Source organism: Chlamydotis macqueenii, chromosome 27 (genome assembly GCF_036417535.1).
Source record: "Chlamydotis macqueenii isolate bChlMac1 chromosome 27, bChlMac1.mat, whole genome shotgun sequence".
Taxonomy (NCBI): Eukaryota; Metazoa; Chordata; class Aves; order Otidiformes; family Otididae; genus Chlamydotis; species Chlamydotis macqueenii.
This window is the reverse complement of record NC_141582.1, coordinates 5,976,678-6,118,112: the sequence shown is the minus strand read 5'-3', so window position 1 is coordinate 6,118,112 and position 141,435 is coordinate 5,976,678. Positions and strand designations below refer to the sequence as shown.

General features: G+C 45.5%; 4 protein-coding genes across 4 annotated transcripts; all 4 read left to right on the top strand.

The window, feature by feature from the left end:
• Positions 1–3,859: 3,859 nt before the first annotated feature.
• On the top strand, positions 3,860–7,484 carry LOC147597469 (gastrokine-1-like). Its single transcript, XM_086767922.1, has 6 exons — positions 3,860–3,909; positions 5,092–5,145; positions 5,894–5,989; positions 6,320–6,427; positions 6,682–6,823; positions 7,350–7,484. The coding sequence occupies exons 1-6, from the start codon at positions 3,898–3,900 to the stop codon at positions 7,424–7,426; spliced, it is 489 nt and encodes a 162-aa protein (XP_086624048.1). The 5' UTR covers positions 3,860–3,897; the 3' UTR covers positions 7,427–7,484.
• A 2,198-nt stretch (positions 7,485–9,682) lies between these two features.
• On the top strand, positions 9,683–13,322 carry LOC104486274 (gastrokine-1). Its single transcript, XM_010128928.2, has 6 exons — positions 9,683–9,694; positions 10,209–10,262; positions 10,632–10,772; positions 10,990–11,097; positions 12,089–12,230; positions 13,014–13,322. Exons 1-6 carry the CDS (start codon positions 9,683–9,685, stop codon positions 13,160–13,162), a joined length of 606 nt encoding a protein of 201 aa, XP_010127230.2. The 3' UTR covers positions 13,163–13,322.
• A 7,792-nt stretch (positions 13,323–21,114) lies between these two features.
• GKN1 (gastrokine 1) lies at positions 21,115–25,899 on the top strand. Its single transcript, XM_086767916.1, has 7 exons — positions 21,115–21,378; positions 22,205–22,270; positions 22,785–22,838; positions 23,208–23,348; positions 23,566–23,673; positions 24,666–24,807; positions 25,591–25,899. Exons 2-7 carry the CDS (start codon positions 22,259–22,261, stop codon positions 25,737–25,739), a joined length of 606 nt encoding a protein of 201 aa, XP_086624042.1. The 5' UTR covers positions 21,115–21,378; positions 22,205–22,258; the 3' UTR covers positions 25,740–25,899.
• Positions 25,900–31,558: 5,659 nt separating this feature from the next.
• ANTXR1 (ANTXR cell adhesion molecule 1) lies at positions 31,559–140,971 on the top strand. The gene is made up of 18 exons (XM_086767899.1): positions 31,559–32,003; positions 41,405–41,476; positions 42,200–42,271; positions 44,807–44,888; positions 46,111–46,144; positions 48,056–48,135; positions 49,869–49,937; positions 52,008–52,088; positions 59,126–59,186; positions 62,720–62,818; positions 73,519–73,588; positions 73,858–73,936; positions 90,229–90,324; positions 100,526–100,567; positions 108,419–108,514; positions 109,019–109,186; positions 116,166–116,246; positions 136,625–140,971. The coding sequence occupies exons 1-18, from the start codon at positions 31,852–31,854 to the stop codon at positions 136,895–136,897; spliced, it is 1,707 nt and encodes a 568-aa protein (XP_086624025.1). The 5' UTR covers positions 31,559–31,851; the 3' UTR covers positions 136,898–140,971.
• Positions 140,972–141,435: the final 464 nt, after the last annotated feature.

Genomic DNA, 141,435 nt, shown 5'->3' with positions numbered 1-141,435 from the left:
TTATGTCATGGTGGCTTATGTGCCAGCGACTATACAGATCAATTCTTCAGCCATTTCTTCCATCTAATATATGCACGAAGTCTTAACAAGAAGTGCTGCTCATTTTTCATCAGTTACCATGATGTATATAAAACACAGGCACTGAAATGAGTGACAGAATTAGGAATTACAACTGTGCTTCACAAGACAACTTGCTAGAATCCTCAGCGTACAAAGGAGTGATGTGAAACTTCACAGTCACACAAGGTCACACAGCAACAGAGGCAGAATGGAGATTCTTTCTTTAAAATTACCACTTTTCTCTGTATTTTATGAAAATGTCAACGATGGCATGATACCGCCATGAGAAGTGTTCTCCTGTGACTATGACTTTGCCTGGACTCCTCCTCATCTGCGATTCCACATCAGCCAGTGCCGGAACCTTGACAAATCACACTCCGCTTTCTACTAGAAACTCGTAATTGAGGTCTATTCTTTTCTACTAAAACAAGAATTCAGCCTAATAGCCAATACATTTCTGTCATCTCAGTCATCGAAAAAAGGTGAAAGAGATTGTATGGAAATCTCTCTCGGCAAACAGGCCTCAATGAAAAAAAAAGGAAATTGCACGCATTTGCTTTATTCCACCTAACTCCGCACAGAAAATGTTATCTTGAATATAACAAAGCTGTGCTGCTAAGCAATATATCAGAATGCATATAAACAGATACCGAATTGTGATAAGCACAGTTAGATTAGACTAATTAGATCAGACTGATGTTACTCTCCTCTTGAAAGCTGGCTCTGTCCCTTCTTCTCAAAAGATTCTTTGTTTCTAAGGTTACAGATATGTCAGAAATACACAAAGTAGATTCCAGCACTTAGATAAGCCTTTCACAGCAGGAGTCTAACAGAGTTCAGGCACCACAAGCTAAACCAGAAAGCTTTCATAGTTTTTAAATGCTTTTAAACTAAAGCTTAAATTAACTTTCCGTTAGTCATTATGTCTTCACATACTCATTTCTTTTGAAAAACACCCAAGAAGCATGAGCTTCTGCTTTCGTTAAGCATTGATATGCTCAGGCCCAGGTAAGAGCAGAACAACACGTGAAACCAGTCATTTAGAGAAGGAGAATTACCACAACAGCCACGATCTCGTGATTTTCACCTTATATTGGACTAACTGAATTTTGCTGATCTGAACAGACCAGGCCAAAAATTAAATATTAATTTCTAAAAAGCATTTGACTAATTAACATTATTGCAAGAGAGAACATAGTCCTAGTTGTCTCAGGCAAAGCCTAGATATGCTTCCAGTAAGAAAGCCTTGCTTTTTGGAGCCTTTTCCCCCCTGCAGTTAATCACACAAAATCACAGAAGGGTTTGGGTTGGAAGGGATTTTTAAAGGTGGTCTAGTCCAACCCCCCTGCAGTGAGCAGGGATCTCCCAGTACTATGTCTCCCAGCACGACACCTGAAATCAGCACGCATGCAGCCAGAGGCAAGACTATCCACGACTACAGTCCTCCAAGTGCTCTTCTGTATTAAGCAACCGAAGTAAAGAGCTTCATCAGAAAGACTATAACCCACTCTAATTTCCACATGCACAACTTTCACTTTCGCCAGTCCTCAGGCAGAGTGAGGTTTCGCTTAGGAAGCCATGACTTGCAACCTGTCGGTGACCATGAAATGTCAATTGTGAATTGAAATTGGATCATCATTGGAGCATCATTGGATGCCCCCATTCTCTTGCTTTGGATGCTTTTGATTTAATTGAAGACTTTCAAACTTCCCCAAATAAAATCCCTTTTTCCTCAACTGTTACAAGCGCAGTCAGATTGGTTATATCAGGGAAGTGAGCAGAAAATGGAATTTGAATAATGTTCAGAACAAGTAACAGATTGTTCCAAAATAGCAACATTTATTGTCACAGAAAACAGAATTTCTCTGTTATTTTCATAAGGCCAAATATTTTCAAATGCATTCTAATTTACCCTGATGAAATATGATTAAGATACAGAATTAAATTACCAGAAAAATTTGACCCATTCTATGGCACTGCCATCCACTAAAAAACATTTAAACTAAAGAATCTTGAACATCAAATGAATAATTGTACTTTAAGTTCAAGTCTGATTACCAAACAGGAATTTCAACGCATAAGGCAGATGGATTCAATCAAGTTCAGGTGAGATTATACTATCATAGTAAACTCTCCTGGTGACTCATGGGGTTTTTTCTCCCGGTACTTTTCATAAATATTTACTTTATCAGGGAGTGAGCAGGTGGTGAGAGAAAAGTAAAGAACGAAGCAACACATGAAAAAAGCAACAAAATTCTCTATGCTTCCATTTGCACTCAGCTGGGCATGCCACACACTAGATAAAGACCAGTGCCACAGTCTAGAAAGATCTGTGCGGCACAATCACAGGTCAAGCAGAATTAATAACATTCAGTAATTTAAAAAAAATTTAAAAAATCAATCAAGTGTCAAGGATGAACCCAGAAATCATTTCAGGAGTTTTATTCTTGCCAGACAGTAAGGTGTAGAAAGACACGTGAAAACATGAATGTGTGCACTAAATTAAACACTAATTTGAGAATAGGTTTAAAACTGGAACAGCTCTTAGCCTTGGAAGTTTGCTGCACAGTGGCACAGGAATTCAGTATGGAAACAGAACGCCTTGAGCAGAGCCTTAAAAATGAGACAGAGACAAGGCTGTGTACTGGAAAAAGAACAGAGTCTTATACAGCAAATACACTCCTCCCTGCCCTTTTCCCTGGCTTCTACTATTGTAATTAGTTACATAAGATATTCTTAACGCCAAATGCTCTAGCTGCGTGTGTTTGCCATACGAGCTAGTCAAGCAATCAGAAGTTGATTGAAGATTTGGACATTCTGGCTTCCAAGTGTGACGCATTACTGTAATGGCCAAATTGGCTATGGTTGTTGGAAGAAATGGACAAAACGGCTTTCCAACTTGTTGCTAATGACACCACAGGGATTAGCATTATACAGTCCAGCTTCTCAATTCCTGACTTGAGAACTAGACAATTAATTAAATTTCCAGAGACTATGAGAGGATTTCGTGACATACAAAATAAGTCTTTTACATCTATTTTGGATCTTGGAAGCTAATGACATACCTGTCTCCATTTGGCATCCCCAAAGCAGCCCCATTAGAAGAGCTGTAAATCTTCTCGCTTAGTAATTTATTACTTTCATTCACCACATTTTCTTGATATAAAATGGTTGTTATTGCTCCTCCCTTAGTCCTTTTTTTCTTGACTCCAGTTTATGTTCCCTTTCTAGAACCGGCCCTTAGTCCATAACCAGGTACTACTTTTGTGAAGAGGCTCTGTGAAGATACAGAGGCCACACCTGAAGACTGGAAAACAAATCCTAACTAAGCAAGCTCAGAAAGGAAAGTTAACAGAAGAACTCAGCAATTTCTGTGATCTGGAACCAATTTCACGACTTCCAGGGACTGATTTAACACTTTTAACATAGCAAGATTGCCACCTCCGTTGATTTGAAATGGGGCTATGGAGAAAAGATCAGGTTGGGCCCATTGCCACGTAGGCACAAAGTGTCAGTACAAACTTTATTAGGCATCGCCTCTCTGGCTCTCATGTTTGGGTTTGGTTTTTTTTTTTCATTTCAAAGTTACTATGAAATACATTGAACTCACCATGACAAGTTTTCTTTCAACTTCCTGCATGTAATGAATTCAGTCCGGTTGGTATCAAAGCCTCCTCTTATCAGAGCACTTCCCCAGGAAACGCGTCACGGCTCTGTGAACACAGGGCATGTGCCAGTAAGGTAAACCCCTTTTCAGAGTCAACTCTGGGATATTACTGTATAAAAAGTAAGAGTACACATCAATTACCAGCAGATCTTGCCTTGCCTACTATCAAAATGCTGTTCACTGTAAGTATATGTATAATTTTTTCATAAAACTGCTCAGGCTGGAGACTTTTGAAATTATTTTAAGTCTTTCTTGGCGCCTAGTTACCTACTACGGATTTATGTAGGGAGTACAGAGTGAAAATGCCAAATGGGTTGGGACTGCACGGGTGAAATTTCAGTTTGGCAGTGACTTCACTCCACATACCGAGTCAGACGTGAACGAGAGAAGCGCTCTCTTACAACAGCGAGACGCAATTTCAGTTGTTGAGAGGACAATACTCTCTCATTCGCAATTCAGACGCAAGTCAGCAGTCTCCGCAAGGTACAGAAAGTTATGGCACAGCTGCCTGACGAGAGTGTAGGAGAACCACCATGAGGCACGAGAGACTCCAAGTGCATGACTGTGAAGAGCGTGCACCTGAAATAGCGGCAGGATAAATTCCAAATGTTAGTGCTAAATACTCTGCCTCACACCTGGATCTTTCTCATAAAAATCCTCATTTGAAGTAGATGAAATGGGTGACCGATTCACTATTAGAGGGATTGTCTCCAAGAGATTAATTGTTCACAATAGTTAGCACAAAAGAACTTATCGTCATACCAATATCATATCTCTCAAAAATATATCAGCAGTAGTTTTGACAAATCGGAGCAACAACAAGCATGTGAGTCACCGAACCTGTGTAATCTCATACAAGAGTAACAAAGTGTTTCACATGCCATTTGCTGTACAGTTGTGCCCACCTTTACACTACTAGCCCTCTTTTCAGAGGCATGAGATCCACTATGAGGATGCTCAGATCCCATTTCTGCTGTGTTCTAAGTACAGAGCTGTACCGTGCACCCATATTCCAGCTCTTCACAATGCTGCACGTGCGCATGGAGGTGGCACGGATCTGCTCCATGCTTGTTTATACTCCTATACTTGTGTAAAGTATATTTTACAGAAGAGAAGTATGTGGTATGTGTAAAGTATGATGTAAAGAGTAATTTATATGAACTGATGATCTGTTTTAAGCTCATTAACAGAAAATTATTCTGCATATTCAAATACTCTTCACCTAGACCCCACTTCAGGAAAACACTGAGCATGTGCACAAAGTTAAACAAGGCAGCAAGATTATTTTAAGATAGTAAATAACTTTATGCAAGACAAGCAGTCACACTGTTAAAACATTGTGAATTTCAAATGTTCAATTTCAGATTGTGATCGCTTCTCTTCTTGGAGTTTTCCTGGCCCCAGCTCTTGCTAACACAGTAAGTACAGAGCCAGATGCAGTTATACACTGCTGCCATCAGAACTAGTGACCTGTAGCTATAGCCTCTGAAAAATATGTTTCTGAAAGTGAAGTTCTATCTTGAAGTCTGATACTTAGCAGAAAATGGCAGTTTTTTTTTCTAATACCAAAGAAAAAAAATTGAGTGCTTGATATATCACATTGATAGGTGTGAAGTTAACAAAGTCTGTCTTGAGGTTAGCGAGAACACTGAAAATAATTGTGTGGAGAGAACCAAATATTAGTATGAAGGATCTGACCACAAAATACAAACAATGATACTGTAAATAACACTCTGCCTGCATGTTAGGAAAAGAACAGTAAGGAATTATTTTATTTTTCCTAGAAATTTTTCTTGCAAGTTATACTCTGAACATCCAGTTTAGTGTTTAACTCTAAAGGAAGTTCTCCGGTGTTTGAACAAAACAATGCCTTCCCTTCCACGCGGTCTAAGAGGCATGGGGGCAGAACAGAGCCGTAACGTCAAAGCTTGCCTGGCTTCATAAGGTGGATGCACCAGTCAAGTGAAAGCAGTGCTAGGTGAAGCCTCAATGTAAGGTTTCACACAACAGTACCAACGGCTTCCCAGCCTCCCCGTAAGGCCAAAAATTACCCCCCGTTATACTGATCTCTAAGAGCAATCATTGCCCAATACGTGGTTACTAGAGCTGTTGCTTTACTGGGAACCCACAAACATCTTCTCTCCTTTCATCTTTTTCAAAAATCAGAACGAGCACCACAGTGAAAACTTGTACGCCTCTTTCACCGGCAGTGGGCTGAGCAGCGGCTCTGAGGACTGGAAAACTGTCAGGGACTTTGAGACTGTAAGTGGCTGCCACCATGACTCAAAAAAAAAACATAAAATGACCAAAGCGTTTTTAAAAAACACCTAAGCTTCAACAAAACCTAACAAGATTTTAGACAAGATGGTTAAAAACATTCCCACGTAACCATTTTATTGTTTCTGCTCTCCTGCATGCTGCACTGACACTTTCAGCAGCAAATTCCTTCTCCTGACCGAAGCAGCGTAACGTATCATACACGTGGCGTTCCTGGAGAAGGCAATTTACTTTACCTTTTGCCACGGTCCCTTGTCAGCCTCTTCTTCCATTGTATACTGTTTGCAACAAAAAGATTTTTTTTTATTTTAACAGGGCTACATTGCAACTAAGGTGTTTTCCAAAGACACCTGCATCATTGCTAAAATGGACAACAGGTTTTTCTATGATAACCCATTCCCTGCACCATTTGAAGGAGACGAGGTAGGACGCTGAATGGAAAGCTGATCAAGGGCCTGTGACAGGTTCTCATTCCCTGCACAGACAGAGGAGAAAAGGCTCCAAGAACTGTAGACAAGGGTCTCACAGGGCTGGGTCACTCTAAAAGTTCAGCCTTCCTAAAATTGCATTGCACTCAAATAATCCTTCTCCAGTATCAAAGATGCGTGGACACCCTCTGAACTCCGTTTTTGGTTTTGCTAAATCCTGTTTTCTGGGTTTCTTCCCTTGATGCTTAGGGACCAAGTCCTGACCAACTTCCACCCGTAGAGAATCGCTTCATCATCTCAAGAAACAGACTCCAAAGCTTGCGCCCATACGGAAGACGCATTCAAGCTCTGTGCAGAGGAGTTCCCTCTTACCTTGCTTACCCAGCTGCTGGTGAGTGGACTGGGAACACTGGTTGGTACACCAAATTTAAAAAGTAGCAGGATTACACATAAAGGATGAAAAAGATTTAAGTGAAGATCAGCAGGGTAATTATGGAAACCCTGTGGTTTTCTGTGACTTTTTATAAATCAGCAAATGCGTACAGAAGGGAAAAAAAAAAAAGCAGGTTGGTCACTCTTCTGCACACAACATGCAGAGACCAGGCTTTTTCAGGAAGGTTTTGGCCTCTAGCTCTTGACTCAAGTGGGAATTTTTTAGGCAACTTCCTGCATATACAATGCCTGGCTACCACTGGTCCTGCCACAGCCCGACTTTGGATTCAAAACCCAAGCTGCAGCTTGGATTTGTCTGAAAAGATCGCACTAACATTTGCTGGCAGTCTTAGCGTAGAAAGGTGCAGCTCAGCTTCTAAATGGCATTTCCTGGAACATTTCCAACATTATGCTGGAGAAGTTTCAGCTACATTGTTCTCTTATTTCCTCAGTGCAAATCTAATCAGTTTTCCCTTTTCTTTCAGGATCAAACTTCTTAATGGGAGATGTTTCATGTTTCAAAGTTAACATTAATGAACTGCCCATCTATTACTGCAATTAATTATGCCTGACCAAGCTGGACAGAAGAAAATTCACAGAACTGTGTAGCCACAAACAAGATTCTCCTCCTTGATAATCTCCTCCTCATCACATCTCCAATCACTTGTCTGTCTCTTCTGCTCTCTGTGGAGGCTACTGTGTCTCAATAAAACTTATCATCAATCCACACTGGCCTGCCTGGTGTTCTCACTCATCCCTTTAAAAAGTGGAAGCAACTCCAAAGACAAGTTGGTAACCTAGAGTTCTTGCAAATCCCACTTTTGGCCTTCAAACCCCACTGTGTACAGTTTCCCAGGGAGATTTCACACGCTGCCTTCAGCAGTTATTCATCACCACTAAAAGCAAAAGGTGCTATACCTACTGCACAACCATATGTAAGAGAATATAGAAGTCCAGGTTTGTACAACTAAACCTATCTGAGTTATTTTTATGTTAACATCTTATCGTCGTACTTACTGTTACAATGTTTTATCTTAAAAACAAGCATTGCATTGCAACGTGGCCAACTACAAATAGACAGATGCACTGCTGCTCTCATCAACCCAGCAATCAAGCCGCAAGTAGCAGAATTACAAAGTGTATTAAATGCAATCTGGAGTTGAATAGAGATGTTACTTGACAGTGTTTGAGAAATGTTGAACCACAGGAAGCATACCCTAACCAATTAAAAGTGCGGTTGGAAATGTGAAATAATCAAATTAGAGTCAGGCCAAAACTGAGGCAAAATGGCTGGGGCTAATTTCTTCATCTAGAATGATCACTCCAGTAAGCCAGTCTGTCTGGAAAATACCACATCTGCACCTTCCCTCCTTGCTCAGGGCCTTGTGGCTGGAGTTTGAAAGGAGTTGCTCTCAGAGACACTTTATCCACTCAGGCACAGTCAGGGGTTTCTCTAAATAAGGGGTGCAGCAGCCTGTTCTGTTCAGGAAAATGTTCTGGGGGTCTTGAACAGCTAACTGATATTAAAACCAAAGCAAAACTACACCCAAAATATTTTAGGGCTGTTGTGGTTTAGCCCGAGTCACCACACAATTTCTCACTCACCCTCATCCTCCCCAGTGAGATAGGGGAGAGAAATTGGGGAGACAGGAAAACTCGTGGGTTGAGATAAAGACAGTTTACTAGAATAGCAAAGGAAAATTACAATAATAGCAAAATATAAGGATACTAAAATATACCACATGAAGAATGCACAATTTCTCACCACCCAATGTCCCAATGACCTATACTGCCTGTGTCGAGCAGCGATCAGGAAAACAAAACCGAGCAGCAAGTAAAGGAGTGAAAAGGAGACAGCAAGCTAGAGGGAACAATGCCAGTGAGCAAGCAAAAGAGACGAGATGGAGAAAAAGAATGGAAAATGGATGCATGCCCTGCTGCCATGGGCAACCTCCACTTATATATTGAGCATGACAATGACATTTATGGCATGGAACACTCTCTTTGGCCAGTTTGGTCAATTATTCTGTCTGTCTTTCGCCCAGCTTCCTGCATCTGCACATCAGCAAGACTTGGAAAGACAGACATTGTCCATGGTCTCATTAACAACAACTTGCATTATCAGAGTGTTTATCAACATCCTTCACACCTGAAATCTAAAGCACACTGGCTACTGAGAGGAAAATTAACTCCATCCCTGCTGATACCAGGACAAGGGCCTCCAAAGAAAATCAAGCATACAGTTGCAGTGTTAAAACAAAGTCCCTGTCTGACTACCCTGGGAGTTTCTGGAGAGAATCTCCTCTCCTTGTCCAACTTCACACTGCGTTGTCCCTGAAATGAAACAGGCACAGCTGCTTCTCCTGCTCGTATCGGTAAGTGAACCAAGGTTAAGGTTGATCCTATGGTTACGTGGTAACACACATTTTGAAAGGTACAAAGGCTTTTTCTTATTGTTGTCTACTGTGAGGTGCTTTTCTTCAAACCCTAGGCTACCTCTGCTCTTAAGTTTGATGTGAATTTTCAAAAGTAATTAGTACATGTCAGAAAGTGAATATAAAAAACATATTTAATTTTTCACTGCAAATGGATTCTTATCTGATAATTATCAAACTCTGGCGGGTCAAAGTTTGCAGAAGTACAATCTCTATTTACGAAGTAGTTACAGCAGGAACCAATTTTAAGTGACATTTGAACAGGGATACAAATTATAAAATAATTTTATTTCACTGTTCCACACCTAACTCTGAAAACGTATATAAAGTGGACTGTTCACAGCGTTCACTGTGCCTGCACCAGCATCAGCTCTGCAGTCAAGATGAAACTCACTGTGAGTATGCATGCTTTTCTTCCCTCCTGAACTAAAACTTTGCTTCCAAACCATTGCCTTTGGCTCTCAGAAGTGCCTGTGTCTGTCTGTCGCAAAAAGGGATTCTCTGGAGAGATTTTCCTCCTCCAGAGAGAGCAGCTTAGACCCTATTAACCTCAGATGAAGAGGTAAGGATTTTTTTTAAAGGTTTAACTGGGCAGTATTCAGTCTGAAGGAAGCCCAATCCAATTCCTTCTCCTCATACTTGTAAAATATCTGCATATGGCAGTTCAGGTCTCAGACGCAACTTCCGATTCAGCTCTGAAAAAAAGCAACCATGAGTCTAGTTTGCATTATTCTAGGGTAAAGTAAGGATGGCTCACTTGAGGTGACTACTGTAATCCCGGTAGGAAAGCAGAAAAGGATCCGAGGAGTACACTTAACCACCAGAACAGGAAAAAGGCACTAGGATTCTCCTGACCAGATCGGTCAGCCAGACCTGCAGTTACACTTTTGTGTTGCATTTTCGTTTCAGATTGTGACCACCGTCCTCCTTGGACTCTTGCTGACTCCAGCCCTTGCTCAATACGTGAGTACGGTGACCAAGCTACACAGACGCTGCTGCTTTGTCTGTATTCCCTGTTTCTGGAATTTGCCTTGCTTCTTTCCCCATCCCATTGGAGGAAAGCAATCTTAGAACTTCCTTCACGCATAAAACTCTCAACCCACTAGATGCCACTTCTAAGATACAGAAATTATTCCTTGGCTCTACTAAAAGATTCCCACGGCTACTCCAGAACGCCACAGCTTCAGTTCTCCGCCATTTTGAGCCTACTGCGCTTGCTAAAGGCTTCCCGGTGCCAGCATTGAGTCCATTAGAGCCGTGATTTTCTAGAGCTTTGGGGAGATAACTGACTACCTTGAAAGTCTCAAAGTGCTGTTTCCTTTTGTTTTCTAGTTTCAGAATACGGAGGGAAGCCAGCAATTCAACGTTGCTGGAGGCTACCAAATTCTGAACATCAACAGGCAATGGCGCGTGGCAGTTATTGAGCAACAGAGCAACCGTGGGACATGGAAAACCATTTGGAACTACAACAGGGTGAGTGGCAGGGAGCGTGCTTTTTCAGAAAAAGGACATGGAGACCAGCTCCTCTAAAGCTGACCAACGTGCAGGACTTGATTCTCTATTCTTAACGTCTTGAGTCCAAGTCTGGGGGCAAAAACTACCTGCATTTACTACTTTTTCAATACAGGCTTGATTGCAATCTCAGTTGTGCTAAAACGGAATTCCTAGCGTCAGTAACTTTATTTTACAGGGCTACGTTGCAAGCAGAGTGCCAGAAGGAGTTTGCTTCATCTCCATCATGAACAGGAACCTGCTGCCTGCCTTTGACACTCTGCCCAGACTGGCTGAAGAGATCAGGGTAAGAATCAAAAGGAGAAGTTGCCTGTAAAATTGTACAGTAATGCAAAGTAAACTCATGAGGGTTCTCCTGTTTTTTTTCAGTGTTGTAGGTCATGTAGGTCACTGTTATTGGGTCTTAAAAGGTTGTTTAGATTGATTATTTTTTAATACTGTTTTATGTTTAGAGGTTTTAGATGGTTGGCGTGATACTCTTCATAGCCTCACATTCTTTGCAGGCTAAAGAAACCCCTTTTTTTAGGCAGCTCTAGTTGAGGAAGAACAAATAACCCAGTAATGAGGGAAAAAGTTTCAACAAGGTTGCAAGCCTTCAAAGCTTTCAAAAGACCCAGGCAGCCGATTAGCATGAATTCAGCCCACAGAATTGGCACAGACATTTTAAAAATCATCTCAGCAGCCTGCATGCTAACCTTTTGCAGACACGGGCTTCTCTGGAAGTCTCAGAACCGAGTCCTCCTAAAAATCCTGGCTGTAAAGGGAAAGAAGGCCCGGTGGGGAAGAGAAAGAGGAGAGTTACAGGCTTGAGCCTGTAACCCATTCGCCTCTGGCTGTAGTTCCAGGCTTGCTTGTGCTAAGGAGCATCTCTGCACCCCCTGAAGCTTACCTCAACTCCTTGCTTACCAGCAAGAAGGAGGCGTATCGGAGTGGGCTTTCGGGAAGCCTTTGATAAAACTCCGGCATAATTGTGAAAGCCTTTGTCCATCGCAGTCATCCCTGCTAAGTGCGTCCCTGGAGTTCCTCACGCTGCTCCTTCAGCCGATCAACTGAGTTGTCAGTTGTCTTGAGCCTCCCTCCACCCTGACTCCCTTACAAAGATCTGCCTCCAGTGCTTGCTGATGCTCCCATAGTTACACAGGGGATTCAAAGCCTCTACTAACAACAGTTTTGAGTACAACTCCGATCATCGCGTCCTCACTCCCAAAATAGGAATACGCATCGCATGAAAGGGATGCAGGCACTGATCTTGCTGAATGATGTCCTTTGGTGTCTAGGGCCTGAAGGGTGAAGGACAGCCTGCAAGGGAGATCACCTACGTCGTCATGAACACACCTGTCCGTGACCTCCAGGCTTACGGACAAGACATCTTCGCCATGTGCAGAGGAGTCACAACCTTCATGGCTTATCAAGTTAACAGTGAGTGCCAGCAAGTTAATTACGGCTGATACTAAGCAGGCTTGCTTTCTTCCTTGGGGAATAATACACAAAGGCTGCTGTCCCAGCTAGAGATGGGGACAAATCAAGAGCCTCAGGAGTTGCAGGAAGGGTTCAGGATCTCTGCAGCTTCAGAACAGCATTGAGTCACCACCTCCATCAATGATTCAATCAAACCCTTAGTACTCCATTTAGTCAAGTTTAAGGGGGCTTAAGTTTGAGCCCAGAATTTTGCAGATTGAGCTCATCTGTGATGCCAAGGCAAACAAGAAAGGGTAGTCCTACGAACCACTATGCACTGTCTACACTGTTGCAGAATGCCAGCTACTGCTATGGAGATGGCTGTAAACCAGCTCTCTTGCTGAGGATGCCGTAAGCACCCTGGGATCACTTGCAACAGAATTTTTGGTATTAGGGGAGGGGAAATAGAAATGCTTTTTAAATACACGTAAAGGAACCAAGTTTGACTCAGAGGAGTTAATCCTGAAGCACAGAAGTACTCTGAACCTTACCGCAAGCTGATCGTCTGCAAACCCTGTCCTGAGAAAGCCGCTCTACACATCAGGCACAGGGTGGTGCATTCTGACACAGCAGCATTGCCACCGACTCACTGCTTGCTTTGCTTTGGCGCTTGAGATGGCACAGCTCGATTCCAAACGCAAGTGCAATGTGCCAGGTACTAAGGGTGCCACTGAATGCACAGCTCACTTCATGCCGTCTTAGGAATTTCCTTCACAGTATTTTTTTTATTTCTTCCTATTAAAGGACCCCAGTTTACATACAATGAAGGCTCATGCGTTAGACTTGATGTCCTGCAGCTTGTGGAGCTTAAGTACTGCCGTGGCAATAACAACAACTTCAACAACAACTTCAACAACTTTGGTCCCGTCAAGCAAGACTTTAACAATTATTGAACCACGTACGGACGCTCTGTAGCTGCTGCACAAAGCCAACCCCAATGCTGTTCTTCCCTGGCATCTCCTCTTTCGAGAGTTTCGTTCTTGATGATTCAGATGCTGAAACAGATCATTTGGTGACCATACCTTTCAATTAAAGACCTTTAGCATGGATTAACTCTGGCTAGTTTCTCATTACTGTACCCTTTATCAACTATGAACACACCCAGAAAAATACTTGGACTGCATCTCCCCTACCCCTCCTGAGCCCTCTGAATGCTCTTTCGAAAGCCTGCTCTTAGCACAGGGCACCCTCAGAGAGGTGGGCCAGCGTCGGGGCACGGACGTTACAAATAGGGCATAGGGAATTAAGAACCTTCCTTTCCCTTTTTTAGGAAAGATGCCTCGCGTTACAAGTCTTGATTCATGTGGCGTGAGAAGTAGGGGGCAAGGGGGAGGACACCACAGATTTGCCCTTTTTGAAGGGGAAAGGCATCTAATTCATAGGATTTACAGAGCTGTTCTGCTCCTAAAGTAGAATCCTCCACTTTTTCTAGTAGCGAGGACTGGCTGGAGGCATCCCATTGAGCACTCGGGTGGACGAAGCTTTGCTTCAAAGATGCATGCACAACATGAACACAATTACTGATCCACACCAGGCAGTGCAAGACTCCCAGCTGTCTCCTCCCAAACGCCTCTGACTCAGCCCTGAAGATGCAATTGTGCTGGTATAAATTTGACACGAATCAAGCTAGGAATCAGTACTGTTTCTGCTGAATTAACGAGGGCATTTGACAAAGTGTTGATGTCAGATTTGTCAGCTCTGGGCTCAAGACAAATGATCCCCTGTCTACTCTGGCCCAGCATGAAGCTTGCTGTCACAAAGTTAACCTTTTTTTCTTTTTCTTTTGAACAAGTGGGGACCAGAAGGATGCATTTATCTTGGACTGTTGTCACCTAACAACAGTTTTCCCTTCCCCAACCCTGCCGCAGTGGACACCTGAACTCCAATTTCTTACGTGGCCAAGCCACTGCCCTAGACAAGACTCTGAGCTTCAAAGAGCAAGAGGCCAATCCCAAGCATTTGAAAGCAGAGCAGTGGCGATGGGAATTAAAGTGCCGTTTTTTCCAGTCAGTGTAGCCATTGAACACCAAAGCTTTAGCAAGGCGAGGTTCCTATTACTCAAAACTTTAAAAATCAAGTTGGAGTCTTTCTGCTGTTCTCACAAAAACAGCAGGATGCCCTGGCTGAATCCAGGTCTCTCTTTAAGAATACCAGCTGTGCAGCATCCCTCAGTTTGTTACCCTTTCACTGATCCCCAGAGGCTTTATCCCGTAGCAGTTTGAGAGGATATAGAGTTCACTTGGGCACTTCTCCGGCAAAACCATCTGAATTACCTGGATTAGCACACATCAGTCCTGGCAGATGAGTTGCTGCTAATCTTCTTCCTTTTTGTTTTTACACAAGTTCTTCTAATTCCTTGACACACCATCAGTTCTCATTTTGCTTTCCAACTCATTGCTAACCACAACACAGGGATTATTAGCATTTCACAGTTCAGCTTCACAATGAAGAGAGTTCTCTTGAGAACTAGAAAATTAATTAAATTTTCAGAGACTATGACAGGATTTTGTGATATACAAAATAAGACTTTTACATCTATTTTGGATCTTGGAATCTAAGGACATACCTGTCTCCATTTGGCATCCCCAAAGCAGCCCCATTACAAGAGCTGTAAATCTTCTCCCTTAGTAATTTATTACTTTCATTCACTATATTTTACATCTCCTGCAAATTGCAAAGTGGGTGCAAAAGTGATGAAAAACAGAGCCCTGCGCTCACAGTGCTGGCAGACTGCTACATCTCCTTTGCACTCGCATAGTCCAAGCAAGGCATCAGTTCGTAGCAGAATGGTAGAGTGTGGTCCTCCTTTGCCACGTAGGCACAAAGTGTCACTACAAATTTTATTAGGTATCTCCTCTCTGGCTCTCATGTTTGGGTTTGGTTTTTTTTTTTTCATTTCAAAGTTACTATGAAATACATTGAACTCACCATGACAAGTTTTCTTTCAACTTCCTGCATGTAATGAATTCAGTCCGGTTGGTATCAAAGCCTCCTCTTATCAGAGCACTTCCCCAGGAAACGCGTCACGGCTCTGTGAACACAGGGCATGTGCCAGTAAGGTAAACCCCTTTTCAGAGTCAACTCTGGGATATTACTGTATAAAAAGTAAGAGTACACATCAATTACCAGCAGATCTTGCCTTGCCTACTATCAAAATGCTGTTCACTGTAAGTATATGTATAATTTTTTCATAAAACTGCTCAGGCTGGAGACTTTTGAAATTATTTTAAGTCTTTCTTGGCGCCTAGTTACCTACTACGGATTTATGTAGGGAGTACAGAGTGAAAATGCCAAATGGGTTGGGACTGCACGGGTGAAATTTCAGTTTGGCAGTGACTTCACTCCACATACCGAGTCAGACGTGAACGAGAGAAGCGCTCTCTTACAACAGCGAGACGCAATTTCAGTTGTTGAGAGGACAATACTCTCTCATTCGCAATTCAGACGCAAGTCAGCAGTCTCCGCAAGGTACAGAAAGTTATGGCACAGCTGCCTGACGAGAGTGTAGGAGAACCACCATGAGGCACGAGAGACTCCAAGTGCATGACTGTGAAGAGCGTGCACCTGAAATAGCGGCAGGATAAATTCCAAATGTTAGTGCTAAATACTCTGCCTCACACCTGGATCTTTCTCATAAAAATCCTCATTTGAAGTAGATGAAATGGGTGACCGATTCACTATTAGAGGGATTGTCTCCAAGAGATTAATTGTTCACAATAGTTAGCACAAAAGAACTTATCGTCATACCAATATCATATCTCTCAAAAATATATCAGCAGTAGTTTTGACAAATCGGAGCAACAACAAGCATGTGAGTCACCGAACCTGTGTAATCTCATACAAGAGTAACAAAGTGTTTCACATGCCATTTGCTGTACAGTTGTGCCCACCTTTACACTACTAGCCCTCTTTTCAGAGGCATGAGATCCACTATGAGGATGCTCAGATCCCATTTCTGCTGTGTTCTAAGTACAGAGCTGTACCGTGCACCCATATTCCAGCTCTTCACAATGCTGCACGTGCGCATGGAGGTGGCACGGATCTGCTCCATGCCTGAAATCAAAATTTGAAGGTGAAAGTTCACTCTTTTAAACAGAATACTTCACATCACCGTTCTCCAAGGAGCTGACTGAACTGAGGCTGGATGCATTTTAAATCCCACTGTGTTTAAGTGATCACCTTACGTTTGTAAAATATACTGCTGAGGTTAAGGATAATTTATATGAATTGATGATCTGATGTAAGCTCATTAACAGAAAATTATTCTGCATATTCAAATACTCTTCACCTAGACCCCACTTCAGGAAAACACTGAGCATGGGCTAGATAAAGCCTGAAAGAGGATTTATGGTCTAGACAAACCAGCGCTAGGTGAAGACTCAATGTAAGGTTTCACACAACAGTACCAACGCCTTCCCGGCCTCCCCCGTAAGGCCAAAAATTACCCCCCGTTATACTGATCTCTAAGAGCAATCATTGCCCAATACGTGGTTACTAGAGCTGTTTCTTTATTGAGTGAAAGACTACTGGTAACCCACATACATCTTATCTCCTTTCATCTTTTTCAAAAATCAGAACAAGAAAGACTTTACCGGGTACCACAGTGAAAACTCGTACGCCTCTTTCACTGGCAATGGGCTGAGCAGCGGCTCTGAGGACTGGAAAACTGTCAGGGACTTCGAGACTGTAAGTGGCTGCCACCATGACTCAAAAAAAACATAAAATGACCAAAGCGTTTTTAAAAAACACCTAAGCTTCAACAAAACCTAACAAGATTTTAAACAAGACGTTCCCACGTAACCATTTTATTGTTTCTGCTGTACTGTATGCTGCACTGATACTTTCAGCAGCAAATTCCTTCTCCTGACCGAAGCAGCGTAACGTATCATACACGTGGCGTTCCTGGAGAAGGCAATTTACTTTACCTTTTGCCAAGGTCCCTTGTCAGCCTCCCTGACACATTTACCTAGACAACATAATTGAAAAAACAATATTTTCCTTCCCTATGACTATTTGCACCTGATAAAGCCTTTTCTTTAACCAGTGCTTCTCTCCGGCAATACACTTATCGTCCACTGTATACTGTTTGCAACAAAAAGCTATTTTTTTAATAGGGCTACGTTGCAACATAGAAAGTAGTGAGAAAGCTGATCAAGGGCCTGTGACAAGTTCTCATTCCCTGCACAGACAGAGGAGAAAAGGCTCCAAGAACTGTAGACAAGGGTCTCACAGGGCTGGGTCACTCTAAAAGTTCAGCCTTCCTAAAATTGCATTGCACTCAAATAATCCTTCTCCAGTATCAAAGATGCGTGGACACCCTCTGAACTCCGTTTTTGGTTTTGCTAAATCCTGTTTTCTGGGTTTCTTCCCTTGATGCTTAGGGACCAAGTCCTGACCAACTTCCACCCGTAGAGAATCGCTTCATCATCTCAAGAAACAGACTCCAAAGCTTGCGCCCATACGGAAGACGCATTCAAGCTCTGTGCAGAGGAGTTCCCTCTTACCTTGCTTACCCAGCTGCTGGTGAGTGGACTGGGAACACTGGTTGGTACACCAAATTTAAAAAGTAGCAGGATTACACATAAAGGATGAAAAAGATTTAAGTGAAGATCAGCAGGGTAATTATGGAAACCCTGTGGTTTTCTGTGACTTTTTATAAATCAGCAAATGCGTACAGAAGGGAAAAAAAAAAAAGCAGGTTGGTCACTCTTCTGCACACAACATGCAGAGACCAGGCTTTTTCAGGAAGGTTTTGGCCTCTAGCTCTTGACTCAAGTGGGAATTTTTTAGGCAACTTCCTGCATATACAATGCCTGGCTACCACTGGTCCTGCCACAGCCCGACTTTGGATTCAAAACCCAAGCTGCAGCTTGGATTTGTCTGAAAAGATCGCACTAACATTTGCTGGCAGTCTTAGCGTAGAAAGGTGCAGCTCAGCTTCTAAATGGCATTTCCTGGAACATTTCCAACATTATGCTGGAGAAGTTTCAGCTACATTGTTCTCTTATTTCCTCAGTGCAAATCTAATCAGTTTTCCCTTTTCTTTCAGGATCAAACTTCTTAATGGGAGATGTTTCATGTTTCAAAGTTAACATTAATGAACTGCCCATCTATTACTGCAATTAATTATGCCTGACCAAGCTGGACAGAAGAAAATTCACAGAACTGTGTAGCCACAAACAAGATTCTCCTCCTTGATAATCTCCTCCTCATCACATCTCCAATCACTTGTCTGTCTCTTCTGCTCTCTGTGGAGGCTACTGTGTCTCAATAAAACTTATCATCAATCCACACTGGCCTGCCTGGTGTTCTCACTCATCCCTTTAAAAAGTGGAAGCAACTCCAAAGACAAGTTGGTAACCTAGAGTTCTTGCAAATCCCACTTTTGGCCTTCAAACCCCACTGTGTACAGTTTCCCAGGGAGATTTCACACGCTGCCTTCAGCAGTTATTCATCACCACTAAAAGCAAAAGGTGCTATACCTACTGCACAACCATATGTAAGAGAATATAGAAGTCCAGGTTTGTACAACTAAACCTATCTGAGTTATTTTTATGTTAACATCTTATCGTCGTACTTACTGTTACAATGTTTTATCTTAAAAACAAGCATTGCATTGCAACGTGGCCAACTACAAATAGACAGATGCACTGCTGCTCTCATCAACCCAGCAATCAAGCCGCAAGTAGCAGAATTACAAAGTGTATTAAATGCAATCTGGAGTTGAATAGAGATGTTACTTGACAGTGTTTGAGAAATGTTGAACCACAGGAAGCATACCCTAACCAATTAAAAGTGCGGTTGGAAATGTGAAATAATCAAATTAGAGTCAGGCCAAAACTGAGGCAAAATGGCTGGGGCTAATTTCTTCATCTAGAATGATCACTCCAGTAAGCCAGTCTGTCTGGAAAATACCACATCTGCACCTTCCCTCCTTGCTCAGGGCCTTGTGGCTGGAGTTTGAAAGGAGTTGCTCTCAGAGACACTTTATCCACTAAGGCACAGTCAGGGGTTTCTCTAAATAAGGGGTGCAGCAGCCTGTTCTGTTCAGGAAAATGTTCTGGGGGTCTTGAACAGCTAACTGATATTAAAACCAAAGCAAAACTGCACTCAAAGTATTTCAAGGCCTCGAAAGAAAATCCAGCCTATGGTTGCGGTGTTAAAACAAAGTTCCTGGGAGTTTCTGGGAGAGAATCTCCTCTCCTTGTCCAACTTCACACTGTGTTTTCTCTGAGATAAAACAGACACAGCTCTCTTCATTTACCCCATCACATGTCACTGGGAAATGTCTTTCTAGGGTCCTTCAAGCCCTTGATGACTACGGGCCCAACTCCGTAAGAAATGCTGATTTCAAGTCGCCTGTGGCAGCGGGGATCTGACCGGAGCAGGGCCTACGACACAGCACAACATCACGCACCCGCAGCTGCCACAGCCCCGCACGCAAAGGCCAGCAGCTTTGCGGGGATGTCGGGATACTCTCTACCTGGCTCCAACCAGGGAGCCCGTACTCCCCTTGGCTGGGAATATCAGGGCACAGACACTTCTGGCAAGGGACAACGTCCGCTCTCCAATACTGTCTCATTTAAGGCCAAAATTTCAGGAAGAGTGCACAAAACATTTGCAGCAAGATCCAGCTTCTCGCAAAACTACTTTAAATTCATGCACATAGATTCCTATTTTTACTACAATATTACATATTTTGATACATCTCCAAGCTTTTTGTATTCCAAGAAAAGCTAGATAAACAGTGCGTCCAACAGCAACTACTCAAACTTTACAGAAGACAGGGAACTATTACTGAAACAATGAAGCAAAGTATTTGCTTCTTCCAGACCTTAGGAATTTAATTGCAATATTACATTCTGGCAGGTTTCTTGCTCTAATTGGGATGTCATTACATTCCACAAAGTCAGTTTTTTAAATTTAAATTTATTCAGGTTTAAACTGATCAGGAAGAAAACAAAATTCAAAAACAGATTGCTAAGCAGAGACATGACAGCGAAGACTCCAGTGAACCCGAAGAGGCATCAATACTGTGACTCTCAAAATGTCCATGTAAGTACAGAGATACAGATGTATTCTTTATAGTGCAGAAAATCAGAGCTACTTACCTTGCAGGAAAAGATCCTTCTCAATCAAGGATGAGGCCTGAACTTTATCACTAAACACAATTTCCAGGATCTACAAGGATCACTTCAGTAAGTTCGGCTGTCCAGAAGATACCAGATCTTCACCTTCCCTAATTTAATTGAAATTGTAATTTAAATTCTGAGGGGCACCCATCAGCATGCCCCATCAGCATTATAAAGTCACAGGATTTTGACCTAAATCCTACTGCTCTGCTTTTCTCTTATCCCACAGCAGCAGAATGTGAAGATTCAACTGCATTTACATTGAAAAACATCTGAAAAACTATAATGACAGAAAAAAAAGTTAAAAATTGTGACTCAAAAAGACCTAATATAATCTAATAAATGCATTTGAATATCCTCATGTATTTTAGGACAGATTCAGGATGCTGAGAGAACCTGATCTGTGAGGATTTTTTTTTTTAACACTAGACCAGATACTCTTATTTGAGACACCACCAGCAGGTCTAACAACAGTCTATTGGGGAAAAAAATACTTCAATAACTGTAAAAGAATAAAGCTTGAATTACACCAACGTGCCGGGGCTGCTCCCGCCAAGGTCGCTGAGGCGCCCCGGCCCCGGCCCCGGCCCCGGCCCCGGCCCCGGCCGCCGGGTTTTCCCGCCGTTTATTCCCGCCCGTTCTCCTTCTCCCCGTCAGGCACCGCGCGGCGCGTCAGCGCCTGCCCGCCCGACGGCTGCTGAAGCTCTGCTGCTTTCCTGCCCTCGGTTCCCCAGCCCCTCAAAGGCGGGCTCATCTGTTCCTGCAGCGAAGGGTCAATTCCTGGCGGGCCGCGTAGGGATTTTCTCCACATTTCTCTTCGTTTTATTTTCCTCTCCCCAGTGGCGCCACAAGCTGGCGGCCGTGAGTGCGGTCTCCCCTCAGAGGCCGCGAACAAGCAGAGGTTTTTTCCTGCACAGATCCATACAAGTTCTGCTGCTTGTAAAGAACCAAGAATATAACCACCACTTGACATAACGGTAAGTATAAAAAATGTCCCTTTGGACTTGCAGACTTGGCTCAGTAAAATAGAGACCAGATTTAATTTAATATTGCACCTACAGGACTGGTTAGAAGTTATTTTGTATATTAAAAATCGTATTTTATAATAATGTGTTGAATTCCAGTTCAAAAGTAATTTTGGAGTCTCTACAGTGTTTCCATGACACAGACTAGGGTTGCAAAATTAAACTGAGCAACTTGACTCAAAGATCAAGTATTCAAAAACCTCCCTAGCTGAATGGTCGCCTCAATAAGTATTTACAGAACACCACAGAAAATGAGCTGAGGCAAGGTAGAAGGAAAACTATTGTTGCCACTTAAAATAATGAAGAGACACTCACAGACTTGCCCATGTATGTAACATTTCAGCTTCAAATGCCTGTTAAATGTAAAACAATTTTCAGTGGCAATGTTGTACTTAGGACATATATTTTGGTGGATCCTATGGTTACGTGGTAACACACATTTTGAAAGGTACAAAGGCTTTTTCTTATTGTTGTCTACTGTGAGGTGCTTTTCTTCAAACCCTAGGCTACCTCTGCTCTTAAGTTTGATGTGAATTTTCAAAAGTAATTAGTACATGTCAGAAAGTGAATATAAAAAACATATTTAATTTTTCACTGCAAATGGATTCTTATCTGATAATTATCAAACTCTGGCGGGTCAAAGTTTGCAGAAGTACAATCTCTATTTACGAAGTAGTTACAGCAGGAACCAATTTTAAGTGACATTTGAACAGGGATACAAATTATAAAATAATTTTATTTCACTGTTCCACACCTAACTCTGAAAACGTATATAAAGTGGACTGTTCACAGCGTTCACTGTGCCTGCACCAGCATCAGCTCTGCAGTCAAGATGAAACTCACTGTGAGTATGCATGCTTTTCTTCCCTCCTGAACTAAAACTTTGCTTCCAAACCATTGCCTTTGGCTCTCAGAAGTGCCTGTGTCTGTCTGTCGCAAAAAGGGATTCTCTGGAGAGATTTTCCTCCTCCAGAGAGAGCAGCTTAGACCCTATTAACCTCAGATGAAGAGGTAAGGATTTTTTTTAAAGGTTTAACTGGGCAGTATTCAGTCTGAAGGAAGCCCAATCCAATTCCTTCTCCTCATACTTGTAAAATATCTGCATATGGCAGTTCAGGTCTCAGACGCAACTTCCGATTCAGCTCTGAAAAAAAGCAACCATGAGTCTAGTTTGCATTATTCTAGGGTAAAGTAAGGATGGCTCACTTGAGGTGACTACTGTAATCCCGGTAGGAAAGCAGAAAAGGATCCGAGGAGTACACTTAACCACCAGAACAGGAAAAAGGCACTAGGATTCTCCTGACCAGATCGGTCAGCCAGACCTGCAGTTACACTTTTGTGTTGCATTTTCGTTTCAGATTGTGACCACCGTCCTCCTTGGACTCTTGCTGACTCCAGCCCTTGCTCAATACGTGAGTACGGTGACCAAGCTACACAGACGCTGCTGCTTTGTCTGTATTCCCTGTTTCTGGAATTTGCCTTGCTTCTTTCCCCATCCCATTGGAGGAAAGCAATCTTAGAACTTCCTTCACGCATAAAACTCTCAACCCACTAGATGCCACTTCTAAGATACAGAAATTATTCCTTGGCTCTACTAAAAGATTCCCACGGCTACTCCAGAACGCCACAGCTTCAGTTCTCCGCCATTTTGAGCCTACTGCGCTTGCTAAAGGCTTCCCGGTGCCAGCATTGAGTCCATTAGAGCCGTGATTTTCTAGAGCTTTGGGGAGATAACTGACTACCTTGAAAGTCTCAAAGTGCTGTTTCCTTTTGTTTTCTAGTTTCAGAATACGGAGGGAAGCCAGCAATTCAACGTTGCTGGAGGCTACCAAATTCTGAACATCAACAGGCAATGGCGCGTGGCAGTTATTGAGCAACAGAGCAACCGTGGGACATGGAAAACCATTTGGAACTACAACAGGGTGAGTGGCAGGGAGCGTGCTTTTTCAGAAAAAGGACATGGAGACCAGCTCCTCTAAAGCTGACCAACGTGCAGGACTTGATTCTCTATTCTTAACGTCTTGAGTCCAAGTCTGGGGGCAAAAACTACCTGCATTTACTACTTTTTCAATACAGGCTTGATTGCAATCTCAGTTGTGCTAAAACGGAATTCCTAGCGTCAGTAACTTTATTTTACAGGGCTACGTTGCAAGCAGAGTGCCAGAAGGAGTTTGCTTCATCTCCATCATGAACAGGAACCTGCTGCCTGCCTTTGACGCTCTGCCCAGACTGGCTGAAGAGATCAGGGTAAGAATCAAAAGGAGAAGTTGCCTGTAAAATTGTACAGTAATGCAAAGTAAACTCATGAGGGTTCTCCTGGTTTTTTTTCAGTGTTGTAGGTCATGTAGGTCACTGTTATTGGGTCTTAAAAGGTTGTTTAGATTGATTATTTTTTAATACTGTTTTATGTTTAGAGGTTTTAGATGGTTGGCGTGATACTCTTCATAGCCTCACATTCTTTGCAGGCTAAAGAAACCCCTTTTTTTAGGCAGCTCTAGTTGAGGAAGAACAAATAACCCAGTAATGAGGGAAAAAGTTTCAACAAGGTTGCAAGCCTTCAAAGCTTTCAAAAGACCCAGGCAGCCGATTAGCATGAATTCAGCCCACAGAATTGGCACAGACATTTTAAAAATCATCTCAGCAGCCTGCATGCTAACCTTTTGCAGACACGGGCTTCTCTGGAAGTCTCAGAACCGAGTCCTCCTAAAAATCCTGGCTGTAAAGGGAAAGAAGGCCCGGTGGGGAAGAGAAAGAGGAGAGTTACAGGCTTGAGCCTGTAACCCATTCGCCTCTGGCTGTAGTTCCAGGCTTGCTTGTGCTAAGGAGCATCTCTGCACCCCCTGAAGCTTACCTCAACTCCTTGCTTACCAGCAAGAAGGAGGCGTATCGGAGTGGGCTTTCGGGAAGCCTTTGATAAAACTCCGGCATAATTGTGAAAGCCTTTGTCCATCGCAGTCATCCCTGCTAAGTGCGTCCCTGGAGTTCCTCACGCTGCTCCTTCAGCCGATCAACTGAGTTGTCAGTTGTCTTGAGCCTCCCTCCACCCTGACTCCCTTACAAAGATCTGCCTCCAGTGCTTGCTGATGCTCCCATAGTTACACAGGGGATTCAAAGCCTCTACTAACAACAGTTTTGAGTACAACTCCGATCATCGCGTCCTCACTCCCAAAATAGGAATACGCATCGCATGAAAGGGATGCAGGCACTGATCTTGCTGAATGATGTCCTTTGGTGTCTAGGGCCTGAAGGGTGAAGGACAGCCTGCAAGGGAGATCACCTACGTCGTCATGAACACACCTGTCCGTGACCTCCAGGCTTACGGACAAGACATCTTCGCCATGTGCAGAGGAGTCACAACCTTCATGGCTTATCAAGTTAACAGTGAGTGCCAGCAAGTTAATTACGGCTGATACTAAGCAGGCTTGCTTTCTTCCTTGGGGAATAATACACAAAGGCTGCTGTCCCAGCTAGAGATGGGGACAAATCAAGAGCCTCAGGAGTTGCAGGAAGGGTTCAGGATCTCTGCAGCTTCAGAACAGCATTGAGTCACCACCTCCATCAATGATTCAATCAAACCCTTAGTACTCCATTTAGTCAAGTTTAAGGGGGCTTAAGTTTGAGCCCAGAATTTTGCAGATTGAGCTCATCTGTGATGCCAAGGCAAACAAGAAAGGGTAGTCCTACGAACCACTATGCACTGTCTACACTGTTGCAGAATGCCAGCTACTGCTATGGAGATGGCTGTAAACCAGCTCTCTTGCTGAGGATGCCGTAAGCACCCTGGGATCACTTGCAACAGAATTTTTGGTATTAGGGGAGGGGAAATAGAAATGCTTTTTAAATACACGTAAAGGAACCAAGTTTGACTCAGAGGAGTTAATCCTGAAGCACAGAAGTACTCTGAACCTTACCGCAAGCTGATCGTCTGCAAACCCTGTCCTGAGAAAGCCGCTCTACACATCAGGCACAGGGTGGTGCATTCTGACACAGCAGCATTGCCACCGACTCACTGCTTGCTTTGCTTTGGCGCTTGAGATGGCACAGCTCGATTCCAAACGCAAGTGCAATGTGCCAGGTACTAAGGGTGCCACTGAATGCACAGCTCACTTCATGCCGTCTTAGGAATTTCCTTCACAGTATTTTTTTTATTTCTTCCTATTAAAGGACCCCAGTTTACATACAATGAAGGCTCATGCGTTAGACTTGATGTCCTGCAGCTTGTGGAGCTTAAGTACTGCCGTGGCAATAACAACAACTTCAACAACAACTTCAACAACTTTGGTCCCGTCAAGCAAGACTTTAACAATTATTGAACCACGTACGGACGCTCTGTAGCTGCTGCACAAAGCCAACCCCAATGCTGTTCTTCCCTGGCATCTCCTCTTTCGAGAGTTTCGTTCTTGATGATTCAGATGCTGAAACAGATCATTTGGTGACCATACCTTTCAATTAAAGACCTTTAGCATGGATTAACTCTGGCTAGTTTCTCATTACTGTACCCTTTATCAACTATGAACACACCCAGAAAAATACTTGGACTGCATCTCCCCTACCCCTCCTGAGCCCTCTGAATGCTCTTTCGAAAGCCTGCTCTTAGCACAGGGCACCCTCAGAGAGGTGGGCCAGCGTCGGGGCACGGACGTTACAAATAGGGCATAGGGAATTAAGAACCTTCCTTTCCCTTTTTTAGGAAAGATGCCTCGCGTTACAAGTCTTGATTCATGTGGCGTGAGAAGTAGGGGGCAAGGGGGAGGACACCACAGATTTGCCCTTTTTGAAGGGGAAAGGCATCTAATTCATAGGATTTACAGAGCTGTTCTGCTCCTAAAGTAGAATCCTCCACTTTTTCTAGTAGCGAGGACTGGCTGGAGGCATCCCATTGAGCACTCGGGTGGACGAAGCTTTGCTTCAAAGATGCATGCACAACATGAACACAATTACTGATCCACACCAGGCAGTGCAAGACTCCCAGCTGTCTCCTCCCAAACGCCTCTGACTCAGCCCTGAAGATGCAATTGTGCTGGTATAAATTTGACACGAATCAAGCTAGGAATCAGTACTGTTTCTGCTGAATTAACGAGGGCATTTGACAAAGTGTTGATGTCAGATTTGTCAGCTCTGGGCTCAAGACAAATGATCCCCTGTCTACTCTGGCCCAGCATGAAGCTTGCTGTCACAAAGTTAACCTTTTTTTCTTTTTCTTTTGAACAAGTGGGGACCAGAAGGATGCATTTATCTTGGACTGTTGTCACCTAACAACAGTTTTCCCTTCCCCAACCCTGCCGCAGTGGACACCTGAACTCCAATTTCTTACGTGGCCAAGCCACTGCCCTAGACAAGACTCTGAGCTTCAAAGAGCAAGAGGCCAATCCCAAGCATTTGAAAGCAGAGCAGTGGCGATGGGAATTAAAGTGCCGTTTTTTCCAGTCAGTGTAGCCATTGAACACCAAAGCTTTAGCAAGGCGAGGTTCCTATTACTCAAAACTTTAAAAATCAAGTTGGAGTCTTTCTGCTGTTCTCACAAAAACAGCAGGATGCCCTGGCTGAATCCAGGTCTCTCTTTAAGAATACCAGCTGTGCAGCATCCCTCAGTTTGTTACCCTTTCACTGATCCCCAGAGGCTTTATCCCGTAGCAGTTTGAGAGGATATAGAGTTCACTTGGGCACTTCTCCGGCAAAACCATCTGAATTACCTGGATTAGCACACATCAGTCCTGGCAGAGGAGAGACAGTAGTTTGTTGCTGCTAATCTTCTTCCTTTTGTTTTTACACAAGTTCTTCTAATTCCTTCACACTCCATCAGTTCTCATTTTGCTCAGGCTGAGGCTAAGTATGACAGATAGTCAAGGATTATACTTTATGAGGGATTTTCCCTTATTTTTAGTCATTATGCAGTATTTTAACAAAAATCTTTCCATTCTTGTCATGCCCTACTTTGCCTTCTTATTGGCATTTCTCTATTTAACTCCCTTTCTAGTAGGAACTGGAAAGAACTTTAGTAGTAATATGTGCATTTTAATGCCAAATGTACACAAGTGAAAGAAAAGTAAATTTTAGCCACCTAACAAACCAAGCAAACTTCTCAGCAGCAACAAAAATATGCCTATGACGCTTACGGAAAGGATACAAGCAATCTGAAGAAAGTGAAAGCAAGGGCTCAAATAAACCTAATGCTTCAATAGAAACTGTATTGCTTGTTACCAAGTGGAGGTGTTGTATGTCTTGTTACCCCAGCCCAGCATCTGTGCCTGTCTGCACACCCCCACAGCATATGTACACATTTGCTTCACACTGCTGCGGTGAAAGTTCTGAAAAACAAATACAGCAAGAGCAGTCTCACCGCAAATCTTCCAACCCATACCAATCTCCAGCACTGCAAAAAACTACTGTCATGCAGCAGGTGATATTTAGTGGTAGAGAGCAGTTCATGGCAGATGTCTGCACAGCTGTCTCCCAGGCTCTGATATACAATGATTTGTGATTTTAAAAGCCACAGTTGCACCTTGCATATACTCTTCTGCATTTTGTCCTGTAAGATCCACAGGATGCACTAGGAAGTGCTGTACTGAAGACAGTAAACAATACGCAGTCAAAGGAGATCTATAAACTCTTCTTAGGGGAAGGATAATTTGGCAACACAGCACAGGCTGAAGACGGAAAAATTTTCTCTTTTTCACTGCTGTGCAAACTCCAGTTTGGACCACATGTCAGGATAATTAACCTCTTCCAAGGAAAGTCTTCAAGGAGGAACAGGATCAGTCAAGATACAATGCCTTGCCTCACAGATAAATAGTCACCTTCTCCATGTTTACAGCACTTTGAAAAGGGTGAGTCAGACACTGCAAATCCAACAATGCAGTAGATTTATTTTTAAATCCCATAGGATTATGTGAATTGTAGTCAGTAAAGCTGAATCTTTCATTCCATGCAGCTTTGCTCCCTCCTGCTGGGCATGTATGCATATCCTTTTGCCTTAAAACCAGTGGAAACCAATCTGCAGAAGATCCTAATATTCATTTAAACAGTGATTAATTAGTGTTGCTTACATAGTCACTTGCTCAAGCGTTAGATGCATATTTCTAGGTAGTGATTGTTATCTTAGACTTAACTGTTTCAGGATTCATGCATCTTAATGTATCCAAGGGGTTCATTACTTCTGTGTAAATATCTGATCAAATTAAGCAGTCTCCTAAGGAGAACACCGAGTTTGCATTCTTGTGAGTCACAGGGGACTGAGAATCCAGACACCTGTGCTGTCATTTGGACTGGGTCATAATAGCATTCAGAGTTTTAGGCTCAGGTTCTTAAAAAATACTTTTAATAGAGTGCTTTTATTTAAGAAGGGAGATCAAATTCAGCCACCCAATTTTCAGAAATGCTGAAAACCAGAAGCCCCTCAGGATTTTCTCAACATTTACTCCAAACTCAGGATCAGTGGTAGCCAGGCTGCTCATCTTGTCTAAACTCAGTTAAAGAGAAAGATATCACTGATGATAGATCCCCTCTGAGTAGAGTGGGCTGAATTTTGTCCAGCTGTTAGTAAATGTATAAAAACACTTGCTGTGGTGCTGCAGGCATGCTCTAGCCACGGCAAAGTGCTTGGAAATGGTTAAAGGCAAGCAAAAGCAATATACACACAACACTGAGTAAAAGAGGGCAGGCTGTTGAGAAGTGCACGGCCTTATTACACAACTGTACTTCCTACAGCACTAACCAAAGGGCACAACAGCTCATCTGACTGCACTCCCTGCTTCTGGGCAGGTTTAGGCAAAAATTAAAAAAAAAACCAAGGCTTGGAGAGCAACTGTATGACCTTCTTAGATTAACACAGAATTATTCCTTACACCACATTTTCTCTTATTTTATATTATAAGCAATATATTTTAATCTGTACACTTAGCCTGATATTCCTCTTCAGGGAGAAGTTACATACATACGCAGAGTTAGCAGCCTGTGTTAAAAAAGGTAATGGAACGAACACAAATCACCAGAAAAATAATACAATACAGTCCTACATGTTACAGGAGAAGGAGATAAAATCAAAGCAGGGTAAAGCCAGGTGAAAGCAAGAGACCAGAGAGTTAGTTGTTCCCTTGAAAAATTACAGCAATCCAGGGATGAAAACAGCCGCCTTGGTCACTGGGTGTCAGTCTTGAGTTATTTTTATACAACTGACCCATAAAGGCACACAATGCATACCAAGAAGTCTGCTGTCCTACACCACACTTTTGTTCTACCTTAATGTTTTCACATCCTTTGTTCAGCTTTTTTTAAAATATATATTAAAAAACCAAAGCACAGACTGGTCTCACTCCCTTCCTTAGGACAGTATAATGTTCCAGTACACACACACAGAACTCTCAATGCATAATCTCATGATTTGTGCAATTTGAGCTTCATAACTATAAACAAATTAATTCCAGAGCATCCACATGAAACTTTAAAATCCCCAAAACCCTACATCCTGACTTAGCACACCTATACTGACCACAGAAAGTACAGCCCTATGCTCTGATACAGCCCAACAGCCTTCAATCTCAGAGGATTTAAGCAACCAGATCACTCAGCTATGCAAATCACCAGTTGGCAGCTCCGCCTCTTTTTCACAACTACCCAAAAAGGAGCACCTGCCCCTGACATTTTGCCCGCCCAGTGCTGGTGCAGGTGCTAACCTTCAGCTTGGGCAGCACTGCAGCTGTCTCAGCAAAAGGCTCTCATACGCGTTTCTGACATTGTGCCTTGTTTCTGTTAATTGCACAAAGCCTGATACCCTCACATAGATCTTTTCCCTATGTAGTAGTGAGCTGTGTTACTACTCTCCTTTCAGACTAAGAGATAAATTGAAAGATTCACATTCACACTCCCAACTCCCCTTGAGTTTGGATACGGAAGCCCAAAATATCCATCTACAAAACACACAGTTCTGCTCCTGTCTAGCCCTAGAGAAGTTTTGACTTCCAAGGGACCTCTGCTTCCTTCAGGTCTGACCAAGATTCGACAGCAGGACCGAGGAGGTACCGTTTGACCATGTGTCTGCATTATCCACGTGAGAGGTGATGGAGCTGGTGTATTTGCTGAGCATAGCTGGATGTGGAAGGGAGAACACGCCCAAAGTTTTAATCATCGATGCAGCCAGTGGCCTGACTGATTTGTAATCCAGATGTTTCCATTTCTCTCAAAGGTCTGTTATCATGCCATTCATCATTTTCCCTTGATATCTACCTGCTGCTTTTCCTGGTCTTTCCTCAGATTGTTTGCTTTTGCTAAGATTTTTTTTTTAAGACAAATTTAACTCTTTAAGCAAAGGAGAGCAACTTGAAAGCCTGACTTAAGTGTACTTGCATCCCCTGTCAGAAACTTGCTCTGGTCCCCCCATACTTGGTGCAACACACCTGAAGCTGCTCCATGAACCAGCAGTTAGAACTGGGAGAGCAGCTATTTTGCTATAGCCTGAGGGGACTTGAGAGGAAAGGCTGAGAGCTTCTCTTCCTGTGATCTTTAGTTTTGCCCTTGCTGATATTGCTTTTGAGCTATCCCGCTCAGATTTTAGAGCTTGAAGGAGACAGAAAATGTAAGTGTAGCTCAAGTTGCTTTTTAAAGTAAGTTTTCTTGGAAGAGGGGTGTTTAAAACATGGATTGCAAAGGATGGTAAGAGGGGGAAACCTGTTTTGTAGGCACAGACACTTCTTGTTCCTTCTTAAGACTGAGAGAATACAAGGGATGAAACTTGGCATGGCTTCTCACTTTAACTTTTGTGAAGCTGCTCCAGGTTTTTAAAGGTATTTTAACTCAGGTGTTTCCTGTATGGGAAATAAAGATGTTTCTGCACGGTGCTGTGTGACTGCTGTAAGCAAACCGCTTTTATGTTCGTGCCGAAAGCCACTGTGGTATGCGTTTAGTATGCTTGGTGCACAAATGAGATGCTTAAAACCAGAGACTCCAGTCAGCTTGAGTTTTTGGCACAAGGTGGCGTTCTCTGAGCTTTTTTTGCTAAGGAAAAATAAAACTTGCCATCTTTGCTAATAACAATGATAATTAAGAGAGAGAAAAAAACCCTCAAACCCTCCCAGTATTTTCTGAAGTCTGTGACAAAGCAAGATTTGTTAGGAGGCTGCTCCTTCTCTTGCAAAACAATGGTGCTGCTTTCAGAGGGCTGCGAGTGAGACTGAGGGTCAAGTCCCTTTAAAAAAAAAAGTGAAATACAGTATTGTGCATCTTGAAATCTGAAACCAAGAAACAGAAGTGCAAGGGAAACAAGGGGGAAAGTCTTGCAATTCCTGAGGAGATCTGTTGCAAGTGGAGTTTTAAGGAATAAAATATACATATATACATTTAAAGGTCATTGAATGGCTTTTGTGGAGAAACGTGTGAAATAAAGGAGCCTTGGAAGAAGATATTTCTTTTTTTTCCTCCTCTCTGGATATAATGGCTATTGCAAAGCAGAGCATTTTGAGATTTGGCTTCAAATGTCTCTTCCTAGCAACTTTTATGGTAGCCTGTGATGGACAAGGTGGGAAGAGAGAGAATGGTGGTCCTGCCTGTTACGGAGGATTTGATTTGTATTTCATTCTAGACAAGTAAGTCAGTTCTACTCTGTTCTTTTTCAAAGAGATCTTTTTCTAGGCATGAACTAGAATGGCATCTACTGATACCACGGGGGTTTTCTTTGGATTTTGGTTTTGTAGAAATCACTGTGTCCCCAGGGGACCTGTGAAACTCCTTACTACTTTGTTTTTGTATTTGTTGTGATAATTTCTTTGGTAGGTTTAGTATAGAATCCGGTTATGCTCTGTAAATGAAATTGTTATCAATTTTGCTGTGGTTGATACAGAAGCTTTATTCTGTACTTGACGCTGTAGTTTCTTAAGAGAGTGGCTGGGAGAAGGGCAGCACCCTGGTCACTTCTCATTTCCCTATGAACTGTGAAGGTTGTGGTACCTGTGAAAGCAGGGGTTGGAGAGTTGTTATTGCAGGCATCAGTTCTGTAGCTGGAAATGTGAAGGAAACGCTCGCCTGCCTGGAGGTCTGTTACTGTACAGTTCGCTCCTTAGCTCTGAACATTCTAGAGCAGCAACTTGCAGGTAAAGACCTGGCTTGGGGAGGTGGCTGCTCACTTTGAAAGGGTCTGATTTGGGCTGTTGTGCTGGAAAACAGCTAGAGTGCCTTATTTAAAGAGAACTTTATTTTCTGTATGCTGAGTCACATTTTCTTTGTTTCCTGTTAATCCAATGCATATTTTGTCTGCCTAACTGTTTATATTGAAAACCACTTCCAACCTTACTCTTTTTTCATCGCCAGTTGTGATAGTGTCATCTTCTTGGCACTGGTAAGTTTGCCTCTTTACAGACCTTCACGTTGTAGATGGAGCAATGTGAAACAGATACATGCTGAGCTCTGGAAAGCTTCATAATGAAGCAATACAACAATTCACAAAGAAGTATTAAAAAGTACTAGCTAAAACGATTCTCTTAAATGAGAAAATTAAGAATAGTTACTTTGAACCAAAGGTTTGGAAATACTGGAGAAGACGCATGCCAGAGCCATGGTACTGACATTATTAACCATAAATTTCAGAGACAGGAAAGTATTTGCAACTTGCCAAAAGCACTCGCAGATGGAGCTTTCTGACTGATCCTCTTGAGTGTTTTGCAGTAGCTCCCACATTCCATTAGTATAAATGAATTGGAATTACATAACGCTTTATTACAAAATACTGGGTAGAATGTAAGACTGTCTATTTTAGTAGGACAGTTGTCCTAATGCTCCAGGGGAAAGATTTTTCTTTTTTTTTAACTTTATTCAGTGGAAAGATGTACCTGTCTAATGCATTTTGTTGCTTTGACTGTTCAGTTATTGGCTGGAATGCTTTTAATGCAGCATATGAAAAAAAAAAACAACAACAAATCAAAACCAGAGTATGATTTGTACTGCAGACAGCTTTTGCAAACTGCATTCCCCTGAAAGTTGAGGCAGGATTGGAGGTTTTCTCAAATCTGATGCATGTGCTCTGTTACACCTCTGAGCTAATGTAATTTTAACGATCCCTTATTTCAAGTTCTGTGCTGTCCTCTTACTCAAAGGCACGACTTTCTAGGCTTGCTCAAGGGATTATGAATTTGGGTGAAAATATGAGGCTTGGCACAAACTTTAAAGCAGGCAGGCTTGCCTCAGTGTATGCATCAAGGTATCCAACAAGAAGTCCTACTTTGACAGTTGCAGGATTCCTACTTCTGGGATTTTTCTGGTGCAGAAATGAACAGGGTCTGATGTAAAAAATTCCTTGGTCTCCAGTGGAATTTGAGTAGAATTATGGTGTTTAAGCTATTAGTGTGTATAATACGCTGTGGACCTGATTGTTTAGCCTTTGAGGAGGTTGATGAGAGACTTACTATGGTGGAGTAGGTTATCTCATATCCTTTAGCTTTAAAACTTTATTTCATTCCTCGGAGGCTAGGCTGAAGTTCTAAAAAACTTGAATCTTATTTAGCCTGGGTTTTCTACCTTCCAATTGTCTAGAGAATGTTTTAAGAAATGCTACTTGAGTCCTGAATGCAGAGAGAGGTGATGCCTATAGAGGCCTTCAGGCAAACTTTGAAATTATAATAGCAGATTTCGGGCTCACTGTTGTTTCAAACAGCTCTAAAAATGATTAGAAATGTTTAAAAGCAATGAAAGACACTGAAGCAGAAGAGATTTAGATTCTGAAACATGAAATGTTAATTTGAGTGTTGGAAGAAAGCCATTAAAATATCTAGCAACCTACCTTCTGGGATCAAAGGAGTAATACAAAAACAATAAACACAGCCCTGGAAGTCACCAGTTCTAGAACCCTCTACTGACCCTGTTGCCTCAGAGCCTGTTGGATTCAGTGACTCCGTAAGTCCATTTAGCACCCTGTATGTGTGCGGCTATGCGCAGTCCTTGTCACAGCGCTGGCTCTTGAAGGATACCCCTGGCCTCAAGAAGCCCCTCCAAAGTGAACATGTAGTAATCCACTGGGGAAGGGGCATGTGTTAGAGGCTGTTATCATGAAGTGATGCTGTAGCTCCTTGAAACATTCTCCTTAGGAGACTCCTGCAAACTTGCTGTGTGAACTGTGAAGGGAAATCAGGTTTCCTGTGGCTGTCTGCAGACAGCTGGAGACATGACTCCATGCATATGGCATGCTCAGAGGACTTGAGGCAAATCTCCCATTTCTCATGGTCATGAAGAAGAAAATCCAGTATTCAGCCATTCAGAAATAATCCTGTTATGCTACGCAGCCTTGGTGTGCATATAACAGAACAAAAGCTTGAAGGATACCAGGTATGCTTGCTAGGTTCCAACAGCATCCTTAATCTCTGTGCGTGCACTTGCATGTCTTTCATCCCTCCCAAGAGTTCTCACCCAACTTAGTAGCGATAGAGAAGACGTCTCATGCTGTGACCGTTGGACCTTAGGCTAGCAGAGTTGAGTTCCAAAAGTGATACAAAGGCACTCCCAAAGACTGCGATTTGAATTGGGCAAACTCCTTGCCAAGTAAAACTGAAGTTGTCACGCTGTTGTTGGTGCAGAGCTCCAACTTTGGAGGAAATGAAAATTTGCCAGCTCTCTTGAGAATCATTGCTTGACACGCCACCAACTTAAAAAGACAAAAATAGCATTACACATGCAAACACCAAACTTGAAGTTCTGAGCTGCCTGATGGCAAGTTCACTGAAGGAATTGTATTCATGTGAATTAAGACTGGATTAATCCATTTCTCTTGTGCTTTGATTGCAAAAAAAAAATCCAAAAAAGGTGGAGAGGGCTTCAACTGAAGCTGTATTTATGCAATCCTAAATAGCATATTACATATGCTATGGTTGTATGCTGTTTGCTCTTTAGGTTATACACAGGATCTAGTCGTGCAGGGTGCTGAGCACCTCTAAGTGGAGCTCATGCCAAGATCAGTCCAGTGTTGTGGAAGGTCAGGCCTGCTTCTCTTGGGAGAGTTGTTGAGAAAGCTGGTCCTAGATGGCACATCCTTTTGTGTTACTGTGGTGCTGTGGGGTTCCATGGATTGAGGCTCCTGTTGACTGAATGGTAGCAAAACACCCGGCAGAAGATGGTGGCAAAGAATTTACAGGCTGGATGCGGGATAAAATACAGAGCCTTCACTAAGAAGGAAGCAGTGAGATGTTGATGAACATAAAGCAAATGTGTTTTTGCTGGTGATGTCCAGGTATTCTAGAAACTCCGTGTGACTAATTGACGAAGACTATGACCCGCCCTCTAGCTGACATGATATCTCGTGCTGCAGTATGTAAACACCCCCATGAGCACAGCCGGAACACTAGGTAGAGGCAGCTCCCAGATTAATTTATTTGCAGGTAGGGAGGAAAGAGTAACAATGACTAAGTCCTCTCAGTAATCTTTTGTGGTATCCTCTGTATGTCAAAGGTGTTATTTCCTATGCTCTTGCCTGTTGTGTGCAAATAGTAGGCATTTTATACCCATGTGCGGAAAACATGCAAGGAACTGTACATGTGTGAAAGAAAACTTGGCTCTAAAAGAGCTTTGGCAAAATGAAGCAAGGAATCCAAGCTGTTTCCTGTGATCCCTTCATTATTCAGCCAGACAGCTGATCTATTTTTAACCAGTTGTATTGAAGTGAAACTCCTGCTCTAGTTGTTTCTTTGAATCTAGCTTTAGTTGCTGTAGTTACTTTGTCTTACGTGGGACTAAGTCCAGTTTTGCACTCAGAGCGTAGAAGAACAGAGGCCACGGTGGGATGGAAAGCAGACTGACACACTGCATCAGCAAGCAGAGAGACTGAGCTGTGTGAACTGCTTCCAGTAGTGGTGACTCTTCCCCTGGGAAATGAGAACCCTCCAACAGAGCTAACCACAGGACTCTTAGAGAGCTGGATAGCTTTTTAGGTGCTGTAATCTGAAGAAATATGAGCCTTTAGTAGGTAATGGTGAAATTGAGTGTCTGTGGAAATAGATTAAAAGTCCTCTCTGATCTCCAGTGATGTTGTGATTCCTTGACTGTTTCTCTGGAATTGCAGGCCTGAATCCAGAGCAATGTCTGTATTTTGCTTGGATGGCAGGGGGTTGCAAGTACATGGAGGCACGCTTTTTGTTTGTTTTAACATGAGGGTTGAGGGTTGCTAGCAAGGTAGTGTGGAGGAATTTGTGCATTTTTGTCTGTCTTTGCTTGCAGCCTGAAGAAATGTAATTCACTCTTAAGCTTGCTGTAGGCATGCTATTGCAATGTTAGTATGTGAAACCCTTGCCCATCAAGACCTGTGTCCATGGTTTGTAGCCAGAGGTGAATCTAAGGTTAACTATTCCTTGGGAAAAGGGGTGGGAGCTGCCTTACATCCAGGATTAAGCGTGTGCCTGCAGCACTCTGCCCTTTATCTACTGCCTGATGTAACTATGGTCCATGGTTACTTGCTTATTAGTTGGTTTTTTATGTATCTCCTGCCAGTTGGGAAGAGAAGAATGTTCTTGGACTGTCTTTGGGCTTAGAAGCTTATCCTGCTCTGAACTGGATCTCTGTACACCCTCTAACCTCAAATGTTTGACGATCTCTCTGGTGAGCTGTCTCATGTGAAGTATGACACAAGATAGTAGTGTTTCCTCAAAGAATTCTGTTGCCTCTCAAACATTTTTGTGTTATGTAGTGTTTTGAAAATTGCTCCTGAAGTACTTGGAAAAACACAAATAAGCCAAGATGTGTCCTTTGTCATTTTTAGAGAGCTGTGTGAGGGATTTCAGACTCTCACAAAGGGAAAACAATACACTAGTAACTGCTTATGCTAGGAACTGTAACTGCTTATGCTAGTAACTGCTTATGCAAGGCTATAATAGAGCAATAAATACTGTTGTGCTTTTAAATATCGTCTGTTGAATGAACTTTGTGCTTAAGAATCCTACGAACAGGTTACAAGAGCTCAGTAAAAAAATGCTGCAAAACTTCTTGGGTCAATGCCACCTCTAACAGCTGTGAGACTTCTTGAAGTTAGGGCAAAACTGTGGGAATTTGAGGAGAATTTGGGTCAACATCAGTCTCTGAATCAGGTATCTTTATGTATTTCTGTCAGCTGCAGTGCGCATAACTGGTGTAAAGTCTTTCTATAAGTGTTTCTGGGCTTGATTCTGTTTTTTTTCTAGTTTGTGAATTAAACAAAGCCATGGGTGTTCTGAGAAGGTGAGGTGACAGAAATGGAAATCAGGAGTCTAAAAAGTACAAGGAAGTTAAACTGTGAGGAGGTTTGAGTGGCTGCAGCTTTGGGTTACGACGCATCCAGTCACAGTGAGTAGGAGAAAAGCACCTGCTGGAGGGCAGGGTTTGGCCAGAGTGGCTCTGTGTCTGGAACCACTGAGCCATATGGAGTGTCTCTCTCACCCTTGGATTTAGTTTAGATGTACAAATTGCCAGCTCAGCTGACCACAGAATGTATCATTCTCTTGTTAAAGGCATAATGGTTTACTTAGTCTTAATTTCCATTTAGTGGGCTTTTCTCCAGCAAGAGAATTTGGCATCCTCACGATGAGCCTTTTCTTAAATTGCAAGTTTATAGCATCAACCGTTCAGCTGCAAAGTGCTGGCTCACTGATCATCTTGTTTCTCTTTGGGAATATGAAGAGATAACGATTTTAATTTTGGCTTTTATTGTCTTGCAGTTAGGCTTTAGAAATACTTGTTCTATTCAGAGTTCTTGGCCTGCCTTACGAGAGGCTTTACAAGTGACAAGTGTCTGTTACTGCGGGGCTTCCAAATAACACAGCCGAAAGCTGTGGAGGTGAATGCTGTGAGCTAATGCTGGTTTTGTAAATCTTCTACTGACTGCAGAAAGGTTAGTTGTATTTTTTTTGTCCATTTTGTGCAAAGTGAAGACTCTAAGAAATCTGAAGTGTGTTTCAGAAGATGCTAGAGCAGTACTTTTTTCTAAATGCAGACCAGTACACTTATAGCAACTGACACCTGGGCTCAACTAGATGGAGAAATTAACTGCAAGTAGACTGCAAGCTGTCTAGCTACAGATGGAAAACTTGCTGTGCTAGAAGGAACAATGAATGGTCAGAAAAAGCGTGAGCCTTCATTTTAGGACCCTTTTATAGCTTACTATGGTAGAGATGAAGAATAAATGGATTGTAGACTATTCTAGTTGCCCCACTTCAGTGCCTTTGGAACTGAAAGGAGAAACTATACTCCTTTTGTGGGATAGAGTGGGTTTGGTTTAATGGTTGTAGCAATGGTAAGAAGTTTCCTTAAAGTAGACATGTATCGTTCCGCTGCCCTTGAACTTCAGGTTGTTCCTCTTGTGTATTAATAGATGTGTGGGGAGGTTTCACGGAAAAAGAGCTGTAACTTCAGATGCTTGGAGTTTTGTTCCAGAGGGCGTAAAGATGGGACTGTTGGTGGGAGAACAGAGCAAGGATGACGAAGGGGAGGAGGCGCAGCAGAAGCTCAAGCCATACTTGTGTGAAGAACTAAAAAACACTTACCTGAAAAAAAAAAACAAAACCTAAAAAGCTTATCTGAAAAAACTGCTCAAACAATTTAAGACCAGCAGAACAACAGTTGCAAAGGCAAGCACTTAAACAGGATGTGCTATTTACTGGCACATCACTGAATTGAGCTATTGGTTTTAAAACTGTATTCTGGCAACTGCTGTTTTTAAAAAATGCATGACTTCTCAGAGCCATGGAAAATGACAGGCGCTTTAGATGATGACCTACATACCTTATGTGCTCTGTGGCTGGATCTCATTCCCAGCTGCCTTGCTGCAATAGTAATTTTAAGTGATGATCAGCTTTTGTGCAGAGGGTTATTATGAAGGGGAAGAAATAACAGTATTTTTAAAGGCTGATGCAGCTTCTAGGGCAGTGCCCTGTTGTAAGTGGGGGCTAGCTAGAGCTTCTGTGTTGGCCGGGGCTGAGAGCTAAGTTTTCCCTTAGCATGAAGCGTAGTACAGTCATCTGATCTGATGCCTCAGAGAAGGTTGATTAGGGGATACCTGTGAAAGGGTCCTGACTTCACATGTCTGCTCAGAAAAAATGTGAAACTGGAATGAGGTGTGCTTTTGTTGTGAGGTGGGTGTATGGTCTAAAGCAACATATGTTTCATGGAAGGAGGTAGGAATTGTTTTGTGGTTAACAAAGCCTTGGCTTCATGTGTCTTCTGGAGACTGATATTGCTGTAAAGTCAAGTGTTTCTTTTATGCCTCACCATGTAAAGACAATAAATACTTATTTTCCAGGCCAGTTCTTGGATTTAGCACTGATGGGCCTGGAGTGCCTGTCATATTCAAGGTCTCAGAGTTATTCCATACCTCTGAGAGGAATCTGCACCTCTTGGGGTTGAGCTTTGTGTGCCTCTGTTCTATCAGTCTGTGGTTTGGATGCAGTGGGGGTTAAATTTCTCATTTGAGAGCGAGTCCTGATGTACCTCGCCCTTCATCTATTGTAAGATACGAATTTATCCACTGTCTGTGTGGCTTTAGTTTATCCAGACCCTTGCTATTGGTGTTCCTTTGGTCCTCTCTGATACATATTTGCATGGAGAAGAAGTACTGATTTCAAGTCCTGGTCTGATGAAAGGAAAGAGAGCCAAGAAGTAATCTAGCACTACTGGCATTTGCTTGTGATCGGGTCTCCTCTGAAATCTGTCCTTTACAATCACAGACAAAATGAGGGTGTCAGGTTAGCTTTAAAGATGTGCATTTGGTATCAGGTCCTTCATGCCACAACAGCCAGAGCATTCGTTGTTTTTCCAGATGGACCATATGCTCTTGTACCTGTGCAAGCGTCCTCACTGCATGTCGTCTAAGGTTGCCTTTGGACATGTTGGGGTCATATAGAGAAAGAATGGCTTAAGGTATCACGGAGCAAGTGAGTAAGGCCAAGGTTTTCGCTGAATGGCTGTAAATGAAAACCAGGTGTGGGGAGAACAGGGAAGGAAATTTGTCTGACCTGCACAATGTGGTTTACGTGCTTGCTGTGCTTCTAGGAAGTGAAGTAATGCTGTCTGCAGCCAGGCTGAGGTTGGCTGTACCTGGTGTGCGGTATTTGAGTGAATCTATTCATGGCTATGCATTTGCGTTCTCACATCTAAGGCAGAACAGAGTCAGGTCAGATGCCTTTTTCTGTGAAGTGAAAAAAAATCTCAAATCTTCATCTTTTCTTCCTCAGGCTGCAGATAGTGAAGTTTCTATTATATCTGGAATGGTTATTTCCACTAGAAATAATTTTAATTGTAGTCAATGAATTAAATAAGTGATGACACATTTATTTTCCAGTTCTAGGAAGGAATTTTTTCCAATATTAATATTCCAGTGTTCATAGAAGTGTTTATGCCAGAAGGGGCATTTACTTCTGAAAGATCATGATTTAACCTAATTGTTTTCCTGGTTCTTGAAACATAAACTAGTCCAATCTCGTTCTAGTCCACGGTTTATTCTCCTGAGGAGGGAAATTAGTTTGTTTTACTTTTAACTGAGGTGTGAAAGAATTAGCCGGAACAGTTGAGATGCAGGCCTAAGGTGTTTTACTTTTTGTAGTCTCTAGTACAGTGGAAACACTGAGAAGTTTAGTAATCTGTTCCTCCAACTGCGTTTTATTCTCAAAATACACTTGAGCTACCAGCTCTGGGTGGCATGGCAAGTGAGTTGGTGGAATCAATCTAAAATACTGTGCAGAGAGACAGGTCTTCACTCACACGGGGTCGGTTTGTTTAAGGCTGTGCTGAAGGTCTAGCGTAACTGCCATATGTTACTGCCAAGTGTAGCCACAAACACTTGCACAGAGTGTAAATGATTCTTGCTTTTCAAAGTTAAGTGGAAAATGTCATTTACAGTTTAATATCTCTTTAAAGGAAGAAGATGGACAGTGAGTTTTAAAGTAAAAACAAATGACTAGCTGAGAAGTGCGTAACAAAATATTAGGCTGGGAAAGCTACAATAGCAGCAATTAAACTAATATCTCCTGTATAATTGTTTCCCTAGATCAGGAAGCGTCCTGCACCATTGGAATGAAATATACCATTTTGTGGAACATTTGGCCCGCAAGTTCATAAGGTAAGAAGTGCTGCTTTGCAGATAACGGAATGAGGAGGTGTGTGTGTTTTGGTGGCTGGGAGACGTGCTCTCCGTCGCAGTCAAGTAGCACATGCTACTTTCCGCCATGGGACCTGGCAGAGAGAGAGTTCTTAATGCTTGTCTCACATCATCCTGTTGACTGCTTTTCCCCAAATTTCTGTCATGCAGGAAATAGGAGTAGATAAGCTGATTGTTCCCTTTTTTCCTGCCTGACTTCCATGGATCAAATCGTGTTTTTGTGGGGAAGGAGTCCTCTTGTTTCTGAGATGGCTGGCTAATGCCTGAGGTACAGAAGTTTAGGTCTGCAGGGAGAGGCCTGAGGCTGTAGCTTTCAGGCACTGAATGACTTGAGACTGGATGAAAAATCCCTTGGGCCAGTGGGTGGGATGTGTTATGATCAACATAATCAGCTTTCCTTCATCTCCATGGTGATACCAGGATGCACCATAAGCCTTTCTTGTTTTAGCAATCCCAAGGTCATGATGTAAGTGCTATTTACAGCTTTTTAGAAGGATTCCTCATGGTTTGCCTTACCTAGGAAGGCTGAGCGCAAAACACATTTTGCTGCTTAGTCCTGTCTTTCATCTTCTTGAGTTATAATCTAGATAGCAATCAGAGTGTCTTGTGTCTTTGGTGTTACGCATACAGTAAGCTCTGGTCTGGACCACCAAAATAATTTACTTTCTTTCTCTCCTTCTCCAGCCCTCAGCTGAGGATGTCCTTCATTGTTTTTTCGACTAGAGGGACTATTCTAATGAGGTTAACAGAAGACAGGTAAGAAGAGGTTTAAAGGTGCACAGCAGCTTTTGTGTCCTTGTAGCCTCCTTCACCCTCCTTGCTCAATGATTTCCAGTCCACTCTGAGCAGTGTTGTGACACCTTTATGCTTCCGAATTTAATTGTTTGAATTGCCTGCTCATTTTCGTGTATGACACTCGTTCTGTTAGAATGCAGTAAGGCCTCTTAAGGCAGAGGTTAGCTTCTTAATTTAAATTCTACGTGTCTTTTTGTCAGCAATTAGGGTTTTAACTCAAACTGCTTTCATCAAGGGAGTCTGTCTTCCACAGATTTTCAGGCTTTTGTCAGAGAAAGAGCCTTATTGTTTTTGAAACATCCTTAGAGAGTTTCTTCTGCAAACAAATAGCTGGAACTCCCTTCCCATAAAAACAAACTTGAAAAGCTGTAGGTGATACCCATATTCTTGAGGTAGAGGTGGACATGATTTCTTTAGATGTTTGAAGGTCTGTTATAGGTAAACAGTGTTTAGGATGGATTGGAAGAGTGTATATTTTTTGGCAATGACGATTTGGTTGCTGTGTTTCTGAAGCGTGTTCATGCCATCCCCTTGCAGATCTCCAAGTTAATCCCAGTAAAATCTATGGGATGGGTTAGTTTTTTCTTTTACTCTGACTTCAAGGGGAGCTGGATGAGGTCCTTTAATCGCTCTTGCTTCCTCTATTAACTTCATTGCCACGTGGAGCAGAAATATATGTAACACATGTGAAGACTGTATAAGTCAGCATATGTTTTACATATTGGATGTCTATGAAATTGCATACCAAAGCAGCTGCTATAGAGGAATGAATAGGAAACTGGCCGCTTTTCTAAAGAGCAATCCACATACATACCAACCTTGAAAAATGTCATTAAACCCAGCAAGCCTAAGCATCTCCTGCCACTTACTGCAACAATAAGTACAAAGAGAATGAACTACATCTTACTGGGTGCCAGAGGAAAACCTTTTCTCTGCCTCTTTCTGTCTCCCACCCTGTGAGCACACCCCATTGCAAAGATCTCTAATCTGTAAAGGCTCTAAACTATGAGACTTCAGTGTTTCCCATGTGGAAATATATTTTGTATTTATCCAGCTGTCCTAGAAATGTTGACTGGGAACAGGATATTGATAGGGTAGCAGTCTAAAAGCCAGCTGACTGGAGAGCTGCTGGTTTTTATTGGAAGGCTGACAAATAAGGTATGGGCCTCATGCTGGTCCTTTAGTTAACACTGGCCTTTTTTAATAGGGAGGCTGGAGTAGTGGCAAAACCTTTTCTACCTTGCCCATGCCTCTGTGTGGTGTATGAGCTCCTGAACGTGAGGACTGAGGGTGCTTGGCATCCCATTTGGAATGGGACTGGATTGACATATTTAAAGACCTTTGTCTATTTTAAAATGTCAATGTTTGCATTTGAAAAGTAGTTTTAATCACAGCAAACGCTCTTGAGTTTTATATTCGACGTTGGCTTGTGCATGTGTAGCTGAATGGAGGAAATATCCGTCGCTAGCTCGCCTACGATACACAGCTCGGTGTCTAACTAGTTTGGAACACTGCAGGTATAGAATGAGTTTTGAACGTTTGATAATTCAACCTACTGCAAAAGCAGATAGTCTTTTCTCCCTCTGGGAGTTTCTGCTCTGTAGACTGGATAATGTTAATGCGCTGCTGTAATCAGCCTCACAAATGTGAGACAGAGTATGTGATGATCACATAAACTGGATTTTCTGAAGCAGTTAAAATACACAGGGACAAAACTGACTTCTGCCATTTGGTCTCGCAGTGTCAGTGTGGTCCGGCGTGCAGTGACTGAATCTGTTTCCCATGAAGATTGTAGTTAGCTCAGATACACACCACAGTTGCAGGGTTTTATCTTGGTAATAAAGACGTCTGGCCTGTGCTTGGCTTCCAGAGTTTGGTGTCTGTGACTCAATGGAATGACAGATGGGTGCCTCCACCACTTAGCCTGCAGCTGATCTGTCGTTGTGCCTGGGATCTCAAAAAGAATTAACAGATATCCTGAGTCATAGTGAGCTGTTGGGGAAGACTTTAATCTTCAAGTGAGTTTGAACAGGAACTGAAGATGCCATGTCCAGATAAACTGGACTTGCCAGTATGGTTTGAGCTTGTGCCATTTTTTGCGGCTGTTTGACTACATGCGTATAGTCAAGTCAAGAAGTGTAAGTGAGGAAAGTGAGCCAGGTGCAAGTCAGCTGCTCTGCTTCTGCATCAGAGGTTTGACCAGGGTTACACAGGGAATATTTATTTAGAAAGAAATGTATGGATATTGACCTAGGTGATGCTGCTGTTGTGATGCTTTCCTCAGGCTGTGGGAACACTGGGAGCACATATGGTCTGTTTTCCACAGCCTTAGAAAGGTATCTACCCAGACATTACCTTAGCCTATGTAAACATTGGATTAACTTTTCCCCCACCCCGCTCTCTCTGTATCTGGCTCTGCCATGCATGTCTTCACCTGGATGTCAGCTCCTGATAAATTTGGTTTTGGATCTAACAGTGCATCTGCATTCATTTCAGGGAACAGATACGCCAGGGTCTAGAAGAGCTGCAGAAAGTCCTTCCAGGAGGTGACACATACATGCATGAAGGATTTGAAAGGGTAACTACATGCATGCTATAGTGCCTGTCAACTGTGTCTGGGTGCTCCTGAGGAAATGTTAAGGGAATGTAGTTAATAATTCTCTGGTAGTAAAGTGGGACTATTTTCCCTTTTATGCAATAGGTATACTGAAGTGTACACGTTCAGTGTTGGAGCTGGTACAAGGGAGCTGCAAACCCCAGTACTTATCTTTCTTTTTTACCTTAGCTTTTATGGGATGAGCTGCCTTTTCAGCTTAGGACAAAGCAGAAGGCTTTGACATTGCAGTGCCTTGTGGAACAGTGTTCATGAAGGGTGGAAAGCTGCTTAGAGTCCTGCATGGATGCTATAGTGGGCTTGTTAGAGTTGGGCACTGAGGCCATAGCTCTAACCTGTTCTCACTGGGGTACAAATAATGCTGCGCAGAAGTTATTGCCTGCTCTGATCTTCTCCTTCCGTATATTGTACGGGCTCTGGAGTTTCTCTAAACCTGAACTCCCAAACCTCCTCTTGCTTCTGAACTACACATGCATTTTGGAAGACTGAGGAACTGTCTGCCTATTGAAAATGTATGTGAACACACAACAAAAATTCAGGTCACCGGACAGAGGTGCTGGCTCTTAACTAGGAGCCTAAAACCAAATCCCAGAGGTTGGTGACTTCAGAAACTTTGCACGAGAAGTCCAAGAAATATAAATTCAGAACAGAAATGCAGTTCATAAGCCAAATGTATTCAGGGTGGCCTACTTATTAATTTTGAATTGATGCACACTGAAATTGATGCATTTCGCCTTCTACCGTGCAAAAATGTGCTTGTGCATAGATCAAGTGGGAGACAGAAGCGTAGGAATATCTCTCTGCATTTGATTTATTTGCAATTAGAGTAGTTGATCTGGAGGTGCTGGGGAATATTTATCAATGTACTGAGGATGTTTCTCAAGTAGGAAGGTGAATGTGATTTTTTCCAGGTAGCAGAATAGTGGGAGACAGCGTTATTGTTGGCCAGTGGCTTTAGGGTTGGTTTGACTGAGTTTTGCTTTAGATAAGACCTTAAAGTAACGCAATCAAAACCACAGGCAAGAAACTTGTTTTATGAAGCAGATATCTGTGATAGCAGAGGTTATGTGCAGACTACAAACACAACATCCTCACTGCCATCTTCTCTTTCTTTCTGGTGCATGCGGGGATGCCCACATGGTAGTATTATTCATTTATTGCTAATAATCTTCTGATTTAATTTCAGGCAAGTGAACAGATTTACTACGAAAATGTTCACGGTGAGAGGTTTTCTTGATCCATTGAATGTTCTTTTCTTCTTTCTTTTTGATTGATAACTTCAATAGATTTGAAACACGGCTTCACTGCGGGAAAGGTGGAAGGTGGCTCCTAATCTTACAGGAATAGTTTTTCCTTGAAAGGAAAAAGAACAGGTGGAGCTTTAAGTATCCAGAGCTGGAATGAATGCATTGTAGGCCAAAAGCGAGAATCCAGGCTGACTGAAGGTGCCTACTCTTAACAAAACTGTCTGGTGCCTTACTTTGTTCTTTTTGCTTGAGGACTCAGGTAACCATTTCTTCTTCCTTCTGAAACATGAGTATGTGGAGATGCTGTTAGGTAAAAGTTTTTTTCAATAAGCAATTATTAAATCCAGTAGTAAGTGCAGATAATTGCAAAAATGTCCTCTCCTTCCTTGTAATTAATTTTAGAACTCTGCACTGCAAAGCCTAACGTAGAATTGTAAACATTGCTTCTTGGAAACCAAAAGATAGGCAACCAGATCTTTGAGTCCAAAGCCAGTCCTAATGGTTTTGCAGGGCCACTCATTAATGAAATGAAGTACTGACTAAGTCCACACAGCTTTGGGACTCTCCTGTAAATTATGACTGCAGCAGAATGGCATAGGTAGCTAGAATAATTCAATTTGGGATGGGTGATGCTTTTACGTGCTAGTATACATACTGCATGTGAGCAGGTTGTCACCATACGCAAGAAGCAGTGGACAGCTGGGTCCTCAAGTCTGAATGTTTACCTGTGTGTTTTGTCTGCATTAGTTCTGTGTGTCTGTCCTGGCTCCGCTGAAAGGTGTGTTCGTACCACCTGCAGTATGTCCGAAGGCTCCTGCAGTAGTCAATGGAGGGAGAAAGGCACCGCTGGAGGTCACTTGGGCTCCTAAGTCTGTACAAGAAGTGCTCACTTTTCTCCATTTCCCACAGAAAGAGCCTAGGCGCTTGAGTTAGGTGTCTGCGGTGTGAGTGACCCTGCATATTGCTTACCATTTGACAGGCACTCGACTTTCTGACTTTCATTGCTTCGTTGCCATGTTACTTAAAATTTGGGATTTCTAAGTGGCACCAAGAAAATTAGGTATCAGATCTCCTGTTCTGCAGCAATTGAAGAAATTGCTTGTTTGGATTTTTGTCTCTTCAGCAACAGCTTGTTAAAGGCACAGCTACTCGTAATGGCAGGAAAATGCCCTAGAAGGTTGAAGAAATTTAAAGGTTGATAATTTGCACACCTTGACATATTTAGACTTTATCTTTCCTTAACAGTGTTTGTGCAAGATGTACCTACAGAGCTCCTTCAGATCTGTGCAAGTCTGTTGTCAGAAATAGGAATTAATTCTATTTGGACACTTCTGAAATCTAAGACTAACTTGGAAAACCCAAGCTATAATCAATACAAGGGGAAGACTGCAAGGTTTAACTGTGTTGCTGAAATATGTTATGTAGGAAGGTTGAAGGTTTTAGGCCACTTTCCTACCATGTTAAATCCCAACTGAGCTTTTTATCACAAGCTGAAAACAAAAATCTCTGTATTTCTTGAATTGACTGTATTAATAAAACCAGGAGAAAACTAGGAACACTCTGCATTGGTTTTTGATGGCTGCAGTGTAATCTACTGGTCTGAAATACTGAAGTAGTTATGATGAGCTCTCAGTTAAAAATCATTGGTACATGAAAGGAGTGTGGTGTAAAACTGGTGTTAAAGGCAGGTGCCTGAGTGGAAAAAGTGTGCAGAAACTCATGTCTTCTGAAAACGGCTTGGCCAAAGGGAGGTGAGGGCGTGGGTTTGTTGTCCACTGTTTCTGATCCTTCTAGTGTGCTAGCAGGTTGCTAGCAGGATGTTTTCTGGACTAGTTTAACAAATACAACTCAAAACCAAGGGACTAAAGAAGTTTATGTATTTAGGTTACAGAACTGCAAGTGTTATCATTGCACTGACAGATGGAGAACTCCATGAAGACTTATTTTTCTACTCTGAGAGGGAGGTAAGTGTCTTACACGTTTTCAGCCAGGGAGACAGTGAAATGTCTGGGCTTGCTGCTTTGAAGGCAAAAGATAGGGAAAACTTTTTTCCCTAGCGACAGAACTTCCCTTTGATGCTCTTTAGACATAAATCTTTAGTATAAACATTTACAGCAGCAATGCTTCTGACTCATCAAAACAGACTGTTCATGGGAAAGGAGGAGGGTTTAAACTTCCACTTAAAAAAAAAAAAAACAACTGGGGGAAGGAATAGTTCACAGGTGAAAAGTTTCAGTATTTACTGGATTGTTCTGGGAAACACTTGAAATCTTCTCATTCTGCCTTTTCTTTCACAAAGAGTAAAGACTGCGGAAAGAGGATTGTTCCCACAATCCTCTGTCACATCAGAAAGCCCTTCAGATGACCAAATCCAGTATTTCCAAGATTCAAGCATGTATTCTAAACAGCCTCATGAAATTATCACATTATGCAAAATGTTAGATAAAAAGTAAGTTGAGCACTTGAAAGCTTTGCTGTATAGTGTTCCTACTGATGTCCTTTCGATCATCATCGCTGAAGAGGTGAACTAATTTTCACTTGTCAGTCAAACAAAGATGACCTAACTTGGAAGATGGTATTTTTACATTAATTTGCTCTGGACAGGATTGTTCCTCTCAGCCTGTCCGAAGCACAGCTTTAAGTCCAATAACAACAACAAAAAAACGGTTTTGTAGAATAAAACCAGTATGCTACAGCACAAGTGTCATGAATGTTGAATTTCTCATCCTTAATGTTCATCTCCTTTTCCCTTTTGAAATCAAAAATCCAGAAGAAAACAAGATTTTTTAAGAGGTGAACAAACAAGTTGAGAAGTCAGAAGTGTTATATTTATTTTGGTTTGGGAAGGAGGAGTTAGTAAGTTAGTGAAACAGAGATCCTGAACTCAATTCTTGCACTGTGAGTTGCTTCAGTTGTTTGGGTTTAAATTTCTCGATGTAAAAGTGGAATGATGCTTTTCTTGTAAAGCACTTTGCTGTCTAACAATTTGAACTACTACAGTCTTCTGATACAATCTGACTTGCTACCGTCTTTTCTGGGAATGGGTTTTCAGTCAGGTGTTCCTGTTCTAGTGAAATATGATTAAATGACTTAATTCATACTTATGCAAGAGCATTTAGAACAGTTGCTTTTGAACAGTAAATGCAATTTCATCTGCATGCCAATGAAATAGCCTGGAAAAATCAAACCCGTAGAGGTTCTCCCTTTATTAGTTTGAGATGCCATGTAAATAGCGGGAGCAACACAGTTTTGTAGGAGATGGAATGAAATGTCTCTCACCTATGGATATTGTGAGTCCAGGCACAGAGGTGTGAAATGGAAAATACCCAAACGTTTTAGGTTACTATTTGTACTGAGATGTGTCCTAAATGATGAAAAGAAAATGGATTGAGTCTGTCTTATATCTGCTGGGCAGAGAAATGTTAGGAAGTTGGAGCAACTGGGAAGGTGAGCTAATTAGGTTTAAAAAACCACCAAATACATTGCGTTTTGCTTTACTAAACAAGTAACTACTCTAGTAGCCGCTAAAACCTGTTTCTGCAGAATCAGAAGAGAAAGCTTTTAAAGCTGTCTTTTAATCAGCCCCACCCTGCCTTGCTCATTTTACAGAGAAAGATTAAATTTATGATTGAGACCTTTCAGAAACCTTCATGCCATCACGTTTGCATCCATGTTATCCTACGTTTCCTTGTTCCAGGCGAATCGATCACGTGACCTGGGAGCAACAGTATATTGTGTTGGTGTGAAAGACTTCAATGAGACTCAGGTAAGTGAGGCACTCGCGTTTACTGAGGAGCTTGGCGAAGATGTGTGTTGAACAGAGGCACGTGCTCCTGAACCACTTTCTCAAGACTTCTCAAGAGGTCTTCCTCTCTCTCTGCTGACTGCTTGACAGTCTGAAGTGACTGCCTGAAGTGTCTTGGTTTGGGTGTTGGGTTTAAGCCACTGTCACATATGTGGAGAGCTGTCCCTCTGTCTGCATGCCACAGTGACTCTTGCTAATGGTGGAGAAAAGCAGAGGAAGAGACACATGAAGAACAGCAAATCAGTCTGGCTTAAGCTGAGGGCAGAAGGAGGGTGTTTTGTTTTGTTTTTTTTCTCCTATAAAACAGAGATATTGCCATATAACACTTCAGTTTTAGTCCAGCTTTTCTTTCATGGGAAAACTATACTGTAAAAAGCAAACAGCTTCATTAGCGACACTAACATTTTACTGTGTTTTCCCATTTGATAGTCTGACTTCTAAATTTATCATATGAATGTTAGTATGCCCATGAATTATGTTTCAGTTGACATTATATTTTTATAACTTGAGTGAAATGTTTGTACAGCCCCAAAGTGGGGCACTGAAATACTTACTGAATAGAGCTTTTCCAGGTTTTCAGCTTTCTAACAAAGCTTCAAACACGAAATCAAAAAGGAGTCACAATAAACTTGGTTTAGAACAACCTCCTTTGAGTCAAAACCAGAGACTAGTGTAACCCAAAGTAAGTCATAGAGAAAGCAAGGAGGGAATAAAAATGGCAAACAGACTAGATCTAAAGTAGCAGACCTGAAAGACAGCTGCTACTTGAAGTTATTTAGATACTGAAGAAATTAACTGGAATTAGATGACTGTCTGAGGTCCCAGAATGGACTGGGAGGGCGACTATGGGGGATGAGTTGAGGAAACTGTAAACATCCTGGTTTACAGAAGCTGCTGTATCATAGCCAGCAAGCAGTAAGCAGCTTTACTACCCCTTTCTCAGAGCAGACAGAGGAAAGTTGCCTGGAGTATTTCTCTGGATGCAAACCAGGAGGTTGGCATTTTGGTGTTTTGCTTGAGAAGTGGGAGCTCTGAGTGACATGAGCTGGAAAGGTGGAGCCAGTGGGGTTTAGGGAGGAATGTGTGGCTAGCCTGCTGCCTCCAATTTGCAATGCTACAGGAAACGCCAAAGAGGCCTGCTGGGTTGATGTTACCTCTGCCACGGGAGAGAATTACTATAACAAACGTTGGCTTTGCAGAGGTAAAACTTGATTCAGCTCCAGCAGATGCATGGAGAGCTCATTACTTCTGAACTGGGCTAATATTTGTGCCTTAACCCTTAGCATGCTATTGACGGGTGAACCTCATGTAGCTCGTTACAGGTGATATCCTGGTTCCCCTTATCTTACCACCGCCTCACAAACGGTCCTCCTCCTTGTCATGTAGGTTTCCAAATACTCTTCTGCTCCCTTTTTCCCCTCCACTCAGGAAATAGCTCCTGTTATAGCTCCCTGTTTGCTGCTTCGTGGTGCTCTAGAGGTTGAGCCCAGGACAAACAGTGACATTTCTGTCCTGACAGGAAAGGTGAATCAGGCCTATCTCTCTGGATGGGGTATGATTTGCATTAGTGTTCTCTGTATGTGAAAATATTGAATCATTTTGATTAGTTTCCTGGTTTAAATTATGTATGTGTTGAAGCGTTTTGCTGCATTAGTTGCCTGTCATGTTGATGCTGTGGCCTATTTTGGATGGGAAGTTACCGTGCTGAGTGATTTACAATCATGTGAGAGTTTTCGCTAAATTATTAGACTCTGGGCATCAGAGAAAGCCATGTTCTTTCTTGTCTTCAAAGTGAAGGGACGCCTTTTCTGATTCCCAATACAGAGCTTTCTAAAACCAGTCAGACTAAAGAGAAAAGCTTTTCAATGCTTGACAAGCTATAATGTTCTAGCAATCCATACACGATACTTGGAGTATTTGGGCTTTTTATTTGGAAGTGGGTGCATGTGGAGAAGTTTTAATTTGCTGCCTGTTGGCTAATTTACCTCATTCTTTGCATTTCTGTTTTATTTGCTTTTACCACTCTGTCAGCTGGCTAGAATTGCCGACAGCAAAGATCATGTCTTTCCAGTGAACGATGGTTTTGAAGCCCTTCAGGGGATCATAGACTCTGTAAGTATTTTTAATCATGTGTTTGCATGTGCACATGCTAGTTTGTGTTAGCTTGCACGGTTGAAGGTTTAGTTTTCCCGGGCCCACAAGGACCTGCTGACTGCTAATAAGTTACTTAAACATTTGATCCAAAGAAACTGACCGTTGTTGGTACTAATATTGCTACTTCAAGGTAGAGTTTATCAACAGGTCACAATACTCCTGTAGCTTTGAGCCCAAATATTTACTTTATATGTCTCCCTCCTTGATGGGAAGTGACTGACTGAATGGACCAGCACCTAGTGACAGTTTATAAAATGGCTGTCACAGACTGGGACAGCAGAGATGTATTAGCACATTCTGTATGAAGGGCTAGGGCACTCTGTCACCTAGGTTTCCTGATTCAGACCTAAGTTTCCTGATTCAGACGGATCAATTCGTGGTATTTCCTCTAAGGGCTGCGTGCAGCGTATAAGAGCCGGCCCATTCTGGAGTGGGTTGGATAAGAGCTAGCACTTAGGCTGACAGAGGGACAGGCATAGGTTGATTCCTTTCCCATGGCTTGTGTACAAGTCATGCAAATGGCTCCATGGTCTTTACTGGCAAAGAAAAGGGTGCTTGTTGAGGCCTCCTCTTTTCTAGCTGTAAAACTTTTGAGTGGCTAATACTGTTTCACCTAGGACTACGCTTCCCTTGACTGAGCAGGAAAGGCAATATATGAGAGGATGTGTGTGCCGCTTTCATTGTAAGTGTAAAATGTGCCACGTGTTCACTAGGAAACTATATGTTTTGAGGTAGCTCTCAGTATTCTTCTGTTCCTTTTGTTCAGTGGTATCCCATAACTGTTTTAATTAGGCTGCTTCCCATGGCTACAAAGAAGGATGGGGAATCATTCTAAGGACACGTGTTTTGTTCATTTTGGTATAGGCTTTTTAGTTGATGATAAAACACAGATGAAATACACAGCTTGAAGCTACGGAGGGTAGGTTCACCAGGGGGGTCTCAGATTTCTGTGTTTAGAGTGGTTACACACTATTCTGACCACGTGCTACCAAGCAAAACTGTTCCCTCAGTGCAGGCTCAGTTTTCCCTAGTGCTCTCGCATGTAGATGGAATACAATCCCTTGCTTATTGGTTTTCCTGGCACTGTCCAAGTGTGGGGCTACTGCCTCAATTCTCTTGGACAATCAGGTGTTGCGTGTCATTTAAGAAAGCAACAAAACAACGAAAAACCCCTAGTTTGCTTCCCAGCCCTGCGTTCCCTTTGCAGCTGTTTTTAATGAATTCCAGGAGCAGTTCTGACTCCCTTTCCAGTTGTACTTGACAGAATGAGAAACCTTGTCAAGAACTGCTCCAGTTAACTGGTGCAAGATTAATCAGCCCTGGAAAAGAGGGTCAGAAGGAAGTGTGATTGTACAGCAACGAATGTGTGAGCTGATCACTTGCACTTGAGTGGAGCGACTGCAGTAGGTTGGGTAGAAAGGAGGTGTGTGGAAGGGATGGCAAGAAGGGTGTTCATCGCTCTGTAGATTAACAAAGAATCTGTAGATTCCTGTTCTAGCTGGAAAATAGCTCCCTCATTCCTTCTTTTCTTGTCCTTGCAAAACACTTCTGTCTTGGAGTAAACAATCAAAGCATTTCTGTTCACAGGAAAGCATTTTAATATGGATGAGATTTGGAAGCTTCTTTCAAGTCCTCTGTAAGAGCTGGTATAGCAAGGATGCTCAGCCATGTGTAGAGGGGACTGGCTAGGCTCCCAGCTGCTGGTTGATGTAACAGAAGGAAAGATGAAATTATGAGGCTGGGGAGATGAGTGAAATCACTCTGGAGGTGTGAAGACCTAGGTTTGTTCTAGTCTGCAGTGATGTAGTGTGAACTGCCCTGTGTTCCTGCTGAGGTGGCCTGACTCTTCCTGCCTCCCCTTGCCCTGAGGAGTAGATTGTCTTCGACCCTCTGTGTGTGCAGAGGCGGTGGATTTAGATGTCCATCTGGAATGAGGAAGAGGGTGGGAGCTGGGAGTGGTGGAGCTTGAGGCTGGCCTCCCCTGGCCGTCTACATCTGCTGAGCAAAGATGTTCAGGGTGGTGGGTCTGCAAATGTTTCAGTGCACCTGCCCTTCCTTTTCTGTGTGAGCCAGCAAGTTTTAAGTTAGCAGCTGCAGGGAGATCTGCTTGGTGCTTTCAGAGGAGGACTGTCTCCCGCTAAGCATCACCAAGCTATTCAGGCTGTGCCCTGGAGGCTGTGCGTAAATAAGCTGAAAATACTGTGCTGAAGTCGTGCTTAAACACACCATTCCTACTGGGAGCTGAAGGTACTCAGTGCACTGTAGGTGTTGGTCCTTTCTCTCCTGTGAGTTCCAGTGTGATGTTTTTGTTAAGCAAACCAATTACTTTTTGTCCCCTATCGTGAAAAAGTCACTGCTAAAACTTCCACATGTTTAATGGGGATTTTGAGTTTGGTAGGAGGGAAGAATCCGGCAGGGAGACAGACATCTGATTGCTGTAAGCTGGGAAACAAATGGAAGAAACTGAAGTAATTTAATCAATTTTTCTTCACTGTGAAAAACTTCTGCAGATCATAACCTGTCAATTTAAAGCAAATGGAGCAAGTCTTAGAAGGAAAACCTGAAAGTCAACTGGATCTGCTGCTCAGTATGTCTTTGTTAGGAGTGCTGGAGGCAGTGGGACACGAAGCAACATGAAATCAGGATAGGATCCTGTCATTGCTTTGCTTTGAACCTTTAACAGAACCTGACTGAAAGAGCAGTCGTGTGGAACAAGATTACTCCCTGATCCTTGCTGTATGTTACACAGTGGCCCTAGCTCAGAGCTTATATCCAGCAGAGAGGTAATCACTGGTCCCTTAGAAGGGATTCCGAGTGAGCCGCAGGAAGCCTCATGAAGCAGTTGCGATGTGTAGGAAATGAAGTAGTATGAGCTAGTTTGTGAGACTGTCTCCTATCTGTATAAATGGTGCAAATGATTCATCCTTTTAAGTTTAATTTCCTGTGTACTCCTTTTGGATCATAGAATAACAGAAGAGTTTCAGTTGGAAGGGACTTTTAAAGGCCGTCTAGTCCAACCCCCCTGCAAGGAGCTCCTCTTGCAATGGTGTCCACCTACCCTCAGTATTTTTCAGGTCTTGCCTCAGCTCTTAGAATTTATATGGCAGTTCAGTGTGCTCCTTCACCCCGAGGAATTTTCACTTGGAAATATACGGTCTCTGAATACTGCTGGGTATGTGTAGTGTGGTAACTTCTGCGAGAACTTGATGCGAGCGTCTGGTGGAAAAAGTACGAGAAATGTGGTGATGCTTTTATGTACTCATCCTGAGCTAGCTGTTCAAACTTTGCTTGCAAGTAGATAAATGTATATTCCCTGGTGCAGGGAGAGGGGCTGAGACTCTGAACGGAAGAGAGCCGTGAGAGAATGTTGCTTCCTTTCCAAGACACGTCCTGTATGTGCAAAATCTATAATGTACACAAAATGTCTAAGTCAGCTGTTTACCTTACTGCTAGCGTGTAGCCTAAGTTTTACATGTCCAAGCAAGCTGGGCTCTTTAAGCTTCTGCAGCCAGGAAGGAAGGGTGGGATCTCCAGAGAGCAATTCAGAGCAGGAGCTTCACACAGATATTCTGAATCTGTCTTCTGTCAGAGCCAGGCCTTCTGCATAAGCCAAAGAGAAAGTCAATGACTCAAGGCTCTTGGCTGGGGTAGCCAGCTTACCCATCTGAAGTGGAGGATGTGAAGCCCCAGTCTCAACTGTATAGTGTTTCTCATTACTTTTAGTGGTTTATGATTATGCTTTCTACTTCTTTCTTCCCCCAATTGCATCTTTAAAAAGGACTTAAATATATTTTTTTTACTTAGCTCAGGCAGATATTATTGGACAGGAAACACTTCATGAGTGAATTACTGTTTTGCAGTTGGCAACAGCCTTTGTCATTTAGTAATTCAACAGAGCTTGATAATAAGTACCTAGCCCCAGCCTGTAGGTCACTCGCACTGACACTGATCAGGCAGTAACCTTCTATGAAACTTCAGCATCCTGTTTGCTAATTAGAATTCCCAGATTTGGTGGAAAAAAAAAAATAGAAGAAATATGCAGCTGCTGTGGTGAGGTAATCTGTCTGCATGCTTGTGGACCAGAATACCAAATGGAAACTTCCAGCAGCTGCAGAATTTCACTCCTCTTCTTCCCTTTGTTTCTAAAAGGGCCCAGGTGACCTGCAGGGCCTCTCCTGGTTCTTGGCCTTTAACGCACTGCCTGGCAGAAAGCTAAACTAGTCACACGTGGTACTAATTCAGTTCTGACCTGATCGAGATAACTGACAAATAAAGCCATGCTTCCACAAGGATGTGTTGCCTTTTATTTTTTTGATTTGGCATGTGGACAAATATTAGAAAGAGATTCTCGCAGGAGCCTGTGTGAAGCTGGAGCATAACTGGAGCCCTGTAGGGTACAACAGGAGGCTGATTTGGGAATCTGCGCTTGGTCATTAAGCGTGTGCTGCTAAAGACAATGGGATGCTTCCACACCAAGAGCGAGCATGTGCTTCATATACTCTTCTGTGTGGATGCCAAGGCAGGCTGCCTTGAGGGCTGCAGTTAGTTACCAAGTAAACCAGAGCTGTTGTGGTTCTCCCTGTAGAATGAGGACATGGGGTCGGTTCTCCCGTGTACGCTGCTGGAGCGGTTTGTAGGCGCTCAGCAGGGAGATTGCATCACCACTCTTGCATGTTATTTTGCTGTCCTGGGGAGCCAGCCCGTGGTGAATGAAGTGCACCTACAGCCCACACAAGGCTGTGCGGTCCTCGGGAAATGAAGGAACAGAAGATCTGATGAAATCTTGTATGCTGAATACGTTGAAGTCCTTTTTGAATTTATTTTTATGGTGAGAAAGAGACATATAGGAGTTCTTTAGCAATAGTTGCTGTTGCCTGATTTTCACTTTAAGTTAGGGTGGGTGCTTGGTGCATTGGAAACTTACCATTATTCTAAATCAAAATAAATATTGCCGTTGGCAGTGTAAAAAGCCATTAAGGCCAGCTTTTTATTGCCATGTAAATGGGTTGGATTGGACTGGAAAGGAGCTTTGCATTATCTAATTGAGACACCTGCTATTCCACCGCCCCATCTGAGCTGGCTTACAGCACGCGTGTTCGCAAATGACGAAATAGAAGTCATGAACTTAAAACTTCATGTGAGGTTTTGCTTGACTTTTTTTTTGAGTGAAAGTGTTAATTGTATTTTTCACGTGGCTGCTCTCTAACTTGTTTGTCTACTTCTTTCACTTCATTACTGCAAGGCAATGAGGAGAAAAATATATATATTTAAAAGTTTGGGGATGTTGAGGGAGAGGGAAATAGAATTTAAGGGGGACTTTGGAAAAATGTGAAAAGATGCGCCTCTTAAAGCAGACATTTTTTTTAGTGGAGAGGAAAAACACTTGGAAAGGCGTCAGCTCTTAGTGCTCATTAACCCCAGCAGTCACTTTGGGAGAAGAATGCTGCATCCTCAGAGAAGCAGAACCTGGAATGAGTAAGGGGTGGGTAATAGAGGACTGACAGGGGATGGATGGATGGATAGCTACAGATGGATACTTTGAAAGAGTGTTCTTATGGTCCTCTTCCTTTTTTGTGTATTTTTCTTATTCTGCCTTTCAAGTTCTTTTAGTGCTTTTCAGTTGAGTTCTCAACTGTTAACTTTCTCTTTTTTTTCCACTTGACAGTTTCTGTATGACCTTGTTCCTGCAAATCTTCTTTCTCCTCACTTATCAGGCTGCCAGCAGCTCAGACGGTCCTGGTTCCTTCAGTCTCTTGGTACTCCTTCAGTCTCTACCAGCCCTGCTTCTGAGTAACTCAAACGTTTCTTTAAAAGTTTTAAAAAATAAATCATGGCTCTACCTGTATCTTTTGCAAGTAGGTATTTGAGGCAGAGAGCCATGACTGTGGAGAAAAAATTATCTTTTTCATACTGAATTTATTGTATTGGTTGCTGTCCTTTCTTTACAGATGTTTCAATTTAAAGTTGGTAAAATAATTTTCATGTTGGATTTGAGTCATGATGCTTGGCTGACATTTACTTGCCTCTTGGAGCTGACCTAAATTTTGATCAGTATTACCTCGTCTATGGGCTGCTCAGCCCGGCGCTGAACACCCACAGCTCTCGGTCGCTGCTGCCGTTCTCACAGGGGCTTACAGACCCTGTTACCGGTTTGCTGACTGCGTGCAGTGAAGAATTTGAGTTGATCTTCAGAGCAGGGGAAAGGCAGCTGCATGCAAATTACAGCTTCAGCAATTTTAGCAGCGTATGGGAACGAACAGGATCCAGCTCTAGCGTGTTCCTCATGCCTTGCAAGCAGTCTGCCAAGCCTGATGGTGGAGTATTTGTGTAAACCACTGTCTGCAAGTGAAGTGGTTAAAGGCAGTGCCAGCCCTTACAAAGACATACTGCTTAATTTAAGTTCGGTTTAAGTAGAGAACAATTGTCCATACATCTTGGTTTGAAATCACAGTGCAGCTTTGAGCATGCACTTAGGTATGCTCTTGTAGATCACATAAAAACTTGAGAAGTTTGAACTCCTATCCTGAGACTTGGGAAGTGGCTGTGTAGATGTTTCGGCACAAAGGTAGAAAACTTAGCTTAAACTTGTGATGTTTTATTTGGAGTTTTGGGCTCCAGAATAATTCTGGGGAGGGAGGTGTGGCTGCAAAGGGAGGGCAATGACATCGTCTCGCTAACTTCAGAGGGCTCCTTAGATATCGTGGATTGTAGTCCGTGTTATAACCTGTACCAGGGACAAAGCTTGTGCTGAGATCCTGGAGAGCATCGGCGTCTGTCGCCTTCCTCCATAGCAGTCACTTGCTGTGGAAGAGCAGTGACACCTGGTTGGCTGGTTTAAAGTGAAAAGCTAAGGTGGCCTAATTGTGATGTCAACGCAAAGTGCAATGTTGAGTTGAGCATTTACGTGAGAACACGTGCACTCCCTCACACTTCCAGATTTGTGTTTCTGTAGAAACAAGTCTGAGAGACTTCATGACATTTTTTCTGTCTTTTAGATTTTGAAGAAATCCTGTATAGAAATTCTGGCAGCAGAGCCTTCCAGTATATGTGCAGGAGGTAAGTATAAATTGAGCCCTAGTTGATCATGTTGCCTAAAATACATCTTTTTGTCCATCTCTAATTGCTGGAGAGTGCAAAAGGAACTAATTAACTGGACCTAAATCTTGTGCATTTTTGGTGAATCTCTTTTTCATCTTACGGTAGCTTGCACGCTTCCCATTTCTGCCTAATGGTGTCAAATGGGATTTTCTAACAGAAAAGTCTTTAACCTAACAGTTTTGCCTGTTTTCCAGTCAGACCAGTCTGTCTTTCTCACTTGGACTGTGCCAAACTTGAAGTAGATATGCTGCAAAATTACAAAATAAGACTTTGATAAGGTTTAGAGTTTTGCAAATCCAGCATCTCAGAGGACTGTTGAGGGAAGTGCTTCTTCGGAAACTAGCAAGAAAGTCAAATGAGCTCACTTTGATCTAAAGCTTCTAATATTCTTCGAACACTTCTTAGGCATTTAGGGTTGATACAGTGACTGAGGACTAGAATTTAAACATCATTTGGCTGCCTTGAGTGCATCATACTGTCCCTTCTTTGTGTGCTTGTTGTAATTGTGCAAGCTACGCTTGGCTTTAAAGTCCTGGGAAGCATTTCTGCTTTCAGCAGAACCCAGCCTTTTCCAAAGAAAGCTTGAGAACCTTTTTAGCCTCTTCCATCTGCTTCCTGTGAACTCTTTACATTTTATGAAGTGTATCCTAACTGTTTGTTGAATGTGTAGTAACTCATTAAGTGGAGAGGCTGGGAGCAGAGCTGAGGTTTGTAGAGAAGGCTGAGTCCCTGACAGGTTGTGCATCTTCCTTTTTCTGAAATCGGTAGTCCAAATAAGAAGGTAGTTACAATTATTTCTTTGTTTTCACTTCCAAAGCAGCTGCTTTAATTATCCTTCCTGCATCTCCTGTTCCTGGAGCAACTGCCTGTATACCTAAACATCTATAGGCAGTCGTATTTTCCTAGCAGATGCAAGACACCAGGCGAAATGCCCAGTAAGTACTGGGCATCAGTTTTGCATTCCACTACAGTAGTTCTGCTTTTTGAAGCTAGGATGGCATAATTGACATGAATTACAGTACTTAGTTATCCATGTCTCATTTTGACTGGCCATTTAAGTAGTTCCTTTGTTAAAAAAGGCTCCAAAACATGGCTTTGTCTACCTTAGCGTGGTAGATGGGGGTTGTCGTGACAGTCTCTGATGTAGCGCAGTGATGTTCCATAAATGCTTGGGGAAGGAAATGAAATTGTATGGACTCACAGATTTTTACAAAATTTATTTACATACTTATACAAGTGATAAATAATGATGGTTAGGTAATGTCGTAAGCCAGAAGATGACTTATAACCATCATTTATATCCATCTTTAACACTTCCTAATATTGTCAGTTGCTTATAAATCGTATCGCTCCCATTCATTGTGTCTTAATGAGAATGTATCCAGCAGAGCCAGCTGAGAGGGACTGTAGAGGGGTTTTATATAAACCGTTCACGTTAGAATTGGGCCAGTACTTCACAAGAGGAGCGATGTAACCTTGAAAAATGCCCACAGCTATTTAGAGGCTCAATTCAAGGCCTCATCTCCAAGTTTGGGCAAATACTCCACTGCTCTCGAGCTGCAGCTAACTTAATCACTGAAGACTTGGAGACTAATGAAAGTGCCCCTGAATACAAAAAGTTGTATTTATTAGTGACTTTTTTTTTTTAAATAAACTTTTGCAAGTATAGCTCTGATACCGCGTGTTTTCAAGAATGTGTCCAGAAACAAGAAGAGTGGTGGTGGTTTTTGTTTTGGGGTTTTTTGGGGTTGTTTTGTTTTGGGTTTTTTTTGTTTATTTGTTTGGAAGGAGAGAAGGAGGGCTCCTTGCTACCTGGGACTACTCTTGGACTGCAGACTGATCCCAACACTTGAATAGTGAATTTCAGCAGGAACACATCATTCTGAAATGCCAGTTTCTCGATGATTTGGTTTTGCATCAGTACAGACGTGCAGGGTGCGTACTGTATCTGTTCATTTCAGTCTCAGGCAGAGACAGGATCCCCGTGGTTAATCTGACATCATTGATTTGCTGTTCTTTGACTGTACTTGAACTCTCATTCCCCAGCAGTTGAGACTTCTGTGATTTCTCTTAAGTATTCATCAGCCCCCGCACTCCTGAACAGAGCTCTTCTCCCCTGTTCTTCCCAAATGCTCTTGGACAACACATAATGGGCCTGCGAGGCAACTTCCCTGGCTAGATGTGGTGGGATGATTTGCAACTTGGCTGCAAAAGAGTGGGACCTGGAAGAGAGCCCAGATTCCAGAGCAAATCTGCTTTTTTTGACAAGTACAGTGTATGAGTCCTAAGGGAGATGAAAGAAGATGAGGACTGTAAAGTCAAAGGGAAAACTTTGATTCTGGAAAAACTAGGTTCCTTGTTGCTCCAGGGAATTTTAAAACCAGGATGGTGTTTCTGATGCAGTGTGATTTACTCCTGCATTTTCTTGGACAGTGAAACATTTTGTGTTCAAACCACATTCACCAGGAAAACATCAGTGGGGATTATCTGAGTGCCTCTCCTAGACAGTAACAGGAATTGTGGGGGCTGTTTCCTTCGCCATGGGGAACAGCAGAGTTTGAGTCCCTATGTCTGCTGCCAGACCTGTTCTGGGACTATGGCCTTGTTTCAAAATCTGAAAAGTCTGAAAACGGTGCTTTGCTTGCAAGACAATCATAATGCTGGTGGCTGCAGGAAGTTAGTAAACCTTTCCCAGGACTAGGTTCAGTAGTTGGAGTAACAAAGCACAGTAGAGAGTGGTCTGGAAGACTTGTGAGGATGTAATCTCATTGCTCAGCCCTGCTTATTCCAGAACGCGCTGCTCAGTTCAGTGCTCAGGTGTAGATGACTGTCCTTGAGGCTTTCTGCTTGCACCGCAGCTTGCAGTGACCTTGTAGAGTTGATCTGGAAGAAGAGCAAAGAGGAAGACCTGGGGAAAGGCCCACAGGCTCTGAGATCATAGCCTTTGTCCAGAGACTAGAAAGCTGAGCGGTTGCTGAAATCCCCTGTCATTGTGTGAAAATGGGTCCAGCCAAGGACTCCTGGTCATTGTGCAGGCTGGCAGGGCTGGATGTGACAAAACTCCTGGCAACTGATAGAATTTTGCAGTTACCTAGGAAAGTAGCACTTCAAGAAGTTCAAGTGATCTGTCATTGGAAGGTGTTTTCCTTTCCATGGAGAGATACTTTTGCCATTCTTCACCCAAAATTTTTGCTGTTTAAAATGGCAACCTGGGGAGCAGAAAGCTCAGTGTCTCTGAAACTTAATGTCTTCACTGCAGGTAAGTTAAAATTGTTCTGTTGTGTATTATTTCCTGTTTCTAAAACCTCAAGTTGAAGTTGGGTAGGGAGAGAGTGGAAGTTCAATTTTCAACCGTATTTAAACTGAACAAATTGTTAAACTGCAAATACGTCAAGAGATCTGAAGTGAAAACTTTTGACAGTTGTGCCTTGTCTGAACGGCCATTCTTTGCCTCGCTGTGTATCAATAATCTGCTGTCTCTTTTGCTACAGAGTCGTTTCAGGTTGTCGTGAGAGGAAATGGATTTCGACATGCCCGTAATGTTGACAGAGTGCTCTGCAGTTTCAGGATCAATGACACTGTTACTCTCAGTAAGCTGGTTTGATTTTATTTGTTTCGCCTCACTCTGTACTGGCAGACATTTTCGTGCAAAACATTTTGGATCTTCAGATATGTTGACTGTGATGGTAATAATTATGGGATGAGGAGCTATTAAACTTGCAGAATGCAGAAGAGATTATTTTTAGAGGAATATTGCTGGTGGTATTGTATGCTGTGACTGACAGCAAGTATGTGAACAGATAAGCTTGAGCAATTGAGGGGGCAAAATATAGAAGACAAGAAACTTACCTGTAAAGAGTATCTATATATATCTTGCTGGGTCAAGTATACAGTGAGACCAGGTCTGCTTCCCTCCTTACCTGGATGTGTGGGGCTTAGCAGGCCTGGTCATGCAGCTTAAACACTATTGTTGGAAGGTGTTGGAGCAGGGGCTAAGGCAGTGCTGTGCTTCTGTAGATGCAGCTTGGCAAGATGTTTCCTCTACATGATTCACCAAGCAGAAGAACCCAAGTAAGAGAGGCAAATTAGACCCTGAGTGTCTGGTCTTTGTGTGGAGTGTTACTGAACGCCGTTTGGCTGGAAGAACTAGTGATCCTATTGTTCTCATCTGGCATGCCTGCAAACCTGCATAGGAAACCAGATAGCATAACTCATAGCTAATGCCACCAGTAACAGTGGAATTAATCTTTTTAAACATGGAATCTGTTCAGAAGCTGCTGAATCATTTTGGCGAAAGTCCTGGCTGTTTTGAATGTAAAATAAATGCATGAATTAGTTTTTGAGGTGGAAGTCTAATGACTCAATGTCGGACTTGCTCTTCGGAGCAGGGGAGCGTTTTGCTAAGGCCATTTGCCCTGTGAGGAATGCCACTGAGCCTTCAGGGCAGGTTTGTTCGTAGGACAGTGCATGTACATAGCTTGTCCTGAAAGGCTTTTGCACTGTTATGTTGGCCCCACTGTAGCAGGCAGGTTCTGGAACTGCCAACTTTTGTGTCACTAAGCAGAAAGCTTGGCTGGTTGTGGTTAATCTTTTGCTTATAATTTGGATGTAGTGAGTCTCGAGGATGTGAAGAGCAGAAGTTGGAGGACTAAGTGTCCAAGGAGGAGCAGGTGGCACTGGAGGGGAAAGCAGAGAAGGTGAGGGATCTGAGTGAAAGCACTGGAGTGGGGGGACATGGTGAATTGACTGTCTTGGAGGCATCTCCATGCAGCCCAGAGGTAAGTGCTGGAGATGTGTGAACAAGTGAGAGGTGACTTTCAAAAAAAGAGCAGCAGAGACAACCACAGACTCAAGCTTTTCCTTTTAAGCTCCATGAAATTGGACCCAAACTGTGGCAGAACTTAAATTTGGGTCATGGCTGCATTAAGGTGTTGAACCACGTTTGGTTTCTCCCCAGAATTCAGATCCAAAGTTTTGTTTGGATCATGTGTGTTTATAAAGTCTCCTGTAGTTCTCTAGAGCTGGGCAGGAAACCTTTCCTTCTCTCTCCACCTGGAAGGTTCCAATGGAAATGAAATTGCTGTTCAACTATTTAGGAATTTTCTTTTCTTCAAAAGTCTGAAGCCATGTGGTGTAAACCCAAGTGCCTTTGGGTTTGGTTGCTGGAAGCTGACAGTTTGTAGCATTCTTAGTTTGCCTGTCTGCTGGGTTTTTTTTCCCATTAAAATGTGAATATCCCATTTAAAACATATAATTTGGGTGAAAACTTCCACTTTGTGGAGGAGCTACTTTCAGTTCAAGGGAAAAGTTAGTGAAGGATTTTTCAAGCAGTTGTATTTTATGCTAAGAAATGCAGGGACATGTATAATGGAAGTTACAGGAGTTACAAGACCAGCACTTGGTATGACAGAACCTCCTAAAGCTGCAAGATTTAGGAGTGCCCGCATCACCCTGCTGTAGCTTGGCCTGGCCTTGGTGTAAGACCTGAACATCCCTCAGACTTAGGCTGCTGATCTTAGAGCAAGGCTAACTGGGTCAATGTGTGCAGCATTTCAGTTTGAGGACCACCCAGGGCCAGATTTGCAACCTGTGTGGGAGGGTTGGAAGGACCTTCCTTGGTGGAAGGACATCACTACCCTGTTTCCCCACATGGCTTTCTGTTTCTTCTGTAAATTACTTTCAAGAGCTGCAGCACAAAGGTCGTTGAGTGTGAGTTCTGAAGGCCTGAAAAACTTGTAGCTTGGGCTTAATTTGAACTTTTTCCTTGGAACTTTAAAATAGATCTGTGTCTTGAAGGAAAGAAGCACTGGAAGCTGCGTATGAAGTGAGTAAACTCTACTACCCTGGCTCACCAATGAGGGAACTGATGTTACAGTGCTGAAGGCAGCTGCTCCAAGTGAGCTGATCGCAGACAAGCACGTGGATGCCCTGACACCCAGCCTAGTACTGTGCCTACTGGTTTGTGGGGCCTCTTCAGAAGCCAGAGATTTGGTGCAGATCTCCTCTCTTAATTGCCTGTTCTTCATTCATTTCTGCTTCCATATCCATCCAAATTGTCCTTCGTATGGCCTCCTTTGCATTGTGAGTCCAGGACAGGGCTCGGAGCCTGAATAACGTCTTTTCAGCACTTGATTTGCTGTTCCACTTCTTCCTCCAGAGAACTCCCTGGTCACTAGCTTGAAAGGGACCTCTGTTACCTGAGGCTGTGCTAGCTGTGCCCTGCTGTTGCATCCCAATTGCTTCTCGGCTCAGCTTCCCCAGAGCTGGCTGGCTCTGGAGCATGGCATTCATTCCTGGAAACATCTTAAAGTCTTCACAGAGCGAAGCATGTCATCCATCAGCTTTCCACTATTCAGCGTGTCCTGCCTACGGAGGCACAAAAACATCCAGTGTTGCCAAGGGGAGGAACTGTTTGCAAGAGTTACCTCACTCCCAAACACTGTGACCTGGTGTTGGTGGGGGTGAGGAGGAAGGCTCCCTTTTGTTTTCTGACTGCCTGTCTAGCAGAGTAATTTGTTATGGTGTCTGTCATCATAATTTCGTAGTGGCGTTCAGGAAAGATCAGTTTATCTTAGCACAATCCATGGGCTTTTTCTGGTTGACGCTGTCTTCTTGTGTCCACAAAATGACTGTGGAAAGTGAGGATAAGGGCCAAATATGTTCCCCGCGTTCGTCCCTGGTGCATTAATTGTCCTGAATCAATGCACAGGTGAAAAGTGAGCTCATTCTCCTTGGCACTGCACCAAGACTTCTCAGTCTGTTTTGCAAAACCCTAGATTGTTTGATGCAGTGACCTGGAAGCAAGAGGCCACAGACCCAGTTTCTGAGTTCAAACTGTTCTCTGATTGACGGAACTCAACTATTGCTCATGAGCGTTCTGGAATCCGAGTCTCTCCCAGTGGGAAGTGGCACAGCTCTGTTAAGTTTAAGTTGCTCTACGTGAGAATGTATCTCGGTGTTTCACTTTACTGGAGCCTGTAGCTCCAGCCCGCGTTCTCAGTGTGCCTTTGTGGCACTTAGCTGCAAACAGATTGACAGAAGAGTTAACTGAATGAGATTTTTATGGAAACCTTATGGCGATTGGATAGCTCAGCTGTTTTTGTTTGCTTGAAACCTCTCAGCCTCTGATTGTATCAGGGAGGGAGGTATTTTTAAAGATAACACTAAGCCAATGGTTCCTGAACCTTTAAATTATCCCAGATGAGATGTAGACCAGCACAGCTAGGACTTGCTGAGGTTAAGGGCATGAGCTAATAGATTTTTATTGGGATTATTGGCAGAGCGAAGTGGCAGGTGAAGAGAGCATGGGCTCATTATGTTCATAGCTATGGGATAAAAAAAGGAACATCTGTAGAAACAATGAAGACTATTTGGCTGAGCAGAACTGTAATCAGATGCATATTCAACAGCAGAGTGTTTTCTGCCAGCAGCAGGACCTAGGAGAATTGGTTTCAGACTGCACAGAGTTAAAAGCAATTATCCAGTGCAGTGATTTATGGCTGCTTTGTGGTGCCAAAATGTCTTTGCCTGCCCAGATGGTTCGGGATCCAGCAAAGATAGTTCTGGGCATAGAGGCCACCTCTGCCCTGGGCAACTTGAAACTGCATAGCGGGGTGAAAGAGTGGTGAGGAAACGGTGTACACCACAGCAGAGGTGATCTGCTGCGCTCTGGTAAATGCTCTGGACACTTGGCCAAAACTGATCCTTTGCACAAACTAGCCTGACTTTTTTTAGTGCTGAGTACCAGAAGCGAGGGAAAATGGGTCAAAGACAGTGGGAGCGGGATTTTGCTGGGTATCAGCAGAGAGTGAGAAATATAGGGAACTATATCCCAAAACTGCCCAACAAATGCCTTTTGAAAACAGAAGACAATTTTTTGAGCCTAGGAGGTTGCTCCGTTTTCCCCATCTTTCATTTTGCTGGCAGCACAGTACTTTCTTTGTGATATCATCTTTACTTTCTCACAGCTTGGTCACTCTTAGCACAGGAATGCTTTGCTTTGCAGTTCCACTCTCTAATCCATGATTTCCCGACTTGATCATGTCCCTTTAACCATCCACTGAATTTTTTCCTTTTATTCTCTTATAGTAGCTTTTCCCTCTCTATACTGTGGTACTAGAGAATGTCCATCACGGTGTACAAACCCCATCAGGTGTCTTTGGGAGCATGACCTTTACAAAGGGTAGAACCTATGCCTCTAATTTTTCCTAGGTGAAAACATGCATCACGGTGAGCTTGGCATTCTGTTTTGAAGTCATTGCTTGACAAAAAATACGAAAACAGAAGAAATGGTCACGCTTCCCTCAAATGCTCTCCTAGCCTCCAACAAATTGCAGTGTAGGAACTTTTAAAATGGGATTCCTGTGTGTTTACCTCCAGCAGACTTCTCTGCAGCTGTCCAGGCGTGGTGTGGAGGGACGAGCACAGAGCAGTCGGGAAACCTGGGCTGAGTGAGGAGGAGAACCCCTGTGCAATGAGGAGTGCTTTCCAAAGCTCACTTGTTTATGCTGCTGGGGGACCAAGATGGTCCCTCACTGTGACATTAGTGTATCTGCACAAATAAGCGTGATGGAGCTTACGGCAACAGCTCTGAGCGGAGAGGAGCTGTTACAGCGCTGGACCAAGGCTCCTGCCTGGGAGTGACCCTGCTGTACCGCAGCGTGTGCTGCTCTCCTGACTGCCAGTTGTGAGGAGGAGCAGATGATGAACGTGGTGCTTTGCCAGGCTCCGTTAGTAGTCTTGAAGCTGTGTGTGCTTGTTGAACAGAGTTGTGTGCACAGCAGCTGAAGCCATCAGACAAAAAGCGATGCCTTCCAGATCCCTTCTCTCCATCTAGAGGCTATTATGAATGTGATACCATTGTTCTGTGCTTATCTATCTCTTCCCCCCATCCTCTAACTCTGCTCTGAAGGGCTTTGGCACTCAAAGCTCATGTGTCCCTACACAAAGCAGAGCAATTATAGCATGATCTCAATGTGGTTTTCATTACAGCATTAACAAAACATTTCTTATTTATGGGTCTTTCTCATAGGCAGTTTCTCTAGCTCAGAGAGTGTTCCAGTGTCTTTCTACGTTCCTATCTCCCCACAAAATGGGTTTGAAAGAAAAACCTTGCTTGCAGAGTTGTCACAAGGAGTGGCATAAGAGGAGGAGTCAGCCAGGAGGAACGGCGATTGCGCTTTTGTAGGCCGTGCGGAGAATTGTGGAGGTATTTTGCCTCATCTGAGGTGACAAAGGGACAACAGAAGTGCTCAGGCTCACGATGGCTGAAGGCTACCCATCTCGAGTGGGCTGAGGGACAGAGAACAGCCTTAGCACAGATGTTCCTGAGGGAGTCCTGTGTGCGAGCAGCCAGGCTCCCACCCCCAATTTGGCTGTACTAATCTGATAGACCAGAGTCTTCTCCTGCAGGAGAAGAAAACTAGGTCAAAGCATTTTCTGAGATGCACTTTAGTTGAAAGCAAATCATAAATACAGGGATAAGAGAAGGAAATTCTTAGTCTGTGATATATGGGAAGTTTGGCAAGCAGCTTTTGCAGCCTTTTCTGGACTAAAATATTGCTGGTATCGCAAGTCCAACAATCAGCACTTGCAATACTGCCGTGGCAATTTGAAAACGTTGTGCCTGCTTAAATCCTTCTGTGGGAGATCTTTGCAGTCAGCGTTCAGTATGCCAGCTGATTCTTAGGTGAACCATTCACCAAAGAAAGGGCTGTTAATTTTAGCTTGGTGGTATGATGAAAAGAAAGTAGTACTGTCTGGCTTGGTGACCTTCTTTGGGTTTTTGTACCTCTCTTTTATAGAGGTCTGCTCTTCAGTGTTAAAACATCATGCATATATTGAGGCTTTTATTACTATGGTTGGGAAGTACTCCAAGTCCTGGCTTGCCAAAGGGTTACACCCTGCTAATGGCAAAAGAAACTATTCATTAATGCTGGGAATAATAGATTTTACAGGCTACAAATAGTTGTTAAAAGGTGTAGGAATGCTGGGTAGTGAATTACAGGCATTTGAGCAGTAGAAAGTACCTTGTTGAAAGGGCATCCACAGAAAACAGATGGATTTTTGAGGTGTTTGGCCCTTCTCCGTTTCTGCACACCGCTTATAGCAGTCTTCCAGTATCTAAAGGGAGTTGGTAGGAAAGATGGGGAGAAGCTCTTCAGCAGGGCCTGCTGTGACAGGGGTAATGGTTTTAAAATAGAGGGAGGTAAATATAAGGAAAAAATTTTTTCCTTATGAGGGTGGTGAGGCACTGGCCCAGGACGCCCAGAGAGGCGGTGGAAGCCCCATCTCTGGAAACATTCCAGGCCAGGTTGGCCGGGGCTCTGAGCAACCTGATCTGGTTGGAGATGTCCCTGCTCCTGGCCAGGGGGGTGGCACTGGGTGGGCTTTAGAGGTCCCTTCCCACTCAAAGCTTTCTGTGATTCTGTGACTGACTAGTTTCAGTTGCCTGTGTGCAGTGTCCTGTGGGGGTTTTCATACAGCGAGAACTGATTTTGCTTGGTGGAGTGATAAGAGGTGCTCAGGGAAGGAGGAAACTCTGCCCATTACTGTGGGCAGACTTTCTCAAAAGTGAGGCATTGCAGTATTTCCTGAAGATGTTCGAGCTCTGCCCCTGACTGGTGTGATCGAGGCCTGGGCATCCTTTCTGTAAAACCGGCAAAGGAGGCAAAGTGATTTCTTCGGTTACGCAGCCAGCGAGCAACCAAGCCGAGAACAGAAATCACTTCCTGGGCAGCAAAGTCAGCGACGTAGTCGAGCGCTCCGCCCCCTGCCTTCCACAGCTCTTCCACTGGTATTGTCAGCTGAGAGGAGTCCAAACCACAAAATTCGGATTTTGGCATGAGATCTGGAGTTTGGTAGTGTTCAGACCCATCTCATACTGCAGAGGAATACGGCAAGTTTTTTTCTGTAGCAGACGAAAAGCGGCGTTCTTTCAAATGCGTCCTGCAGATAGAGATGCAATAGCAGATGAGAAGCATTGTTTGGTTTGGTTTCCCTGTGTAAGTTTTCCAGGAAGGAGTCAAATGGCCAGTGTTATGCAAACCAAATGGATCTTCTTTTGTTTAGAGCGAAGGAAAATCGTCACTCATTTTTGTGGTGAAACACAAACATTCTCCAAACAAAATAATCTTTCCCTGTAGCCAGCCTGGCCAGCCATGAGCCCCCTCCTGGGACTCTGAGCCTGATAAACTTGCTAGAGAGGCATAGACTTCAATGCCAGCTGGGAGTGGGAAGGGAGAGAAAGAAAAACAAAAAGCTGATGAGATCTAAGTAAAAGGCCTTGCAGAATTAAGCCAGCTCTTGTTTAGTGAATGCTGGCATGGAGAATTCTTTGACCTTTGCTGCCAGTGCTAGCAAAGGAGAAAACAAGACACTGGTCTTCATTCTCCTGGCATATGTGCGCTGAGACAATGTCGTGAACTTACGGGAACTGATGATACCTTCATAAACCAGGGTGAGAACGGGACTGCAGGGCTGGAGTCACCACTGTGCATCTGCTTTGCTTGTGCAAAGTGGGAAATGCTGCTGGCCGGATCTGGTAACTCCATTGCAAAACTGAGTGCCTACATATGATGCAAGCTCGCCATAAACCGAGCGCCTGTGCGGTAGGCGATCGGAACTGAGGGGTGAGCACTGTATCGCTGCGTGCTTTAAATGCCTGTTGTCTGTCTGCCTCTCTTCTAATGAGGAAGCGATCTTCCAGAGCGTATGGGGCTAGCAAAGGAGTACCCTGTGCTGGAAACATCTGCTCCTAATGGTTAGCATAGTGGAAATGCGTTCTTGTGCTGAGACTGGGAAAACAGCAATAGTATGGTGCTTTGCAGGCTGACGGCAGGGGCAGGCATCTAGAGGGATCACAGAAGCGTGGAAGCTGCTCACAGTAGGTGAGCAGGAGTGAAGCCTGTTTGTGAAAACCATATGGCTGCTTAAAATGTTTCACTTTCGGCTGTTTGCCTGTGTCAAACAGTCATTAAGAAAATAACTGCTGTGGGTAACCCAAAAATTCCAGTGTGTATATGCAGGCATGGGATCTGCTGGAAGCTGGAAACATAAGGAAAACTTCAGTGAAGGCTGCAGCTTTTCATTACCATTTCATTTTTTAAAATGGACTGTAAAAAATAAACATTTCCTAACCTACCTGAGGAAATATTCCTTTATATTGCTGCCAAAGCAAAGAAATACACTGGCATGAAATAGGGATTATAATGTGCGATAGGAGTTACTAGGGCAATATTACTGCTTTCTAAAGCTTTGTATTTGGTGGAAACCTCTCCTTTAGGAATGTCTGGGAAGAAATGCTTGACTTGGTGAGTCCTGCTTCTGCAGGAGGGGACAAACTCTTGCAGTTTGGATCTCTTATCTTTATGCTTCATCCACTGCAGTAAAATGTGCTGTGTGACACCGCTTCCGAGTGAACCACACTGAGCTAACCACTGAGAATGAGGCCAGCATCAACTGTGCTCTGCTGCTGTTGCCTTAATCGTTGTTAGACACCATCCGTGTGAACAAATTTGTCTTTGCAGCCAAGTGAAGAAGGAATAAGGCTCACAGCTGATGCAGAAATGACTTTGGAGAAGGTTGCCACGTTCTCTGACTTGTCTGTTCCTGGCTTTTCCGCTTTCCACTGGCACCTTAAATAGCCCTGTAACTCACACAAATTTCCTCAAAAACAAAAGAGCAGACAGAATAGCTCAGCTCCTCATTAGATGGCTGTTTAAATTTTTACGCTTGCTCCTTTCCATTCCCTGCTGCTGTCGGTGATGCACTGAACGCTGCCACCTTGCTCCCACGTTGGCAGTGTTACGGGCACCCTGGGAAGGTAAGTGCACCGCGCAGTTGTGCGGAGACTTTAGATGACTTTTAGAGACCCCAGGTTTGCTCTCTGCATTTCAAATAGCAAAGCAAGGTGGTGATGAATTGTATTCCTATTTCAACATGGCCCCATAGAATGAAGGTCTCTTCCGCTCTGCAGTACATAGAGATAAGGTTCAAGGTCTGGACTGAAGGTGAGATTTGTAAACCCCCACGTGTCTGAGAGGAGAAAGAGAAGGAATCTGTCAGGAAAGGAGGGGCTTTCAAACAAAATGAAAATTTTAACTGGAAGATTTTAGGAAGCTGGTGCTATTTGGTAACAGCTCATGTCAGGTCCATAAGCATCTCTATAGAAGATCCTAGAGATGGTTGTAAGTACAGCTGGTAAGGAGCTTTCTGATGCAATGACGTGCTTCTGGAAAATGCTGATTCAGCAGAATCAACGCCTTCTGTGGGAATGTGTGGTATCCAGTCCAAAAAAACCCCAGAAAAACATGCAGCTTGTCTGCCTGGTTTTCTGTCAATCTGGCTGGCTGGCAAATGGGCTAGGGAAGGTCCTTGGGATCCCCATCTCTCTGGTCACCAGCGGTGGTGTAAAGTTCTGATTTCAGTTTACCAAAGCAGAATATTAGCTGATGTTCATGTTGCCCAGGCAATTGCCTATTGATAATTTTTCTCACTCCACTTTTAAAACCGTAGTATAAGTTAGGTTGAAGGTTTAAGTTAGGTTCAGACGAGTCTGCCTTGAAGTGCAAGATTTTCCATAATATGCAATTTTCTTAACCTAGCTATTTCCAGTTATCTGTAATCTTTTGCAACTGCATCTGGTCTCCCATACAGAGTGGCTCTGACAGTCTACTCTGACCATTCAAAAAGCTTTGTATCTTGAGTTTTGTTGTGGCTCAGACATGCGGCACGAGAGATTTCAACAGGCCGGAGCAGCTGTAGGACTGGTGAGGGTGCTGCGTGCCAGATGTGGGTGACAGGCAGCGCAGGGCTTCCGATTGCTCCGAGGTGTTCCGCTCTGCAGGGACAGGGAGTCCTCAGCCCTTTTGTGGGAGCGGTGGTGGCACAAGGCTCTTTGTGGAATAGTGTTTCACAGTGAGAATGACGGAGAGCTGTGGCAGCCTGAAAACAAGACCATTTTCACGAGGGCTTTGCAAAGAAATTAGGAAGGAGGGTCAGCTGCCGTGTTTCCCTATCTTTCTTGGGTGGAGTAAGTGTGAGGTGTTGGCTTTTTTTTTACTGTGGTGCAGGGTATCTGCTGTTACCTTGTATTTTCTGTGTAACTCCATGCGCTGAAAGCGTGCCTACAGTTACCTCAGAGCAGCTGCTGTGCAATAGCTCTTTATCCCTCACACAGTGTTTGGTCTTGTTTAGGTATAAAGAGTGAGGATAAAACATTATTTAGGCTTGATCTTTACCACCTCTATTACTGACCAGGTAATAAACCCCATTATTTCTCTTTTTGCAGATGAGAAGCCTTTTGTAGTGGAGGATACCTACTTGCTCTGCCCAGCACCCGTGCTACGAGAAGTTGGCATGTATGTGTTTTTTCTGCATACTCAAATACTTACTCTGCCTGTGGGAAAATGAGTCTGTGTCATCTTTCTTACATGCATCTAATTCTGACCTTGTACTTGTTGGGTTAACTGGAGTTGTGCACTGGAGCACGGGGAACAGAGCACCAGCAGGGTGAATCAACCTGTGCATCAGGAGCCCCGGTTCCAGGGGATATTTTCTAGTAGAGGATTGTGGACTAGGTGATCTGACTTGTTTTTTATGGATTTGGTGGTTTTTTTTTTGTTTTCAGGGAAGCAGCTCTCCAAGTCAGTATGAATGATGGTCTGAGCTTCATCTCGAGCTCCGTCATCATCTCCAGCACGCACTGCGTAAGTGTCGATTCACGTGCCCGAAATGATTCGGTGGGATGGTGGTGCGTAACAACAGATGTTTGCTAAACTGATACTGGGGCTTCCAAGCTGAGTAAGCCTGCTGTGCGAAGAACCCGTTTCTCTCTTTGAAAAGTGAGCTTGTGAGTGTGGTAATATGATGCTTTGTGTATTACGTGTGCCGTAATGGTAAAGCTCCCCAGTCTTCAGTAAGCACCTCGGCCTCCGTATCAGCTGTAGGGTGCAGAGCAGAACAAGACCAGCAGCCTGGAGGTGTCTGTGCCTGCTTGGCCGCCGCGCAGTGAACAAGAAGCAAGTCCGCTGGCTTTGTTAGCTAGACCATTTCCTCTGCAGCAATGGTGCTGCTAACTGTGAAAGGTATATATGGGAGTTGTGCTCACACCCTCTGTCTGGAAACCAGTATAGCTGCCCGAAAAATGTGGGAGATTCTCCACTGAAGTGGCTGGCTTATGGCTGGCGTCCTTCATTGCTAGAGGTGAATTGCTGCACTCAGTCTCTGGTGGAATCAGGTAAAGGACGATGAAACCGTTTATAATTCTTGATATTGCTGAAGATGCTGCTTCTGCTAAGCCATGGCTGTTGGGAGTAGGGTGTGAAATGACTTGCACTAAAGGAGATAGTGGAGGAATTCACTTTGAGTTCAGAGCAGTCCTTCGTGCTTCAGTGTGTTCAGCTTTATTAAATAATCTGTGGGAAGACCTGTCTTCTGTACAGGGAATGGTTGGGGCACTGCTTTAATTCTTCTGTGTACTGACTTACTCTTTTGTTGAGAAGCCATAGTAGTCTTGCCAGAAAGACTTGGAAATCTGTCCGTGGCCTGCTTTCCTCCCTATCCGGTAAAGGCACATCGTGTTTCCGTACAGAATAAGTGAAAGGCTAAATTGTATAACGTCGGATTACCAGCAGTCTTCTGTGGTCCACAAAGGCTGATGCGCAAGATGAGAAAAAAAGTCTTTTGTGTCACTTGACCTTGATACTTGTTCAACAAGGACAAGATTGTGTGGAGAGACAGTGTTCAGAGCTTGCATGAGGGGTTATAGTCCAAAACTTACAAGCCTTCCTTATGCCTTAAAAGAAAGGAATGTATTTTATTAGTTAATTTTTTTAGTTCAAGTTGCTTCTCTTTGCTCACTGGCAAAAATGTATTTGCAAGTTGTCAGCAGATTACAGGAATATTTTCCTATGCTTTGTTCGTATGAGGCAAGACATGTGAAAGAATTCCTAGAGAAAAATTATTCTTCCTGATATACATTCTTCTGCGGATAGAATTATTTCTAGGTTATAGAAGATGAAACATCTGTTCCTTTTCTATTGTTTTAGTAACTGTAAGGAAACTTTTGAGAATGCCAGTACGTCACAGCAGCACCTACTACTCTGATGCCTCCAAATTGCGAAAATGCATTTGCAGTGCTGCCAAGCACTGCTAATCCAGGTCCTACATCCAAGCCCAAATGCAGCGACGTGCAGTGGCTGTTCTGAAAATTATATCACAGGCTTCACTAATCGGGGAAGTTTCTTCTGGGTAAACAGGCATTTTGTCTTTGTAGTAGTGTTTTTTTTTTTTTTTGAAGTTCTGTTTAAAGATGAAACTGTTTACTGAGACTGCAATCCTCTCTTTAATTAAGATTACAAGAGCTCCAGTCCTGGAAATACCCGTATAGAAAATGTGCCCCAAATTACTTGTTTAATTGACTGCAGACCTGGAAGTTAGGTCTGTTTGAAGATCTGCAGCCCAAGTGGGACAGTCAGAAAGCTGTGGGATGAACTGATGGTAACAAGCAGGGGGAAAACTGAGGTTTTCTTCCCCGTGTGCAAACTAAGCAATCAGTGCTTTGAGTTTCCTCTCCGTGTATTTCAGAAATGATCAGGTTTGGAAGGAGATCTGGAGTGTGGTCTTCAAAAAGCTTCCAAAATGGCAATCAGCAGCGACCTAACGTGACAGCCCCACGCTCACTTTTATGCAGTGCCTTGAAACCCAATCTCGTTGCTCTCCAGAAATGGCTATTTAGGGGAAGCAGGAACAAAGGAAGGGGCTTGATGGCCTTGATGGGCTTTACCATTTCTTTATTTTTTCATGTCGCTCCACAACAGAATCTTCCTATGCAATATGTAAATAACCTACAAATATCTCATTTTCCCTATCAGCAATACCTGTCCTGTTCTACGCGCTACCCACTTTCAAGGACTATCTAGAGGTAATTCAGGGAAGAAAATTCAATTAAGGACATAGCTGAAGCAGACAGCTGCATTCTCAGCAAGTAAAGACCAAAAATGAACAGTAAGAAAAGTCGGTCAGACTTGTGAATGTAGGTATTTGAAAATCAGGATGGATAGAGCCTACACATTGAACTTTCTAATAAGCTTTTCGATCACCCTAGCTGGCAAAAACTTTAGTGTGGGTTTTCATGGTAAGGAAATTGGGCCAGTTTCCTGCAGGTTAATAGAGCAAAGCTATTTTATACTGGCATAGGTCCCGACCTTTTTTTGGTATCTAAAGACTCCTAGGAACGAGGCAGCTACATTAATGTCAGGTTTTATTGAGCAGTGAAAACTCTAGAGGAAAGAAAAGGCTTTTCATCTTAGACAGATAGGTCACTTTTTAGAAAGAGACAAGGGATCAAAGCCTTTGCCTTTTCTAGAAGCGCATCACAGCTTTAGTGCTGGAGCTCAGCAAGACCCGACTCCTGCGATGGCCAGAAGGAGGAGGGGGGAAGAGCGCATAGTGCTTCTGTGCTCACATTGTGTTTTCTAACACCGAGTGCCAGCTGCTGAAAATGGGATACTGGGATTTTTTGCCTTGCCCAGTGCTGTCGTTTTTGTAAGGTTGCCAGTTAAAAGTACTTTTTGCAGGCTGTGCTGCCTTCATATTCAAATGCTGAATGCGTGGCAGAAAGCATTCTGTGTGCTTGTCCCCCTCAGGAAATGTCACTGGTCTGTGTCTCTGAATGCAGTAATGCACACACCTCTCTGGTGTAAACTGACTCCCTCTGGGAACAGCCAGAGCTTTTGCTTGAGCCCATATTGCTGAACTGAAGTAATTATTTGCATTTTTTCCCCTTGAGGTGTAAAATCTGCTACAGCATTTCAAGGGGGAGAAAATGAGGGAAGATTAGGAATGAAGACATACGTAATGGCTGATTTCATCTCCTGCTTAGTCTGACAGACACTTAAACACATCTCCCCTTCCAGCGTCAAGTGATACGACTTGTCAAATCTGGGAACACCAAATGAGACCTCACTGGCTGGGGTTTTGGGGTTTTTGTTTTAAGGAGTCAAACATGCAGCTCGGAGCTTCTACCTACGCTTTCAAATCTGGGCACTTTGGAATCCACTTCCTGGGCCGCAGGTGGTCTGTGCTTTGAGGGACTCATTGTTTTCCCTAGCTTTCTGCTTCCTGAAACGTGGCAGGCTTCAAAGTCTGTAGCCTCCAAAAAAGCGCAAGGAGCATCAGAAACCAAACTGCATGTGTTCTGTTGTATTCTGCTGTTTGCTCAATCGTTTGTGCTTTCCAATGTCAGATAAAAGGCATGACTTGTAGATGCTTTTATACCTCCTTTTCCATCGGACTCAAGGAATTGCTGGTTTAGATTCCCAAAATAAAATCGCCAGCAGTGCTGAAATTTTGTCTTTTGAAGTAAGTCTCCAGGCTTTCCTGGTACTTACTGCAATTCTCTCTTCTCTGTGGAAAGGGAATTGATTTTTTTTTTTCATTTAACAAAAGAAAACAGAAGAATGTGTGGGAGAGACTTGTAAAGATGCTTTTGTTGCAGAGGATCTTTCAGCATTTCCATTTTAAAGTATATTTGGGGAAGACTTGCAGTCACATAAAAGTAATTTCAGCTGGCCCAGGTGGAGTAAAATCTCCATTTAAAAAAGAATCAAAGTTCTTCTCAGCTGGCCCAGTTACTTTCAAGCCTGAGGTACGAAACAGTCCATAGGAGGTCTTTGGGGATTTTATTTTGTTTTTTGTCCTTGGGATTTTCAATATGAGCATTCAGAGGCAAGAGAGTCAATTACACGTGGGAGATGCTTTTGAATTCCTTGTGATAAGTAACCCTGGAATTTGCCCAGGCGCAGCAGCCAACAGATGAAGCTCCAGACGAGGTCTGTCTGATGCGTAAGGAAGTACCGGTCAGAACAGAGCTTCCCTCCCCAGCCTCATGCAGAGGCCTTTAGGTAAAGGTGGAGTTGTCATGTTCTGGAGACGGTAAAAAGCACTGACTGTGGAATTGCACGGGGCTGCTCTGTTTTCAGAGTGCAGTCTTTTCCTCAAAGAGGAGTGAAAGAAAGAAAAAAGGTAGAACCAGGTTATAGAGGAGAATTTTTTGTTTGTTTTGGTGAGTGCGACTCCCTCTCCCACCCTCATGTTAGTTCCTCAGGAATAGTACTTCTGTTGTGGTTCGTTACCATCTTGGCTTGTCTGCTGGTTTTGGTGCTCTAAAGCCTAACGGGAAACCTGGCCGGGCACTGCCGGATGCGCTCCGGATGATAAAATATCAGAGCATACATCTGTCAGGGGTGCAAAACAGGGGCTGCTGGAGAGACCAGGTATCGCACCCGCTGCTGTGAGGTGATAAACCAGGCTGACCCCAGTTAATCACGTACGCACAGGGGGCTAGGGGCTGCAGCGTACCTTCTCAGATCCCGAGTGGTGCAGGGCAAGAAGAGGCACGTACTTCGGGGGGAAGAAACTGTGTCCTGCTCGCCCTCACGGGGTGCCTGCGGCGGCCCTCGACAGCTGGGCTCAGTGAGGAGCTCTGTGGACAAAAAGGTTTTTTTCTTGTTGGAGGAATGCAGTGATTTCCATTTATCTGTCAGAAATGGGCCAGACACAGGAGCTGTTGTGGTTGGGCAAAGCATTTGTTTCATTAAATTATGGAACGCAGATGAAACCCTCTAGCTTAGGGCAGAATGATAGTGCGTGTAAATACCACGCTCGCTGGTGCCCTCTCCGGATGGCCGATACTATTTTTCATTCAAAGGTTTGCTGACTGCACACCCCGGACTGAGGATTACTGCCTGGCTTCTGGTAAAGCCGCTACCAGTGGCGGGGTTTATTTGGGAAGCAAGAGGGAAACACTGTGTCAATCAGGGGCTGCAGACAGAAGTTTATCCTGCTCCCCACTACCTGACGTGTTACCCAGTTAAACTAAGACAGGGCTGTCCTGAGTGTGATTTAGGGTGTTGTTTGGCCCGGGCTATGTGACCCCTGGCAGCTACCCCACCAGAACAAGGGAATGGCTGGAATGAGAGTGTTCTTAAGATCTGGAGACAGCGTGCTGTTTATATGCTTAGCTGGGGGATAAGATGCCAGCATCTCCAGTATGACAAAGCTCAGCTGGCTGGAAGCGTTTGACGAATTTGTCTCTTGGCTTGCTTGTCTTGAAGAGTTACTAATTTGTTTCTCTGAAGTTGGCTTTTCAATATCTGTACCTTTTAAAATAATGTTTCTCTTTCAAATGAAAGTTTGCCATGGGGGAAGGAATGCCCCCTTCCATACAGAGGGCAGTGAGGCTGCGTTGTTACTGCATTACCTGAGCAAAAGAGAGCAGAGCCACGCGGGGACATCCAGCTGACCTCTGCTGCTGGCAGGAGGTGCTAAATGGCAGCCCTGAGTACTGAAGCCTGCAAAGTCCAGAGGCACGTGTAAGGGCAGGGCACTGCTTCTAAAGAGCTGTCCTTAAGGCTGTGGCATCACACGGGCCCAGAGGGAAGCTGGGCTTGCTCCTCTGTGTCCTTCTGGACAAGGTAATCTCTTCTGTATAGAGTCCAAAGTAGGTTTAAAGCCCTTCCTCTCTCCAGCCCTTGGAATCAGTTGTGACTACTTGGGCTGAGATTTCAGCAGCAGGCTAGCCTTGAAAGCATTCTTTAGGAGGCTTGTGTATGTATCCTGGGCGTCTGTTTAGCAACTGGGTCCTCCAGTTCTGAGTGTCAAGGAGGTATTTTGGCTATAAATAATGTTTAGTTACCAGATCTTGTCACCATCCATCTCTGTTGCTTGACTCAAAGTAGGCAGAGGCCCCGCCTAGGGTTGGGGGGGTGAGACACACCACACCCTCGCCCCCGTTCTGCTGCTCTTATTTACCTGGCCTTTGTTGTGGAGTCACAGCTACGGATCGGACTTGCTCCAGGTGCTGTGTGACCACAGAAGGCAGAGACAGATCCTGCCCCCGAATTCCTACTGTCTCACTCCTTGCAGCAAAGCTGTTTACTTCAGACGTTACAATGCTCTTGCTGTCAGCCAAGCGCTCTCAGCTTTCCGGTGCCTCAGAAAGGCCTCACCTCCCAGGGTGGGCTGGGCTGGCTGCTTTGCAGGTGATGAGGTGCCGTTGTTCTCCGTTGCAGAGGTCTCTGTGCAGCGTGCTAGCAGGGGCCAAACGCACCTAGTAACTGAATAAATACAATAAGGGCTTCAGAAACAATTGGACGCGTTTAGGTGTGACTTACATGAACAGTTTATTTTCACATACCATGAGAGACTGAATTCTTGTTGCCATGCCTGGTTTCCTCTCTCCTGGCTTCTAATACTAGGTTTTTTTAATGTGCCTGCATTTACAAAAGAGAGATTAAGGCAGAAAATAAGGATTGATGTAGTCTCCAGTCTCTGTCTGGGAGCTGACAACTTAGTGCTGCAGGTATTATCGTGTGACTGCACACCTCCTACCTTTTATCTGCCAGACCAGAATATGTTCATTGGGTGGCAGCTAATTAATGAGAGTTTAAAAAGTAGTTTCATTCTACTGCTGATGTCAGTGGACCTTTGATAGTTGAAGGCACCAAGAACTGTATTTACTCTCTGCTAAACATAAACCCGTGCTGTTACAAGAGTAACAGCAATAATATAAAGCATAGGACCACAAATGCAATGAGAACCGAGCATCCTCGGCTTCCGCTAGTGCTAAGACAAAAAAAAAACCCAACATTTCTTCTTCCTGGCTATTAGTCTCTGCATACCACCAGGATCCTGTACGCGGTTGCCCCGTATCAGGCTTCAGTGATATGAACGTGGTGTGCATCGCTCTTCATTTGCACCTGTTAATGTGTGGGAGTATGCTGCAGTGGTTTTCCCACTGTGTGAAGAAGAATTCGCAAGTAGTGGCTGGTGGAGATGGGAAGCTCTTACAAAGGGATTTACCGCTGTTCCCGTGTTAGGAGTTTGAGAACTGAAAGAGGGAGAATGTATTAAGTGCAGCTTCACGAAATGTGTGTGCATGCAGATGTGCGCCGAGCAGGTTGCGCAGCAGTATTGTCAGGAAAGGGAATGTGCAATAGAGGAAACAATTTATAAGGCAGCATTCAGAGGCAGGAAGTCAGTCCTGCTCTGCTGCTGCCAAGTTCTTCAGTGCAAAAAGAGAGCATCTCGGAGAGAAGCCAGGATGGGAATTAAAATAAGTCTTTGTTCATTTTCTAAAATGCTCCCAGAAGGGGAAAAACCACTAATGACCTCTTGCACTCTCAGACTCAAAACTGGAAGGGAGGTGAAAACTGCGGGGCTACAGTGATGGTGTAAAACAGGTCTTCCTGGGCAGCTCTCGACTGGGAGAGCAAGGAGCATCCCTAGGTGATGGTCCTGTACTGCCTGTATCGCCTGGTGGGAAACACATGATGCTTTTTCACAAGAAGGCAAGACAATGGAGGTATCCACGCGTGGACTGGGAGAGCACTCCTGTGGCAGGATGTTAGGCCTGCCTTAGACTAGCTCTGATTGAAGCTCATTTCTGTTTGTTGTGTGTATCCAGTTCATAGTGGATGGCTTCCCAGGTCACTCCTTGTTCCTTCAGGAGGACTAGGAGAGCTGTGCTTGTGAACAGGAGCGCCTTTCACCTGAAAGGGACATGTTGGCTCCGGGCAGTCTGGGGAAGTGAGTGAATTGGGAAGCGTATGCAATGAGTAAACTGGGCTTGCTCGTGCAAGCTAGGATCCTACCCAGTGCCAGTAGACACCAGCCCCTCCGGACCTGAGATGCTGGTGCTCCAATATCGCTCTTGGACGGGAAGATCTCGTGGTGGTTAAGCATGCTTGCTGGGCAGTGATCTTGGTGGCAGCCATTAAGAAATGGCTTGGGATGCTTGTTGAGATGACAGGTGGGGAACAGGCTTATTCCGGAAAGAAATCATCCCTCTGGTCTCCCATTTCCAGTGGCAAGGGTGCAGGAGCCACTGAAGTCGGCTGAAAAGGAGAACTTGGTCTCTTAACCAGGTTTTGCATTTGACAAATGGAGATTAGTACTGGCACAGCTTTATTACATCGAAGCATCTCTGTTTTCCTCCTGTGGCTCTTTGGAAGACTGAAGGGATTTGCACCTTTGAGTTAAACAATAGTGGATGGATTTGATCTTTAACTATGGAGAAAAAAAAGTTAGAAAATCCAGAAAGCACTGCAGGCTTATAGTAAAAACTAATGATGCCCTTCACTGAAGGTTTTTTATTAAAAAGGAATGTAATTCAATGCACAAGCACAATTTCAATTGTGGCTTTGTTCCGGGCTGTACAATTAAGGCTCTGCTAGTTATCAGTGTTCGTAAGTCTGCAGGCAATTAAAGTGCAGTCACTATTGTATCAATGGAGGCTTTATGAGACTGCAGAGTAACTGTAACGAGCGCTTTCCTCGGCCCTTGACCTGTCTGTTATTAGCTGAGGTATTGCTCTATGGGAGCTCCAGGGCATAGGATTTCAGGTTTGTTTCTAAAAGAAATTGCTCTTAAATGCTTTATGCTGCAAACATAATAGGCAGCGAATGTTTTTGCTGACCCAGGTCACCCTAAGAGTTAAATGTGCAGAGTATTTCACTCTATCGCTACGTGGGCTGGTTTATAATACCCTTAAGTGTGGTAGGCATGTTACAAACGCTGTGTTCCTGTGGTTTGGAAAGCAGAGATTCACAAAGGAGAGCGATACGTTGGAGCTGGGGGCAGAATCACAGAATAGAAGTTTTGAAAACTTTTAACTTGGAAAGATGAAGATAGTTTGTGGATAAGCAGACTGTGTTCCTGTGACGGTGCTGAAATGAAGCAGAAAATCTGTGCTATAATCCCCGCACACAGGGACACCTCCAATGGTGAAACCGCATTTAACATTTCAGTTGAAACAGAGCACTTTGAAACAGTGCGTTTGAACCAAAATGTTTTGTTTTATTGACATGTTTTTCTGTGTGAAATGTGATTTCAATTTAAGCTGAGTTTCAGAAGGAAACTTATCCCAAACGTGTCTTGTTGTGTGGGTCCAGGTCGTGCTGGCACGCTCTTAACCTTGTCGGACTCACGGCAAGCTGCTTGCAATGGCCCGTGAGGAACATCTCCTGTTCAGCTTGAGGGGGGTTATGTGAGTGTTAGCTCAAGGAAGGTGCTCCTGAGATTAAATCCTGCTTAAATGCAACGAATTTTGTAGATGTGCACAGAGGCAAGACATTCCAGAGCTGTAGCATGGTGTTTTCCTTCCTTTCCTGCCTTGCGAAGAAGTAAACCCACATCAAGCCATAAAAGGCTGCTGTTTTGACAAAGTCTTAATTCCACAGAATTTTGTCTGCTATTATTCCAGTTGCTATTCACCTCCTGAAATGGATTTAACATACTTCTTATTAGGGACTGCCTTCAGGCACAAATGGAAACCCAAATAACTGCTTAGGTTTCAGCAAAGGTTTTGTTTAGCTACAAGTGTTGGGGGACAGGAGATGCCTGTTTCAGAATAGGAGCTCCTCAGCCAGAACAGAAACATCTACAACCAAACACGCACTGTCAGGGGGAGAACTCGGGCTGCTGGTATTTGTTTCAGTGGAAGTGTGTGTGCAGATGGACCCTGAGAAGAGCACTCGGGAGGCTTTGTGTGTGCTGATTGCAGGCCGGTGATGTTCCTAGCCACAAAGCCAAGGCTCGCACGCTCACCGCCAGGACAGAATTGGAGCCTGACAAGACGCCGTGACCTCTACCTGTAGCTGTAGGGTGTGATTATCAAGATGCTCCTGTGTAGCTGGAGTGCTGAAAGCTTGCAGCTGAGATGCCCTGCTCCCTTCCATCTCTGCTGCTTCCTGCAGTGAGGCTGTTAAAATTGAAACACCTGAAATTTTGATGATGAACCAGGAATGATGTGACTAGTAAAGACCTGAGCAGCTGTTCAGTGGCGTGAAGACTTACCACTGTTTTTAGGCTTTGGTTCAGACTAGGTCTCTTGGCGGTGAAATTCAGGGGACAGGAGTTTTGTATCAGAAACAGGAACAGAATTTGGAGCGTTTTACCAAACCAGATGCCATGTCCCAGGGAGCCAGAAAACCGAAGAGGAGGGCGGAGGCCTTTGGACTTCAACACCTCTGGACAGGAGGTGCCTGTCACCTGAAGACTACAGAACCCTGATGCTGATGGAGAGCGTTTACAGCTGAAGAGGGAAAGCTCATGGGTCTGCAGGGTTTTGTCGTGTTGTGGTTTTTCAGAGACTGTCCCACCAGACCCTGCCGTGTTTAATGGAAGATCCCAGGTGCCGTAGGAGCGAGGCACTAGCCCAGGACTGCACAAACTTGAACTCTACCATCGGTTTCGCCGTGTCTGCCTTTCAGATTTCTTGCTAACACTTCTGTTTAGCTGGAAACTTTTATAGCACTTTCTTCGGAAGGAGAAGTTCAGCTTGTTTTCATAAGCATAAACATAGCAATTGGGGATTAGGGAATTGTTTTCCCTGACCAAAGATCTTTCCTTGTAACCCAGGGAGTAATGATTACTCTTCCTTCCCACCATGTGTTTGCCTGCTCTGTTTGGAGTGTGAACCCTTCAGGACAAGAGTTCTCTTGCTTGGGGCTTATATGGCGTGGGGTGGAGTGAGGCTTCACTGGTGTTTACACTGGGCAAGTAACGTAGGATGCTGGAAAAGTCTTTTGTAAGTGGGTTCTCATCTCCCTTCTGCTCTGGAAGGAGAGGAGGGAAACAGAGCATTGCTGGAGGGGCATCTCATTTCACAGCACAGTAAACTTGCAAAAAAGGAGCTGAGAACACCTATTCTGGGCAACCTCGAACAGGGGTTTCTTGCTTGCGTCCCCTGCTGAGCTTGGCTCCCACTCAAGCAGCTTCACGTAGCCACCGAGCAAAGAGGCTAGCACTGCAGAACAGTCTGCAAAACAGGGAGTTTTAATTTCCTTTTAGAAACTGGGTCAAATAATTTCTGTTTAAAAAAAAAAAAAAAACGTTCTGGTGTGTGATAAAATAAATGATAGACATCAGTTTCTGTTGCTGTGATGAGAAAGTCCCCAAGAGAGTCAGGCAGAAGTGAGGAGTTTTCTTCACAATAAAAGCTGCCCGAGTCTCTCTGATGTGAAAGGGCAGAGGCATCGTTTGTCTTCCCCTCCCCTGTTGACTAAAGGACACTAAAACTGTTTCTCCTTTCTCTCCAGGGAGAAAACTTTGGATGCTCTTTCAAAACTGTAGTCAAGATTTTCACAAAGCTTTTCAAAAGCACTTCATTCTTTTCCTACTAACACCTCTGAAGGCTTTCAGCATGGTACTGCTTTTCCTGCCTGGAAAATTTAAAAAAAAAGATTTTTTTTCTAATGTACAGGACACTGGACTGGGATACAGGGGACATTCACGTCTTCAGTGTCTGTGGAATGACGTTAACCGTGTTTCTCCTCTTCGTCAAGCACCTAAGGTTTAGAGTGATAAGCGTTACTTCAGTTGTTATTACTGCAGAGGCACTCTGAAGTGAGACTCGGTTACATGGCTGTCTCCACGTTGCTGTTCCCCGTTCTTGGCAGCACTGCAGCAGTTTCTGCACTCCTAGCCCTGAAGCAGTAAGGAGAGCAGCTTTCCAGCCTGCGCTGGAGGTGACATCACGGGGCTGCGTGACAGCCCGAGGTCCTCTGTTGCAGTTACCAGCTGGAAAAGCTCTTCTGTGTAGCCCAGGGGCCTGACAGGCTGCCCGTAGCCCTGCGAGCAGCTAGCTGGTAGGGTGCATCACTTCTGTTTGCTGGAGCAGTGAGTGCAGAACCAGATTAAACAGGGTATTTAGGCTTCTCACTTTCCAGTGAAGTCTGTAGGAGCTAGGACTAAATGCTTTCACTGAACCCAGCCTCACGGCCTACCAAAGCCAAGCGCTTGATGCGTCCATCCCTCTTAGGCGCAGCATGAAGTCAGGACATTTAAACACATGCTTAAAGTTAAATCCATTTACTGCTGTGGTAACAAGCATGCATGCTATCCCACCTCTCTCTCCCTGTAAATCACCAGTGCATTAATTCGTCAGCCGCAGTACATGAGCACATTTATTAGAAGCACCTAGTACTTCATTCATCACTCCTGAACGTCAGTCGTCAAAGCTTTGGAGGGTCCGTGCGCTCTGGGGCTGTTATTCCAGGTTGCTTTTCTGGAATAGCTAATGTATGCTGCAAGTGCCAGTGCAGTAAAGTGAGAAACTAGGAAATAAAATCTTAAAAAAACCAAGACGACTGGAAAAACCAAACCCAACAAAAAAAATGTCCATCTGGTGCATATAGCATTTTTTGGAAAACCCTCAGAAATAAGCCATAGTTCCATTGCAATGCCAAAGAACTAATTTATATTGGTTTCTACGTTAGAAGCACTGAGGATGTCTAAGATGAAATAGGGAGCTTAAAATCACAGGTTCTGTCTTAGCTTTGTCGCTCTGCGTAGTTGCATACATGCTTTCTGGGGCAAAATTTTAGGAGTTCAGTCCTGGGGCTCAATGTCAGCAGGTAAGAGCAGAGGAACTGCGGAGGATGAGTCACTTCCTCGGTGGCATGGCCATCACCGGAGTGGTCCCCCCTCCTCCCCGACTGTTAAAGGAATGCACGTGCACCTGGTTTGTCCTGTCCTTTTCGTGAGAGAGGATCTGCCCAGGGACTGCACGCGTGCCTCAGGAGCACGTTCCTTTGTAGCAGAGCACACATTGGAATGGGGAAGAGATTTGTGGGGAGATTTAAGGAAATGGCTCCTGCTGTTTACCGGATCAGGCTTTGCCTGTCCCCCCTTCTCTCCAGGAGCACTTAGAGCCCAGGAGGTGGGCCAGGATTCTGTCCTGTGGCAAGAGGAGTTCCCCAGTCCCGGTCTGGCCTCTCCCAGTCCCTAACCGTTCCACAATAGCTTCTGAATGAGAGCATTTACGTACACATACACACACCTACGTGTGAGGAAATGCCTCTCGTGTCCTGTTTCACATTTCTTGATATCTTTATATTTTACAGTATCTTCCAAAGTTGCTTTCTATGGTACTTCAACTGCCAGCAATACCTGTAGCATTTTCTTGGCCTTGTTGGATTCTGGCAGGGAAAAGGAGGCTTCAAGGCACAGCTGCCTTGCTTTCCCTACCAGCTTGGTTGTTTCAAAGTCTGCACGGTAGAGTTTTAACGTGCCGAACATGTAGCACGTTGGAAGGTCACTTAAAGAGCCTGCTCTTTTCCGTGTTGCCGTGTCTTGATAAAATAGCAAGGCTTTTCAAAACAGCGACTCCAGGCATCGCCTGGGTCTTCAACGCTTGTAAGAAGCAGGCTGGCAATGTTTTACCCTTGTTTGCCCGACGGTACCTCGGCTGTCTGGTTTTCCGCAGCCTTTCGGGGGTGACGGAGTTCTAGGCTGTTTGTTTCGCTGGGGGTACAAGCACCAGAGCTCTGTCTCGGTGCGAGCAGTCAAGATGAGTTCCTGCGGGGACGTAGCCCTGATTTCAGGAAACAGTGTGTGTTTAGGGGCTAGCCACGCTGTGTCTCCATAGATCAATATTTTTTTATGTAAAAATATTTTACGTTTAGTAAAATTCTCCCTTTTTTTGCCTTTAAAATCAAAGTTGTTTTCTTGGTCTGACTTGACAACTTTTATTCCTGTTAAACATAGCTCATCGAATTCTTCTGTGGTTCAGTGTTTCCGTGAGCATTTGTATTGTTCTTCCAAATTTTGATTTAAAAAAAAAAAAGGCATGAAAACAGACATTTCAAATGCTTCAGCTCTTTTTAACCAGCTCTAAAACTGGGAGAAAGATTTCAAAATGTCAGTGAAACTCTCTTGCAAACTATTTTAGCAGGCGTATTTTCCTTCTTGTTTATTATTATTATTCAGCTTGGCTAAGTGGCAGTTTCGACCTAAGCATACTTCTAGCTGTATAAAACCATAGATGTTACGCACAATGGCAGCTAAATTCTAGCAGAAACTGATGAAATCAAGATAAAACAAACCAAAAGCAAAGTTCGGGCCACTTTGGGTTATTACAGTGGGATTTATTGTACACATGCGCTTTGTCCCAGGCTGACAGGGTTTCCTCGAGGCCCGGATCGCGGCAGTGACAGCCGTCAGTAAACGCTGACAGGATTTGCCGTTCCTCGTGGAGGGTCTTGGTTTGACACTCTGTAGCTGTGGCTGAGCCCAGAAAATTTCGTTCATATTTTTCTGGAATATTTTGATGTTTGTTCAAATATAAGAAAAGGTATTAATCCAAGCAAGGTGGGGGGGTTGAGCAAGAGATGGTTGCGTTCTGTTTTTGATATCCTGCAGACTTGCCAGGCCCCGCTGGCTTTAGCAGCAGGGATTACCTGAGTGAGAAACGGCAGGTTTGGCAAGTCGAGCCCTTCTGAGCCCTCCGGACTGTTCTGCTGTTGTTGTACCCAAAATACCAGCTGCCCGCGTCAGCTGCCGTGCACAGAAACAGATGTGTTAGGGTAATGTAAACCGGTCTTTACAGATTGTCTTGGGGGAAAAAAGTAAAAGTGAAAATAAATTCTATTTTAAAAAAATATACCCCAGAACAAAACAGTTAAAACGCCACTTTGTTTTGTTTTGTATTTTTGCAAATTGATTTTAGATTATTCTTGATGACAAAACATTTGTTTCAATATATGGGCAAAAGGGGCGGATCAAGATTAGACATCAGAAACCTTGCTTCTTGTACGATTTCATGGCAGCAAAGAGTGAGGATCGCATCTTTCTAAAGCGTTGCGTATCAGCAGGTTCCATTTTGCAGATGATGGATGTGACTTCATGCTGTCTAGAGGAGCAGCACCAAACGTACAGCTCTGTCCTCTCAAATGAGCTTTTATTTTGTGTTGGAGTCCAAGTTCTATTTCCAGAGATGGCTTGGGCGAATTCTTCTCCTCTGTGGACTACCTTTCTTTTCTTTCCAAGTGTCAAAGGTCAGGTTGCCTTCATCCAAGTTCTCCAGAAATTCCTTCCTCACCAGAAGAGAGTTTGGAAAATGCTCTCAGCCTGGTGGTTTTTTCCATTACTCTTCCCATTATGGTACGATGGGAGATCATCTGGCCATTGAATTACGGTGACTTAAGCAGGCACCCCAGTTCCCCATCCTGCAGGTCAGTCTGCTCTTGAATGTGTCATCTTGACACTCGGGTGGGGTTTTTTAATGTCTGGCCCTTGCAATCAAGAACATCTCAAACAGGCTGGAGCCAGGACAGCCTGCACGCTTATCTCAGGACAGGGTGATACAGGGAGGAGAGGTACGGGGAAGCCGGCGTGCCCCAGGAAGCCAAGAACATCCGGTCTGGGTTACATCTAAGCACCAAGAAATAATGCACATGCGGTTTTGATTGCTGTGTTGGGCTGACTTGGGCAGCAGTTTGCGTTGTTAATCGATACCAGAGAATTGCAAATGCCGTTGTGATCGGGGGAAGTATCCGAGTTAGAGAGGAGGATCTCCTGGAGGTAATGGCTTCTGATGTGGGAAAAGTCTGTATATTATTGTGATGGTGGGTATGTTCAAATCTCCTTGAAAAGCTGGTGGCAGAGCTACCCTGACTCAGCTCTGCTAAGAGCAGGGTGGCCCGGGTCGTGGGTCCACACAGATCTTGCTTCAAGTTTGCTGTTTGGAGTGAGCTTCGATTCTAACGTTGCTTTCAAGCTGGTGCTGCAAGAGGGGAAGAGAGTTGCAAAGAAAGGAGAATGCCTCAGCTGCAATGCAACATTGTGTTGTGAGCTCTTTTTAAAGTATTTTTTTCAGTCTTCACAATACTCTGAGGAATATTATATTAACTGTGATCTGAAGTGAAATAAGTGTGTTATGTAATTTTGAGGTTCAGAAAATTGGGACAAAGCCTGCAGCTCCCTCGGAGGAGAACTGGAGGTCTCTGCCTCTGTGCAATGATGGAGCGGGGATGGGGCCGCGGTGTGGCACATTTGGATGCGTGAGGAGGGAGGAAAACTGCGTTTTGTTTGAAAAACAAATGGAGCACGGCAACGGCCCTTAGGGCACACACACGCCTGCGAGCAGGATGCGCAGGTCCGTGGAGAGGGGAGCTCTCTTAGTGGTGCTCACACGCTGTCTGTGTTTCTCTTGCAGTCAGATGGGACCATCCTGGCTATTGCCCTGTTGATTCTCTTCCTCCTGCTGGCCCTGGTTCTTCTCTGGTGGTTCTGGCCTCTCTGCTGCACAGTGGTAAGTGCTAGAAATCATTAGCACAAACCAGAAATTCAGTGTTGCCTGAATGTAAGAAACAAGTGGGAAGGCAGCAAAGCTTTCCAGTAAGAAAGAGCATAGGAGTGGTCACTGAGCAAGACAGCGTTTCTTCCACTGCTGGAACTGTTTTGTGCTTCTGTTTCATCTGCCTGACCTTTGGATTACACCCATGAAATAGAAATGTTGCGAACATACAGACCTTGTCAGGAGCCTTTTAGTCTTATTTGTTGGCCATGGAATGGAAGTGGTTTACAGAAACATATCAGTTGCCATGCCTTTTTAGGAAGGAATGGCTTTTTTTGATTTTTCTAATCCCTATGTCAGTATCCTCATGCTGGAGGGCTCCTGCAGAAGAGCAGGTGTGCTGAACCTGGGCTGAAATCCTTTTTCTGCCTCAGGGATGAGAAAGATACTGCTAAGTGTGCAAATTTTTGCAAGATTAATGTTTTTCCAGACTCGCTATGTCTGAGAAGCACTTTGGAATATCCAAATGACAGTTTTGGTAGAAGTATGACTGTGCTTCACTGAGCAATATCTTTCCTCTGTGCTTTTTCACAAAATGTTCTGTGGAGTTAAAAAGCCCAGTCGCAGAGTTAATTATTAAAAAAGGCAGACGGAAATTGGGGGAAAACAGGAGAGAAGGAAGAGGTCAAGGAAGGTAAGAAGGAAATCACAGGACTTGAGACAAGCTCTCCTCTCACACGCGACCCTGCTGTTTGTCTGCGAGGACCTGTCGTACCCCCGTACATCTCTGATCAGCCCCTAGAGCCGCCTTTTCCCGTGAGGCTCAGGGCAAAGGCTGATTGTTGTGGAACGTACAATGCAGTGAATCTCGGCTCTTGCTTTCTGTCTTGTTTGTGCTGCAAACGTGGAACAGAAGTTAGAGATGTACAAATGTCAGCGGAATTGGAGTCTGGTTTTGGTGACTGCATATAATGTTTCAGATGCTTCTTTTAAGACTGCCCAAACTGGCCCCGGTTCCTGGGTCACTATTGTTATTCCTGATTTTAAATCACTTACCCGGTGTTCTGAATTTGCACCACGTTGTACCAAACCTGTGACCTGGTGCAGAGAGCTTTGGAGCAACAATCTGCAGGAGCAGTCACGTTTGAGGATGAGTCTTTGTGGTGAGATGTGTTTCTCTGTCCAGAACAAGGAAAAATCTTAGTTGTCTATTTCTGTTTCTGGCTGGAAATGCTGGGGATAAAACGCTTCTTTTCACAGTAGTTTGGCACCTCTGTCCTGAGATGAAAACCAGAAGGCAAAAAATATTTATTTGGACTTTCCAGAACAATAAAAAAAAATCTGTACTAACAATGGCCAAAGGATTAGCAGTGTGGTAGGTTGCTCAGTTATTTGTGTAAACTAGATGGCACGTTCCCAGAGACGCTGGGCCAGCTTCTTTGTTGGTGCATCTGTACAGAGGTCAATGGAGATGCACCCTGTGCAGAGGTTTACAGTGGGATGTGGTGGAGAATTAAGGTGATAGAGAGGAAAGGCTCAAAGTGATGCTGCCATTTTAAGGTTCTGTTAGAGGAGAAAGGTGAAGCTGGTAAGAAAAAGGCATAAATAAAAGCAACAGGGCATGGAGTAAAAGGAACATGGAGCTATGCCTCGAGAGGGTAGTGTGGGTCTGCTGGAGTGGAAGAGGAGAATAGTGGTCATACAGCAGCGTTCCTGAAGTGTGAGAAACACAGTGCAGATAAGCAAGGTGGGTGCAGCAGACATAGAGGAGTCTCTTGTCCACATGAAACTTCATAAGCTTAGCATTTTCTGGATTTAATTTCTGTACTTAAAAAATATAGCGTCGATAAAAGCTTTTCCTCTCCCTCTCTCCTCCTTTGCCTCCCACGTGCCCACTTAGCAAAGTCTCCAAGTGCGGACCATCTTGCTGATCTTTTCCAAATGTAAGTCAAACACATCCCTGTACTTGCTGGAAAGGTTTTAATTCAAGAGCCTGTATGAAATCTCTTCCATCTCTCCAGGATGGCAGTCCGGTATGCTGGGCAGGAGATCAACAGCTAAGATACCTCGCTGTGTGTTGCTCAGCCAAAGATTTTGTAAAATTAAAGATAAATCCCAGAGAGGAGTACCCAGCCCGTTTGGCTTAGGTTAGGGAGAAAGAGCAGAGCAGTACTTATTTACTGGTTTGGTAATGGCACATGAAGGAATGCAGTGTTGTCAGGAGCACAGAGTGAATTAAGGCCAGAGGAACTGGCTCGCACAACAGACAAGAGGCAGGCAAGCAGTAACCCCTAATAATCAAACCGCAGATCCAGAGACGCTGCTGCGGATTCAAGCCCAGGGACGTTTCAGAGATAATTGTGTATGTGTCTAGGGGAAAAAGAAAAAAAACACAACAATTTTTTTTTCTTCTAACCAAGTATAAATTTGTTTCTGAGTGACAAGCACATTTCTAAACCCTGAAATTCCTCTTGGCATGTTTTTTAATTAAATAAGAATTATTATTATCCAGCAGTTCTTCAGGAAAGACACCAAGCCAGCTTCATCCCTGGAGTAAATGGACCGAAGTCAGTAGATTTACTCTGGAGATGGATCTGGAACCCAGTATCTCCTTGGCACGCACCCATAAAGAAATGCTGTTTCCAAGTGTATCCAAGTTTATTGGTCTCAGAAGTATTCTGGGATGAAGTCTGGAATTTACCATGGAGTTTACAGTAGATGGAATTGTTGCTTAGTGGATCAGAACAATAATTAGGTCTTTGCTGTGCCTGATGCCAGCGCAGGCAAAATTTCCCTTGGTATCTGTGGGGGATATTACAAAAGCATGGGAGCCAGGTGCTAACCTTTCAAAAGGTTTCAAGGATGTTTATTCAACAACAGAAAGCAAAGAAAGATAATTCTGTTAAGCTGACACCCCCAACACTGTACACATGAGGAGAACGATGGCAAATACAAAGACATCTGTAGCAGGATGACCCTGCTTTTCCTGAGCACAGCGTCTCTGCAAAACACAGATGCCGGGTCCTGGCCTCCTAGATGTTAGTGGGCATCTTGCTGTTGTCTTCCCGCTCCTCCTCTTTCCTGAACTGAGCGGAACCTGAAGGAGTCCACACGATCCTGGTAGTAACTGTGTGTGCAGGAGGCTGTTTAGGTGCCCAAGGGTGAAATTGTTCCGGGTAGGAGGCCAACGTGAGGCTTAGGTTTAGTACTGATGCAAACCAAATAGGTTTTAATATAGATGTAAGCCAAATAGATAATAAGCCTCCAAAAGTGTCTTAAGGAGGATTTTGCAGGCATGTTGTTAGATTGGCTTGGCAATGGAGCTGGTTAAAGTGTTTTGGATGTAGAGTGAAGGCATAATTAATACAATAGTTGGAAGGCTTGTCTGTGCTGGGACAGTGTGCAGCACCACTCGGAGCAAGTGTCTCCCGTAGAGATTTAAAACTGGCAGCGTGAGTGAGTTGTGTTTGGGCCATGCTTTGCACTTGGATGGGATCTGCGTGAAAGATTGGCCCTGGCATAGCTGAAGCGGTGGCTACAACCAGCCTGCACCGAGCCTTGGGCTGAAGCTGAGCTAGGGCGGTCCAGGGGATAAAATGCAGAGGATGCGAGTGGAGATACTCCCTGGCACAGCTGAGACTCTGAGACTCAGAGCATTTCCCCACATACTCATACATCACATCTCCTTATGTTTTTATGAGGTGAACGTGAGCCTTTACCTCCCTTATGGATCCATATGGTGTGCCCTGACGAGGGAGGGCATGAGATGCTGCTCTGTGTTAATTGCCCACTTGGAATATATACACCATCTTACTCATTTTTGCACTGCAGCTTTTTTAAATTCAGGGATGTGGCTGGCATATAAGTGAGGTGTTGGTATTTAAGCATCTAACACCAGTTTTAACTTTAAAGCTGCTTTCTGGAAGGAAGCATGGAAGAACCCAGCAATTTGTTTGGCTCTCGGTCTGTACTGCAGCTGACCAGAAGTTTTGGAAACAAAAAGCTGGATGGAGAAAATACAGAAAATATATATTAAAACCACATGAAAATCATGGCCCAACTGGAGGAAGAGGAGGGGAGGAAATGCGTAGACACTACAGCAACCCTGAAGAGTCATAAAATGACACGGTGCACGCTGGCTTGATGGAGATTACGTACCACGGTCCGCATATTCTGATTCCCACCCGCTCCCGTGTGCACGAGGCCCAGTTTTTCTGCAGTTACGATGATTCTGGGAGAAGGGAGCATGGGATCATGAATTATCTGAAGCACTGAGACAAACCAAGAGAAGGAGAGAGACACAAATGCGCAGGCAGAAATTGCTGGTGGACGCCACTGTCCCTGCCTTCGATCTGAGCTGTTGAGGCGAGCACTCACTTGGTATGGCGCGGTACAGCTTCACTGAATTTATTGGAGCCTGATGTGGTGTGTGACATCCAGGCTGAATCCACGCCTGCTGCCACAAATCAGCGTCTTCACTTGAGCACAGTCAATCCAAGGCGTTTGGAGGTAGCGCTATTACTGCAGGGTTAGAGTGGTGTAAATAACAGAACCTGACACTGCGATCGCTGCGCACAAAGGGCAGCGGGAGGATAACGACAGGCTTATTAATCACCCGGAGTACCCACAGCAGTTCACCGATCTGCTCAGCCTCCTGCCAGTCAGATCAGGATAGTCTGGAGATGGATGTAACGCTCTATAGCTGGGCGTCTTTTTAAATAGGCCAGTATGAATTCTGAAAAGAGCGTAGCAGAGGCATTTTGCCTGGGCTGATTCCATCAGCTCTACGGCAGCCCGGGTGGAGAGGTGGGCTGTAGAGCAGTGTGTGTGCTGGGCGCTGAGCTAGGGTGCTTTGAGGGGTCATCACCAAAAAGCTAAAGCCAAATTCTCCAAAGTGTCCGTCGTTTCTGGGATGTGCAAACTGAAACATCTTCATGGAGTTGCCTTTTGGGAAAGTGCAAAGCATTGCCCTCTGAAAGGAAGGTGGCCATTGCCTTGAGGTGACGTGCCTAGACTTCAGGTTCCCAAACCATTTCACTTGATAATGCCTTTCTTCAAGGCCAGATCCAAAGGCCAGTTTTATTAATCCTGACCAGCTTCAGCACCCTTTGTTCCAGGCCACAGCAGATACAGAGTGCGGAGGAGATGCTGTTCTTTGCCCCAGTCCTGCAGGGGAGGTAATTAGCTGGGTAAAAATGACTTCTTCCTTTGTTTGTTCCCTGGCTGCCTCCCACCTTTTCCAAAGAAAGGTGGCTCAGCCCGGCTAAGAAGAAGTAAGTCTTTAGGACACCGTCTCACTTAACCAGAACATTCCCTAGCAATCAGGGAGTGGGAGCAAGAGCTTCTGCATATAGCTGGAAGTAGCAATGATGTTTTTCTTTAGTCCAGAAAATAAACTTCATCTAGATGGTCTTCCAAAGAAAGTGGGTCAGCCGCTTGGAGCAAACCCCACGGGTTCTGGCCTTGTTTATCTGTGCAAGTGAAATAGCCCAGGAAAAAGAATGACCTTTGTAGATGCTTCATTTTTTTTTTCATGCATTTCCTGGAGATCTGGATTTAGCCCCGTTCTGTTGTGAACTACAGCAGAGTTAATGAAATGGAGGGTTTTTTTCCCTCCATGATGTCATGTCTTTCTTAAGTGGGAGCTTTGACACGCGCTATGATCTGAACGTGGTCTCTGCGCATCAGCTTGAAGTCTTGGGTGTGAAGCTACCTTGACTTCTAGTTTTAATGAGTTAAAATTGAGATTCCTGGATCTGCTTCCAGGCTGACAAGAGGGATTAACTTAAAAGGATGGGTTACCTTTCCTGTTGAACTTCATTTACCTCTTACCAGTATGTCTGGGAAGAAGAATGTATTGTATTGCAGAAGAAGAAAGAGGGACAGGCCCCTGCTTGTGTTGGAAACTCTGAAGTGTAGACCAAATCTCCAAGGATTTAATGGGTACTTAGAAGACAGGGCAGATATGGAACAAATAAAAAGGAAATGTTCCTTTACCCGACTCATAATTGAACTATGAAACTCTGTCACAGGACTTAGAGGAGACCAAAATTATAAATATGCAAGGGAGAAAGAAAAGATGGGTCAGATGGATCGTAGTTAATTCTAGAAACAAAACCCCCTGCTTATTAGGATAGCAAAAGTACATACTCTGTATTTTTCAGAAGAGTATGAAGGTAAAAAAGACAAAAAATCTGCTCAGTTAAGTGCATGCTCCCTTCCCAAATTTTAGTCTGAATTAGAGGTCAAGTCCCTTGTTTCTTATTTTGTACTGTTTTCTCCTGTAGCCCTCAATTTAAATGATGATCTGTTCCATCTTAAAGCAGATATACTTCACTGACAAGAAATATATTGCTCCTATTTATCATAAAAAACTCCAGGGACAGTTACTGATTATGTGCTTGCTGGATGCTAAACTGGTGGAGTTTTCTGGTCTCCCAAGATGGAAAACATGCTAGACACATTCTTGGAATACGCCAAATTTGGATCCACCGAGCGCTCTCTTCTGCCTGAATGGCTACAGAAATTTCAGGGGGACAGAAAACCAGTCCTCCAAAATGCTTTCAAACTTCTAGGAGGCGGCTAATGGCATTCCTCTGCCTTTGCATCGGGTTGTTAATCAGAAAGAGCTGCTTCCCTGTGCGCCTGTGACATCGGGGTGTGTCACCTCACAGACCTGTGTCTGTCATACGCGTGTGGAGAGGTCTGTGAGGAAAGGTGCTAGAAAGGCAAAGAATGACTTTACTGTCCTGAATTTTCTCAGCTAAGTGTGTGGAACACACTGTGTTGACAACTGCTCTTGAAGTCCCTTCCTCTGCCAAGAAGAGCCAATGCCACCTCGCCATCCTGCAGGCCTTCGCTGCTGGAAACAGAAGAGCACGCTGCAGGGTTTCTATAGCACAGCGATGATGTAGGAACCCTCAGGTACCCCTCACCTAGCGAGCAAGTACGGCTGCTAAACGATCGTATTTTTTGTCTTTCAAACACATGGCCAGGAGATACAGTTGCAGCAGCAATCACAGAAACGGCTTGGGGTTATCAAAACAATTGCAGCACATATGAACAAACACTCCAGCCCTGCCAAGCTAAACTCGCCGGAGCATTTTGCTTGGCCGCGCGTGCTCCCAGCTGATTGCGTTCAGCAGGTCCGTGTGTGTCATCTGGCGAGGAGAGAGGTGCGGCCCAGAAAACGCGGTGGACTCGAGTCTTCTGGGCCAGTGTGGGCTGTATCCTCCCCGAGTTCCCTGTGGTGGCATTTTCTTTCTTGTGCTTGAGTAATTGTTTCTATTTGTGCGACACGAGCAGGTGTAGGGTGCTGCTTTCTGCTCTGGAGCCTCCTTATTCCCGCTTGGTGCTTGCTTTGTTCACTGGTGGGAGGTGGCACAAAGATCCCGTTTGCTGCTTCACTGCCTCCCGCACCCCAGGACGAGGGTCTCGTGCACGTACAGCTGTAAGGACAGGAATCCAAAAGGGAGAAGGAAAAGATTTGTACTGTTGCAGACCAAAAGCCTTGCCAGACCTGGGCAGCGAGACAGAATTAATTTTTTTTCTTTGAAAGTTCATACAGGCTCGAAGGCAGAAACTCTCCCCATCTCTGGACTTGTCCAAACTAACCAATCTCTGTTGCCAACTTATGGGGTCTTTAGTTGCTCTTAGATGTGCCTAGCACTTAAATATGGAAGGAATCTCATTTATTTTTTTTCCCTCTTGCAATCTGATAGAAAAAACTTGATCTGTTTATAGAAATGAGTTAGTTTGCGGGTATGTGTATGTTGTGAGAAGGAGTGCAAATGTATGAAAAACACAGCCCTCTCCTCCTTTCCAAGTCTGTAATCTCAAGAGTTCCTAGCGATACTGGCTGAGAAGTCGCGTTTGGATGCTTAGCTGGACCAAGTGTGTTGGACGGATTATCCTGATGTTTCATGCCAATGCAAATGAGAGAAGCTCCACTGGAACCCATGATGTTCCACCAGAATAACGTTAGAGGGAACGAGGCCAGTTCCAGTAGGTATATTTTGGATCAGAGATCTGAAATTTCTCAGAATCCAGTGGGTTTGGATTAAGGGGTTTGGTTTAAAAGGAGGTCTGTTGACAAGTGTCACCCTTCACACTGACCAAAATGTATCTGAAAACACAGCTAGCGAAGTCTTCTGTGTATTCTGGTGCATTGTACACGCTGTGTCAGTGTTTATCGTGTCAAGAGACATGTAACAGACTATGCTGTCTCCATCTTCTTAAACCAAGGAGCAACACTTTGAGTAAACCATACTCCTACCCACAGTTTCCTTTCCATGGTGCAGAGAACTTCTCATCCACTTTTCATCGTTTGCATTTGGGGAAAGAGCCGGTGTCCCCCAGAGCTGTGAGCCCAAGCTAGGAGTCACAGTGTGGACAGACTGATGCTCTATCAGACGCTCGCCAGCTCTGCTGGTTGGCCTGAGCCGCTCTGGGCATCGCCCCTCCGTCCTCCCTCGCGCGGTGGGTGGCTGTGCAGCCACAGCCCCACCCGTGGTTCTGCTGCGTTCGAGCGAGCGATGGTGTGAGCAGGGAGCAGGTGCACCTACCACACTCTTCAGGTGGCGTTTCGTGCTTCCACGTGTGCTTTGTGCTTCTGTGTACGTCAAGAAAGATTCAACGTGGATTCCTAAAGCATGAAGATTCTTTAGCAGTGGTTCCCTGAGGGCACTGCTGGCCCCCAAAAAGTAAGTCCTGCTGCCAGGAGCAGGTAGTGGCAGAGCCCCTTGCTCGGGGCCGAGTTACGAACGCAGGGCTGATCCAGCCCCGTCCCCCCGCAGGCCAGAGGCACATGCTCTTCATTAATGGCCACATTGCATGACTCGGGGTTTGCAGAGGAGAGTAAAAACAGTGAGCTCATCAGAGAAGGAAAAACACGAGTGAGAGGAATTGTTGTAAATATTTATATCTTCAGAGCCTTTAATGTGATTGTCATTTTCCCTTTCTGCATTTAAACAGCCAAGCTGTTATTGCTTAGGACTGTGATTTTTTCTTTTTGAGGGTAATTTTTAAGCCTGCACATCTGTACCCCATGCCTAGGCAACCGCAGCACCTTATACCCAGTCCTGAGAGGTGCTGAGGACGCTCAGCACTATCCCCACGGGCGCTCAGCACCCTGACAGCATCTGACTCACGGCCTGGTGTGTAGAGAAAGAGCTGCCTCGTGCAGATGGACCTGAAACTGCCGGAGAAAATCCACCCCTGGGGCAGTTGCAGTGGCGTTGACTGGCTGGGTTCGAGCTGTTGACTGCAATGGCTGCGCGCTGGGGTGCGTCTCGTGTGAAGGAGAGATTTGACATGCCTGTGTGCAACTGCTTTCCCTTTGGAAGGCTCTCTGTTGCTCTTGGAGCGGAGGGCTGTGGTAATAGCCAGCTGCCTGCCGAGCCCTAGATGCAAACTTTTTGCATGAAATAATAGCCTCACGCCCACATAAACTTAAATGGTTTCTATGGAGAATATCCTGGACCAGCCTAAAGCCTCACCCTGCGTACTGTATTAGAAACCCTGCGAGAGCCTCAAATGTGTGTGTGTGTATATATATTTTTTTTTTTTAAAGCTTATGAAAGTGAACCATATTAGGTTGATAATGTGAAAAGCATTTTTCATGAGAGCATGAGGTGGCACGGTCTTCTGGAATGAACTATGGGCCTGGGAGACAGAGCTGGGGGTTTATTACTGCTTTGCAATGTCTCCAGGGCATTTTACTTCTTGGTTTGCTTTCCAGTTTTGTTCAGACTGTAAATGATTTGAGGCAGGGTTGTACACGTGTGCAGTGGCCAGGAGGAGGAGATGCTGATTTTAGAACGGCTGTTCAGGTGAAACAGTGATTGCTATCTGTTGCTTGGAGCAACAGTCAATGCTGGTTCTTACTGGGATTAGGAGGCTGGAGAATCAAGGATATGTGCTGTTACCTCGCCGAGGGCAGGGGTCACCTAATGAGCAATGTCAGTCTGGAGCTGTAATTAGGAGATGTCTGTATGGCAGGGCTCTGGGACGCCTCCTGCTTCTCCTCGCACTCTCGGCGACTGTGACACCAGCAGCACGCAGAGCCACCCTGAATCGTCAGCGTTGTAACTGCGTTCAGAGATGTTCACAGCGGCGTATCCTGGTGTTTTCTCATTTGGATTTTTTAAGTGACGTTTGAGTTGTGCTAAAGAACAAAGTGTGAATTTACTGTTCTGTTTCTCTTTGATCCTTCTAGATCATCAAAGAGCCCCCCCCACCTCCTGCAGAAGACAGCGAGGTGAGTAACACTGACAGCCTGATTTCCTCAGTGTTTAGGATGAGGTTTCGTTCGGTCTGCTCACAAGAGGTTGTGATTCTTCTGCATGGCAGAATATGGACCACGTAAACCTTCGTGCTCAACTCTGCAACCTTAAAGTCAGTAGTGGTTTAGCGAAACTAGGGGCTTTTTAGCTGATAGCTGCCACTGTGTTTCCCTCTGCTCACTTTGCTTTCTGCAGAGGCAGAGACATGGTGGTTGTTTGTTTAGGAGTGACTGTAGATCTCTGTAGACAGCACCTCCATGGAGCTGGTAGGAAAGGAGGACGGAGGCAGACAATACTTCCACTTGCTTGGAACAGCACTTCAGAGCCAGGCTGTGATTCACAGAGGACAACCCTTGAGATGATGTTTAACTTTGAAGTTAACGGAACCTAAACATATGCTTAACACGGTAATGGCTTTGATGGGTTAGCGCATGTAACAGCCCTCGGCAGCTGAGCGGTGGCTCCCAGTGCTGATCCGTTGACGGCAGGCGCTGTGAGTAAGGGCAGCCCTCTGTCTCTGCAAGGTGTGTGAAGACAGTGGGCGAGATCCTGAGCAGGTGTAAAACCCCAGTGAAATCATCTTGACCTCAGAAGGGCTGCACTAAGCAGGGAAGTTTTGATGGAGAGAAACAGTAAAGCAACATTAAAACCTTCATCTTAATTCTGCTTACGCTTTTTAAGTGAATCAAGCAAAAAATGGTTTAAAGCCATGTCACCATTACTTAATTAGTAGATTCTGCCCAGAAACACGCCTGTGTTCTTTCATCTGCCTGTGTCCTTGTGCTTTCAGCATGCAGTGAGTCTCTGCTTTGCTTTCGCTGTTCTGCACAGGAGATTTCACGGAGAAGTCCCTAGGCTGTGTTCAGCGTGCATGGATGTCAATGGGAGTTTTTCCATTGGCTGCGCAGTTCCTCTCATCAGTTCCTCTCAACTGTGCAAGTAAAAGATGGCTTAGATATATGCTCAGAGTGATCTGGTTGGTTGGATCGCCTTGCTTTTTGTGTCTGGAGATGAATTCATTGCCTGCTTCAGCTTGCAAGTGGAAAAGCTTGCTGAAATGGTCTTCTCTTTGCCCTCCATAAAGCCTGGCCCAGGGAGTGCTGGGTGCCAAGGCAGGCAGACACCCTCAAAGCTCTGTCCTCTGTGACACTGCGGGGCTGGAATCCGACCTAGCTTCTGTCTGCACCGAGCACAGAAATAGTTCAGGGCAGCTTGAGCCGAGGCCAGTACTGGAGCCTCCGTCTTGGTGGCACTTGGCCCCATCAGGTGCCTGGGGCACTTGGCCCCATCAAACAGGCCTGAAGCAGAACTCCAAATCTGAACCTTCCTGGGCCCAAGGGAGGTTGGCATTTGGATCCAGCGCTCCTGCAGATATCTGGCCTGTTTTCCTAAGCAGACGTTTCTGTTTGGGCTCTATGTAAATCCGCTGGCTTTGTTAGCTTCTCTACTCTGAATGAAAAGGAAAATATTAACCTCGAGTTGCACATGCTCTGTTCTGCATCGCACATGCCTCCGAGCCAAGGGATTTGATTGCTGAAATTAATTAAAATACATCATTCTGGAATGCTGGCTCGCTGGCCAAGGGCTGGAAGGGGAAATTACATCTCTGTGCTAAGAGGGAAGGCGTGCTTCGTGTATAAGGAAGCCTTTTATCAAACCAGTAAGTGCTACAAAAGCAGACCAGTTGCTGCAAAATAAACTAGTTGCAGCAGACCAGTTATGTTTGCCTCGGGTTAAGTTTAGTTAAGCTGGTGTAAAGGTATTTCTGGATGTGTTATACGTTCTCTTGGCCCTGATTCTGACAGAGGAACTGGTCTGTGCAGCTCTTTGGATTAAACAGTCCCTAATTCATCTCTCTGTGTCACAGCTTTCCTTTAGCAATGCCTTTGCCACTGGCTTTTTAGTTAAATTGACCTGGTCTCTTACTGTGGGGAACGTGGGACAAATCCTGTTTGTGGAGAGGCAGGAAGCTGCTCTGCTTGCTCTCAGGCTTCCTCACGGAGGTGACGGCTTTAAATGCAGGCTTGTCCAGGCTTGGGTTGGGCATTGCACGGTGCCTGAGGAACTGCATTGTCTCGTACCTGTAGTTTAACTGCTTTGTCCTTAGTACAGGAGGCAGTCTCTACGAGCTTTTGGCTGCTATTCTTACTGGTTTGGGACCCTGGGATGCAGGACTTTGGTTACGACCATGTGCCAGCACTGGAGGGACTGGTCTGATGGTATAGTTTCACACGCTTCCCACCAGAGCACATCCCCTACGCTCGGTGCTCAGCTATCCTGAGGCCGTCTTGTACAATCAGCAGCCAAAGGTTTCTTAGACAGGAAAATGTAGTATTTTAGAAACTATAAAGCGTCAGAGCAGTGCTCAAAAATTAGTAAAGCTTGAAGCTGTGACTTGTACTATGCAATTTTCACAGACAGAAGAGCTTCCCGCTAGTGGAAAAATAGGCGAAGCTCTGAAAAGAGGCCTTTCACTGGTCCTGTTTACTCTTATAGAGCCTGGTCTGCAGAACGGGACTGGCAGTAGCACGAGGCTGTCACAGAAGGTTGGATACCTCAGATTTTCTGCTTTGCTCAAAACAAATAGAAGATGGAGTTGATTTTCTACAATTCCGTTTTTCTTATGTGTTGCAGATAGCTTTCTGCCTTGCAGAAAACCTAGCAACTGCTCATCTCCAGCGTGAAAGAATGCTAATCCCTTCAGCAGCAGCATTGCTGTTACAGTAGGGTTTTTTCTTCTCCCCAAAATCTTGGCAAAAAAAAAAGACAAGAGGAATTCTTGCATCAGCAGATTTGGGAGGTGAGGCCCATATGCCTTTGCACTGCAAGGAGAATGCATTATACTGTAACAATGAAGGGAAAGGAGCGTTGCTGTCGAACCCGCCAAAGGTTTTATTGAACTTTGCTTTAAAGGCCTTTTGAGACATATTGGAGACGCACTTACTGGTGGTGAAGGAAGTCATTATTGGCTAGAAACTTCCAATTAATTCATTCAGAAATTGCAAATGTCGTCAGCTTACTGCTGTGCCTCTCAGACAATGCGGGATACTGGAGGAGGTGCAGCCCAGATGAAGGACAGATGGTTTCACTTACAGCCAGGAAAGATTGAGTTAGTGCCAATCGGAAGATGTGAATGCCTCGAGGAGCCAGTGAGCACCTTTCTGGCCTGTGATTAGTCATTGATGGTGGATCAAAACCACATTCTTCTACCTCCACTGGATAGGAAGGCTTTTTCTAGCCCTGCTGGAAGAAGACACCGCTGTTTTATTCATGTGTCCCATCACCTCCAGGCTAGGCTTATTGGAACAACTCTTACTCAGCCCAGCCCAGCAGCTCGCCCTGAGGCTGAAGCTGGTTCTCACTATAGCAACCCACCTTCGATGTCAGGAACCCCAGCTTGCAGTGGTCTGCAGCTTCCAGCAATTTCCTGTTCACTACGTGACCCACGCCAGAGGTCTGCTGCTGGTCGGTCCCACAGCAGGGCACAGGCTGCAGTCAGAGGGTGCAGAAAGTGGAGCCCTCCAAAGCGTCCCCAAGAAGCACACTCTCTTCTTATTTCTTCCTTGCTCTGTAAACAGGGACTAGGCCATGGTAAAATAAACTGCTGGATCTTCATTTTCTGTCATGGCAGGGCTTTCTTTCACAGAAGGGATTCAGGGACACCAAGTTCCCTGAAGTCTGGGAAAACCAGGCAGGAGATGTACCAGCTGACCAGAGCGTGCCCTTTCCTCACCACTCAGACCCGTTTTTTCCGTGCTGCTCTGTCGCCCGGGCTCCGCAGTCACCCCTAGCGTGGCTCCAGAGCCAAGCCACCAACCAGCCCGTAATTGGGTAATTCCTATGTCTGTTGTCATCCTGCCCACATACACCAACGCAAGCACACACAAGAAAGTCCTGGAGAGAAGGGGCCGCTCAGCAGCAGTCGTGAGGCGCTGAAGGTAATTATCACTGCCGTGGGAGGCCGGCATGAAACGGAGGAATTTAACTCGCTGCATGACAGCTGTTGTTAAGCCAACGGATAAAACAACCTGTTCAGCTTTGGACGACTTTCATCTTTGTGAACTGATCTTTTTCTCTCACAACTGAACATTCATGGGGCCGGAGGATGGCTAACAGGGATTCACCTGCCCGAGGAGCTGCTTGTGCCCTCGCTTACTGGGGCTTGTTAATATTTTCCAAGTTGTTTTCCATTCTCTTCCTGAAAAGCCTTGCTGGGGAGATAGCAAAGTAAGCTCCAGAGAAAGGATCTGATAAGAATTTTCTGTAGACACCAAGGCAGGAAATGTGTTCTGTTTTTCCTGAAATAAAGCCAGGTCCCAGTGGTGTGCCAGCTCTCTTCCTCCCCCTTTCCTCCTCTTTTACAGTGAGTTGCAGAAATACGGGAGGAGGAGGAAAGGTACCTCTCAAGAGACAGGCATTTAAAATAAAAAGATTTGGGATGTTATTGGCAACAGATGAGGTGTAGGTATTACACCATGAAGGTGTGGACTTCTGTTGCCAAAGCTCCTGTGAAGTATCTAGGTAGGCCCAGCACAGCAAACTCGGCGTAGAGGCTGTGGAAGCTGGGTTTGGTCACATCACGGTTGCAATGGGAGTGCCAGCGTTCGTTCCCTTGACCTCATTTTGTCTTCCTGTAGCTCGGTGTCTGAGCTATAGAGTGGGAATAACTCAACATCCTTTCTCCTTTGCCTTTATCAAAACGAAGGTTCTCTCTTAACTCTGCGTGGGCAGCACTTTGCACTTGGAGGATGTAACATCAGGCGGTGCCTTTAAGAATCTGCACCAGAGATAAACCGGGGGTTTCCATGATGAGAAAGACAAAGGAAGGCTGGTTTTCCAAGGATAAGCTTATATGAGAGATTTTTGGTGCCTCCTGAGAGTTGAGTATGATGTGACAAGCAAAACCTGCCACAGCAGGGAGGAAACGTTTCTTGAGAACCGAGCAAGGTGTCCTCAAAGCGTAACAATGCCTCTGCATCGGAGAGGTGGCCGTGCAGTTTGGAAATGAGCTTGGCGTTGGGGGAAAAGGAGACAGTAAGGAGCCAGAAGCCCCAAGGACAGCGTATTCACCTCCGTGTTTCCTCAGTGGTAAAATTAGATGATAGCATCTCTCACCGGAGGAATGATTGTCCTGTCGTGTCGTAGTGCTTTGTGCAGGCAGAGCTCTCTACACGCTGAATTCTGACAGGATTCTGCATTGCAGAGACAACTGTGAAAATAATTATAAGGGCGGGGAGAGGGGTGAGTTGTCCAAACTTTTTTTTAATATCTGGCCAAATTTCGTTTGAATCCTCACCCTGAGCGGTTCAGATGTCCCTAGTGGAGCCTGAATTATCCTTGTGTTACCCACAGATGAGGTTCCCTCAGGTCAGGGTCGAAGTACACAGAGCCCGGCATGGGCTCGGAGATAAACACAGGTCTTTGTTTTCTGAAATTCAGCAGTTGTGAATCTGGATCTCTGACTGTGAAATGCAGCTCTGTCCTGCTGCTTCTTATTTTTCAAAAGAAACTCTAGCTCCATCTAAAGCAGATTTTGGGGATGGAAAGGTGCCAACTTCTGTACAGTCAATTTCCAGCATCCTTAAATGCACTTGAATTTTCCGGGGCTGTTTTTCATCCTGCTGCAGGGTCAGAGCTGAAGTTCCTTACGCAGTTCTTCCTCGAGCAAAACCCCCAGTGTAGCTTAGTCTCGAAAAAGATGGGCAAAACTGAGCCGTGACGTGAGGATTCGGCCCCCTTGTGTTGGCTCCGATCTGGTGACCGGGGCAGCGCGCGAGAATGCCGGACCTGGGGATGGTCTCCCTGCTGTGACCCCCGAGTTTCCAGTTGCTCTCCTTTGGCTGCTCACGTGCGTTGTGAGCGTGTTTGCCAAGTGTGTAGGACATCGCTGGTGCATTGTTGGGTTTTTGGTTTTTTTTTTTTGCTTGTATTGCAAAACCTCCCATGCCCTTCAAAACGCGTAAACAGACCCATCCTGAGGAAAGCTTGTGACTCCTTTGTTTTTCAAGTGTCCGCTGCTGTCGTCTTGTGCGTGTGCTGTTCCTGTTGTTGTTCTGGCAGAAAGCTCCTCTCTGAGCCTGAAGTGACTCGCAGGGCTTTTAAGGGCTTGTGGGGAAGATTTCCTAAACTTTGGTATTTCCTGTTGTGAGAAGACCAGTCTGTGCTAAACTGAAGAGAGAGAAAGAGAATTGCTGAAGGGAAATATTTAGATGGCTTTGATTCCATTTTTTTTTTAAAGTCCTCATGGAAAACTTCATGCGGAGATATTAAGTTCTTAGGTTGCAGCAAAGAGCCTCAGCAGCTCTAACCAGAGCGAGAGGAAGAGGCCAGCTACGGCAGAGCGCCTCGTCTTTGACTCGGTTCTTCCTTTAGATCAGGACAAATTTTGCAGCCGAATTGGTGTGTATTTTGAAAAACAGCAATGCTTTTGTTTGACATGAAAAGCATAGTTTGTCTTGGATTTTTTTCCCCCAGTTTTTCAGTTTTCCTGCTGGGGAGTTCAATTTCAAAGTATTTTTGGCTTTTCCAGTTTTGGAAAGCTCCTAAGTTTTGGAGCTTTGCCAAATCCCTGTGAAGAATTAAAGGGAAAAAAAAAAGGAGGGACCATTTTTCATTTCTTTCCACATTTTTCACGGGAAATACTTCACGTTTTTGATGAACTCTGCTTTTCTGCTCCGCCAGTTCACAGCCTGAACGGCAGAAATTAAAGGGAAAGACGTTCCATAGGTCAGAGCATAGAGGAGGAGTTCTGTAGTGCAACAAAGAGTACAGACTGCGTAGAATGCCCTCACTAGACTGGTTTTCAATAAACGTAAGGAGATTTTCTTGATTTGTTAATTTGGCTGTATCTGAATGTCATCACGAAGCCAGGGTCCCGAACGCGTTTAGCTTTGTGCGCGGTGATGTGCCATGCGTTTCTGCCGGCAGTATGTAAGGGTTTGCACAGGATTTAAGTCTCATTTTTCACGCAGAGCCTGACTTTCTGCTGGCGTAAGCCCATGAAAACCACTGAAGCCACATGGACTTCCATGAGCAGCCTCCCCAGCGGGGGCAGAAGTTCGTTATAAGAGCTAATTCCATTCTTGTAACTTTCCCGTGAGACTGTTCCATCCTATTCCACTTGGCCAGCTCGTCTCAAAAAACCCCGTGTTGGGCATTCACGCTGGGGTTGTTTCCAAGTGTGCTCCTAATTTGCCTCCGCTCAGGTGCAAACTTGACATGCTTGGTTTCTTGCTTTTCCCCTCGTTCTGTCAAATCTGAACTATGATACGATGCTTTATGTGGGCCCCAGAGGGTTCTTCCAGTGTGGGGAGCCGTATGTCAGGGAACACTCCCCACAGCAGCTGCTGTTCTCTCCCTGATCACGGCTGTGACTGAAGGGGCGGCAGAGGTAGGTTCCTGCTACCATCACTCATGGCCAGCGTAATGACCAGACATGCAGCTGGAAGACCCCAGCTCTCGAGCTGTGCTGAGTGCCAAAACAATTTACTTCCCTGAATTTAAAGATGATGAAAGACAGAGTCTCCTTAAATTTAGGGAAAAAAAAAAAAAACAAAACCAACAACAACACAAAAATGGGGGGCGGGGGGGCAAAAACCACGTTCTTGCTGGAGCTGGACTGTACCGTTCAAGTGGTGATGGTATTTGTATCATGAAACATTTTCTTTTCATGACTGTTCATCCTCTGGAAAATAACCAGTCGGAGAACCTTGACTGCACTGGCTCTAGCAGGCGCGAAGGACCACATAGCCTGTCTGTCTATTCCTTTCCGTCTGCAGTTGTGCAGCCCCTTCCTAACAGTGCAACTCCTTCCTTCTGTTTTGTAGGAGGAAGACGATGATGGCCTTCCAAAGAAGAAATGGCCAACAGTAGATGCCTCTTATTACGGTGGACGAGGAGTTGGCGGCATCAAACGAATGGAGGTAATTGGATACCAGTTCGTGTATCAGATGATCTTAGTTGTGAACTGAGCTGTGGTATGACCCTGCAAATTACCCAGAAAGAAACTCAAGAGATAGGCACAAACTGCTTTAATCTTTTTTTTTTCTTTGTATATCTGAGCCCAGATCATTTTTATGTGGGAATATTTGAGAGCCAAACGTAGATTCCTTAAGTTTGGGACCATCTTTTTCTTCTAGTACAGCGAGATCCTGGTTCATGCCTGTGATACAGGGGCAGTGTTGCCGTAGAAACTACAAGGAAATATTTTTCACTTTTCTGAAAACCTTCTGCACTCCCACATTTCTCAAATCACAAAGAGTTGTAAAGTTTGGGCTCTAGTCTAGAAACAAGCTTCACAGCCTGTGGCTCGCTCTTCACCTTGGGTTTGAACTCTGGGAGCACATGAACCAGGACGTGGTTATCACCGCAGGGATGTAACTCTGCAGCAGCTCCCGTTGTAACGTGCCCTGCTGCCGTCCTTTCAGGTGCGCTGGGGAGAAAAGGGCTCCACAGAAGAAGGTGCTAAGTTAGAGAAAGCCAAGAATGCCAGGGTCAAGATGCCAGAACAGGAATACGAGTTCCCCGAACCCAGGAACCTTGCGAACAACATGCGCAGGCCTTCCTCTCCTCGGAAGTGGTACTCTCCAATCAAGGTAAGTCCAGCCCAGCGTTGCACTGCATAGGATGTTTCCCGGAGATCCGTATTAAGTGTTTTCAAGTCCCGGGCTGAGATGTAGAACAGTCCACAAATTTGTGATCATAAGACGCTGCTAGAGAAGCTGTGCATGAGGGAAGGGACTGTTAAAGCCAGGAGCAGGGACATCTCCAACCAGATCAGGTTGCTCAGAGCCCCGGCCAACCTGGCCTGGAATGTTTCCAGGGATGGGGCATCCACCGCCTCTCTGGGCAACCTGGGCCAGTGCTCCACCACCCTCAGCGTAAAAAATTTCTTCCTTACATCTCATCTAAATCTACCTCCTTCTAGTTTAAAACCATTACCCCTTGTCCTGTTGCTACAGGCCCTCCTAAAAAGTTTCTCCCCATCTTTCTCATAGGCCCCCTTTAAGTACTGACAGGCTGCAACAGCAGTCCCACTGAACACGTGCCTAGGGAGGTGCTGCAGGAAGGACCCACATGCAGCAATGGGAATTTCCCACCAGGCTGATCAGGTTTTGGGGTTGCCTTGCTTTCTTGGACCAGACCAGGATCCTGATCTCTTCTGGCGGTGTAGCTAGCTTCTGTAAAGTGCTTGCAGACTTGACTGCACTTCCAAGAGCAGGCCCTTTAGTCCACACTGCCTGTTTCCTGAGCTGTAGGGGGTAAATAGCGTCCTCTTTCCTTAGAAAGAGGGGAGAAAATAGGAAGCAAATTGCTGCTAAATGTCACCAGGGAGAGTTGTCCTCAGAGGATCAAAGACTGCAGTGCAGCAGATGGATGTCTGCCAGCAGGCGTGGGTCACAGGGCCAGGCTCGCTGCAGGGCAGCGTGCTCACCAAACAAGGAGGAGATGCCCTGCGAGAAGCGTTTGGCTGAATTTGAGTGCCTCAGATGTGGAAGGTCAAATTCACACTGATATCGGGTCACACGCAACGCAAAGCTGCACAACAGTCGCCCACGGGAGCTGGGAGGACACTCCTTCTCTGCCATCTGTCCCAGCTGTTCTTCAGTTTGTCTTCACTGACACAAGTGGTTGGCAGTGCACAGAACAGAAACGAGCAACCAACTGAACACTTCACTGAAGCAAAACTCCTCGTTGTACGTGTGGATGCTGCTCTTGGATTAAGGGAAGCAAACCGTGCAACACAGATTGTTAGTCACATCATTCAGGGCGTGGTATGAGGGCACTGCGATGTCGGGAAGCTCATCTTCTGCATTCAGGATGCATTAAGCTCTCCTCAGGAGAGGAGGACAGCTTAACTACTGTAGAACTTCTCTAATGAAAAGGAAAATAAATAATCCCGCACTTCTGTTTCTCAGGTTTAACTGTTTTGGGAAATGCTAATGCCCTCTCATCTCTTTTCAACCTGTGGCTGTTTGTAGTGGCACTGTAGTTATCAGTCTCAAAAAGACTGAAAATGCCCAACTCATATCCCAGCGCAAACCTTGCACTACTGGAGCCTGGATGGCACTTTGAAGAGTGGAGATGCTGGTTGGGGTCTTAGAAACCCTCTCCAGGCAATTTATCTGCGAGTCACCTGCAAAGAGGGCGTGTGTCACATATGCAGTAAACCTTTTGGTGTACAGAGCTCACCTTAAACTGCATGCTGCGGCACAGGGAAGGGCCTCGCTGGAAATCAAAGGTTTTATTCTCCAGTTTTCTTCCTCCGCAGGAGCAGTCAATCCGGTCAGACATGCTCTATTAGCCAGTTGTTGCAGTGCGGATATGTTACACTGCGGTACAGCCAGGCTTCCCTGCGCTGTATCTGTAACTGGTCAGCTCCCAGCAGTGCCCAGTGGAAACTGGGCAGGTCGTGTGTTTTGGCTTTCCTCTGTCATTAATCTTGCAGCTGGTTCAAATCCAGGGGTGGGAATGGCAAGGACGCACAAGGGAGTGCGAGTGGTTTCCAGAGGATACAGAAATGTGAGCCTCTCTGAAAATTTGGTCCAATGCCCTCTCTGTTTCCCCCCTTAAAGACTGTCATCGGATAAACATAGCCTACCCACAAGCCATTCGCAGTTGTGTTGTAATGACTTCAGCACGTGCTCGCGAAGGTTGTTCCTTCCCACAGTGGGACAGGTTAGAGTCAACTGTTTCCGGTTCGGATGGGGAGTGCGGTAAGCACCCCTCACATAGCTGCTCCTTTGTTCCTAATTGCACTGCAGTCTCATTTTGCGTCAGTGCAAAGTCTGCGTAAAACACACTCGTCCGGTCTGGGAGATTTTACTCCTCCTGCGTGCTCGTGGAAATGACTTCATCCACCTGAGACGCAGCTCAGTTGCTTTTTGCAGGCTGCAGTCAGAGGGGTTCACAGCACACAGAGCTGGACTCCAGCAACTGAGGAGCTGACAGAAACACTGATTTTAGCCCAAAGAGCCCTGAATACGTGCTCAGGCAGCTGGAATCCATGTGGGTCCAACTACGTGAGGTCCCAGTTGAGAGCTGGGTCCTTTCCCACAGAAGATACTGCTGAGTTTCTCCCCTCTTCCTTCACCAGTTCGTGCTGTTGGATTACAGCCTCAGGAGACTTTCAGTTAATTTTCACAGTTTATTCTGCATGGCAGGAAATCAGCTCTGAACAGAGGAGTCAATTTTGTTGCAGATTTGTGTCCCAGCTGGAAATTCCTCAAAGTTTGAGAGGCTTGGGTAAAGGATTCAATGTATGTAGGGTTCAAGTTCAGTTCTGACTCTGACTAGGAACAGCTTTTGCTTTGTAACAGCATGAATTCACTAATAAGGGAGCCTACAACTATTAGGAGTATCTCATGGGTGACATATATTCTTAATTCCTTTAGAAATATCTCTCTTATCTGCCATTCAAATTATATACAGTGTAAGGACAGTTCCAATCCAAGACCCCATATCCCAACACTCCCATAACTTCGGGTGCTTCGCATCTGGATAGTATTTAGCAGCCTGAGTCTGCCTGTGGACAAGAATTTACCTAATTATTAATTGCCACCACACCCATTATTGAACTGCACCCAACAAGACAGCGTATGCAGATGGGATAACTGCACCCAGCACTTTCCCCATGCACAACGGTGAGCGCTCATCAGACCCAGAGGGGATCATTTCTGTGAAGCAGGGGTTCTGCTATGACTCTTCCTTGCAGTGATGAATTAGCAAAATTGGCAAAATTTGTCAGCGCTCTTGGCAGAAGCTCTTGTCTTGAAGATGTGAGTGTATGAAGATGAATTTGCATTGTGTTTACGCAGGGAAGCTGTCACAGAGCCGTAACAGGCAGAGGGAGGCGAGGAGGGATAGCCTGTTAGCTCACTGGGGCTGTACTCTCAGCCAAAGCAGGACTGCTAACTTCAATCTATCCTTCGCTGCTTCTTCCAGTCTGGTTTTTAAAATAGCAGAGGCTTCCACCACCTCTCAGGGGGGAATATTGCACAGACTACCAGACCTCACCTGTAGGAACCGTCTCCTGATACTCGGCTTAGATTTTTCCCCCATCCCCGTGCTCCCACTGCACTCGGCTCCTTTGGTTAAAGCAGATGTTACATTTCCGCCCTCTCCGCTGGACTGCTTGAAACACTTCTTTGGAAGGTAGATGAACATGCATGTAACAAGCTACTCAATAATAATTAAAAAAACAACAACAACAAAAAACCACTAGTAAAGGAGGAGGACAAGGAATTAGATCTCCGGAACAGGGAACCAAGGTAGCTTGAATCTGACAAAGAGCCAGGAAATTCACATTTTAGTGATGGTCTCCCTTTCTCCATGCACAGCACAAGTGCCAGCCTTTACCTGGTGTTCTCCCTTTTGCCAGTTTATCTGATGGAGTTTCTCTTCCCTACTTTAGTTACTCTTCGCAGAGTAACATCTATACGGTAAGTAGACAGCTGAGAGTGGCTAGATGGCTTTTTGAAATGCTCCAGGGATTTATTTGCTACCAAATGTGGCTACAGACACTTAACAGATTGCTGCTGTTGTTCTTATTTGCTGCTGTTACTTCTTCGCATGATGCCAACTGGATTATCCCACTTTTAAAATATCATTTCAACAGTTTGAGAGGTCAGTGTAAATAATCCAAAGAGAATAACAAGTCTGAGAACTTCTTAAGAAACCTGCCAGCTCCTCAGTTCATCTGACGCAGGGAGGGGCAGCACAAACCGTAGGTGCAAGTGAAGGATCCTAAAGGACCGTGCCTTTTGTTTAATTTGGTTCAGGACGTGCTCCCTGCTACGGCCAGCCGCACAGCTCTGTGTGCTTTGGTTTGGTTAGCAGCTTTCTTGCTGCCTCTGTTTCTACCCCTGCTTTTATCTGCCCGTCCACCTAGCTCCCGCTCTCTTCTTCCTCCTTCTCAGAGCATTTGTAGTACTTGTTTGACTTCAGAAGGACGGCTATCAGCCTCCAAAAAACAATGCAGAAAGGATCACAAGACAAGGCTAAACTCACTGTTGATCCACAAAAACTCACATGCAGGACCTGCCTTAAGGCTGAGGCTGAAGTAACAACCGGTGCTTTTGAAAAGAAACCTCAGGTGGAGGCTGGTGGAGCATTTCCTAAGCCATTTGTCCCTGGCACATTTTGCAGTCCCTCCTGTCTCTGTTTACAAAGCTGACATGGCACAGCTTCCTTGCTAGAAGGGGCCCAAGGGCAGCTCGGGTTTATAGGGAGCTTACAGAGCTGCCTCTGACACCACCGGTGCCAGGTCTCGGGAGCGCTCTAGGTACCGGGTCGTTCACTGGACCAGTACGGTGCTGACTCAGGCATTAATTCAGGAAGCGAATGCATCCACGTTAAAGCAGTGGCTGAAACTGTGCCCTCCTTCATTTGTCATCTGCTCTGATTGCTGCTTCTTTCTGGACGTCATGTCTAGTAGGACTCAAAGCTTTACTTGCCTCCAGACCTTCTTCTCCAAGCGACTTTGTGCTTCGGTTCCAAAGGAGCTCCCCAACACAGACACAGCCCATCCACTGGAGAGCACAGAAGGGTTTGTATTTCCAAGTGAATGCATTGCCATTTTAATTTCTACAAGCAATAGCATCCTTTCCATGATCCCCTCTCCCTCTCTGCCCAGATGTCTCAGGCAGTCCCTGAAGCTCCATTCGGGCTCCCAAAGATGCAGCTCTTGTCTTTCCTCAGGAAATCTTGGTAGGCTTTTGGAAATTAGGGCTGTGGAGTAAAAAGGGTTTTTTTGTTCCATGGAAAGTTTTCCCTCTGGTTTCCTAAAGGAATAACGGAACAAAAGGTACTTATTTCTTAAGTTGTCAGAGGGGATGGGAGATCAAGAGCTTCAGCCAGCCCTGATGTAGGGGAAAGGTGGGTTGGGACAGACGTGGATGGCTGCCCTTAGGTCTACGAGGTTGGGCTGTCCAAAGGCAGAGGAGTCTGACAGAGGCGTTTCTTGCTTCTTCCTTTGAGAATAAGAGACTTTCCTGGCTCTCACCTTAGGAAGTCTTTTCCCCAGTATCCTATGGAAAGAAGATCTGTGCAGTCATTCTCTGTGTGTCTGTCTCCACCCATGCAGCCCTCAGCTCCCAGATCAGTTTGAACCATTGGCTGAACACGCTAGCTGAGGAACACCGGTCTCGGAGGATTCCAGCCCTAATGGTTCTTGCAAAGGGGAGAGAAAGACTCTCTCCGTGAAGGGGAGAGTACACTTTGAGTGCATTGAGTCTTTAATTTAGCAGAGAAGCAGTGTCACAAAGGACCATTTGACCAAGGGTCAAACGAAGTTTGAATATGAAGGAGAGTTTGATACATTATTCTTCAGCTTGTAATATGTCTGTGGTCTCCTACTGGGCCAACCAGCTTGCTGCACCCGTGTAAACCCTACTGTAGGTCTCCGAGCAGCTGACTCCATTTTCAAAGTGAAAGCCTGGCCTATTAGAGCAGGGATACAGCAGGGAACCCTTCAGCAGCAGCTGTATGTTTCAGAGGAGATGACTCGGTGGGTGTTTCTACATTGCAGAGCCCTGTGCCGCTCCGGGCCTGGTTCAGCTCACTTGGAAAGTAACGGCAGCCTTGGCGTTTTGTGCCACTGCTGAATTTCAGTCCTTGTCTGCCTTGCAGGGAAGGCAGGGAGGGTCTAACCCCACATCTCAACCAAATTTTCTGTCAACAAGAGATTTCAACACATGGAATTTTGAGGAAAAACTCGTCTGGGTCTGTGCATGTGCATCTGCGTACGGGCTGTTGGGTATGAGACCGCACGGTGAGGTGGGCAGCTTGTCACACCCAGTGCAATGTTGGCGTCTGTAGGGCAGCTGGCACTGAGCTTATAGGAATGAAGGACTTTGACAGATGTGTGTTACTGCCTGGAAAAGATGGAAATATTAACTGACATACGGGGTGGGACTGGGGAGCTTGCGTGAGACCCCGTAACCTGATGCTCCCTTGCTAGCACGGAGCTGACATGGAAGATGAAGTGGGTTGTTACATGGCACCTCGCTGTGACTCAGCTGGCCTGGCTGCCTGGAAAGAGTGTTTCAGTCAGTTCTCCCCAGCAGATTATTTTGACACATAAATCAAACTTATTTCTACTACGTCACAGTGGTCACCTAGAAGCAAGCCAGTCGGCCATCCAGAGGAGGAGGAGGCAGAGTAGTCAAGAAATGCATTGCGTAAATTCACCTGATCACTTTCTGCATTGATTTAGCATTTTGCTAGCAACACTGTCAGCAGCTGAGTAGGAATGGACTCTCTCTCAGCCCAGGAGGTGCCTAAGTCACCTACCACCTTTGGCGTTTTCAGAAGAATACGTAAAGACTGGACACACAGACACTACTGACTGTCAGACGCAGCTGCTTAGCGCTCATCTGAAAGCCTCTTCCTTTGCACTTGCAGCAAGTTTGGAGCGAGCTTCTGTGAGGGAAAAGATTTCTCTAGCATCTTGTTACAAGCAAAGCAAATGGTTAAGTAAAAAACGTGTGGGTCTGAGCTGCCCTGTCCCTGCACTGCCCTTTGCATGGCACACTTCTTGCACAGAAGATAACACTGTGTTTCTTTTGATTGCAGGGGAAACTGGATGCTCTCTGGGTCTTGCTGAGGAAAGGTTACGACCGTGTATCCGTGATGCGTCCACAGCCAGGAGACAAGGTACTGTGCCTCAAAACACTTTTTTACACCTAGGGAAAAATAAAATACCTCTGAAGTTTATGGTTGCCTTTACCTGTGGGGCTGAAGGCAGGTACTCACGACAGCTCAGAAACAAAGATTCAGTCACGTCTGCCAGCTTTGTTTGCAACTGCAGTTCGTGCAGTTTGACTGATAAGGTTTCAAGTGTGAAAACTGTACGGGTGCAGTGGCAGAAATACCCATCCAAGAGCCCAGTGCAGTGTTGCTCTTGGATAATAAAGCTGCTTTCAGTTAATTACATAATTCATTCTAATAGTAATGAATATTTCTATGTATTTTCATTCATCAAAGTCTTACCTTCTGGAATAAAACTCTGAACATACATAAATATATATATATCTTGCTACATACAGTTAAACTTCATGGGTACTTCTACAAAGCAGAGTTTGCAGAATGAGGTTTGGACTGTTGTGCAAGAGGGAGGAATTATTCCCATATAGTCCTGGTAAAAACTGGATTCATGCAGATTTCTGTAGATTAATGTGTGCTTACGGGTGGAAACAGAAGCCACTGAAGAGAATGGGTTGGTGTTACTTCACAGCAATGATACGGTCCACGAGAGCAGGGTACTGCAGCGACACCTCTCATCCCCATGGTACCAGTCTCCTGCTTTTCAGTGGAATTAAACGTCTGGGTGCTTCCTGAATAACGTCAGGACAGTTATCCCGAGCAACCCTAGGGGCACCTAGCTGAGCGCTGAAGTGGCCAGCACACCCGTGCGTTGTGTTCGGCTGTAAGCGCCCCGCAGACACGCAGGGACACGCAGCTGGCACGGGATGCGAGAACTGCCCCTGAGCTTTGCAAATTTAGCCTGTGTTCAAGGTACACAGCGTGGGTGAGTTGAAATCCCGCTGCTGTACGTGAGACATCCTTGCCAGAGCTGTTCCCAGTCCAAGGATGGAGATTCAGCATCTTTCTGAGCCCCTGTCCGTATTCAACTCCTGGTGAAACATGTCAGTTATTAATTATTGGTGTGTGCGGTTTAGACACCTCTGATAAATCAACAACAGAGACTGGAGTTGCCTCAGGAATATATTTGGCCCAAAGCATAAGTAACTGTGTAGTATTGTGTAGGCTTCAAGAAACTCAACTGCACATGAAACAACACTGTAATTTTTTGGTCGTGAGTCGTAGTTCTGGAACATTTGGCTCCCTGTAAGGTTTTCCTTTGAATGCAGAACCAATAAACTTTTGTGAAGGTTTAATATTTTATTCCTGCAGCAATTTGCTAAAATATTTTCACTGAGTGTGTTGCTGATTTCTGGGAGAAAAGGTCATAACATACAGGTTGCTAATGCCTGGCAATTTTCCCACAGAACTTGGGGTTTGAAGAATGCCTATCCTATGAATAAGAATTTTGACTTGACAAGATTATTTGCATGAAAGGTGTTAGGGAAAATCCAGAGCCGTTTAACTGGAGCTGACACAGTTAACAGCAATTTGTATTACGCAGCTGGCGGCAGGCTCAATCCCCTTTCGGTGATGTATCCTAGACGTGCCGTTCGGTGTCCTGTCAGCGCAGGATCAGCCCACAGGTGTTACATGAACCAGCCTCGAAGTAAATTAAGCTCGTTATGATTCTGCTGTGCTGTGAAGTGTCTCTGACTTGGGTGCAAGTACAATTCAGTGTGAAAGGGAAACTGGCTGACAATGCACGCAGGCTTATAGCTGCTGAAATGCCTGTTTCTCTGCAGCTGACCCCTGGAAGACATGCAGATGTTTGGGCGCTTTTCTGTGTAGATACGAAGCAGTTCTCGGGCTTTCTGTGAGGGCAGACTGCTTTTAGAATATTTGGTTTTCTTCACGTAAACCAAACTGTGAGCCTCGGTGTTTGTCACCTGTGAATCACCGCGTGTGACCCTCTTGATGTTGTTAGTCGCTTTCAGACTGAAGTGAGCAGCGTGAGTTTATTCCTTTGTAGCAGCAATGTAACCACCAGGTGATGTCACTGCCAACAGCGCAGGCAAAACCAAGGCGAGAACTCACTGTAGAACACTGAAATGACATTCATTAGTTTACACAGCTGAAATGGCAGAATTACTCAGGGTTTTCCCCTCCTCTATCCAGCAAAAATGTGAGGGTCGTTTCCCTACTTCAGATTCGACGTAGGGAGAAGAATCTAGCTTTCAAGCACTGGGTTCAGCTTTGAGATTTCTGAGTCCTCTCCCATCTTGCTGTAGAGGCTCCCTGCGATTTCAATGCTGTTTGTCGTCTGTCATACCTCACTTTCTCCTTTGTAGATGTAGAAGGTAATTTTACCAGAGCTGGGTGTCAGGAAGGTTGGCTTTACAACATTTAGAGGCTTCTGCGCAAGGGACTGGGAAGGAGTGAGGCGATAGTGCTGTTCATGGAACTACCACAACCTACAACTGTGCCTTGGGAGACAAATTAGTCAAAAAGAAAAGCAAAAGCTTGCCAAAATAGTTGCAAAATTTGCACCTCACAAAATAAGGAGACTCTTAAGCCCTGTTTGATCCCTGCCAATCTCCCTCTCTTCGGATACAAAGGCTGCACGGCTCAGGCTACCTTAAGGCTAGTGGCTTCTCCCAGGTCAGCACACATCAGACGTTGTCTTTTCAAACACATTGCTGTGGTGGTGTGATTGGAAACCCAGCGGGAAGGTCCATGCTGAACTGATGGGGACGGCAGCGTGGAAACATCTGCCAGCGCTGGCTGCAGCCATCAGTGCTGTCGACGCAGATGGTCCTGAGTCAGTGCGAACAGTGTGCTTTCCCTTGCAAGAAAAGTATCAAGGAAAAGGAGCAATTCCGCAGAAAATCTTTTTCAAAATTAAGCCTGTAACTGTAGGACAGTGTTGCAAAGGAAAAGAACCGAATGTGTTGGACCGAAGGGACGGGAAGTCTCTACCCATGCGTACAACTGTGTAGCCAGAATACCCTGCCCAGGAAGCCAGGGCTGACTCTGAGCTTGGAACCAATCCCTGCCGTTAGCCTGGAGACTTTTCACCGCTGTCACAGTGAGGGGGCCTTGGGATTACGAGTAAACACAGCCCTTCCTCTCAAGCGGATGTTTGATAATGTGAGTTTAATAATCTGTTCATAATTTTCTTTCATCCAACCTGGGACATAGTTCTTGGTGTCTCTCAGGTTTGTAACAAGGTGCACAGAACAGCATTGCAACCCTTCGCTGTCCGAAGACAGGACCACTTTTGTCACGGCCTGTACACTGCGTCACACTTATCCACCTGGTCAGGTGCCGGGAGCACCGCCAAGCGCGGGGTATGTCTGGCTGGCAGCTAGTGTGAGTGACAGACTGCTCTGAGATACGGCACATCATCTGCTTGTCATGACATGCAGACTGAGACCAGCTGGCTGTATCCAGCAGGTTTCCATGTTCCTAGTGCAGGAGATGCTGAGGGGCAGCGCTGTGGAGGACATCCACACCCAGGTAGCCCTGCACATTCACACACGGACAGCCAGATGCTCTGCCAGCCGTGTGTTCTGGGTTTGCCGGTGCTAAGGATTAGCTAGCGGGGTCGAGCTGTAAGAGTCGTTTTGGCAGCGGTGAGCTCAGCTATAAATCCCTGTGGCCTCGCGATGTGATTCCAGATAGCTCCTTCGGACCAGGCAGCGTGGACCAGGGGCACAGCAAGTACAGACTTGGTCCTTACCCGGCTGCAAAATCTTCAGCGGCAAGTCTGCGGACTTCCACAGCTGTCCACTGGCCAATTTGAGTTTGATCCTGTTGTAGGAAGCGCAGGTGAGGGAGTGCTACCCGGCTTGTCGGCAAAGGGCGCCCACCAGAGCGGGTACTGACAGCTCCAAGCCAGGCGCGTGGCTTTACAGTGGAGGCACAGATGGCTTGAAAATTCTGCCCTGATGCACCCCTGTAAACCCAGCCTTGCCGGGTGCAGAAGACGGGAAGCTTCAGGCAGTCAGATGCAGGACTTGGAGGTGTTGCTGCACAGGGCAGGTTCAGCTTTCCAGCTTTTTCCTGACTGTCTGACTTCATCCCGATGCCATCCTTTCGCAGGGCGCTGTGGTGTGTGCTGTCTGCCGTGCCTCAGGGGACCGGGCCACCCCTCACTGCTGTCCCAGGCCCTCTGCAGGAACGCTAGGCAGGAGAGGCTGGCCTGGGCACTCTGGTTCCTCTACCTGGCAGAAGAGTTTCAGACTCACTAGCTCCGTTTCAGTTGTGCCATGCAGCCGCTCGGCGTAGACTTCACGACACAAATACTCCCCAGTTGCTTAGCAGCAAGCTAGCCGCCCACACTGCCAGCCGTAGCGGTCTTTACGGCATGGACGTGCCCTGGGAACGAGAGAACTGGTGATTAGCAAAGCATCCTACAGTAACCGGCAGCCTCAAACAGCCGCCAGATGAACAACCTACCGCTGGTGCGTTCTCAGGCGAGGTAAATATTCAAACCCGTGCAGGCAAAATGTGTGGCTGGTAAAGAGGAGCCCAAATCTGCAGACAGGAGCCCTTGACCATATGATATTCCTAAAAGCTACGGAGAGAGGTTGTTTGGAAAGCCATTTGTGCTTCCTTCCTTCTCTTTCCTGAAGAAAAGAAGGAAGCGGATTTCAGACTCTTGGTGTTGTCGAACGGGCACCGTAATTCACCCGCTGGTTGATGTGAAAAAGTGAAGCCAAATGAAAAATAACTGACAGGCATCTCTGCTTTGGAGCCTGAAAAGGAATTGGACCTGATCCCAGGGTTACATCACTTTCGTATATAAGCAATCCCTTGCTATAATCAGCTGCTTTATCCCCTGCCAGCACATTCGCTGAGCTGTTAGAAAGACTGCTTGCGTAGAACAAAGCGTGGATTTGGCCTCACACACCCTGTTGAGTAATTGTTGCTGTTTATCTGCATGGCCCACGCAGCTTCCGAGGCACCGTACCCGTTGGCAAGGAGGACGTCCCCTGCCCTGAAGGTCATGCTGGTCTGTAACAAGACTGCATCAGGGGTAGTGACTGAAAAATCTGCAATTTATGCACACTGCAGTGGGTGATGTGGGGACTGCAGCTCAGATCCCAGTCCTGCTCCTCCGTGTGACCTCAGACAATCTCTTCTCCTTGTCTCCTGGCTGTTTATGCCCTGAACACTCTAACCGAGGCCGCGATGCCTCGTACCAGGAGTGTTCCTTCACTGCGAAAGGTACAGTTGTAGAAATAACTGAGTAATAAGTGCTGGACACAGGGTTAGATGTTTCTGGATGACGGAGAGCTGAGACCTCTTCAAGGAGGCCCGTGGCGTGGCAGCAGCCTGGGCCACTCTTCCCACTGCGGCTCCGTGGAAGCTCTGGCTTTCGGTATCGGCACAGGTCCTGACCGGCGCATTGTTCTGTCGGCGCAGCCGGCCACGTGCCTGTCTGCAGTTGTAAGAACAAACCGTGAAGCAAACTGTGTTTTGCAGAAGGCTTTTAAAAGTGCATCTTTTATCCCAAAGCAAAAGGAAGAGCAAGGGATGTTCAGGACTTGTTTTGAAGTGCGCCCGGAGAGGCCGAGATGCACACAAAGGTTGTGAAATTCTCTCTTTGGAGTCAAACCTGGAAATGGTCTGAGGTTACCAGCAGCCACAGATGTTTCCAATAAGGCAAGGAAGTCAGAGTCACATGGGATTCCTGTGGGCTTCTCACATTTTCAAGAGACTGTGTTTGCATTCTTGTCAGCATTAATGAGGTTATTTTTACATTCGAAACATCATCAGATGGGGGTGATTTAAAAAGATATATAATTTTTAGAAAGCTTTGTTGTTTTTATAACGGAGTAAGGGAATGCTTGTTTGTGCAAACTGCTCACGAAGCACAGGATCCAAATAATGAGTGTCTCTTTGAAGTGTCGCTTGCATTCCTTGATAAACATTGTCCTGTCCGGAATTTATGAGGAGATCACGACACTGTGATTCAGGGTTAGACTTGGCCAGGAACATCTCAGTCTAGGAGCAAATTATCTTTTAAATTTTTAGTGCGTTGCGTTAATTGCATTTTCAGTTTGTGTTTGTATAGCTAAATACAGATACAGACGGGTATAAATATAGAGGAAAAAAATCTAGCAAAACCATTGGGTGTAAAGATGCATCCTACCTAAGTTAAGGAAGATGCCGGGAGAGGAGCTTTTCCCAGAACTAGTGTAGTTTTGCACGTTTGCTGGTGCAATCACGTACGCTCGTACCTTGTCAGATCTCAGCTACCGTTCTGGTACAAATGGTGGTTATGACGAGAGGATGAGGCTATGAAATACCTGAAAATGTCTCCATTAAGTAATCACAATTGTTCTTTTTATTATGAAAGGAAGAATGTGTGTGTGTGCATGTGCTGACATAAAAAACGGATCTTAATATAAACTGAACAGTCAGAGGACGAAATGAGACCAATTTGCAGCCAAACTGCATGAATCTTCACTGCAGAGAAGTGCTGTTTTTCAACAAAAGCTTGCAAAACTCCCCTTGCCCTGTGATCACGCTAATGTTTTTATGTTACGGTGAAATGCCAAAACCTCAAGTTAACTCGATTTCAGGCCTCACTGTGGACGTTTTGTGCAGCCTGAGGAGTTCAGATGACCGCTCTGGATTACATCAGTCATTCATCCCAAATGACTGGTTTTGTGAAGGGCTCAGTTCTGCAAAGCAAGGACTTCTGCTGCATGCGAAGCCCCACTGCATTTCTGGAGAATCACTGGAGTGCGTGCTCCAGTGCTGCTGACTGGGAGCCCGCCTCTGCACAGCTGCACGACTCCAGCCAGCAATGCTCTGAAAGTCTTAAGCCTGGAGATGGATAGCTCTCTTAATTTGCATCCTGCTATTATAATTCTAGATCTAAGACGTCCAGCTGAGCTGGAGGTTGGTGCACTATTCTCATGTGGCAGCAGGGAGATCTGAGGTTTGGGCGCTGGACTGGGAGCTGGAGCCCAGAGTCGCTCCAGTCTCTGCCACTGACGCACAGAGTGACCTTGACCCAGCCACTTAATTACCTTCCGTTCCTCAGAGGCTCCTCCTGACCTAAATGAGGCTAATCCAATGCTTTTTCTCTCCCAGAGCATTTGTGAAAATGGCTGGAACTCTGTAATAAACGTAAAGGATCAGCAGCAGGCGTGGCTGTGGGCAGGGATAGCTGGATTTGCAGGTCCGTGTTTAAGTTTGCACGGTGGCCTGTGGGTTCCTGTGGTTACAGCGTGATGCTAATGGCACAGAGATTCAGGTCTGTACATTTTAGAGAGGTATGATGCTCAGTTTAAAGCAGCAGCTCAGTGGGAACCAGGAGCTAGCTTGGCCAGCTCTGTCTGCACGCCATCTTTGGCACCCGTGTCAAGAGTTCCCCTGTTTCCGCAGACCACGGCTCCCAGTTCATGGCACGGCCCTCCTGAGCCTTCCTAGTGTGATGGTTTAGCCCAAATCACCACACAGTTTCTTGCTCACTCTCCCCCTCCCCAGGGGGATGGGGGAGAGAATTGGGAAGGAAGGAGAACTCGTGGGTTGAGATGAAGACAATTTACTAAAATAAAAGGGAAGACTACAATAATAACAGAATATAAGGATATTAAAAATATACAAAGTGAACAATATGTGTTTTCTCACCACCCGATGTCCCAATGACCGATACAGCCCGTCCCGAGCAGCGATCACGGAAACAAAACCGAGCAGCAAGAAAAGGAGCAAAAGGGAGCCAGCAAGGTAGGGGGAACAATGCCAGCAAAAACAAGCAGGAAGGATGGATGCCAGGAAGGCAGATACCCACCCTCGCCTGCCCCCACTTATATACTGAGCATGACGTTTATGGCATGGAATACTCTCTTTGGCCAGTTTGGATTAATTATGCTGTCTGTCTTTCTCCCAGCTTCCTGCATCTGCAAATTAGCGAGACTTGGAAAGCAGGACGGTGTCCTTGGTCTCATTCACAACAACTGGTATCATCAGGGTGTTTATGAGCATTCTTCACACACAAAATCCAAAACATACCAGCTACTGAGAGGAAAAATTAACTCCATCCCTGCCAAAACCAGGACACCTAGCTGAGTGGGAATCATTACGGTGTCTTAAAAATGCAGAGGAGGATAAAAGCAGCCTGAATCGTTACCAAGTTACAGTAAAATTTCCTCCTCCTCTCTCTGTTCTTGTGCTTTGAAAAACCTGGAAAACCTTTAATCTGCTGAACATAACTGGCTGTTTCACAGAGGTGATCGGCACTGGCTGCTGTGCCGTTTGAGGAGGGTGAGGGTCTTTTTATTTCTGGCAAATTCAAACTCCCAGAAAAAAAAGTCTCCTTTCCATGATTCTCCCTGTCTTGTAGAGCAAGCTGTGTACTTGTGAAAACCTGTCTGGGAAATCACTAGTCACCTCACTCCCCACACAGTGCTGAAGTGGAAGGAAATTAAATCTAAACTAAAGAGAGCGAGGGTGCAATCGCAAGGCCCCTTCGTTCTAGGGTATTCATGTGCTGCAGGCCTCAGCTTAAACAAAGCCATTGTGCCTGGGGCCGTGCAGGTGTAAAATAAAACCAGGATCTCAGCCTTGTTTGAGGCAAGGGGCAAGAGTGAGTCTAGACAGATACTGAGAAACACTGAGACGCTGTGGCGTACTCATTTATCTGAGCCGTGGATCTACACCACCAGCTGGAGTAATCCATTAATGTAACTCGAATCTTCCTTTCACCGCAAGGAACGACTTTTCTTCCTAGTTCCTTCTCCCTCAGCACATCTCCCATGCAGCTTCCAATGACGGAGCAGAGCAGAGTTCAGCCAAAATGGAATTACGTGTGCGTGCACGCGTGTTAGAGCCCGGAGCAGGCACTGCCTCTGGAGACCGGCCCACGGGCCGGGGAGAGTGCAGAATTCTGTGGGGTCACAGCAGTGCTCTTCTGCACCCGTGGGACAGGGAGTCAGCCCATCAGGTGTGTCCGGCTGTGCCAGACCTGCAGGATATGTCTCTGCTTGCCAGAGGACAGTTGTCTAGGTGGGAGCGCTTAGATGGTAATGTGGATTTCTTCGTTTAACTCAGTACTACCTCCCCTCTTCACACAGAGGCAGGTGCTTGGGTTTCCACTCTGGTTCCCCGTTCCCTCTCCATGGCCTGAAGCACACAACTGCATTTTGCTCCTCTGAGGGACTGTGGGAAACAGGGTTTGTCTGGATTTCAGTACAGCACTGAAACTGTCACAAGTGCTGAGCTCTGCTGTAACGTGTGATTTGAACTGAGGCAAGAAATCACGCTACTTGAGATTTCCAGAGCAGGAGGGACTGGGCAGGCTGTCTGCTCGGAGGATATTCCTGCGTGGTGCTCAGGGAAAGGGCAGCCTTGGGTAAAATGAGCTGAGAAACAAGAGGGGTTCCTCGTTTGTTTTAAAGAGGAGAGGGCAAAACAAGGCAATGGAACACCATAGCTCAGACTTTGCTCTGTGCGGAGTGAGCAGTTCTGCAGCTGCGGGGTGACGGAAATAACCGTTGGAGTAAAACTCTTGCTGGAGCAGTGCAGGGATGATGATGCCGTGCTATGGGGGGAGAATTGTAGAACCCAGGGGGACAGATGCAGAAAAGTGTCTAGGTATGTAAATTCTCATCAAAAACATTGCAAGTTAGTTCAGTAGGTGTTTAGGTTCCTAGAAATCAGTAAAAACATAGGAAGTAAAACTCCTGTAACTGAAATAATAGGATCTTGGTGCAGAGAGAATCGCCTTGCGACAGATGTCTGTCTGTCTGCGTCTCTCCCATGCACGTTTCTTGCTGAGTCAGCGGTGGTGTTGCATTTGTCTTGCGTTTCCCTCCTGCAGCTTCCAGCGGTGGCCTGGACGTACTCTCCTTATCCTTATGGGAAAGCAAGGCCGTTGCTTCCTGTGGGATCGCAATAAATTCCTACAAATAAGCAGCAGCCCCAGCTGAAGAATTTGGACCGTGTCTGGGTCCATCTGCACTGCGCACTTGTGAGGGGAACCCTAGGTCCTACGTCAGCGCTCAGAGGGCCTCAGGGACTTGCTAGGCACACAAAGCCACCCAGAACCAAAAGCTCCGGCAGCAGATGCTTTACCTGCAGTCCAACATGTGGAAAGGGGTGGCTTAAACTACAGCTTAACGCGGTCCTTGGCTTTCCCTTGGTCAGGCCTCCAGCCTGGACGTGGAAGTGTGTGGTGCCTGCAGGACCCCGGGCAAACATCCTGCGGGAGATGCAGAAAGAGCAAACGGCGCCAGATTGAAGAGTTAGGATGGGAGTTGTGAAGACAAAGGCACAGGGGATCTGGGAGCGGGTCAGGGGTAGGGTGGCTCACGCCATATCGGCGTGTCACACAGGTTGCAGTGTAACGCTGCTCATGTTAGCGCCGCACCTCTCTGCTCAGCTGTCCCTGGCATTGCACGTGTGTAAGTCCTGATAAGTAACTGCAGGGCCCTGCGTCCTGCTCCAGTTTTGTTCGTACACAGAGAAATTCCAAACGCAGACGTGGTATTTCGGAAGAGCCATCAACAGACACGGTGGTGCGTGGCAGGGCAGCACCCACCCTGGGCGGGCGGCTGGCGTAACTCCAGTTTATGTGACACTGCTCTGCTGCCAAGGCTTCACCTCCCTCGTACCCCTGCTGTAACTGGTGTTACGTCTGCTGTAACTGGTGTCCCACCGCAGCCTGCGGGTGCTGTGCTGTGCGTGCCACCCCTTGGCCAAGGCAAGTGGATACGCAAAGCCCAGGCTCTTCCGGAGGAGTGCAGGACTCGACCAGCAATGCAGAACCCCTTCCTCTGTGTCCCTGAAAGCGGTGGGCACCTGTACTTGGTAAATCATGGCCGATGTCCCACCACACCACCAGTGACTTACAGACCACGGGGAGTAGAAAAGGGATTTATTTCAGTGCTAGCACCAATGATTTCTCATCAGCCGTTACGCACTTGCACTAAACGCAGCCAGTAGCAGGTTCAGGAGGAACTGTGAAGCCCGTTAAGCGTTGCTGGCACACAGGAGTGCTGGTTTCAACTTAAGCTGCATTATTAGAGCTGTATCAAAAAATACAGCGGGAATGCAGCAGTTAGCCTGGGCCTTTGGCTGGAGTGCACAAATCCAATGAAAACATCTCCAAAGCTGTAATTATTTGTTCATAATTGGATCCTGAGGAGCGAATTCTGCCACACAAACCTCCAGTGAGTTCCCTGAAAGTCATGAAATCGTTATGGAGTAACCAAGATGAACGGTAATAGGGCGAAGGCGAGGTATTGCTAATTAGCTCTGAATATCACAAAGCAAAACCCAGCATCCCGGAAAGTCCCCTGGGTCCTCTCTTCTTTTGGATTAGGAGTCTATTTTAGAGATGAGGAAATTCAGATTTAAGGTAGTTGTCTGATTTCACCCTGTGGTGTTTCACTGTGTCATGAATAGAACCCTCCTGAACCAAAGAACAGAACCCAGGAGCTGTGATTTCCAGTTCCCCTGCTTTACACAATGGGGCATGTTCCCTTTTCCGACTCGAGGATAAAACCAGCTGGACCCCCAGGTCACCCCCACACCTTGCGCGTTGCTGTGTTCCTCCTTGCTCGATGATTCTCCTTGCTGCAGGCTCAAAAGCGCGCAGGCGCTAATAAGGAGCTGTTTTTTAACACCTTGGTAAGTCTAAGCTCGCAGGTTTCTGTTGGTAGGCTGCAGAGTTCGAGAACAAAACTTTAACCTCCCCACGCAAGCTATTGCCGTGTGGTTTTCCATTAATAGCCATGGAAAAGTTAACCTAACCGTTTGCTCTCTTTCCTGGAACTAACAGCTCCAAAGCCAAAAGCCCGGCGCTCCGCTCGTCAGCTTGCAGGAGTGCAGCAACGCAGACGGCTCATCGCTGTAAAAACAAAGCGCGGAGCTGGCTCCTGGACCGCCGGACTGCTGTGCCTGAAGCAGGGAGCAGCCAGCTCCTAAGGGGAGCATCCCAGCCGTATCTCGATCCGGGGTAGACTTTCCCTAGGCAGAGTTACAAGGTTATGCCTTTAACGTTGACAGTCAGAGAGCTGCCTCGGAAGCCAAGGCAAAGTCAGCAGTCGGGGATTGCAGGGACAGGAATTATTGCTCGCTAAATACTGGTAGGGCGATATTCAGCGTTCAGTAATGCCCATTTCCTCGAGCCCTTCGCGCTGCCCCGCACAGGGGGATCTTCCCGAGTCACGTAACATGTAAACAGCAATTGAGTTGTGTTCTTCTCACGTTCACATCATGGAAGATCCTGTCCTGAGCCCTGTTTTCAGTTTGCGCCCAGAGATCCTCCCCAGATCACCGATTTCTGGAAGAACAGATCCTCAGACTCGCTCTTCCTCTCTGGAGGGATATTTACCACTACCCTTGATGAGTTGTTCCACTTACCGCTGCCAAAAGAATGTGTTCCATTTTTCATGTGAATTTCTCTCTTTTCCTCATACCCAGTCGGCTTTGTTATTAACCTCCAGATGAAAGATTCCAATCCCGTGTGAGACGGGCTCTTTGATGTGTCACTTACCGTTTCTCCAAGACTAGCTACCTCCTTCCAGAAAGACAATGGGAAGAATGACCAGATCTTCCTGGAAATGACACCCATCCCACAGCATAAATCAGCCAAAGCTAGCTCCTGCAAAAGCCATCAGGCCTGTTTGCTGACACACAAATGCCCGCTCATCACTGGAAGAGCCACGCTCCCGAACTCCGGCACGAGCCAAAGGCTGAGGCCGTTAAGCTCATTCCCACGCTCACGTTTGGCAAGGCAGAAGCCTCTATCGTCTTGTTGCACTTTTTGTGGGAGTTTGCTCTGAGAGGTTTCATTTCAGTAGGTTCCCCAGCTGGTTCCGCCCCGCGTGATGTGGTTACAGATACGGAGAACCAGAGGCTGGCAGAGCAGTGGGTGTTCCCGGGGCTGAGGCAGGTCTGACGAGCCAGGCACGGACGAGAAGTTACGAGTAAGCTTTCAGCGGGAGGTGGAATTGGCGGAACCACTCTGTGCTGTGGGGCCCTTGGATACGCAGTGCTGTGTCCATAGGTACCTGCAAGCTTTAGTCGTGAACCAACCTGGCTGAGCTGATGCTCTAAATAAGCTCTTACTTATTTCAGATCCTGTGAAAGGTCTGCAAAAATCACAATGCTTCATGGTGTTTAAAGTGGTTTCCTCTGTTCCTCAGTGTGTACAGCTTTTGGGTTGCTTGAGCAGAGCAGGATCATTTAAATACAAATACAAACCGCTGCTTTCACATCTGTTGGAATAGTCCAAACCATATCAAGGCATCGAAGAAAGTTAGGTAGTTTTTCTGCTTCTTTTTTCCTTCTGGATTTAGACAGGACGCTTGTTGGCAGCGTAGGAAACGGATGTAATTGGAGTTCAGTGGCCACGTGTGAGACCCCTTGTCACTGGTTTTGGTAATGTGTCTGTCCGTCTCGTTGGGGTGAATCCCGCCTCCGTGCTGGCTTCGGAAGGGAACAGCATTTTGTGCCACTGTTCCTGGGAGTTAGCAAGTCAAATCCAGCATGGCGTGTAGGACGGAGACGTGACAGAAAACTCTGGATCTTGCTCCAAACTTTGTCGCTGTGCAGTCAGTACTTTTCACGAGGCCTTGTAAGGTAAACCACAACAGCCCATAGCTTTCAGCACTGCCTCTGCAGAGTCAGGCTTGTTAGAACCCTGTCGGAGTGATGATGTTATCAATGGGATTCTTCCTCTAAACTTTGGGTGAAAATAGGTCACCCCTCCAATTTGTTATTTCTTGAGAGGCCAAGGTGCCTCGGGAATGGTCGCTTTTATGAGCAACGCTGAGTTCTAGGCGCTGTATTTGGTAATGAGACACAGATGGGAATGGTTTTGTTGCGGTGATGTTTTATCACGAAATGAGACAGTTCTAATAGTTGTTTGGTGACTAACAGATAGAGAGGTAGCCACAGAGTGAGCGTGCTTGCTGCAGGAGGCAGCGTTTCCTGGCATCACCACGTATGCGCGATACAGCCTGGTCTCACTTCGAGAGGCCGGCTAACAGAGCCCAGAAGCCAGTTAACAGCTTCCTAAACTGTCTCCAGACACCCTTCTGCAGTTTGACAGGCAGCACGCTCCCAGCTCAGGTCGTGCAAGCGGGGATGTTTCACGCTCGCAGAAGCCACCTGGTAATCTTGACAGGGTTCAGAGCAGCAAAACGCCCAGGAACCCGAGAGCTCCCTGACCGACGCCGTTCCCAAATGGTAACGTGGTGGTGGGAAGCAGGTATTGATCATCCTCACCCTGGTCTTTTCCCCACTGCCACCTTTGTCCAGGCACAAAGGGATGCATTTTTGGAGAGGGGTTCTGTAAAGTACCCGACGCAAAGACCGCGTTCACAAGAGGGGATCCACGCTGGCTACGGGCATTTTTTCTCGATGCCATTTGGCTCCTGCCAGTTTACCACCGTCCTCTCCCAATGGGGCTCGGAGCTGCTATCAGATCCGCTGTGACTCCGCTCTGTATTCCCCCTTCTCCCCCTCACAGATGTTTGTGGAAGTTTCGTGCCTTGACTGCGTTCAAATCAAGCACCCAGGATCTTTGGTAGCGAGAGTTTGGCTTGGAGGGTTTAGTGTTCGTTTCTCTCATCCATGTATGTGCTTTGCTTTTAGAGCAGCTGCAGTTTAGTGAAGCATCTCTGCACACACTAGAGTTAACTCTCACATGTATTTAATGTATTTAGTCAGAATCGGGTATCAAATGACAAATTAATTTTTAAATTTCTTTTTTTTCCTCTCATTCTTTTCCTTTTTCTCTTTCTTCCTCTTTCTCTTCTCTTTATTTCTGTGTTTCTTTTTATTTCTCCCTCCTCTTTCACGTAACAACAGGGTAAATCAGGGTATTGTTTATGGAAAGTTTGAATTACTAATGACCCATACAAAACAACACTGAGGATTATATCTTTTCCAGTGCCTCTTTTTAAACCCAAGAGCTCAGAAGCCAGTTCCAGTGTTTTATGATCTTAAAATGTTGACATTTTTCCAGGTATTAATTCCAGCTTGATAGGAAACCAAGAGAAACAGAAACATTTTTCATCTTCACTGCAGAAGTGCTCCGTCTTCCTCTGTTAAAGAGCTCTCTTCTCCGTACGGCGGAGGCCATGCCACTGCTCTGGGACCAGCCTCCCTCTCCTAAATTACCTTTGGGCCTCACCCTGAACAGCTGCAACCACAGAGAGCAGGGCTGAAACGAAACAAAGGAAAAAGCTTCCTCGTTGTTTGAGTCCTGCCGTGGTGGGGGCCGGAGAGCTGGCTGATTGGAGACCAAGCAGTACTGCGGTGTCCCGGGAGAGAAGTCCGTCCTCCCCGCAGCTGGGTTTGAGGTGCGGGATCCCAGTCAGTGTCCCTGGGCAGGTCAGCGTGCGCTGTGCTCTGGGTGACGGTCCCTCTCCCAGTTAGCTTCCAGGCTCAGATAAAAGCAGAAGGAGAGGCAGGAGGAGGCGGGAAGTGGCTTGGACGAGGCGGTGGAGTTCCTAGGAAATGCCACAGCTTGGCTGAGGTATCTGCTGCTCTTTGCACCTCCGCTTGCCAAGTCTGCGTCCAAGACACAAACGCTCCAGCTCACTCTCTCAAACGCTCAGCAACCGCCCCCCTGTGCTGCGACCTCGGTAGCCTCGTGCCCCCCTCACCCCACATCCCACCCTTCTCTTTCCACCGTGGCAGCACTCCTCAATCAGCCAGATGTGAAGAACAAAAGGAAAACTTGGATTGCATGTGCAAACCCTACTGCACTCCCCACGCAGAGAGCTCACAGGGCAAGGCCCTTGGTCAGAGGAGACGAGCCTCCCGCGGCCGAGGGCTTTGTTCTCCGGAGGCAGCGCTGCCTGCCTTCGTCCCGAAGATAATGAGCTGGTGAAGGTGAAGGAGTGAGGCCACTCCAGGCAGAAATCATTATGCATCTGCCTGCGAGCAGTACTCTCTAGAAAAACAACATAAAATGCAAGATTGAGTTGCCCTCACTGATTTTGCTGATTCCACTAAATTTCAGATCTAATAAAGTCTCCATATTGCTTCAATTGTCTCCTCTGAGGCGCAGCTGGGACTCCCCCCCCTGAAGTATTGTGGCTGCAGAAAGGGAAATAAAACCTCGCCAAGGCGTTCAGCACAGCAGCCGTTTAATATACAGCCTGTTCCCCGCACCCATACCTTCTGTGTCGCCGACTGCTGTCTCCCTGCTAGAACGACTAACAGAACTTTTACTCTCAAAGCTCTTGTATAATCCAGTTCAGGAGTTTTTTTCTCCTGGGAGGAAAGGTGACTTCTGTTTAAGGATCCAGAGTAGATTTAGGGGAAATGGGTTCATCTCCTGCCTCCTGGATGTTCTGCCACCATCTTCCACATCCACCCCATCTAAAACCGGACACCTAACGAGGTGATAAACTTTGGTGGATAGCCAAGAGGGGCTGCTAACTGGTGGCCACTGAGACCCTCCTAAAATCACCATCATGTGAAGGTCCTTACGTTTCCACTGATTGTAGAGAGACCCCGCACTCCTCTTACCAGTAGCACCTCAGACACTCTGGTTTTGCACCCAGATCCCAAGGCTGAACCAGGCACTGGGGCCCATTTATGTAGAGGGTCTGTCACTGCCCGCGTCAGGTTGTTATCTGTGGGATGAACAGATCTGTGCTGGCAGTGGAGCGCCCTGTAAAAGCCTGAATGGATGGGTGATTAGCCAACCAACTTGATCTTCGTGCAGACAGATTTCCAGATAAAACAGCACTGAACCATGGAGCGGGTCGCTGATGCCGATGTTTCATTTTCCCATTGCAGTCGCGTGGTCCAAAGCCCAGCTGTGACTCAGGGCCCCCTTCTGGTAAGCGCAGGTGGGAAAACACATCCCTTGCCACGCAGCTCAGAGAAAGCTGGGTCTTCCGGAGCTCTAGGATTACTCGTTTGTGGTTGCACTCCGGCTAGCACAACCCCTGCACTTTTGTGTCTGTTATCGTTTTGCTAGATACGAGATGAAAGCCCTGTTTAACATCCGGCTTTTTGTTAGAGTAGCTCTCTTCCTCCGGGGCCTGCCTTGCGTCTGTACCCAGCGCGCCAGGAACACATTTTCTGCCTCTCCTGGGCAATGGCACAGCAATTTGTTTCCTGGATGTCTCCTCGTCATTCAGTCTGACAGTTCTCCTCCCCTAGGAGATGCTGGCTTCTCCGTCTGCTCTGAGGCCGCGGAGCTGCCAAAGTCCATTTCAGCCCCTTTGGATTGAAACCTCCTGTCCAGCCTTCTCTGCCCCATCTGCATGGGTGAGAGGAATGTCAGGCAGTGAAACACAAGAATTCCCTTGGTCTGACGGTTGACGTGAAAGGAGGAGGAAGCCGTAACTGTGTGTCTGCCCTTCACATGTGGGATGCCCTGCAGAATCACCCGTGCGCAGCAGTAGAGTGTTGCCAGAAGGGTTGCTGTCCGTGCGCTGCAGAGTCGCTGACCCCGGCAGCAAGGGACATGGGAGGAGACAGGGAACGGCGTGCTTGGGCTGAGCAAAAGGCACGCTCCAGCCTGTTTTAAGGGGAAGACAGTCTGAACTCTGCAGCTAGACCACAGTAATGCAGGAGGGACTGGGGAAGCGGTGTCTGGTGAGTACAGCTATGTGCTGTGCGAGCTCTGGATCAAGCCTGGCTCTGGTGTCTGCGCTCCCGTGCCGGCTGGTCTCTGGCCGGCGGCTGAGCGGCTTATGCTCAGGCTGCAGCCCGACGACCTGTTCAAACCAGACGGCGTGGCCAACACGCCCCTCTTACAGCACAGTTATCAAGGACAGTGCAGGCTGAATCGTGTTTGAAAACAGAGCTCTTGAATTTCAAAGCGACCCTGTTACTGGCGAGAAGGAGTTCTCGTGGGTCATGGATACAAGCAGCAGTTCATGGCCGTGGGCTCGCTGGGTCATAGCTGACTACACAAACAGCGCAACGTAGTGCGGCTGTACAGCAGTGTGAGTTGCTGGCACGTTTTCCTGGTAGTGGCACCGCTGATCTCGCCCAGCCAGGTTTCGTCAGTAAGTCCAGTCTTTGCCTGGGCACAGGATGCACAGGATGCGTTTGGACCGCGCTTTGGGCAGTGCCTTGAGTACTAGATGGCTTTTGGTCCTCAAGCCCTGCCTTGGCTCCAGACCCAAGGATTTCTGAGCCTCACTGCATCCTCGTGAAGGCTCTTAGGGCGGTGCTCAGCGCCATTTGGATCAGCAGCAGCATAACCTCACCCCTGGAGCATCCAGACAGAGTATCTATCCACACAAAAACAATTGCAATTTTTTGTTCTCTGGCTGCGATTCCGGGACTGCTGCTTTTTGTTCAGGTTTATTTTATTCTCAACATAAATAAAGAAAACAAAACCAGTGCAAGTAATAGCCTGAAACTACTAAAGTTGCATTGCAGGAGACATGGAACAGGAGCAAGGAAAACATTCTCGTGGAGGGGGCTGTTCTGAGCAGAACTGGTTAATTTGGGGTTCAGACTTTCACTCAGCAGGCCTGCCACACAGTATTTCCTTAAAATCACAGCACAGTGTATCGAAACGACGTTAAAGCAGAGACGCCAGCCCACAAGGAGCAAATGGAACCAGGGACGCTCTGAGGTGAGACAGCGGTGTGCTTATCTCAGGCTTTCCTCTGCCCATCACACGGTGCCCCCTTTTTGGCTGGCGTTGGAGGTGCTGGGACGCTGCAGAGGGAGCGCAGTGTTTCTGGTCGGGGCGTTGCCCACTCCGGCAGTTCATTTTGTACTGGCATTTTGTCCTGGGCAAGGGATGGAGAACGTGGCCCCGCAGCGGTCCAGCCTCTCCTCCCTTTTCCCCTCGCTGCTGTCGTCCTGTAAGGACGAGCCTTGGCTGAGGCTCAAGGAGGGGCATTGCCCCGGGCGTAGCCATGGCCGTTACACGGGTTCTGCTCTGCCCCAGAGCTCGGTTCCTCGAGGAGAGCCTGCGTTGAAGCCAGAGGTTCCTCCTGCCGACAGAAGGGCAGGGCTGAGCCAGGCGAGAGGGTTCAGCTGCCGCCGTGCTCGGAGCAGCCCTGAGCTGATGCTCTCATCTTGAACTTGATGCAGTTCGAGGCGCTGTGAAGTCTTTGTTTTCCTGAAATGACCTTTGCTTGCACGAGGCAGCCTGCGCTCAGCTGTGGGCTGCTCCGCATACTTCATCGCTTCAGCAAGGAATCCACTTTCCTCTGCTGAACGACCGAGGCCCAGGCAGATGTTTCTCCATGTCCACAGAGCACGAGGATACAACTGGCAGAGCTCTGGGAGAGGAGCTCTCTGTGTCTCTGTATGTGTCATCCCCTTCCACGCCAGCTCCTCTCCTCCCTCTCAGATCCTTCTCCAGCACCCTCCTGCCTTTCTCCCCGCATCTCCCTTACTTCACTCTGGGTCCCGCTCCTGCGGAGCATTTGTCGGTGGGCTGGGTGCAGCAGGGAGGAGATACAGAGCCGTGCAGGGGATTTAAAATGGCGACGTCGTTACCCCAGCCCGCACGAGCTCGATGCTTGCTTTTGGTCTTTTGTCACCAGGAAAAACATTTACTTTGGGAGAGGAAAGAGGAAAACAGAAAATAAGCTCACGCTCACAAATCCAAAACAAAGTATGGGCTCAGAAATCCTCTAGTGCCTTTTTGGGTGATTTCATATCTGAAAGAATGAATCCATAATACAGTGGTGCTGGTGCTGACACTCGGGTATTTACAGTGGGATCTTTCGCAGGTGGAAGTAAGGAGGAAAAAAAAAAAAGAACAGCTCAGAGGGCAAAGGTTTTGTTTAAAAATGTACAACAAACAGTAGCTTAGCAGCGAAGAGCGAGAGAAGCAGTTTATTGGCTTCTCAGGAGCACCAGGATATCAAGGCATCCTAATAAAGAATGGACACGTTTCAGGAAACATTCTGGGCAAGAAACTGCCGTAGTTAACAAACCTTCCCTTCTGCCTGGCTGTAAATGATGAGAAGTGAGACAAAAGCCAGGTATTTGAAGGAGAGAGGGGCTCCGAAGGTGCAGATTTCACAGAATCATAGAACCGGTAGGGTTGGAAGGGACCTTCAGAGGTCATCTAGTCCGTGCTGGTGGAAGTTGAAGACCGAGGTCTGGGGAGAGGCGTCCGTAGAGGCAGGGCCCACGGGTCGGGCGCTGACTCGGACGCCAGCTCTGAAGAACAGGAACGGCTCTTGCCAGCTCCTGCAGCCTCTGTAGGACTGGAAGCACTTGATGCTGTGTAAAGATCACGGAGTCAGAAAGCAGGGTGAGAGGATTTCACCCTCCCGCACTACAGCAGCTGTTGTCAGGGTTTAACCTCGTGGTTGCTCGGCGCAGAACTTGCTCTTAGAACATCTCCCTCTGAGAAAGAGAGGGAGCAAAGTGCCGTGGGCAGGAATCCTTAACCTGGCGTCAGGAAGGTGTCTCAGCTGTGATGCCGTTGCCTCCGCAGTAACCGTGCTTTAACACTTTGTTCTCTTTTGTTTTAGGGCCGTTGCATCAACTTCACCAGGGTGAAGAACACAGAGGCCCCACCCAAATACCCGCTCAACAACGCGTACCCTCCGTCATCTCCACCTCCAGCACCCATCTACAACCCCCCGCCCCCGGCTCCGATCTATACCCCCCCTCCACCCAGCTCACCCACCCCCCACACCCCATCTCCATCCTCCACGCTCCCACCGCTCCCCCCGCCGCCCCAAGCCCCTCCACCCAACCGGGCCCCCCCTCCATCTCGGCCCCCACCTCGCCCAACAGTTTAGGGGGTCGGCCTTGCTCCCGTCTCTTCCAGAAGTATTCGAGAGGCTTTTTCAGCAGTACTGTATCACATCCATCTTCCGGGGGGGTCGGGGGGGCTAGAGGAAGCCGGACCATTTTTGAAATGGGTGTCAACAGAACAAATGACTTTGTAGTCATCTTTCTCCCTTCGTTTTCTTTTATTTTTAAAATCCCTTGCGCATCAGTGCCACCAAACTATCGAAGCAAGAAAAGCCAAGAGACTGCAAGAAGGAGGCAAATAACCTGAGTTCCCATTTCAGCAAGGCTCTGCCCCTTCTGTGTCCCCACCACTTCCCATGCCCTCTGTGGTGCTTCCAGGAGACGCTGGAAAAAATGAAGGAATAACTAGAGTAAGCTCTCCGGAAAGGTCTCTCCAGGGAAGGACTGCAAAGGACTCTTCCAAGTGCAGACATCCCAGCTAGCTACCTGGAGACAGCTGCACAGACTTCACGGTACAAGAGTCACGGTACGACGGAAAGCCGACCACGTCTCGCTCACATGCCAGCTGCCGAGCAGATAATGACAACAGAGGGTCTGCAAGAACGGAAACCATTGTACAGAAAAGAATTGGTGACAGGCAGCTGTTCCCATGGACCATGAACTGGAGAAGGGAAGGGGGTGTCATCCGGGAGGGTCCGGAAGGGAGAAGGGGGCAGGTCTCTGGTGTCTGGATTTGCATATGTCGGTATGTGGAAGTGCAAGTGGATGAAAATGGAGTGCCATAAGAAAACAAATCACATGGAAAAATAAACCCGTCGGTATGTCACAGGGCTTCCACCCCATCCCTGAGGCCAAGGAATAATCGACGGCAGGTCAGCCTTCAGCGCTCCCAGCGGGACAGAGGAGTTTGTAAAAATTGAGCAAAGGAATCCGGGAAAGGTATGGTTGACAGAGAGTCTTTGCATTCAGTTGAGACTAATTACATCCATCTAATTAATAGCTCTGCAGTTCAGCAATGTATTTAATGCTGGTTTCCATTTTAAAAGGAAAATTTCTGAATGTGAACAGGTTAGGTGTATCGATTTCTCTAAATCCAGTCTGCTTGGGCTCCTTCTTGTTGTCGGTTTGAAATGGTTACCACTGATGCGTTTCTGGTTTTTCTGTAAATTGCATTCTTTCGCCCTAGAAATGTTTCCACATGGATTTTTATTTTTTGTTTTCCTTTCCTGCATAAGTAGCAGATGCCTTCCAAACTCGTAGTGAAGAAAAGCCAGTGTGCTTACTCACTCTTGTCAGCTCTCAACAGCATCACTTCCATTAGCAGTTGTTGACTACGGCAAAAAGCGATGCGCTGGACATGCAAGATGGAAATCAGTCTTCCAAGAAATGCACTGGCTGCATTTCTCCATGCTTTCTCCTCGCCTTCATGGGACCCCCACCCTGTTCCACAATATTGCGTACGCACATGTTTTATCCTGTAGCAAACCTGAGCACCTGCCTTTGCCACGCAGTGCTAGAAAGAGGTGAGATCACTCAGCACTTCAGCCGGAGCTCTGGCTCTCTGATTTACTGTCAGGATCAGTTCTCACAATGTGACTGTCTCTCTGGAAACTGCGAAGTCAGGAGAGGTAAATCCTCTTCGAAACTGCAGTTCTATGAATATCTAGGGGTTCTTATAATCGTAGTTTTTCACCAGATAAAGAAATGCTTTGCCAAGTACTTACTTCAGTGCTGTTGGAAATATTAATTCTAGCTTTTCTAGCAAAAAAAAAAAAAAAGAAAAAAGGAAAAAGAAAAAAATGCTCAAGGAGGAAAGGGAACAGACAAAACGACTCGACCTGGGTCCCTTTTGGTAAGGGCATTGGTGAGTGAACCCGTACTGAGAGACTCGGAGTCAGTCTGTCATTCACCAGCCTTACGCACCGCGAGCTCCGTGTGCCATCTGTTACATGAGATGAATGCATCAGTCGTGATGGATCTGGAGACTCAACCTACAGCCAGGGCTGGCTCTTCTGCAGAAAGGCTGCTTAACTCACCCACAACACTGTTTTGTCTGCAGGCAGCACAGAGCAGTCCCCAGTTCGGAGCAAAGCCACAGTTTTGCTCTTTGCTAAGTCAGGTTGTGTCAGCTGCAGGCCGCGGTTCGTTCAGCGAGACGACTTTGTGATGGTCAGGTAGAGTGGGAAGCTTTTAACACCCTGACACGGTTTGGTTGGACTCCCTCTTGTGATGGACGGGATCTAGTTCAGTAGCTGTTTGATTCGGATTCACGGTGAGAGGCGTAAAACTGGGAACAGTGTAACACAGGACCAATGGATGCTTCTCGTAACAGATCCTCAGTATTTCAAAAAAGTTGGGAAAGGAAATCGATTTTCAACAATATGGCCTTGAGAATTTTTTTAAGTGTCAATTAACCAATAAATCTAAACCTGCTGATGGGGAAAAAAAAAAAAAGCAGTGTACACTCCCCAACTAAAGCTAACGTCTGGCAGATGTATATAGAAATTTTCAGTCTCCCCAAACTAAGGGAAGGAGAACCCTGTGGTATTAAAGAGGCAAAATAAAACCTAGATCAGGCTAGATAATAATTTTTAAATGCCCCCCAAGTATCCATCCAGTTTCTGAGCAAGAAACCAACTCCAAATTTGTTGTTGTACATATTGTTACTGCATGCTTACCATGTGTTAGATGGAAGCATTTCCTGTCCGTTGTGGATAAAAGAACATTTTTCAAGTTGTAGTAAATTATTATAAAGCCAATGACGTTTCATGGCATGTTAGCGTATCAAGCTGTGCTTGTTGTATTTTTTTCTTTACGGTTGTATTGCTTTTTTATGAGTGTACAAATATTTCCTGTAGCGACGAATACCTGTTTTACGTAGCATTAATTGTAGCACTGGAGCTGCACGCTATGCACACCATCGATCCTTCGGCAAAGAGCTCTGCGCATGGATCCGGGGTGGGATACGGGTCACACCGGAGCGCAGTGGGTAGGGACAGACGAAACGGGTGGGGGGTAACTGGGTGCCGAAGCAGAGCACCCACGCTGCTGCCAGTGAACCAGGTTTGCTGGACCTTGCTAATGTTCTCCGAAAAATCGGAGCGCGTTTGGTGGCAGGTTTTGCACCTGGTCTCGCATTTAGGATCAACCTAAATGTGGCTGCTAAAGTGGCTTCCCCAAAGTACTTTGAAAAGTCACACTCCTTTTATGCGGGTCCCTAAAGATTAACTTAGGGACTTAACGGAAGGCAATCAGGAGTGCAAATTTGGTCCTGAATTTAAATCGGCGTCCACTGACAATTAATGCTATGTAAATGAGGATGAATTAGCTGGTGTGCCGTATACTGACGTATGGTACCCTATGTATTCTCTGTCTATAAAACTTTCCTAGAAACACATTACACAGGCTGTCAGTCCACACTAGCCAATTTTTAAGTAAGCGTTCAGTGTAGATCAGAGGCGCTGAGTGGCACTCTGTCTGCTCTGCCATTTCAGAAGCCCTCGGCGGGTCTCCCCCGAAGGTCTCGCTGTTCGAGTCGCACGTGCTCCCGCAGAGGCTGGCCCGAGCAGCAGCAAGCAGATGTCTGATGGCAGTAAATAAACAGTTCTTTCAGTTGCTCGAAATGGGTCACTTTGATTACTCCTGTTGTTTTTCATTCATGCAAAACTTTCTGTCGGTGTCTAGCAGCCTCAAAGGATTAAGCAGCTGCATTGACAAAGATTCAGATTTATTTTTTTTTAATTGCTGAGATTGTTGCTGGCTGTATTTTGAAGCATTCACCCACGTGAACTTTGTGGTCATCCAGACTCTTTCTCTACGCCGTGGTGTTGAAGGCATCTCCTGTCACTGTTTGTTTGGGGGAGGGGGGATGTCTGCCTTCCGAGCGCTCTGGCCCGGCGCGAGGGGAACCCGCCAGTAGCATTGCCGTGTACGTGGTGCTGATGCAGCAGAGGAGGAGAAACAAGCCGCCTGTTTTGATGTTGAACTACAATTTGTCAGTCCAGCCAGTGCTGTGCAGTGATGTTTTACTCCCTCTGTTTGTTGCATGTGTCATTTGTTAAATTCAGTCATTACTCTTGCTGACCTTGATGTTATTATTAAAGAACTACACAAAGTTGTGCTGGGCTCCATCAGATTCATTGACGAAGCAAAGTGAACGAAGCAGGAGAATCCTGCTTTCTCATAAAACTGGCTTTCTGTCGTTCTGGAGAACTCAAAACTTGGTGATTTTCTTCCTTACAGCCCTGAGCACTTCTGACTGACACAAAAGCTATTTTCACTCCGACGTGACACAGCCAAAACTGTCTGCTCCTCCGCTGACGCCCAGAGCCTCACCTTCCGAACGCGGGATAACCTCTCGTTGCACGCAGCTAACCCAGCACCCTTTGCCACAGCGTAACAGCTCCTAGAAAAAACTAAGCATGCTTCCTCTCACGTGCTGATAGTCCTTCTCTCTTCCTCTCCGCTTATCTGTCACTAACTCACCTGGCTGGTGATCCGGTGGGAATATTGTGTTCCACAAAGAAGATGAACACAGCGTGACGTTCAGCCTCACCACCCTGCCCTGTTTCAGCCAAGCACG

Excerpts from the sequence above, each read along its gene's own strand:
- ANTXR1 (XM_086767899.1), top strand. The coding sequence starts at position 31,852 with ATGGCTATTGCAAAGCAGAGCATTTTGAGATTTGGCTTCAAATGTCTC. Across the intron at positions 44,889-46,110 it reads TGCATGAAGGATTTGAAAGG|GCAAGTGAACAGATTTACTA; the intron begins GTAACTACATGC and ends ATTTAATTTCAG. Across the intron at positions 100,568-108,418 it reads CTCCTGCAGAAGACAGCGAG|GAGGAAGACGATGATGGCCT; the intron begins GTGAGTAACACT and ends TCTGTTTTGTAG.
- LOC147597469 (XM_086767922.1), top strand. Across the intron at positions 6,428-6,681 it reads CACCATTTGAAGGAGACGAG|GGACCAAGTCCTGACCAACT; the intron begins GTAGGACGCTGA and ends CTTGATGCTTAG. Across the intron at positions 6,824-7,349 it reads CCTTGCTTACCCAGCTGCTG|GATCAAACTTCTTAATGGGA; the intron begins GTGAGTGGACTG and ends CTTTTCTTTCAG.
- LOC104486274 (XM_010128928.2), top strand. Across the intron at positions 10,263-10,631 it reads CTCCAGCCCTTGCTCAATAC|TTTCAGAATACGGAGGGAAG; the intron begins GTGAGTACGGTG and ends TTTGTTTTCTAG. Across the intron at positions 12,231-13,013 it reads CATGGCTTATCAAGTTAACA|GACCCCAGTTTACATACAAT; the intron begins GTGAGTGCCAGC and ends TTCCTATTAAAG.
- GKN1 (XM_086767916.1), top strand. Across the intron at positions 23,674-24,665 it reads GACTGGCTGAAGAGATCAGG|GGCCTGAAGGGTGAAGGACA; the intron begins GTAAGAATCAAA and ends TTTGGTGTCTAG. Across the intron at positions 24,808-25,590 it reads CATGGCTTATCAAGTTAACA|GACCCCAGTTTACATACAAT; the intron begins GTGAGTGCCAGC and ends TTCCTATTAAAG.